General features: G+C 35.6%; 1 long non-coding RNA gene, 1 other non-coding gene and 1 pseudogene across 2 annotated transcripts; 2 read left to right on the top strand and 1 right to left on the bottom strand.

The window, feature by feature from the left end:
* Positions 1-6,834: 6,834 nt before the first annotated feature.
* Positions 6,835-10,512, bottom strand: LOC107524594 (uncharacterized). Its single transcript, XR_001601988.2, has 3 exons — positions 10,424-10,512; positions 10,159-10,237; positions 6,835-6,874 (listed from the first exon to the last, which is right to left on the bottom strand). It is a non-coding gene; the product is annotated as an uncharacterized LOC107524594 (long non-coding RNA).
* Positions 10,513-20,245: 9,733 nt separating this feature from the next.
* LOC148092628 (U6 spliceosomal RNA) lies at positions 20,246-20,352 on the top strand. Its single transcript, XR_015714954.1, has one exon. It is a non-coding gene; the product is annotated as a U6 spliceosomal RNA (small nuclear RNA).
* A 10,616-nt stretch (positions 20,353-30,968) lies between these two features.
* Positions 30,969-112,207, top strand: LOC107524586 (Golgi-associated plant pathogenesis-related protein 1-like; annotated as a pseudogene).
* The last annotated feature ends 31,972 nt before the right edge of the window (positions 112,208-144,179 follow it).

Raw genomic sequence — 144,179 nt, forward strand, 5'->3', positions numbered from 1 at the left:
ATAAGCAGTGCATCAGCTCTTTCAATTCGCAGAAGTATGTTCTATTATATATAATTTTTCTTCATCTGCATCGAGTTGAAAAAGAAATAACTTAAAAAATTGAAGATGAGTTACATTTAGGGAGATTTAGCCAAAATGTACTGAGCATAAAGCAGGGTTCTCGACCCCAGTCGCACTGGTCTTTTCTGTGCTGGATCAGGCTTTGCGTGAGGACTGTGCCGGGTGCTGTAGCCTGTTTAGCAGCATCTGTGGCCTCTACCCACCAGGAGCCGGTATCCGATTCCCAGAGTTGTGATCAGCAAATTTGTCTCCTGCTTGAGAACCACTATAAAGGAATGAATTCTTCTTGATTATACACATATTCTTTTAACCAATTACATTATATTGCTTGTCGTGGTCACTATCAGATTTTTATTAGTTTCCAGGCACAAGTTGTTCGTTTTTTCTCATAGTCTACTTAGTTTATGTTTGTTCATTTGTATGTTCAACTTTGCAGTCATGGCTACAGGATCTAAGCATTTTTGCATCTGCATTATTATTTCACACACTTTATATTGACAGTGAGAAAATTAAATGGGAAATACTAAGAGTCAAATAATTCAAGGGGACATCTTTAAGAGAAAGGTCTCAAGTGTGTATTATGAAGGGTAATAATCGGTTCTTACAGCTTCCGATTGGGCCACAGGCTCCTGGAGGCCTGCAGCATTGGCTAATTTCTCCGCAGTATTAAGAAAAATATCTAGGCCGAGGAATATCTCATGATAAAAGCTGCTCCCTCCTACAATGAGCAGGATTCTTAGTTACTCTTCCCACCCCCTACACTTTCAAAATAAAGAGGCTGCTTCCAAGAAATCAGGTATTTGGAAAGAAGGAAGGGACAAGATTACTCACCACATCATTGATTATAAACATGACTTGAATTATAATAAAAACAGAAAAGAAGTCAGAATACTTGTTTCTGCATCATTGTGAATGTCCACAAGTGGGTCTAATTATCATGCTAGGACTGTTAATTCTGTCATTAGATGTAGTGAGGGAGTCATTGTTTTAGTTAATCAAAAATTCTGCTTTGCAGAGAGTGACCCTATAAACATGAATTCTCAATTTTCAGATTACTAGGATATAATAAAAATCTACTGATTACCATATTTTTTCTCATGTTATTTTTTTCTTTGATAATTTAAAAAGGATTTGGAATATTTTGTTTGTATTAGGGTTATCACTCTAAAGCTAAGATATCATTATTCTGTAGCTATGAAAAAGTGCCTTCTGATAAGGATTTCTGGTTGATATAATGCCAGGAAAAGTTTTTATCACTCGGTATTGGCATTGAAATATTGATGAGCACTAAAGGAAAACAATGACAAAAATAATAATCTGTATTATACATATACATAGCATTGTATTCTGTATAAAGCACAGAACCTAATGTTATGAACATTCAATAAATAAATAAAAATTCAACTTTCATTCATCTGTAAGCTCCCAATAAGTGACTACTATATTGTTTGCTAAATATTATATAGTATATAGTAAATAGAGAAAATGAATGTGACTATTTATATTTCAGAAAAAATATGTTTAACATTGTAATTATGATTTTAATGTTATTACTTTTCAGCATAGATGCAATTTTTCCTTAAACAAAATTATTTAATGGACCAAATACTCTGTCATTTTGTAGTTCTCAAGATTTCAGTAATCCAAAATAATCTGACCTTCTTATTTAGAATTATCAAGTCTTCTCTAAAACCATAAGTATAAAAAATACAAGTCAAAGCCTTGGTAGGTTAGGAAAGAAAATAAAATCTGTTTGGGGGAATAAGCACCTTAACTCCCTAAACAAACATATATTCTAAAAAGATAAAAATACTGCATGGGCTTGGTCAGTTTCTAAATTTACTTTACTTTTTAATGCTTTTTATCTTTTTAGTTCTCAAAAGCACCTCTTATGCATGGAAAAAAAAAAAAAAAAATCATCCTGCCGTTAATTTTTATAATTTCATCAGCTAGTAGCACAGGACCAGTTGCTTAGTGGATCAAGTGCATGCTTTATATTCTAAAGGACAACTTCAAATCCTGTTAAGGTTATATTTTTATTAAAGTTTCCATTAATTTTTCCATCAATGTGATTATAGATTAATATTAATTAATTCTTACCATTTTTTGAAGAAATAAATGGATTCATATCTGATTCAAAGTTAAACAAGACACTATTCAGGCTTTCTCGGTAACCCTTTCCTAGGTTTAGAATTGGTTGGGGAGAAAGGGAATAGATATTTTTAAGGGCATTTTATTGAACTTAGCAATTTAAATGGCTTTCCCTGATTTCTTAAGATAGCAAATTACCATACGGACGAGTTCTTCCTCATCAAATCTGGCTCTTATTGTTTACCAAGAAAATGACAAAGGTAATTTTTAATGCTTTAAAGTATACATATAGTACTTATGTGTATGTGCTGTTGATATTAATGAGAGTTCTGGGATGAGGTCTCTCTGTGCTAAAAATTACTACATCAACAAATAAATTAATATTATCAAAATTGACAACAGAAACCACTGGCATTGCTTCTCTGGAGTATTAATTTATTATTGAGAGCAAATGAAAAACATATCCTAGGAAGAACAAAATCTTTATGCTCCTTGGGGAATTCCGGGATATGAAGGTGGGCCACCAAGCATCCTATTTGCATTAAGACATCAAAAACTCCTGAGAGAAATGGAAAAGAGGACTTCGATATTGATGGATACAGCCCTGGGTTGTTGGGAATAATCTTTTCCAGACAGATGTGTGACAAAGGATTATTACAAGCTTTGGGGAGGGAATGCTAGCCAGAGTGAAATGCAAAGTTACCCTAACACTCTAACTTTTAATGATTAATTTGAACATCCCATTCTCTCAAGCATTGCAGGAGCTAATAAAGTTCATGCTCACCTCATCTTGATCATTTAGCAGTAATAGAAAGTTTGCAGTATTACAGGATTTAGAAGGGAATACAGGGCTTAAGTTTTGGAGCTTAGCACTGTGATATTAAAATTAAGAGAAGTCTAGGGACCAATATTTCTCTATGTCTTGCTTGCCAGGCTTTTGTTACCTGTAACATAAAAAGAGATTTTTAATCTTTTTAGAAAAGAAGGATGCTGTAGAAATATTTCAAAATGTAATCCTGAATATGACAGATCAAAGAGAAAAGAGGCCCCCAAACACCGAAACTCATGTGTTAAATATTTGTTATATATTGAGATGCTTTTATAGTGAGAAAGCTTTAGACTATTATTTTTACCAATAGTATTAAGTTCCAACATTTATTGGACATTTTCTTTGTGCCAGGCACTGCCAAGAACTTTTATTTCCATGAAACCCTCATAGCAAGCATATCAGGAAGGCATTATCATTTTTGTCATTATAAAGATAAGTAAATTGAGATTTAGGGAGGAAAATTAGCAAAGACTGTTTAGCAAACAACTGAACCAGACAATGACAATCTCAAATTCCTTTTAAGGAAAAATCCTTAAAAGTAACAATTTTGTTGGAAAGGGCATTGAAAGTGTTCTTTTCAGAGAGGAACACAAAATTAAGACTATATTAATTGTCCATGTCATGAGTTGGGAGACGAGGTGCAGAGTTGTTTCTTGAAGTTGTCTGCAGCCAGGATTATTACATTAAGAATAAAATGTTCTAGCCACCCATAGATTGACATACCCATGGCAAAAGTGGAAAAAAAGATCATCATGCCCAAATCTCCTCAAAAAACACATGCATTCCATATGGGGCTGGGTGATCCAGAGAGGGGTTCAGCACTTTTTCTTTAAGATTGGGTTTCATTCTGCTAACAGCTTATTGGCTGAGTGCCCACTAGCAAGCAATTAAGACTTTGTGCTTGCCTGCATTTTAGTAGCTCTCGTCATGAAACATGCGGCCACATGGGAGCAGAAGCTTTGCCAGCATGGTCACGGTCTGGGAGCAGCATCAGGAGAGCTTCTATACTCTGAGGATTCATAGTCTTCTGGGAAGTGGAGGAGAAGATGGATAATTGATTGGCTGTGCCTGTGAAAGAAGGGAATCATTAAGAAATGGGAACTATGGGGAGAGATCAAAAGCGGAGTTAAGAGAACAAAGCAAAATGCTACCAAGGAATCCAAAGAAAAAGCAGATTATGTTAACGTCTTAAAATTAAGAAGTAATTGGGTTAAGTAAAAAGGAGACAAAAACTGGACCGCTGATAAGAGTTCTTACCATTGAACTGGGGTGATGCCCTGGTTAATTGTATTTTATAAGCAACACACAGGTACTGAGCACCTAAAATGCGTCAGGTACAGGGCTGGGGATGCAAAGATGAGTAGACGAGAAGCAGAGCCACCACGCGCGTGAGAATCAGCCACTGACTCACCATTCACACGGACTCTGAGGGCAGGGCGGCCGTGCAGCCCCGCTGCCTTCCTCGTCCCGGCCTCACTTCATTTTGTTCTTGGACAGCATCGGGATTCGAGTGGCTAAAGGTGTGCTCATAGTAACTGGAAAACTTTATACAAAGGTGAAATAGCCTTCCAGGGAGGGGGCAAACTTTTCACATCTGAAAATGAAATAGGCCAAATCAGTGGTTTCAAATGTGGTTGTTCATTCAAAACCTTCTGGGCATGATTTTCCGGTATGAAGGTCTGCTCCCCACTCCTGGAAGTTTACTTTAATAGATCTAACCATATATGTGCTCACGTTGTAACCATTGCCCTGAACAATTCTAAAAGGAACTGAAATCACAAAAATAATAATTGTCTCTTCACAGTAGATTACGTTAGGTTAAAATTAAATAAAAAACTACTATCCTGCTGGCTACACCTGTATATAAACTAAAAATATTTAAATTTAAGCATAGAAAACTTTCCTTCAGATTATGAATGACTCCTTAAGCAAGTACTGGTGTATATGAAGGACATTTATATGTATGTTATCAGGGATAGCTCTATTGCATATATATATATAGTAATCTATACTTTCATACTACTTGGAAATTTGAGCATAAACTAGGTTTGTGCAGAGCACTAATCTTCTCACTGACTAGGTTTTTTGATTCTATGGGCATTTAGATGACATGCAAAAATTACAACTTTATGAAAGTCATGATATTGATCAAAAGTATTCTAAAATATTTTTAACATATTCCAAGACCTTGGTCATAAAATTTCTTGGGTTTAAAACATTATTTTTTGGTAATATAATCTTTCGTTAAACAAAATTCCATGAAGGTACATAATAAATAAAAAAAGATAAGACTGCAACAGTTTAGGGCAGAGCAAGTGCAAGGGTCCAGAGTCACCTTTTTCATCACCATGTTATCTAGAGTAGGAGATTCTACGCCCTCTTCAGAACCCTGGAATTCCACAGATGGGAAACAAAGATTTCCCCATTTAAAATTTTATGTCCATGTAAATCCCCACAAAGTGAGCATAATAATGTATTCCAATAATTATGTGAGGTTAATCCCTGTTTATCACTTGACTTAAATCTTCCCAGTGGCTTAAGGCAGGTAAGGCACTGTGCGCATGTGGTTGATTCTCTGGGTCACTGCACTAAAGCACCCCAGACGATGTAAAGAACACACCCTTCTTGTCAAACCCACCTAGGTTTGGATCTCTAATCTCTATTCACCAGCAACGACCTTGGGCGAGTTAGTGAAAGGTTCAGAGTCTTCTTCTCTTTTGCCTGTAAAGTGGGGATAATTTCTTCCTTTCACACTAGTGCAGATTGATCTTTAGCAACGAGACTGGCACATGGTGTTTCTTTTCTTGCTTTCCTGTCAACAGGTCAGGCTGAGAATTAGGGAAATTGCTCTAACTCCTTCAGGCCTATTCAGAACTTGTTCTTTTCATTTCTCTACACTAAATGAACTCCTTGTGGCACAAAAGAATTGATAATGGCCTTTCATGTGGAAGAAATAGCTACTACTTTTGCAGTGGAACTGAGAAGAGATCTTATTAAATGCCTCTCAAATACACTGGTCACACCTGAGTGTATAATAATTATTGACCATGGTCTTCAAATATATTTATCTAATAATAATCACATTAGGTAGATTTGATTACAAATTAATGCATAAACCTCCAGATAGATAAATCTGAAGAGTGGCACAGAGAGAGTAAAACACTCTAGGTATAGGGCATTGTGTCTCGGAGTGTGCTGGTGTTTGTGGTGGCATGTGGGCCCGAGCCTGCGGGTGCGGGCGCGCGTGAACACTCATGCACATATCCCCTGGGGACTGCAGGGAAAACAACAACAATGATAACAGAAATAACAACTGTGAATGCCCCAGGGGTGGGAATACCATCTCATTTCTGAGATTTATTTTTAAACTGATACAGGAAAAAAGAAAGGATTGCTTAGCTTGCACAGCTTACTTCATGTTATTTCCAAAGGAGGTAATGTAATGGCACATGGTACACATATGACTAGATTTTTCTGACGTGTAAGTGCGATATAAGTATAAAATGATGCAATTGAAATAATTATTCATATTTCTTGCAGATAAGATACCTTCACCCTTTTAACCAAATATTTCATTACTGAGAGGAAAACTCCCCTGAAATTGTGCCCTATGAATGCACTTTGCAAGGATTTTTGCAAGCACCCGGTGCAGAGAACCCAAACATTTTATTTTGACAAGGGAAGCTTTATAGAAATATTTGCAATATTTTGTACTAAATCTTCCACAAGTCACTTTGCTGTGGCAAATATTTGTTCTAGCAGACATTACTACAGTTACAGAGTACATCAGTCTGTTGTTTTAACCTTCTGAAAATAACCCTTGTGTCTTCTTGAAGGAAATAAAGAGTCCTTGATGAAACCTTTTAAGTTTTCAACTTCTTTGCAAAAAGGTGCCTGGAAAAGAAAACAGCACTTTACCTCAAGGGAATGGATTAAAGGGAATTGAGTGCATCTCTGCTTACTTTCCTGGCTCATCACTTTATGGATATGAAGGCCTAAATGTAAATGGTGGTCAAAAAGAACAAACACATTTATTAGAGCAGTTAGAAGAGGCTGTTTTGATATTTGCCAAATTTCTTCTCAGTAACATGTTTGGCAGCTACCAAATGACATGGCCTGCCCAGAGTTGATTTTGACGAAGCCTCTGGGATGTGTTAAAAAGTAAACCAGAGCAAATCACGTACTGGAAAGCATAACTCAATCAAGGAAAAATGTATGATTAAGGGTGACATGGGCAAGAAAAGATTTGCCAGAGCTCAGAGTAAATATTTGTATCAGTGTGAAGACAAAGTTTCGTGACGCTGATGTCAACCAGCTGGAATTTTCATTGTTTATAAACTTTTGTTGTTAGAGCTGAATTCTGGCAGAAAAGGTACCAAAGAAAGAGCAGTTTCCCAGCATGAAGTTTGAATTGTGATAAGCCAGCTTGACCAGATATGAATGCACTAATGCAAAGGTTTAGCCACCTTTCCCTTCCAGAGTACTCTTGCCAAGACACAACCTTCTGTCTTAATCTCACTTTGACAAAGCTAATCAGAATTACCAAAATGACAAAATTTGGGGTTTTTTTGTTCTGTGTTATAAAGATGTATGGCTTCTTCCGTAGTGGATGACCAGAAAACAAGAATCTAAATAATTTTTTTTCTACAGAAGAACATTGCCATATGAATCAGATATTTTAATGACTGAAAATAAGTGGCTTGATTGAGACCAATTTTTTTGAATAGAGTCCATTAACTTCATGATGCTAAGATATTTATTTTTTGCCTCATTGTAAGGTCAGTTCATATTTTTAAACTGAACAGTTGAACAAGTGAAAGGATTTAGGTACTTTATTTATCTCAACAAGTAGTTCAATTAAATGAAATCTGAATTTTCTCACTAAACAATGTTTTGTTGTACTTTTTGGAACATTGAAGGTAGCCAAAAGCTATAAATCACATAAAATGACAAGGACATGGGTTTGTATAAAAATTTACAGTAGTTCAGGATAAATAACTTTCAGGCAGAGAAAGGGAGAGCGGTCAAAACCAACTCCTAACAATTAGCCCTTCCTCTCTAAAAAATAAGCACATAGATGGCGCTCATAATGGCAAAGAGGACACACTGAGATTTCCCATTTTCAGAAATGGACTTCTGAAAGAAAACTTCTCTTTGGTATGGATATTATGACAAGTGCCTATTGTTTCTCCCTCAGGATAGCCGAGAAGCTTCAATTCAAATCACTTTTAATGAGGAGTGTATAGTGAGATTCACTGAACAGGAAATAAAGAGATTTCCAAATTCCCATCCAGTTATCCCTTCTTTTAATAATTGCATGTTTTAAGTATAGTTCAGTCTAAGATATAAAACAATAAAATACTTACATCCATTCAGGAAGAAGAGGAAATTTGAGAGACCCCCCACTTCCCTCCTCTATCCCACAATGAATCGAAGGCTGGCCCTGCCAATGCAGAAACAGGACACACCAGGAACATAACCACATTACCCAGCTGCACTAAGGCTAGAAACCAAGCCCCTGCTGGTGCAATTAAGAAATCTTCTCTTCCAGTCCCTGGGCTTTAGAGACCTGGATCACTAAATTCCAATTTAGAATGCTTTTTTGATAAGTGTCTTTGTAAAGAAGGAAGTGAGCTGAACGAGGAAACTTTTTATTATAAGTGTCTGAGCTAACATCTTCATCTTGTGAAGTAGAGTCTCTGGGGTACACTGGTCTAGAAATCAGCCCTCAGAGGGTGGGTCTGTCTGGGGCATTGTGGTGTTGGTATCTTTTCAGGAGCCCAAGCAGTGCCAATGACTTCCCCCTGGGTTTGCTCACTTCTGTTCCATTGCAGTGCACTCACAACCCATGGAACTCAAGAAACATACTAAGAAAACAAAAACCAAGCACCATAAATAAATCTAGAAATCTTACCATGTAGGAGCCTTGGGCTTGGACACACTTAGGGTTTAGTTAAGACATGCACAGATATAAAGTAACCAACCTGTCTCTGAGCTATTCTTTCTTACCCCCTTCCTACCTCTCAATGACAGGACATTCTCTAGGTCATTCTGCATTGTGGATTGGGACCTTCTGGCATTATATTTTAATTAAATGGTCAGATTATTAATGCATGGAAATCAGTCACTGCAAATGTTGAGCTAACCGTTTTTCATACATAATGTGTCCATATCAACATTATAACAGCCATATACTAAAGATTGACATGGTCACTTTTAAAGAAGATGTCCTGATAAATATTTGAGTTAAATATTCTTGCGATCATATGCGATCATATTAAGAGACTAAGAGGTCAGGTCTTGTTGCTGATTCCCCCCCCCCCCCCCCCACGCCGGTATGTAATAATAGAAAGCCATTCAGCTCCTCTTTTGTGGGTCCATTCTAGAGGTTCAACGGAGGAAATAATTGGTCATATATTTATGGTACACTAACATTCATTCAACATTTTGTTCATAAAGAAGAGGATTCAGAATAATTTAAAAAAACAACAACAACACTAATCCTATAGTCAAATGCCAATTATTTTGCTAGCCTGCTACCTCTCCTTAATGGAATCCTGCCCTCTTATATTTGGGGAATTCTCCTTCCCCTCACTGTGGAAACATCGATATGATGTTTGCCTGTTGCCTAGGACACATTTGATTGGTACAAGTTAAGGAAATCAGAGTCTTTCCTAGGAATTTGAGATAAGAATGAGAAATCCCAGCTCAGTTTAAATGCTCCCTTACAACGGGAAATGCAAACATCAATGGCCTGTTGATGATCTTGTGCTTCACTATAGGCATAAGAATGGAAAAAGCCAGGCTGCAGCCAGAGGGAAGAATGGCATAAGGAGTTGAAATCAGTAAAGGACAGAGAAGTAGTTTTTGAGTCCCTGCCACCAACTTATCAGGCTTAGCTATGCCCTTCTCCAAGCAATACTCCAGTGCTGTTACAAATACAAAAAGACCCTATTGCTTAAGTTAGTTAAGTTAGGTTTCTATTAGTTTCAGCAAGAGTTAGAACTTAACTTCTATACCCTTTATCCTCAAAAAATGATAGTTATTTACTGAATACCTAGTGTGTACTAAGATATTTATTCATTATCTAATGTAATGTCTGTAGCAATCCTAGAACTTTAAATAGCCTTATTTCTATTTTACAGATGAAGAAACAGAAGATCAGAGAGGTTAACTACCTTATTCATGGTCACACAGTCACATCAGAGTGAGTTCAAACCGTATCCTCTTGCATAGATTGCAAATGTCCTCAGAAATCTAGTTAAAAAGAAAAAAACTACTGTAATTCAATAAATAGAGAACATGATAAATTTCAGAATATCATAAGTGATGTACAAATGCAGATTAAGGAATATCAGTGTAGGAAAGAGGGCAAGGAAAAAATATTTCAAGATAGAACTATCTCAATTACAAATGAAAGAATATACACCCAAATTCACTTACTGATTCAGGAGCTCAAAAGTCCAAGGGCCAGTCTTGCTTCACATACAACTGGGTCTAGGATTCAAAACAGCTCATCAGAACTCTGCTTTTCTCTTTGTTGGTTTTACTCTCAGGAACACTTTCCACAAGTGGTGTCCCTAGATGTGTTCCAGACATTTGCAGGGTCTTCAAAATCGAGTTGCAGCACCTGACAAATAAGGCCTCCGTCCTGAACTCCTTTCCCCATTCCCCGAAGAGCATGGTATAGAAAGGCAAGATGTGGGCCTTAGGAGGGCACATCTCCTTGGCTTCTTAGGGAAAGGCACAACAGGAGAGCAGGAGTAGCCTCTAGGTGGGATTCCCAGTGGCCCAAATCTATGAACGATAACCTCCTGGTGGCACCCAGCAACCTCAGACTTAGAACTGCTTAATATAAAGTCCAGGGGAAAGGTAAAGAAAACTAACAAAAGTTTTAAAAGCCCCAGAATTAAATCCTATTGGCCAGATTTAGGCTTCATGCTTATCTTTGGATCAATTATTGTTGCCAGAGCATGGAACTCTGCCTATTAGCCAGTCCTGGTTCTGAGTAAACATCTGCAGTTGGGCGCTGTGCGCACCACCACAGGACCCTACAGATCGAGAGTGAATGAGCGGTGATGGTGCTAGCCAAAGCCAAGGGATGAGTGTCGAGCAGAAAAAAGAACGGAGCCTGACTTTATAAGGTATCATAGAAGAATTATAACTTGCTGTGATAATAATTACTATTATAATTCTGAGAAGTAATAAAAATAATAGTTGATGCTTATTGAGCACCTAGTATGTGGCAAACATTTTGCTAAGGGACCTATAATATATCATTTTATTTACTTAACAACCCTGATGTATAGGATCTGACATTATGCTATTTGGTAAATGAAGAAACTGAGGCATAAAAAAGTTAAACAACTTGTTTTGTAAGTGACAAAGCAGGAGTAGAACTCAGGACTGTGTAACACCAGTGTCTTATTATTGGCCACCACAACATATGTGAAAAGTTTTATTTGTCACACACTTAGCCTTAAGTGTCTGACATTATGAAAAAAAAAATCTGAAAAAGGCATACAGAATTCTAATTCCACTTCTCGAATCCCCTGCCAAGTTATAGGAAAAGCAAAGAGGGAAGATGGGTAAAAGGACCTTTTCTTCTCGAACCTGTTCCTCCCAAAACCTACATCCTTAGTACAGTGAAGCAGGTATGAGAATCCAGAAGTTTCTCACCTTGCAGAATCATAGGTTGCTTTTTGTTTTTTTAAAAAAACATTTTTGCTTCTTTCCTTCACGGTTTTGACTACAGACTGTATAATTAATTTTGCTTGCCCAGGGAGCTGTTTGGGTTGAATATAATAAGCAACGCTTAAAAGTTCTGCAATCTCTTTGGAGGATATTGTTATACCTTTTCCAAATTCAAGGCTGAGAAAAAAAATTTTTTTCTTTTATTTTTTTGTTTTGTTTTAGTTCTTATCATTATTAGAGCAGTGGTAACAATCTTAACATTGTTTAAAAATGTTAAGCCATTTGTGAATAGTTAATACCTTCAGTGATTCAAAAATCAATAAAAAATTTACACATTGATAAGTTCTTTTTAATACTGTTTCCTATAGGTCATCACTTAATCACTTTTGTGAGTTTTTGGTACATTTCCAGTGCTACAAATTCTTATGTTTTATGCTAAATTTTTTTTTATAAGAAAATCTTGCAAAATCAGAGATTTCACAGCAATTTAAAGATGTAGAGCGGAAAAAGATACCAAACAAACAAAACAAAAACGTGGGTGGAGGAAACTTGAGCCATAGCATTTCTTATCTCATTTGAAATCTTGCAAAGTTGATCTCATTTATTCTTCAAAATCTGGAAGTGAGAGTTTGGGGTGCCAACAGTCCCTGCAACTTCCTCTGCACAATTTCTTCCTCTAGGTCTAAATTGCCACCACCTTGACCGAAGCTGACATCCCTGATAGATCTAGGCATCTGTGGAGTAGCCAACTCCTGTCAATGTCTCAGGGCTGTGGGAGTTAAAGAAATAGGATCTCTGGAGTGTGCAGTAAATCATTTACTGTCCCTAAGAGCCATGGTGTAAAAAAAAAAAAAAAATTCCTTGTAAACTTTCAGCAGGCAGGTGAGGACATGAGTAAATGTTAATGGCATGTGAGTTTTGTTTCAGCCTTGGAAAGATGGTAACAGACGAAGTTGATCAACATTTAATACTTTTGCAATTATTTGTTGATTCTTCTATCATTGTGTTGAAGAGAAACAAAAATTTTTCCTCTAAACTTCTGAGTTCTTGGCTGAGACCCCTGTAATAAAAGACAAACAGACAAGAGAAAAACACACAAGTATATTAACATGTATATGTCATGTACACATGAGAGATACACAGGGGGAAAAAGTAAGCTCTGAGATGACAGGTGGCTTAGAATTCAGGCTTACATACCACCTTCATTTGGAAGAGGGAGGAGGGATGTAGGCTTCTGAGGTGACAGTAAATGATTTTTAGGAAGAATGAATGGGCCTTTAGAAGAATAGATGGGAGGTATGATAGTTTGTGATAAAGTTTGTCTGGGTGTGGTACTGAGTTCGAGTCTCCTTCCTGTGACAAGAGTCAATCTTTCCTGGTTGACTAAACTCTTGAGGAGGGGATTTATGAGAACCGAGGTCCTTTAGGAAGATGTATCTTTAGACATGTAAGGGAAGTTCAGAGGAAGCCCCTGTCTGCATTTGCTGTTTTTTAAGTGCCTAGAGCTCAAGATAATCAGTATACAAAAGTGCCATATTTTGGGGTGCTACACCTCGCTTGATTCCAAACTCCATAAGGCAATTTTGTTTACTACTATGGACACATTTCCTGACTTGTGTGAGATGTTAAACAAATATGGAATAGGGTGCCTGCAACAGGAGAAAACTCCTCTTCAAAATGTAACTACCCAATAAATCCAGTTTTTTCAAAAAGGGGGTGTTCAAGCAGAACTCAAGTCTCTATCTTGAAAGAAATTGGTGAAGCTGGCATTTAGGTTTCCATTTAAACTCTACAATTCTATGATTCTCAGAATGACAAAATCAGTTACTGGTTGGATTCTTTTTTAAAAAAGAGGCAGAAAATGGATAGCATACAAAGAACCACAAGCTGAGGCCCTGCAGGTGGTGTGGGAAGTGGGGACTGTGCCTGCTGAGTGCTGGGACCTTCTGGGAAACCACCTTTACTGTCTTACTGCTCTCAAAGACCGGAATAGAGCTTGGAGGCCTGAAGGATCAGAGTGGTGAAATAAATAAAATAAATAAAATTTCTTTCATCGGCCACAGTGCTTTTTCACATTTTCCCAGGGGGGAAAAATGTAGAAGACAATTTTTCCTAAAGAAAATAAGAAAATGAAAGAATAAAAGCAGGCAAAAGTCCGGGGGGCAAAATAAAAAATAAAACCAAAAAAATCCCCAGAAAACAAGCAAACAGGGGCTGTCCAGGAGGAATGAAAGTTGAGACGGAAGTACTAAATCAGAAACAAATGGGAACAGCATGCTGTGTTTTCCGTTGCCCTTGTTAAGGGAACTCTCAACTTAAAACTTCTCACCCAGTACCTTAGCAATGTGGTCAGCCCCTGTAATTTGTCTATTACTAAAAATCAATGCTATTAAAAACCCACATTTCTGAAAAGGAACTCTAAATAGGTCTGATATAAATGGTTCTTTATGTGATTGGAATATGTGATTCTTTCTCAGGAGTGGGCTTCACCTCCACCCAGGAAAAGGGAGCTGTACCCCTGGAGAGGCTGACAGCCAGGCAGGTGTGGATGGCAGCCCTGCGCTCAGGAACTGATGGGCAGCTCTGTAAAGGCTTCGGCCCCTTTCCAGCAGCCTCCTGCCCACCAAGAAGCTGGCTCCTCCCTTCCCTAAATCAGAGAGCTTCACAGCAAGTCCGCCCTGAGAGCAGAGACAGGGGCTGTGGCTGAAGGGCGCCACAGAGACGACAAATGTATCACCCTTGAATTTCTCCAGTCTCCGCTCCTCTCTCCACTCTCCTGCAGCAAGCATTTCTCTTCATATAGAGCAAAAAGGAGGAATAAAGCAGTAATTTCTTTTCCACACCCTCTGCTAGTGTAAGCCCAGGAAATAGCTCCTTTCCCCCCAGACTTCAGCAAGCACAAATTTGGGACCCAAAAATGTATTATTTGCAAAGGGCCATGATTATCTTGCATTAGAAATGGAAAAACAAAAACAAAACACAGCTCCCCATTCAGATCTTTTAAACCTGCCTTCAGAACACACACATGGGAAGTATCTAAAAAGTTGGTCCTCTCTGCCTGTCAATCCCCCTGGCTCACCTTTCGAGTGGCTGAAGACACGATGCCCACTGTCACAGGGACAGATGAATCAGGGCCCAGACCCCCTGAAAGGCAAACGAGCTTTATCGCTCTCTCTTCCTGGCATCACCCCCTGAAGAGGCAGCCCAGGCAGAGCCGTGGACAGTTTCTGCACACGGCAGAGGTGGCCCCCGTCACATGTAGGCCTAAGTCCTAACAGCCGACTTGTCAATGAGTGCCATTAGGGCAGATGGGCCCTGGGCACTGGGGGACAGAGCGGCGGGCCACCTCAGATCAGTGCGGGCAGAGCCGACATCGGGTGGTAACAACTTTCAGGCATTACTGACTGGGCTCTGTTCAAACCAGTGACCTAGAAATGAAGGGCTCCAAATCCCATTACTAAATCCCCGAGCCATCAAGTCCCCCCTATGTCCTGGATCTTGCCCTGAAATCCAGGCCTCCTGTTGAAACAGCAGCAGACAGCAGCCACTGCGTCGGCGAGCGAGGTTTTTCAGCTGGGGGGGGGGGGGGGGAGGAAAGTGCGCACAGACAAAGTTGGCTTCAATTATTACTTTAAAGTTTTTCAGCCCCTTTAAGCCTAAAAACCTGACCCTTCCTTCCAGTCCAAAGCTTGCCAGGAAGTACAAGAATGGTGTTCAAACAAACACAGCCTTTTAGTTTGTTTGAATGGGGAAAATACACATGCCCCCCTCGCAATCCGAGGAATAATGAGAGGAAACCAAATGAGAGGAAGTTGTTGAAAAGGAAAGAAAGAGATTAAATGAGTATTGCAAGGATGAGAAGAATATTTACTGCCAAAGTAAGAAAAAGGAGCTAAATGAAAGCACCCTTGAACAGCTAGCCCCTCTCACTTATCTCTGTGTTGCTCTCTCAATTCCTCTCATCAAAGAGGGACAATTATTTTTCAGTAAAAAGTCGGATTTTTATGAGTTGGGCGAAGCCTGTGCAAAGCGAGCTGGATAAAAATGCATGTAAATTTCTGTCCTCCCTTTGAAGCAAAAAGCTCCAGCTTTACGAACAGTCCTGTAGATGGAGCTGCACTCTGCGATTCTAAGAGCAGGGCTTCAACAATGAAGCAATTGTTTCCTGTCTCCACTTAGCAATTCCTCCCTCTCTTTCGGGTCTTTCTGGTTGCATGTTCTATTTATTTTAATGTATACCTTTGTGTAAAGCCTGTCTCTGAGTGGTTAGATACCCCGTTGATATGTGGCCTTCAAGGGGGAAAAGGGAGTGCAGCCTATTCCCATGACATCCTAGGGCTTTGTAGAGCCAAAAAAACCTTCTCAGGAACACCTAATCCTTGGGCTCCGGCCAAGTACCACAATCCTTCTGTACAACTGACATAGGCCACTTGGGACACTTGAGAGCTTTAGGTGTGTCTCTCTGAAGTCAGCCTCGGCCAAGCATGAGGCAAATGTGCCCGACCAAAGAAAATAAATTATGTGGACTCCAATTTTCAGCAGTTATGAAGTATTAAATTACACATGAGAAGAATTCACTTTGGATTAACCCTTTGGAACCGAAACACAATCTTGTCACAAGGCTCGTAAAAGGAGCATGCTCTGGGTAAGTAAGGCCAGCCTTTCCAAGGATACAGAGGTGACTGACCAGAAGGCAGAGATGCTCAATGAAATAAACTGTAATTTAACACAAACAGGTTAAAGGGCTACCTGGGCACAGGAGAGGGTGTGTGTTGAGGGCTTCGGTCCTGTTTGAGGACCTGCTTCCTGTACACTGTTAGTTTCAAGGACACTGAAGTTTAAGAATTTGCTGCAAATGCTACTTTCAGCAGTTAATCAAAATGCATTTTAGCATAATTCACACAGCCCTCGAGCTGCTTCTTCATTCAGATTTAGAGAAGTGGTTGCGAGCCACTGGATCTTGACTGAAATCACAACTACAGAACCCCTGAAAAGGCATCCGTCCTCTGTGACTCAGTGAGCGCGAGAAAGGGACATCCTGTCCTGCCCCTTTCAGGAATTCCTGGTTCCCCATAACCATCTGAAGCACTAAGCTGCCAGTATATTAGGTGGCTGAAATGTCACATATCAACCCCCCGACAGAAAAACAAAACGCTGCTGTTTGTTTTCCCTTTAAAGCTATTTACTTACCAAATGACCATAGAAAACAAATCTTCAACAATAACAGGAAGAATTGAATCTTGAAGAACTTTAAAAGAAGTTGTGTGTTGTTATTTTTAACAAAGTGAAACTTTTCAGTAATGCGTGTGTCTTAAGTATGCAGAGGATTTGGGGGAAACTTGCAACCTTGCCCCCCTTCTCAGCAGGTTCATTGTCAGAGACTGTGTGATATAAGGAGGAACACTCTGTTTGGGGCTGGAAAAGTCAGCCCCCAAACTTGTCCCTGTGCCCCTGGAAAAACTGTGCAATGATATGCCTGAGAGACACTGTGGAACTCATCTACTTGCCTCATTTTAACCAAAGAGACTACTGAGGCTGGCAGAGAATCCATGAGGTGCTCAGAGCCACACAGTTAGGACATGAAGCCTCCTGACTTACGGTGTAACTTGTTTCTAAAACAACCGATCTCTAATTCAAGAAATAGCTCTATTTCTCCAAGCCTCAGCTGCCCCCGTCCACACAGAAGAATAACTATCTTTTCAAATACTTGCTATTTTGAGTTATATTGAAGATTTTGGGACACATGTAAAGATTTGCTAAAATAATTCAAGTGATAATAAGTGAGGACATGTATGTTTGTATGGAGAGAGAGGGAGGGAGGGAGGGAATGAGAGGGAGCCATCAAGACAGAGGAAGAGATGAAGTTGCTGACATCATATGGTTGTTGGGTGGAGTGACTAATAAAAGTTATTGCTAAGCACTGTGAAATTAGACTGCTGTGCAAAGCTAAACCGGGATAGACCAAAATTTGCAAATAAAAGTCATGAGATTTTTATTTTCAACAGGTGGCATTTAAGAATGCAAACTATTAGCACCCAAGTGAGAGCTCAGTGTAAAGGGGAAGAAATATGGGGATTTACACACTTGTGAAATCAGGGGTACTGAAAAACATTGCTTCATGTTTGCAGTCTTCTGGAATGGCTGATTGGAGATATGTTCAGAAAATGCTTATTTTATTTCCACCGGTCAATGGTTAATCTAAAAGAAAGAGGGAAAAAGGGTAAGAAAATCTACTACAAAAGGGAAAATCCAACTTACACTGCTTGTGGACAAATGAGTGTGAGCCAAAACCCCAAATGAGGAAGGCAATAAAACAATACAAAAGCCCACCCACTGCACCCATCATGATATTCTAACCAAATTGCTTTGCCTGTAGCAGATCCACGCTCATATATTTACTCAGATAAGAAAGAACTTTTTGTTGGCAAGCACCCCAACTTTGATTTATCACTCACAATATGAAAAGGCTGCCAAGCAAGCCTTTATAATTTCCAGTTCTTAAAATTATCATCATCATCAGGCGTGGAACTAAGGCTCAAGGTGGTAGGTGTGTGCGCAGTACTCCTGGCGGGAAGTTGGTTTGCTGAGGCTGGTACTCTCTGCCAGAAACGCATCATAAAAGGGCTGGCTAGGCCATGTCAGATCTAAGGAAATAATTTCCCCAAGTTGCTTGCAGATAGCGAGGATCTTTGCAGTGGTGCAAGATACCTTAAAGATAAACTATTTCTGCTTCATTAGATTTGTAAAGTATCCTAATGGTTATAATGGTGATCTGCATTACCTTGTCAAGAAATAAAAATTCTTACTTTTAAAGTTTTTCTAAAAAGATGACTCTAAATTTATGATAGTCCCCAAGTGTTAGATAACGGATTTGATCAATGGATGCCTTTGACTATTTTCGGGGTAAGAGGCATGCAGGAATTTGCCCAAGGTGAGGAGTTAGATATGATCCTTACCTTCTCCCCCAGTTGTAACTTTTGCATAAAATGTATACCTCATAACCTGGGAGGGTTAAAGAATGCAAGACTGAGGCAAGACTTAAATGGGAGATGCAAGAAACAGTGGAAATCAAAGATAGGGTTGTAAAAACCCTAACTCCCCAGCCCTAATTCAATGCATTATGAAAGGGACCAGATATATGATTCTCCGAACTTAAGTCTCTTCATGGCATTGGTTTGAAAAATAATTTGATTTCCAGTGGCACAGAGCCTCGCTGTAACATGTGCACCATCCATTGTGCATGTGTATGTAGTTCTGAGGTGAGGTTTTGGCCTGTTATCATTAAAAACAATCTTTAGTTTCTTTTTTTGTCTCCTTTGTTTGTTTGAACATACAGTGAAATATAGCTGTTAAAACTTTTTGGTAGACTGCATGAATGATTTTTTTTTTGAAACAAAGGCATTTTCACCAATGTGTATTATGAGAGTAGATTTTATATAAATAAATGTATATAAAATAAGCTCATTTGCACATGGCTCAGAGGAAACTAAACTCACTATAGAAACTTCTCTAATGTTTATTTCGGCCTAGTTTTCAAATTTCAGTATGTGTAGAGAAAATAAAGACAAGTAGATAATTGTATAGAAAAGAGAGCTATGGTCTGTAACTTGTATTTGTCTTGCTAAAGAAGAGACTGGCCTGAGGGGAGTTTCTTCACCAGTCAGGCATCCAGACCTGAGGGCATTATGTTGCAAGGCATAGCATATAGCACAGTTCATGCAAAATGCCACTAAAACTGGAATATGTGACTCTTAATGTGTTTAAATCTATCAATCTATCTATGTATCTATCATCTATATATCATCATCTATCTATCATCTATCATCTATCTATCATCTATCATCTATCATCTATCTATCATCTATCATCTATCATCTATCTATCATCTATCATCTATATATCTATTCTCTCCTATCCATTGTTTTTATTCATTGCAGTTAGGAAGTATTGTAATGTAATGAAGTACTATTAAAGATTACAAGGTTTAGGGAATTGAACAAAGGTAAAATAAAAAATAAGTAGGAAAGATAAGATGAAGGCAGATACGAGGTTGGTACAGAAAATGTGTTCCGTAAGGTACTTTACATTTACTGAGGGTGTCTAGTAAATTAGACTGTTTCCAAAAGCAAGTGTAAAAGGGGAGTTCCAAACTATATTTTTATTCACAGTGTCCAAAATATAAAAGGATAGTTCTCAGGAGTAACACAGCTATGCATGGTTCTTGGGCCAGAAAGAACTTTCATGTAGCCTCAAAAAAAAAAAAAAAAATAGTACAGGGAATTCAACCAGTCCCCACCAATAGCATAATACTACTACAGCTCAGAGTCACTGAGAGTAACTGCATAACACGAGTGTGTTCTGATAAAGCCACTCTTTCTCTGACTGCTTTTCTGGATCTTCATCAAAGAACTTGGCCAATGAAACTCCCTTTCTCTGTCACTCCTAGTGATCTCATCCAGCGTGGTGACTTTAAATATCATTTTTATGTGAATGACCTTAAAATGTATTTAACACAGGCTTCTCTTTAGCTTCAGACTCAACGTTTCCACTGATATTCTCAATAAGTATCTCATGCTTGCTTCGGCATCACATATACTAAAATTGGAACTATACAGAGAAGATTAGCATGGCCCCTGCGCAAGGATGACATGCAAATTTGTGAAGCGATCCATATTTTTACAAATGTCAGAGAGATGGAAGGGGGCGGGTGGGTGGAAGGGGAGAGATTAACCAAAGAATTTATATGCATATATGTGCAGCTCAAGGACACAGACAATGGTGTGGAGAGGGACTGGGGGGGGGGGGGAACTGGGTGGAATGGGTTATTGGGGAGAAAAAAGAACATCTGTAATATTTTAAACAAAAATAAACAAACAAAAAGTATCTCAAATTTAACATGCCAAAAAGAAAAATTTGATTTTACCCCCAATATCTGCTCCCTTCTCTAGTTTATCTACTCAGAAAAATGGAAGTCCATTATTTCATTTGTTAAGGCCATGGCCTTAGAGTAATCCTTAATTCCTCTCTTTCTTTCATATTGCACACCAATAATTTCTGTTATACCTTCCTTCAAGATGTCTTGAATTGGATCACTTCTTACTACCTTTATTGCCACAACTTTAGACTAAGCTGCCGTTGCCCCTCTTCCAGAACACTTCCACATTTTTATCATTATATTTGTTCTCTACTTAATAATCAAAGTGATTCATGTGATAAATAACTCAGATCCTTGCTTAAAACCTTCCATTGGTTCCCATCAATTTTAAATAGAATGCGGATTTCTTCAAATGGCCTAAATAGCCATATGTGGAATAGCTTCTGTTATCCTCCTCAACTCCATTCCCAAATTCATTTCATTTTAGCTATGCTGACCACCTTGTTGTTTCTTTTTTTGAAGATTTTTAAAAAATGGATTTTAAGAGAGAGAGGAAGGGAGAGGTAGAGAGAGAGAAACATCAGTGTGAGAACAAAGCATGGATTGGCTGCCCCCTGCACATGGCCCCTAGCAGGATCCTGCCCCTCAACCAGGAATTGACCGGCAACCTTCAGGTGTGTTGGAAAACTCCCAACCAACTGAGCTGCACCAACCAGAGCTTCCTTACTGTTTCTTGAACATGCCAAACATGGTCTTACCTCAGGGCCTTTGCACTAACTGTTCACTCTACATGGTGTGTTCTTCTGCTGTATGACCTCCGTTCAGGTCTCTGATCAAAAGACACATTTTCAGAAAGACTTTGCTTGAGTACTTACCTCTCCTGCCACCAGCACTGTCCTCTCTTACTCCATTTAATTGGTTTTCAGAATACTTAACATTCATTAACCGATACTGTTTTTTAGCATGTTTATTTTCTAGATTGCTTCATGAGGACAGGGAGTTTGTGTGTCTTGTTCATTGACAGATATAAAGGGCCTAAATAGTGTTTGACTTCTTTGTAAATGCTGAATAGAAAACAAATTTGAATTCATTAATGAATAAATCAGGAAAATATTTTTAGGTTGTCTAGAATAATGGATACTTTGTGTATCCTTCACCTAATTGTTGACAAATGATGTTTCCTTCACTTTACATTTTATAAGTATTGGTCATCAAACAGTTTGAGGTTATTCTCCCTCACACACTATTTGGAGTGTAGCTTTTATTTTTATTTTTATTTTTTTTAAATATATCTTTATTGATTTCAGGGAGAGGAAAGAAGAGGGAGAGAGAGAGATAGAAAAATCAATGATGAGAGAGTCATTGATCGAGCCCGCGACCCGGGCATGTGACCTGACCTGGAATCGAACCCTGATCGCCTGGATCCTAGGTCGACACTCAACCGCTGAGCCACACCCGGCCGGGCTGGAGTGTAGCTTTTAAATTAAATGGCACGCCAAAGACACATCCATATGCTTTATCAATCATCCATATGCCTGAATGGAAGGTCAAGTGACCTTCCCTTGGAGGGGTGCCAAGGAAGTTTTTGTACAGAGGTAGGATTCTCCTTCAAAGAATGAACATTTATATTACCAAATTTCAAGTCACAGAATATGGTCATGGCTATATTGACTTGGAAAATTTTCAAACACATGTAAACAAATGCCTGCTTAGACATTTAAAAACATCACACAATAATTACAAAATTTGTTAAGTAAAACTTCTGTAATCTCCAAGTTAAAGTGACTGCAAAAGATTGACCAGTCATTTGAAAGGGTTAACTTGTGATAAAGGATCATTGACTATAACTCACCAAAACATGTATGGTCATGTATGCATTTTCTATTGACGTCATGTTAAATTACTACAAATTTAGCCCCTTAAGCAACACTTATTTGTTGTCCAGTGTGCTACCGGTTTCACAAAGCCAAAATTAAGGTATCAACAATACCTCATTCCTTTCTGAGGCTACAGGGGAGAATCCATTTCCAGGCCCATTCAGGTTATTGGCAGAATTTGGTCCCATGATAGTAAGACCAAGGTCCCTATTTCCTTGCTGAATATCCAGGATTCCCTCTCAGAGTTTAGATCTTACCCATCTTTCTTGGCCTGTGTTTCCCAATAATTTTAAAGTCAGCAGTGATAGGTTGAGTCTTTTTTATGTTTTGTATCTCTCCTGCCTCTTCTCCAGCCACATCTCTTTTGTCTCCTTTTATTTCAGCAGGAGAAATTTTTCTGCTTTCATAGGTTCATGGAATTCTCATCCAGATTATACAGGGTCATTTTTCTACCTTAATTTCTATACATTTAATTCCATCTGCAAAGCCCATTTTGCTGTATAATGTAGCATATTTGCAGATGAAACATCAGGGGGCGCTGATCATTTGGGCTAAAATCATCTTGCCTATCACTGGCCATTTCACAAATATAATTTTAATTTTAGAACAGTTGATCAGTAGCTCTTGTCTTGAAGACAATTTGCAATCAATGTTCTAATTTGACCAGAACACTTCCAGTTTATGGGAAAACTATAGCACCACCGTGTTCTTTGCACATGACCAAATGTCTATTTCTATATTCTCAGCACTTACACTGGAGTCTCCATGACTTTCATTGTGACCTTTAGTAAAATTAAAAAGGTGAAGATAATCACATTTATATCTTAAGTCATTTCAGGGCAAGAACTGTGGCTTTTTTGTACATAATACAATGCACAAATCACACACAATTTCTAGGATTCCAGGAAGGAAACACGACCAGATAATCTTGGAAACATGCATCAGTCCAGTTGGCAAAGGCCGAAAATCAGCAAGATGATTTCTTCAGGGAAAAATACTACTAAATTTGCCTATGTGAGCCTTGTCTCATAAAGTAGGTCCGTTTGAGTAAGAAAACATCTTTACTGTTTGTCTGTATTCTTTGACCTAAGAAAAATGTAAGGGGATACTTCTCTGAAACTTTGGTTAGGAGCCCAGAGATTAAACTTAAATCACTGGAATCAGTGAGACTCGGAACACAAATAACATGCACCTGACTTCTAATTCTATCAGTTTCTCTTTTCTTTGAAAGTTTACTTGGCTTTTATGACACACTCCAATTACTTTCATACAGTCGAGCATGTTTAGGGCTCTACTTTATCCACTTCAGTTTCATAAAAAAGTAGAGGAAAACCAAGATTCGGGCATATGTATTATCAATAATATTAAATCAACTGTGTAGCATTTCCTAATTTCCTTCCTTCCTTTCTTCCTACTTTCTTGTTTGCCTGTCCACCTGCCTTCTTTCCTTCTCTTTTTCCTTCCTTCATCAAATATTGGTTAAGCACTTACTATATAAGAATTGTCCTGATTTCTAATATATATATATATGAAAAAGACATACTCCTTTTCTTCAAAGTGTTTATAATCTAGAGGCAATATCAGGTGTATCTCTAGATGACAACAAGACACTGGAGTGTATGCGAGGATAAGAAGAGGAGGAAGAAAAGTTTAAAGAGTATTTCCAAGCTCAATGGAGGCAGTGGAATGAGCAGTTTAATATCACGAGAGAGCAGAGTATGTTCAGAAAAATCCCCAAAGTATGCATGGACCATTGGCAACTGAAAAGTGTAGCAGTGGTTGAGTCTGAACAGGTAGGCATGCATCCAGTTATTAAGAATAAGTGAGACTATCTAAGAAAAAATATTAAGCAAGTGCAATTTATAGTAAGAATACATTAAGGATTAAAAAACAAATACAAAGAGAAGTCAGAGAGTACCGAAAACTATCTCAACCAGATGAATATCAGGAATCACAAAAAGTTGAACAACACTGAAGATATGAGAGCTGACTTTATAGCCCTCTACTTTCTTAGAGTTCAGTTTGTCTTTGCCTTCAAAATTTGTCACCTAGATAGCAACTGCTGACTGAATTCTCTCTCCTGCTCATAGTGTCCCTTTACTTATGATATGCTCCCTTATATTTGATGGCTTCTACTAAATGCCTTCTACATAGATATTTGGATTTCAATGCCACTCATTTCTTTGCATCTCTCCCTGTGTCCCACATGTTAAAACACATCAGGAAAAAGAATGTACCTGGATTGGTTAGGGGTCAATCTGCAACATTAAGTGCTCCTAGAGAGCAGAGATCTCAGGCCATCTGCTGCTGAAGTAATGTGCCTGTCAGTAGACAACTGTGTTCATCAGATACCCATACCATAAATACAAGAGACTGCAGTTCAGGGACCACTTGCTGCAACATTTCTTAGATATGCTGGCCATTGAAAGATTCAGAGCATCACTAAATAAATAGGATGCTAAAAATTTGACATTTATTCTGTGGGTGATAGAGGCTCATAAAGGGATTATAAGAAGGAGAATGAATCAATCATGATTGAATTTTAGAAATATCATACAGGAGGGAGGATGGCTTGGGTCTCTAAACAAGTAGAGGCAGTGATAGAAGAGGAACAAGTTGGGAGGCTATTGCAATAATTAAGGAAAAATAAAGTGCAGGAGCATGACTGAAATGGCAGCACTGTGAGGTGGAGCAGGAGAGGGAAGACAGTAGGTGCAGTATTTAGAAGAGTTTGTGCTCTGGTAAATCACAAAGGCCTCTGTTTAGAAACTAGTTCTGACACTTATTAACCCTGTGACCACAAACAATAACTTATCCTTTCTCAGCCTCAGTGTCTTCATGAATAAACTGGGATAACACCAATGTACACTTGTGAGATTGTAGTAAGACTTCCCTGTGGTTATATAAGAACATTCATGTAACATATTTAGCAAAGTACCTGGTATACAGTAAGCATTCCATAATGTCAACTCATAGTTTAAAACATTTTCTCCAGACTTCTGGCTTGCATGACTAGCTGGGTAAGGAGAGCAGTTATCAGGGGAAGAAGGCATTCCTTCCTAAAATCTTGAATTGCTGTCTGGGAAGTCAGAATCAGATCATGTCATGATATCATAATTTCTTCAAATCCCTGGGGGAGATACTAAATCTATAGCAAAGTAAATGTAATGTAAACATGTAATGCTTTGGAATTTCATAAGATTCTCTTTTTGGAAGAAGGCACTAGTTAAAGACATGGATTAGTCTCCAAAAATTATATTTGGAATGGCCATATAAATTAAAGGGTCAGCTGTAGCCCATACTGTAAAGCACATTCGAGAGCACTTCACCATAACTGCAGCAACATCTTAGAAGAAAAAGCAAATATTGACTAACTCAGCAATGAAGAGACATCCACAGAACCTACACAAAGAGGTAGGTTCTTAGGAACCTTCATCATTATCTTGTACATACCTTGGCTGTCCTCACTTTACATTCTGTTGTTAATGGTTCTGAACAGGTTACTAAAGCAGAAATCTTGGGATAACAGAGGAGAAAGCCGTGAAAAACAGAAGCTTTACACTGATTACTCTTGGTTGACACATTTTCTTTTCTTTCATGTACTAGAATCACAGAAATTCTTGCTTCTCTTTTCCTTCTATGATCTTCTTTAAAGCTAAATATATGTCTTTTAATTCAGTAACAATGTATGCACAAGTCTATGTTTCTAGCACTGGGAGAGGCACAGCAGTGTCTATATCTAATACCTATCAAGAAATCATCTGTCCTCTCTATAAGGTAAGGAGGTCCAATGACAACTGGTTTTAGAGTGGGAATAAGATTAATGATGAAACATTAAACACCAAGTGACATAATTTTGAAGTGTCCTGTGTCTTCGATGACAGTAGAAGCATTCCGTTTGAAGTTGTCAGTGATGCTCTTCCATGGGGTTGAGTTCTTCTGAAAAAAGAAAACTGATAGTTTTCAACTTTGTGGCTCTTCAGGACTTAGGATTTTTATTTCTCTTACTTTCTCAAAGTGTTCATTGCCAAGTGAAACTGTTGTAGATTTCTTTCTTTGGAGACTTTTCCTTGGTGCTGCTTGAGAAGACAAGAGGGTTGCAGTAAACAATATTTTGGTGGAACAGTTTGAGTTTGTTATATACATAAAGAGTTTTCTCTAAGGAAGTACAGAGGCAGGAGTGAGGAAGGAAACAAAGGGGAACTGAAAGAAAGTGTTCTCTCATGGGGATAACTTCTCCATTCTGGATTCTTGGTGGCCTGGTTGTCATCCTCATATTTATGTTGAAGTTGTGCTACATTACAAATGAATCACAATGGGTTAAAACGGTAAGAGCAGCAACCCTCCAGCTGAGTTCAAACTGGACTATAAAAAATAACTAGACATTACAATGTAAGAAAAAAATTACATTTGAAGGGACTTTGCACACACACACACATATATACACACATATATATTTATAGATGCTTTTGTAAGTCTAATTACTGCTTTTGGATTTACTCTAAATTCAAAATATCACTACTTTTTACGGTCGAAAATATCACCATTGTTACACATTTACTTGACAATAATTTATGTAGCATCTTCTAATTGTCCCAGGGACCATAGATACTGAAAATGCAGAAGTAAAAAATGGATAGTCCTTGCCCTCAAGGATCTCACACTCTGATCATGATCAATAAAATCTTATCTTTTACACATATTTATTTTGTGCTTTGAATCTAAATAATAATATGAAATTATCTTGTGATCAAATAATTAAAAGCCAGACGTCATTGTTGTGATGAATTAATAAATTGGAAACCTATAGAGTTGTCTTCAACAACTTCTATTTCTGAAAGACACACACTACTTTTCCAACTGTGGGACTATTCCTCATGTTACTGTAATTTGGAACAGATTTTTTTGTAGTGCATCATATTGTATTGATTTGTTCAATGAAGGTACAGAATATAATTGTGAAGGAAAATAACATGGACAAAATGAAGTAATGAAATTGTCTCTGTATAATTAAAATTAACAACTTATGGTTAAAACCAAGTCTGGGCTGACGTTTGACTTGGCTCATACTGTTTTCTTTCCTTTCTGTGCCAGCCCAGGATTTTGTAAGTTAAAAGATTCTTAGATGGTTGAAGTATTTTTATTTTCCTTACTATGGCATCCTGGAGTCTTCAATGATTTAAATATTAATATTTAGACTTTCATGGATGTATTAACCCTTTTGACACTGAATCTCATTTTAAGCTGTGCCTTCCAATTAAAGTGAAATAGAATTTTAAGCCAGATGTTGGTATTAAACCTCTGTCACAATTATCTATATGTTTCAGACATTGCATTGTTTTGTTAACAGACTCATTTCTCCTAGCCCAACCTTTGTCTGTGTTTCAGCACCACCATGAGCCAGAATGCGTAGCCATTCGGAATATTTTTCTCTATACTGTGAATAGCTCTTCTTCAGTTGCATCTATCTAATAACTGTTTATAAATTAGTCAGTTCTCATCTCTCCTCATAGTCGTAGGTCTCTATAAGAGCTATTAAATTCAAGTTTTCTTACAGAGAGTGAAGGGAATTCAGGGCATATATTCATAAGCCATGCATTTCAGTCAGCTTGGCACACATTTAACCAAACTACTGCAAATGTAGTTTTTTCTATGATTACTCTTTTCCTTTTTTCTTTTTAGCTAAAAGTTGATTTTGATCCTATAAGATTATTTTAAATAGTAATGTAGTTCCTCTGAGACAAAGCAAGGGGGACGTGAACATTTTAGCGGATATTCAAACAGGAACATAACTTGTAAAAACTAGAGATAAATAAAGTTCAGGATATGTAAAACATTAGCTGGGACTGATTTACAGGATTAAAATTGTCAGAATTGCACAAATCCAGAACAATAGGATGCTTCAACAATCAATACGAGGGCTCCAGCGGTGGAAAAAATGAACATGAAAAAAGTATTGGAAAAATTGGGACCATGAAGAAAGAAACTGATGTTGCTTAATCTAGAGAAGAAGTGGTTAGAGGGAAACAATAGAAATTTCATCATATAAAGAGTTATTTTATAGATGATGGGGTCCAGATGTTTCCCTGTCCCTTTAGTTAATATAGAATTATGTGACAACAAAATTTTTAAGTTAATTATTGTGACTGTAGAGGCTGAGAAACCCTGAAATTGTTTCTCGAGACTTGTGCACAGGGAGGTTTACTCAGCCATGCAGATTGATATGGGGCCAGTACCCACAGGGCCTTGTTGAAATTAACCTTTAAACAGAAGCTGAGGTTTTGAATATCCAAGCATCACAAGTATGTGCATATATGTGACATCGACAATTTTTAAAAATAAATAATTTTAATATTTGTCTATTTGAGATTATTCAAATCGTTACTCTACTTATCTGTATCTTAAAATGGCTATTTTCCTCATATATTTTTTCTATGTTTTGCAGTGGTTTCAATTGAATGTTTCCATAAACCTAGGTGTCTAAGAATGGATTCTTATTTAGTATATCTAGGTAGAACCCCTTTCTAAGTAGAAGTAAGAAATAAAATCACACTTAGAGTAGTAAGGCCTTCTCATGAAAGCGCAGTCACTGAAATGTGTAAGAAAAACTCATTTCTAAATTAACAATGAGAGCTAGAGAGTTTGAGGCACTCATCATTTTCATTTGCAGGAAAGGTTCTTTTGATATTAAAAGAGAAAACTAAAATGAAATGAGATAAACATTTAGAAGAAACAATTTGGATAAAGAAGATGTTTCAAAATTTGTTTGTTTCACCTGAATAAGACGATGGATAGTATTTTTTTTTGTTGTTCTTTAATATTTATAGAGAAATATAACATTTAAAATAACACTTATAATCAGAAGCAAATGTTATATGTACTAATTATTATCTATATCATAAGTAACCCTGACGAGATCCAGAAACTTCTTCAACCTGAAGGGAAATGATACTAGAGGAAAACTTGAATCTATAGGAATGAAAAAGAACAACAAAAATGGTAAGGAGTCTGGTAAATATAAAATACTAATTTTCAACCTCAGTGTTTTCAAGATATTCATGACAATTTAAAGTAAAAATTATAACATTTCCTTGTGAGGTTTTTGGTTTATATAAATGTTGCATATTTGCCAACAAGGTCAAAGGAAAGGGAGGCAGAGTTTACTATATAGCTTCTGGGTTTCTACAATTTATGTGTGTTTGTACAATATTTGCTCTGCAAGATTATTAAAGGTGTTATGCATGCATATTTTACTTCTTAAAGCAATCTCTCTCTCACTCTCTCTCATACACACACACACACACACAAAAGCAAGATACAGCTAAAAAGCCAATATTTAAACTAAGCTGAAATATTAAAATTAACCAAATAATCCAAAATAAAGAAAGAAGATGAAAAAAGAGGTTAAAAAAACAGATGGGGAAAAAAGCATAAAACAAATAAAATAGTAAACATATTTTAAACATTTTATTAATTACATTAAATATAAAATATTATGGGCTAAATACTCCAATTATAAAGCAAGGGTGAACAAGTTATAAGAAAGAAGCAGGACTCTACGCTGTCAATTAGGGACTTATTTTAAATATAAAGCCAATGATAGGTTGAAATTAAATGGAGAGAAAAAAGTATATCATGTAGACCAACTATTAGCATAAGAAAACTCAGTGTTTTAATATTAAATAAAATAGAGTTCAGACAAATAGTACTAAGAGAAATAAACAGGACATTTCATAACCAAGAAGACATAAAAATTATCAGTAATTATGTACCTAAAAATAGGGCCTCAAAATAAAGCAAACAAAAATTGAGAGAACTAAATCTAGAAATAGTAAATGGCACAGTCATGGACATGAATCTTAGCACCCATGTAATAAGAAATCTGACACCATTTTTTGTTTGTTTGTTTGCTAACAGCTTCTAAGTCTTACCCTATGTGCCCCACATTTTAGCAAGCTGATAAAAAAGATTAGATGCTCTCTCCTTTGGTATCAGCAATATACTCAGATTGCACAAGCTGCTCACCTTGGTCTCAGCCCCTAACCAAAATAAAAACCCAGACCACTCTCCTTTCCTTGCTCTCAAACTTTTTAAATGTGCTTGAGGAAAAAACATAGTATGTATAAAGTTTGGTACTATCCGTGGTTTTAGACATCACTGGGGTCTTTGAGCGTATCCCCTGTGGATAAGGGGGAACTACTATAGAGAATTTTTTATATCAAAGTCTACAATTAAGGCAGCTTTCAAATGAAACAGAACAAATAGGCCTAAACTATGTGTGATTGCTACCTTCTGATCCAGCCTGTGCGGTCTGCACCGGAGCTACTTGGTTCCTGCTGTGCCACCCACTCTACATACCAAGTGGCATACATGGAGATAGCTGGCCACTGTTCTCTTTCCAACACCATCAAAGGATAGCAACTCTGTAATGAATACTTAAATAATGCAGTGCCTACAACCCCTGTGGCAATGGCAGATCTAGCAAAAAGCAGGAATAGAGCCTGAGATGACATTGAGAGTCTGACAACTGACATTTACAACAATGCTAATGATTCACAGTTTTCAGATCTACACCATCATGAGAGCCTCCAGTGATGCTGCCACCTGCATGATTCATATGCTCTCTTCCCTAGCACTACATGGGTAAGTGGAGCTTCATATTGCTGGAGATTAGGGGCCATTTAACAGTGCCAATATTTAGGGCTGGCAATTTTTGATAAGAAATTGAGTAGTGATAAGTCATTTGCAAGTTTTTCCACTTTGTATTTCAAATTAGAATGCAATAGAAGGCACATTTTTATTTTGTTTGTTTTAATAAATAGGGCACAGAAATAGTAGAAATCAACATGATCAGATCTATGAGGTCTGACATTTCAATAATATACTTGTAAGCAACTATTGCTTAGTGTTCACAACAATTCTTGGGTTTTGCTCAACTCCCAGTTCTTATTGGTAGCTAGAGATAACCTGGTGTATTTTTAGGACTTAAACTCGTAGTTTGGGAAGGCAAAGTGCAGTAATCTCAACAGGCCTAGTTTTATAATCATGTTAAAAATTATTAGATTTTGTACATGTACATATATTCCATTTATAAAATTAAGATTCCTGAGTGATAATTTTACTAAATATATTATTTGTGTGCTTTATGTTTATTTCAGCCTAACATGAATATTTAAAAAAATAAAGTAAAACCATTAACAACATAAACTTCACTGTATTTTCATGATGCCAATAGACTAGGTAAATATGCTTGTTAATAGTAAAAGTACCAATAGACACCATTTAGAGAATAACTATTATATGTCAGGCATTTTCTCAAATTCATACAATAGCCTTTCAAAACAGGTGCTAATTTACCCTTATTTTACATTGGAGGAAATTAAAGCTGAAAAAAATTATATAAATTACTTATGTCCATATAGCTAGATAGCAGTGTAGTTGGGATTCATACTTAGTTTTGTCTCATTCCAAATTCTGTGTAAATTGTTAAATCCTGTGCTTTCCTCTGTAACATATACTGTATGGGTGTCACATTACATATGTATCTATTAAAACCCATTTGTTCTCACATGTAAAATCTGTTCTATCCCAGCATATGACAGAGTTTTCTTTAATATTTTTATTTTTTCTAGTGGGATGACAATAATAACTTTTATTGTAACTTTTACTTTGTGAATTTTCCAGTCCCTCAACTATTCTGTTTTACACACTCTCTAGTAATTTGTAATATTTTCTCACTAACTTTTTTGTCTTCTTGTTTCAGTTTGTACTATTTTTCTCTAGGCTTGCTAAACATTTGGCATGATGGGAATCCTCTGCTTGCAAGATCACTTATCTTCTTAGGTCTGGATATTTTCCTTTTTTATTTTATTATTTGAATTTTTTCCCCCAGTTACAGTTTGCATTTAACATTATTTTTTATTAGTTTCAGGTGTTCAACACTGTGGTTAGACAACCATATACTTTATTTTACAAAGTGTTCCTTTGATATTTCACGTACCCACCTGGCACCATACATAATTAATACAATATTGTTGAGTATTGATGAAGTATCACTTCAATGAACTTTTAAAGTTACATGAAAGAAAAGTCTTTACATCTTTCAAAATGTCCTTATTATCTTACAAAATGTGATAGTTTTGCTGGGTATCAAATACTATGCTCAAATTCATTTTTCATTAAAATTGTATGGACTTTGCTTCACAAGCTCTTAGAATCCAAAACTGTGATTGAGAAATTGGTACTGTTTGTGATTTTTTTCCTTAAACTTTCCTCTCTTCAATAGAGGTTATGTTTAACTGTAGATCTTTTCTTTTATATTTTGGTGGGCATGTATTGAACCTCTCTAAACTGGAGACATGCCCTTTAGCTCTTGAAAAGAGCTCCTTTTGTTCAATGATTATTTCTTTATCATACTCTTTTGTGCATTAATATGATACCTTCTTAAACTCTCTTAACAGAGTCATAAAAGTTATTTTTTAAGATATTTTTCATTTCCAGAGTTGGCTTTTATTTTCCAGTTAAGTTTTCTGTTTGTTTTTGTGCTCTCCTCCATTTTGCTGAGTTTTTCTATATATACATATATAGGAATTCTTGGCAATGCATTTGTATTTAATATTTAAGAATTGGTAATTCTTCCTGGCCAGATGTTGCTTAGCCGTTGAGCATCAACCTAGGATCCAGGAGATCAAGGTTCTATTCCCAGTTTGGGCACATGCCCAGGTTGCGGAATCCATCTCCAATTGGAGGTGCGCAGGAGGCAGTCAATCAATGATGACTCTCTCATTATTGATGTTTCTATCTCTCTCTCTCCCTCTCCCTCCCTCTCTCTGAAGTCAACAAAGATCTATTACAAAAATAAATAAATAAATAAATAAATAAATAAATAAATAAAAAATAGAATTGGTAACTCATGTGAGTTTCCTCTGCTATTTTGTAAGTAGAAAAATCCTACAATCATCATCTCCCATGAGTAGAAAGCGTGCCTTGAAAGGAGTATCAAATTCAGCCTTTACTTGGAACTGAGTGAGCAAGGGAGATGCCTTTCAGACTGGAATCCCTCTACTACAATTTGAAGAAGACTTGGCACTGAGAGAAACAGCACCTATGTTAAAAGTTATGAAACTATCTAAATGATAAATTCATTTACATATTTACTCATTTATAATTTACCTGCAGAATGACACCAAGCTGTTTCCATCTGTGCATAGAGACAGGAGGGTAGGAAGATACTAATTTTTCCATGTGTAGATCTTAATGAATATGCCTCTTTTCAGCCCCACTTTTAACTCCTGTTCCTCATCATATTTACAGACTCTGTGCTTAAAGCTACTCTGAGGTTCTGACAAAAATGTAAACTTGTCAGAGTATATTCTGGGTTATGGCTACACATTTTAACTGGTCTAAGAATAAACTGAGAATCCCATCTGCTTTTGAATACCTCTTACCAGTTATTTTTACAATTATGGGGTTATCCCATTTTTGCACTTAGTTCCTATATTACATTGGGGGTGATTTAAACAATAAGAAGCAAACATATTGATTCACTCACCTTGAATTGGAAGGTGTCCCTTTGTAATGCCAAGGGACACATTTAAACAATTGTAAAATTGTGGTTGTTATCTCCTGAATTACCTATTATATAAAATGAGGAAATTAATATCCCTCTTTTGTCTCAACTTCTCTCAGTTGTTTCATAATGTTTAAATCACAAAGTTGATTTCATGTATATTCTTACACTTTTTACATTTTAAGGCTTGGTGTATATAATGGTTCTGAAAACTGAAAACCAGAAAGCAGTGTTTATAAATTGTATAATGCAGAACTTAATAGGGGATTTTTAAAAACAAAAACAAAGATTCTAACTTTAAAATATGACAGTGAGACTAATAAATTATTTCTTAATTTTTCACTCATGTAGTTTTCATTATTTTAATTACAGTGGAAAGTTGATATTGTATGAAGAAGTTATTCAATAGTATAAATTCTGCGTTGTTATTGGTGAAGTAGCATTGCTAATATCCAAAAATAATGACTTCTTTTCTGGCACCTTTCTCATTATTATTATTATTATAGGACATTTCTAATTGCTATCTTTCAGCCTTATTTTTCCTCAACACTCACTTTCTATGTACTAATACCTCAAATTTTATATTCAAAACACTTGTGTGTATTTCTTTACCCCGGTTCAGCTTCTAAGAGTCAAATGTGTATTTTGAAACTTGAAGGCTGTCATCTCTTGAGCTTCTGATTTGCACATCCTATTGACTTGAATATTTTCACAAAGATGTGCTATGAACAATAGAACAGAATTAATTGTCTTTTCCATTCCTATGTCTACACTGACAACACTTCTTCATTAGGTGTCTCTTGTTTCATTTATTACAACACCTTTTATCAAGACTTCCAGACCAGAAACTTATTTCTCCTACTCAGCTCTCATTAGAATTGCCTAGTTTGCATAGTGTTTCTTTGACCCATCCCCTTTTGTCCACTTCCTTTATAAATATCCATAGAGGGGTTTTTTTTGAGGGGGAGAGGATTTGCTTCTGCCACTATCCCTCCCAATGCATTCTTCATACTATCATCAGTTATCTTTCTAATAACAGAGCATATTACTTTTTGCTCCAAAACATTCAAGTGTTCTTCATGTCCTCAGAATTCCCATGATCTTACATCTGCATTTCTCTCATGCAGCCAATTCTCTAGTCATTGCCTTTTTTTCTTAAAATAAGTTCTTTCACACTGCCTTTTCAAAGGCCCAACTCAACTTCTTTCCATTCCATAAAGTCTTCCCTGATAAACTTTGATTGAAATTTATCTCTTTCTTTCCAATTTTGTGTTTAACTTTGTAACTCTAATGCACTAATTCTCAACTAGGGGTGATTTTGCTTCCTGTGGGATACTTGTTCATGTTTGGAAATATCATTGATTGTCAAGATTTAGGGGAAGGGCTAGTGAAGACAGGAAGCCTACTGCCAACTAATTGGTAGAGGTCAGAGACACTTCTAAACATCCTATCGAGCATGGGTCAGCTCCCAGCAATAAAACGTTAATAGTACTGAGGTTAAGAAACATTTCTTTACTGTAAACTTGTTATATTCTTCTTCAACAATGATTATTTGTGACATACTTAAAATTTTCAGTAAAATATAAGCACATTTATAACAAGAACTGAGTCATGCTTTCTTCAATTTATACCTTTTCCTAACACAATGATTTGGGGGGGAAAATTGAAACTTATCAAAACTTGTTGAATTGAAATGTGAGCCTCTACAAACTGCTTGACATACTCCCAATAATGTTTCTGGTCTCAACTTTCTCCTCTTAGGTGTGTCTCTATTTGTTTTCACATGATCCTTTGCTCACAAGTCTATAATCCTTATAATACTATATTTAAATTTTTTTACTTACTCATTTTTTTCACCATCCTGTAAGCTCCTTATGAACAGGGACAATATGCCTTCATTAGGATAACTACAGACCATGGGACAGTGCCTGGAAAAGATGCTTGATAAATGATGAAAAATAACTGAATAATACCATTATAGAAAATTATTTAAGAAAAGATATGAAACTATTTCTGTTGTACAAAGATTTTTCTCTGAAGAAAATTAGGATGCTACACATCGACTTAAGCTGCTACATATATTTAATAACATCAGAGAATGTGTACAAGCCATTAGATAGAAACAGGTATTCCCAAAGTAAGAATTAGCGATTATAGTTAGTAAGCTTGTTAGCAACCTAACAAGAAATGTCTTACTTCAATGTTTCTCAAACTATACTTGGTGGATAACCTGTATCAGAATCACCAGAGGATGTTATGTGAAAAATAAATAAAGTCTCTGGAGTTGAGGGCAAGAAATCAGTATTCTTTTTTTTTTTTTTTTAACATATCTTTATTGATTTCAGGGAGAGGAAAGGAGAGGGAGAGAGAGAGATAGAAACATCAATGATGAGAGAGCCATTGATCGAGTCCGCAACCCGGGCATGTGCCCTGACCGGGAATTGAACCCTGATCGCCTGGATCCCAGGTTGACGCTCAACCGCTGAGCCACTCCCGGCCGGGCGAAATCAGTATTCTTAATAATCTCCTTGGGTGATTCTTATGCATACTAACACTTTAGAACCACTTACTTTCTTGTGTTTTTCTACTTGACATAAACAAGAATCTCCTTTTGCTTCTCACTTGTTATTTTCATAATAATGTGAATAATAACTATATTTAGTGAACATTTCCTGTATAACAAATATTGCATTAGGCACATTATGAGTTTTATATCATTTGATCCTCACAACCAACCTATGAGGTAGATTCAATTATTATATCTATTTTGAAGATGTAGGGATCCAGGTAAAGAGAAGTTATCTGCTAGTGTCTCATGTAAAGTTCCACATTTGTTCAAAACTCCTTCTCTTAAACAGGATACTTCCTGCCAGAGCATCTTCTGAAGATCATTTTATTTCTTAGTTGATTATGAAATGTTCCCCAGTCTGAGATTCCATTTAGCTTCAGACAGCTTGAGTATATTCAGAGTGGTTTCATTATTTGTGAATAAAAAGATTAGTGAATTTTCCAAAAGACACATTCCATCTAGAGGGCTGGGTTAAGCTCTTATATTTCAATATCCTTAATTGATGAAGATTTCAAGGTGTATTTCCTTTCAACACATGATGGGATCATTAGTAAATATAGATTTAAAACTGCTGTGAAAAGTTAGGCTAAATAGCCTATCACAGTTTGCAGTTTGAAGAAAATCTTAAAAATGAAAACATTTTAGACCTTACTGCTGAGGCGACAGGAACTGTCAAGGCTGTTATCACCTGATAATGCATTTCTAGGTAAGCTAAGTTTTCCAAAGGCCATTATATCCTGTGGTGATGATGACTCATAGTGCACAGTCCACTGGGCATCCTTGAGAAAAATCGTCCTAGATCATACATAGAGCAACACAATTCATGTGCTCGTCCCTGGAAAAGCAGAGGGAATACAATCTTTTGTGGTCTCATTTCAGAAATATTTTCCCTTTGGCCAAACTCTGCCCAAAAATCTCTTTTGCTATGTACAAAATCCAAGAGCTACTTCTCTGACAATTACCTGGCCCTGCAGTAAACCAGGAGGCTCTTGGTCTGGGGAAGGGAAAGAGAACAGACACAGATGACGTCACCCTGTGTTCCGAGCACCTGTTTATTGACTTGGAAGCACAAGCTTGTTTGTCTTTATCGCTGCCCAAACTGTTCTTCATCTAGTATTTTTCTTGGCTGCCTCGTTCTACTATCTCCTTGCTGTGCAGTGTATGATTGTAACTGGAATTCCGATGGCTCTCATTTTATGTCCAAACAGTTCTAGTTTCCCCTTACCATATGGTCATCCTGATGTTACCATTTGCCTCAATCATCCTTTTTGTAGCTGCTTGAACATCTTAATTGATCTCATGAGCTATGTTAGCGATTTATAACAGACATCAGTATAATTCATCTCACACACACGTGGATGGAGTCTTTCTTCTGACTGGGTGTGTTACATATACATAGATACTTACAATGCTCTAAAATCTCGCTCTCACCTTAGTGGTAACATAAATGAGCACTCAAGGGCTGCAGCTTACCAGAAGAAACAATTACCTGTGTGCCCTTGTCGGACAAGGTATTTTCCATTTCCCTGAAGGGTTTGGTGTACTATAACATACTTAAGCCTTTTTCTCCTGTTTAAACAAAGCAATAACTATACTCAGTTTTAAAAGTTTTCTGGAGTAAACTGTGAATTCTTATGTTACTAGACACCCACATTGCTTTTCTTTCTCCTTCACTCATTTTTATTATCAGTAGGACACTCAGGATTATTAAACAGTATGTGCTCACAAGTTTTTTAAATCCTCTGGACACAAATTTTGCATTGGATCTCTCATATATGCCTACGATTTCATGTTTCTTTTAAAGTCTGCCCTTCATTCAATTATCCCTCTATTTTCAAAGTAAATTCTTGAAAGCAGATTCCTATAGTTATGTAAACTCACCTACCACATCCCCTATAAAAATGGTAGCGCATAAGCTAGTATTATAGATTTAAAAAATAATTTTCAAAAATGTTCTGTCTAGTGTTTTTTAGGCCCTGACAAGTGGATGTCAATCAAAGTCACTTTTTTAGGGGAAAGGTTTTTGACAAAGGTTATTTTCTTTATCTGGAAATCTTTCCTATTTTCAAAAAAAAATGTCAAGTGAGCCAATTTAATTTTTGGTACCATTAGCTCTTCTTCTGTGCCTCTTAATTCTCTATCCTACTTTATCACAGGAATTACCTCTGTGTGCTTTCAACTTTCTTAAGTTGTACATCACAGATATAGTCAAGATCTTGTACCTTATCCAGGTCCATTTACTTTTGAAAATTGACTTATAATTGTGAAGCTAGAGTATTGATCCTGAGGCAGAATTTTAAGGAAATTCTGTTGATGATGACATTTTCTTTTGGTAGCCCCATTGACTGATGATACGGTCACTTAAAATCATATGCCTGAAGCTATATCTCTTATATATAATGCTTTACGGAGTATCAGACAGATCTCCCTACTTTGCCTGGGGATAGGGCTTCTGGGTCTTTTACAATCAGAAGCAGATCTCTTTGGAAGGAGAAAAGAGAGCATTGAAAGTCCTGAATAAATAATATCAAAATGAATCAGAGGCAGCAGGAAGCTCAGAGTTTTTGCTCACACAGTGTTAGCTCATTGGGGAATTTCAGTGAAAAAAATCATTCTCAGTAGGAAATAGTCCAGAGAAACCTATTTGGTATACCTGTGAGATTTTACTCAGAAAATCCAGAGAACCAAAATGTACACCTTTTGCATACCACATTTTACTTATGTGATTTAACATATTTTATTTATATGACTTAACATGAATAAATAAATAACACACTGAAGCACATACTTGAGTGCATGGCATTATCAGGTTACTTAACCTCTCTGTGCCTCAGTTTCCTAAGATATGAAATAGGAATATAGTTACACTTCCTTTTAAATGGTGTTCTAAGTGGATGGAAGACGCCCATTATAACTAGGCTGACATCCAGGCTGTGGTTTCCACAGAGGGGCAGCAGATTAATTATTTTACATTTGGGGACAGACTTGTTTATCTCAAACTTTAATTCTATCAGTTACCAATTCTGGATTTAAGGGAAGCACACTTAACTTCTCCATTTCCACTTCTTTAAAATGGGGATAATTATATCAATCTGGGAAGGGTTTCATGAGCACTAAATGGCATGATAAATGTGCACAATACAGTGATGGGCAGAGCAGGCTTTACCAGGCCTCACTTTCTTTTCTGACATCGATGGTATAGCAAGGGTGAATCTTCCTCCAAATGAATATTAGCAGAGAGTTAATATTGAAAATGAAAATCATAATGAAAATAAACAGTTATAGAATGTCCAAGGATAATGCTGTTGCTGTGAGCACAATTCTTATAAAACAGAAACAACTGAACTGAAGGAGACAGAACTGAATAGGTGCCAAGAATTAGAACTTTCTTAGAAGCAGAGGCTTGAATGATAAACTTACAGCAGAACATTTGAGGAATCAGTTTGAAAGATGCCAAGAGCAAGGGAAAGAAAAAGGGTAAAATATGCATAAAAAGGTAAAAATAAAGAAAAGATATGTACTGTTTGCAGGGTAGGAGAAATGTTTTATTCTAAAGTTAAGTCCTGTAAAATGTCTTTTGGAAACTACACAGAAAGTTTAGACATTGATATTTCTTTCAATAATCTCAAAGGACATAGTTGGAGAGTTGGATTTGAAATTATTCCAAGTGGTGGGTTTGTTTTAAATATTGGGTTAACTAAGAGGTGAATGTTATTAAAAGGTTTGACACTGGGCAATAAAGACTCATAGATGATCATATGAGTCAGGATAGAGAGAAAATCTGTGACCTAATAATGTCCTCAAGGAAACTCAGAGGCCTATAGATGACAAGGCCAAAAAAGATGGAACTGTGGCACGACTGGAGGGCGTGATCTTCAAAGGAACTCAAGATTTTAAATAAATATTAAGGAACAATGACTGGGTAGCAGCAGGAGCCATTCCCACAGAGGTGATAATTGAAGCTGAGACTAGATGAGATTGCCAAGGGCTAGAATAGAGAGGAGGGCTTCAAGGATAAAATCCTTCTGTGGAGGCCAGTGCAGATTATAGAAATAGAGCGATTTTTGTTCAGTGAAGTGGATGGTGATGGGCACTGGGCTTGGAGTTTACTTGTGGCTGGGGCTCTGGCACAGGGATTTGTTGATGGTCAGTTAGGTAACTATTTGTCTAATAGCCCTACAATATCCTGCTTTATCAGAAGAGGAAACCTACAATTGTATTCTAAGATGATACAGGCTATCATTCAATTAGTATTATTTCCTTTTATAGCTTCTTGACCCGTGAGAGCTTATCTTTCATTGAAAGAGCTGTTGACTTGGACCCATGGTCATTCATCAGTAAAGACAGTGTCAGTTGGTGCTATCCATGCCCAGGTCCCCCGGGTCCTCAGTGACTGCACCAGGGCGACTGCTCAGGAGCTCGGCCCCGCTTTGGGTATCCTGACTCTAGGGACTCAGAGACTGTGCCTTCATCCCACCGCATTGCAGGATGTGGAATCCTAGGCTGCGCTCACCTTCTCAGGCTCAGAGCTCTCCCCCTTCTTTGCCCCTCCACGTGGCATGGAGTTTCCTAGGATTTACCCTGGAAGCCAGTCTTTACTCCTGTCCCTCTGGGACCCTCCAAACCACCGGAGTTCCTGGCACGCATCTCTGGAACCTGGCCAAGAAGGAGAGGGCCAGAAACTCAGAAACTCAGCCGCCTTTTATTCCAACGCGTACCCTTTCCACTTTTTCCTTCCCTACCATGGGGTCAAGTTTTTGTCTCCATCTAGTCTTTGGGAATATTCTCTTATATCTTTAGTTATTCTCCTATTTCCTGTATGTTTTTTAGTTGAAATTATATTTCCAAATTTCTAATGTAAAACTTAAATTTTATAATTCTAAAGTAAGCCCCCCCCCCATCTTTAGTCTAGCTCTTACACGCCAAAAGTGATTTTACATTGGTCCTATTCCCTGTGTTATAAAATTAACTTCTGTCTGCAAAGGAACTTAAAGTAAAAATCTGACAGATTTTCCATATTCTGCGTCTTCCCATCTATGAGGTAAAAAGACCAAGTTGTGTGGTGAGATTTGGTGGTGGAAGAACTGCAATTAAAAAGACATCAGGAGTTTTTCAGTGCTAGTCCTGTGCTCCACTCAATGGCAGACTTAGGTTTAGAAGCCAACAGTTTTACTCCTGACCATTATATGATACTGTATTATTAAACTATGTCAGAGTATTTTAACTTAGCTAATAGCTAAGAAATGCATCTTCTTGTCTCTAAACTGGTGAGTTTTTTGTTCAACTTGTTCAACAAATATATGTTATAGTAACTATATGATAGCTAGAGTGCTGGGCCATGTAGTACAGAAATTTTAAAATATATAATCTCTGTCCTCAACAATGACAAAAATAGATTTAAAAATGAACAATTATAATATTCTAGGAAGTATAATTCTACTAAGATGACTGCTGTCTTCCAGTTATAAGGTTAGCTTACGAGAGACCCCCTGACTTGAATTTATTCGAGAGTTTCAAGTGAACTAAACACTTTATGAACGCTTTAAAACTTGTGTTGATCACTTAGAAGTATGTTTCATTTTGTACCAAACTGTAAAAATCGGACAATTAGAATCTTAGTTTTAAGAAAGATGTCCACAAAATATATACCAATATCAATATCAAAGTGAAGATGAGGGAATTGCCACAGGAAGAATTTTGTAAAACAAAAAACAAACAAACAGGACTTGATTCCACAATTAGATTCTCTATTGGAAAAGAACACTAAAAAATATATGAATAAGAAGAGATTTCTCCAGACAGCTTTTGCCATTCTGTGAGTTTCTATACTCCTTCCCAAAGGGAAAGTTGAATCTTTCCCTATCATAAGCCAAGAGACAGAGTTTTGTGGGACCCTCAGAAACAACAGAATGTTTCCCCTGTTCGTGGGTTATACTTAAAAGAGCAAAAGCAACCTTTGGCAACAGGAGAGAAATAACTACTTTGGAATTTGCTTGGATCCCAGAGTTTATTGGGGCAAGAGATGTATTTATATTTGGTGAATTAAATGTGTGCCATAGAGAGAAAGTGCAGCACTGGAGTCATTTTAAGTTCTGCCAAAGAATTTCATGGGAGTCCAAGAGCAAGAGTCTGTGTGAAGTGAAGGTGAAGAGCATCATATATAGAGATGACCCAGGGGAAGCAGGGGAATCTGAAGAATCTATGAATATGCCCTTTAGAGAAAAGGGTTCACTCTCAGATCCTCCAGGCTCTGAGATCTTAAAGCCAGCCTACAGCAGTACCCATCATTAGCCAAATAAGAATCTCTCCTAGTTTATCCCTTTATCTCTGCTCCTTGTACCTGCTTAGACCCAGGTGTCTAAAATACTAGCTAGACCTCAGAAAATAAGTAAACAGGAAAGGAGAGAAAAAGCCCATCACCCCCACCCCCACCCCTCACTCATTCCTCACTAGATCAAGTTTAAGGATAGTTTTATTTCAAGGGAATGTAAGAATGGTTTTAGATAACAGTCTTGTAAACAACACATAGAAAATAAAACAAGAAAATAGACCCATTTTAGTTTTCAATGAGAGGAAAAAGGACAAGATGGTCAAAGTGTACCTTTAAAAGAATAATGGAAGGTCAAGATAAACAAGCAAAAGTTGTGGTTTCATTGCATCAGAAATAATGCTTTTTATACTTCTAGTTACATTTGGAGATGGTGCTGGCGATTGGTATTAAGGAAGCTTTAAGAATTGATATACAGCCGGGCCAGCAAGGCTCAGCGGTTGAGCATCGACCTAGGATCCAGGAGATCGCGGTTCGATTCCCGGTCAGGGCACATGCCCAGGTTGCAGGTTCGATCAATGACACTCTCATCATTGATGTTTCTATCTCTCTCTCTCCCTCTCCTTTCCTCTCTCTGAAATCAATAAAGATATTAAAAAAACGCCACACAACTGATAAAACACCACACCCTTTTAGCATTATATGACAATTATTTTCAGAAATTTGTCATCTCACGAAGTTTCTTTTGACCAAAGATCAGATATCTCTCTGTAAATAGGATTGTAATACAAATTTGATCCTTTGAGTTATTTTATTGATATGCATCTTCAAATTGTAGGAAACTATATTAAGTATAAGCAATTAGTAGAGAGCTTACTGTTCTCATTCAGGGCCCATTTTCATATCCACAAAGGCCTCCAAACGCTTATCTGTGAAGTGGAGCACATACTTCCCCAATTATGTGAAACTATGATGCCATGGATGAAAAGCACAGGATACTACTGTCCCTTAATATATACAAAAATAATAGGAAATACACACATACAACACACATTTCCTATTAGCATGTATATACGTAGCTAGAGCATTCTAAGAGCAGTTGCTAAATTAATTTACAATGTCTGAATCTCTTTTGAAATGTTTAGTAGAAAAATCAATGCCAGATGAAATGTGAAGTCCAGAATTAATATTATTTGTGTGACCTCAGTAAGATTCCTTAACTTTTCTGAACTTTAAACTTTCTTCAGTGAAATTGGCACAATGAAGTAATAATGCCCTCTCCACAGTGTTCCTTGGAATAGAGCAGGCTTTGCATGGATAGTAGTATTATTGATCCTTTGAATAATATTGGAAGGTGTTACATTGGGATTACTTGGGCATCAACCCAGCCATGAAAACTGAGCTCAACAAAGACAAGTTTTTTGTTTTTTTTCTCTTTTGTACTTTTCTCAATTTTTTTTCCTTTGGAAAACATCTTTTCCATTTGACTCACCTTTTAGCTAAACTTTGCTTTCCAAAACATAAGTGCAAATGAATTAATCAATATTCTTTCAGTTCATTTGATTGATATTTTGTGTAAGGTGTATTGTTCTGGCAAACCATACCAAAAGAGCAATGTGCATAAGGAAAAGTGAAGTTTTAGGAACGCCAATAAAATGGAAAATCATAAATACTGCAGCATAAAATTTACTACCTCATTCATTTTATTAAGGGGTCCCTTTGCTCCAAGTACAATAGTAGGAGACAAAATAGAAGTTTTCAAATATTAATCATTAGACAAAATGAGTACTAGCATTAAGTCATTAAGTTTAGGTGAGGAAATTTGAAACAGTTGTTTTGAATGGGTTGTACTCTTTTTAACTCTCTTGATTTTATTGGGTCATTATTGATTGACAGCCCCTGATAGGCATGTTGCAAATTGCTAAAAGGGCACTAAGTAATGTTTAGCCTTCTAAGGTTTTATACTCACAATATTTGCTCAATCAATGTTTTTGTCTTTTAGCTCAGTGTACTTAAAAAAAAAAATTACCTTTAATTTTGATAACTTACTTTGAAATATTTCTCAAATGTTGTGTAGAAAATAGAAGGTAATATATCTTAAAATCAAGAATTTGGGATTGAAAAATAAACAGACCTAAATTTCATCTTTACCACCCCGTTAGGCAATTTTTAAATTAATCTGAGTGTTAGTCTCTTCATGTGTAAACGGGAATAAAGTACTATCTTCAGGGCTGAATTGTTGGGTGAAATATATGTAATAGTGTTTGCTCTGTCCAACATGGAGCCTGACAAATACTTCTGTTCAATTAAAAGAATGCTTTTCTTAATAAAGTCATATCATCTAATAGACATAGCTACCACTGTTGCGTAAGGATACTTTTTAGGCCTATAACACTATATCTCCAAGAACTTCTTTAAATCAAGGGCAAAATCTTATCTCCATGATGCCTAAGGCACTATGTATTATGATGGAAAGAGAATGGGCACAGCATTTCCTCCTAACTTAAATGTGTGATCTTGAGAAACAACTTTCTAACTCTGATCTCAGTCTCCTCATCTGTAAAATGAGAATAATATCCCTCTAGTACAGTGATTTTCAACCTTTTTCATCCCATGGCACACATAAACTAATTACTAAAATTCTGCTGCACACCAAGAAATATGTTATATTTTGCCAATCTCACACACACACACAAAAGGTATAATTTTGATTCGTTTACACCAAACGGCTATTGTGTTGGCTGTTGGCGTTTTCTTTCATTCGACAATCTAAGAGAAACTATGTTAGTGCCCCTGACTAAGTAGTCAGGTATTACATGTTTTAAAAATTCTTGCAGCATAAAGATTGAAAATCGCTGCTCTAACGGAGTTGCTGTTCAAACAAAGTAACTGAGTGTTTAGCATAAGGTGGGGCAATGAGAAAGTACTCCATAACTGGTCATTGCGAACAGAAAGGAGGCTAAGCTTTCTTAATACAAATTCCTTACCATGGCATTAACATAAAATCACAACTGATTTTCCTTTTTTCTCCACATATACTATCTCATTTTGTCCGTGCAGCGACTTCAAGTGTTGACATAAAAAGACTCCCATTATTTTATACATAAGGAATATAAGATTCTGAGATATTTGTTTCCTCATATCACACAGCATAGTGGCTGCAAATCTAGACCCTAAATCAGCGAACTCTCCACTCTTCGACACTTTTTAGGACATTGCATCTCATTTTGATTACAGAACTGCTAACTTGCAGGTTTGGGTTTATTAAAGAACTTTAATGATGCAACACCCCTGCAAGAAAGAGAAAGAAAAAAGAAAGAAAAGAAAGAGAAAGAAAGAAAGAAAGAAAGAAAGAAAGAAAGAAAGAAAGAAAGAAAGAAAGAAAGAAAGAAAGAAAGAAAGAAAGAAAGAAGAAAGAAAGAAAGACCACAGGAGTCTGTTACTTTACTTCAAATCTTAGTACCATATTGTGGTTAAAAATATTCTTAAATTTTATTAACTAATTTCAAAAACTATGTCTAGAGAATTATTAAACCCAACTTGAATAAAATGACTTTCAAGATAGTTATAGTATATTTTTCAAACTGTATTTTGCATTTTTGCATTAGAAACTTGAATGCTCCTGTATTTTTCCACTGCAGGTGAATTTGATATTCAAAAGAAGGAGAAGACTAATGTTTCTGATCAGAGTGAAGCAGAAAGTGAGGAGGACGTGTGAACTTCCCCACACAGACATTTAGCCAGATAATTTCAGCTTGGGTGTCTGTTACTTTATTTTATTTAAAACAGAATTGACTCATTTCTGGAAATTCATGACTTAACTATGTACTTCAATCTTTACCTGAACCAATGCAATTTCCCTATACCTAAGATCAAATTAGTAAGCAAGAATACATGCAAAGCCTGCATTTTCAGCTACACTGTGCTCTTTAATCTCTAATATTTTCTGATCCTCAGAGGTGTCTCCATATTAATGTCTTTGTATCTACACAAATAGACATTTTTATGGCTTTGTTTGCATGTATTTAACTCATCATTTTTCAAATGTGATTCATTTAACAAGTTTTATGTGAAAAAGAACTATTTGGCAATCAAAAATATTTGTGTGCTGCTGGGATAAATTATCTAAGTCTCTAAGCAAGAGACAGTGTTATTAAAGACTGTCAATTTTATTTGACTAAGAATCACTCTTTCAAGAAAGTGTTTATTCTTTGTAGTTTTTCATGAGACATGATTTGGTAGTTCTTGAGTGAATTGCCATAGTGAGTATTTTATTTAAGAGTTCTCTACCTCACTTTCAATTTTCTTTATTGTAAATAATTGCAGGCAATCAGCTCTTCTGAGTTCATCCAAAACTTTCCCAGTTTTATCATTGAAAGTCCTGCATCCAGGACACCTATAAGCTCCAGCACACCGCGCTGGTTGGTCACCCTCTTCTCCAGGTTGATTTCTATTATATAATTTGATACTGAAAATGTGATTAACATGTCTATACTTTCTTTGATACATTTTCAATCAAGAGGCAGCATATAAGCCCCTCTTCTTGAAAAAGAGGGGACCATAGAACTGTTCACCATGGCTTCTGAGGTTAGGAAACAGATAATACAGCTCCTGTCTACCTGCCTTACTGTCTTGAGATACATGCCTCTGGAGTCCCAAGGCACCATGTAAGAAGTCTGGCTCCCCTGAAGCTTCCATGTTGGAGAAGCCACGTAGAGGTGTCTTTAAAGCCACATCTACTCCATCCCCAAATCCTTGCATTCCAGACAAGTCAGTATATAAACCTCTAAGGTGACTTCAGCCCCAGCCACCACTGATCACAAAACTCTCAGCGAGAACTGCCTCACTGAGCAGTCAACTCCAGTACAGTGAGAAATATGACTTAATTGTTCTTTTAGATGCCTAAGTTTATTACACAGCATAGATAACTTGAACAATACCAGAAATACTATCCATTCTGTCACAATAAGAAGATATTTTCCAGGTTAAACAGTGTTCATTAAGATCACTAAACAAATAGTTAACAAATATTTGTTGAAGGAATATTACCTTATAAACTACAAAGTTCAAACTCACCCCCCAAAAACTAAATAGCACAATTATAATCAATCAGTATTTATTTAGAGCCTATTATGTTTATTTATTTTTTTTTCATTTATGTGTTTTATATATATATTCATGTGTATATTCTAAATATATTACCCTAAATGTAAATGTTTGTTTTAGGTTATTTTGTTTTCATTACTAAAGAGTAAAAAAAGAGGTTATTTTAAATAGTTATTTAAGAAATAAAGAGGTGAATAAAGGAGAAAAAGGAATGGAAGGAAGGAAGGAAGGAAGGAAGGAAGGAAGGAAGGAAGGAAGGAAGGAAGGAAGGAAGGAAGGAAGGAAGGAAGGAAGGAAGGAAGGAAAGGAAGGAGGGAGGGAGGGAGGGAGGGAAAGACACAGGGATCTCATTTACATAACCAGTTCTCAAGAGACTGGAAAAATATGCAGAAGAGGCCTCATGAGAGGAATAGAAATTGCAGACCAGTTATTACAGTTTCTAGAAGTTGGTTTGGATATCAATTAGGTTAGCCCGTTTCCCTTGAGAATTTGACTTCTCCAACATTAATTTAAATATCAATGTGTTTCTACTTCTCCTGCCACCACCATTTGTTATATATATTTTTATTACACATTATGTCTATCTACTCATTGCTTTGGCTTACTAAAGGTTCAGGATCTTTTATGGTATCTGAGTATATCTTTTCAGGTTCTCTCCATACGTGACTTGGGTTCAAATTGCCCTGAGAGGAAATCTGACTAGTTCAATTAAATACCATTACCCATATTTGTATAAATTATTCATTTTAAGGCATCTCACACCTCACACACAATCCCTGCCACACCCAGGGAGAGTCAGGTGCCTATTTGGTCCAATCAGCACTAATCAGGGAGAGCAGTCACCCCCGCATCACCTGGCTTCAATAGGGCTGCTCCTTCAACAGTGAGCTGCTTGCATGTTTTCGCAGAAAAGGCTATAGAAATGACACTGTTCAGAAACAGTACTCTCAGAACACATGAAACATAATCATCACATCTCTATCTTACATGTCTTCCCTCCTATCACCACTTGGGTAATCATTACACTGTACTGCATTTAAAAATGATCTAAAAGTCTCCCTGATTCTCGCCTCATCTATTTCTAATCTATTTTGCATAGTACTCTAAGGATTAAAAATCCACTGTACTGTGTTGGTATTGTCCTTCTGCTTCAGTTTTTCATCATGGAAGAATCCAGGTTCCTTACCACATTTTAAAGCATCTTTCAAAATACAACTCTTAACTATCTTTCAAGCTTTATCTCCATAATTCCTTTTTATGAATCCTTGCCCCATCCATACCAAAGTGCTTAACACTCACTAATAATATCTTGAGCCTAGATGCCTTTGCTCACAGTGTTTCCTTTTGAAATACTCTATTCCACTGTCCCCTCACCCTGAGCCAGAGAATTTCCCAAGGCCTATATCAAATGCTACCTCCTGTATGAATGGTGATAGGATTATCACATTTGGAAATTATCTTCAATTCTTTAATATCACATACTTGCTTAAGAAGTGCCTGTAATTTCATGATTACATAATATATCATTCTACTAGATTATATGCTTCTTAAGGACAATAGATTTTTTAAATCACATCATTTGTTCCCCCCCTCCACCCCTTTTCTTGTCTTAACATAACAGTCACAACAGTGCCATGAACTTAATAAATGCAATTTTCTAAATAAGTATATAACTCAGCGAGCTCAAGAGAAAAAGCCAGTTCTAGAAAACAAAATTTGGGAGTCATAAACACAAATTATTCAAACATTAAAAAAATGAGAAGACAAAATGATAGATGAAAGTAGTTTAAGTTAACATATTGAAGATTTGTGTTTGAAGAAATGAACTTCAATAATTTCAAGCAATATCTGGAATTCATTTATTTAGTCATTGTTCATTTGTTCCATGAGTATTTATCATATAACTAATTATCTTGCAGCAGGCACAGTTAGAAATGTGGGAATACAGTAATAAACAAGACAGCTTGCCCGGCCGGGCATGGCTCAGTGGTTAAAGCGTCGACCTAGGAAACAGGCGATCAGGATTCGATTCCCGGTCAGGGCACATGCCCGGGTTGTGGGCTGCAGCCGATCAATGACTCTCTCATCATTGATGTTTCTATCTCTCTCTCTCCCTCTCCCTTCCTCTCTCTGAAATCAATAAAGATATATTTAAAAAAACAAAAAAAACAAGACAGCTAATGTCCCTGGGTTTAGGAATTTACGTTCTAGAAAAGGAAACTAAAATTAAACCAGAAAAATAAATATATAATATAGTTTCCAGTATTGATAAATGTTATGAAGGAAGTTAATGGGAAAAGAAGTGGCTTATTTTTGACAAGCAAAAAAAGTCTATTAAGGAGATGGACATCTGAGCAGGGTCTGATAAAAGTGACACAGCTGGCTCTGCAAAAAGGTCTCAGAGAAGAGATTACTAAGGAGAAGAAACAAGAAAAGCAAAGGTCTTGAGATAGGAAAGGCAAAAAGGCCAGTGTGGTTAAAGTGCAGAAGCAGGAGCAGTAGGAAAGAGTCTGGGGAGGTGGGCAGGGAGCAGGGCCTGTAGACCTCATAGGCCATAGAAAGGCTTTGGGTTTTCTTCAAAGTTTGGTGTTTGGTGGGAAGTCTTTGGAGAGTTATGATCAGTGGAGAGCCATATATTAATTTATAGTTTTAGAAGACAACTCTGACATCTTTATAAAGAACAATTTTTGAGGAATACGAGAGGAAGCAGGGAAGACCAGTTAAGAGGGGAAATCATTTCAGTAGGTCGGAGTAGTTGATGGGGACTTGGGTGATATTGGCAATGGTAAGAAATGGTCAGAGTCGTTTAATCTTCACTTGAGAATATTTTTATTGAATTTTTTTAAGAGAGAGAGGAAGAGAGAGAGAAGCATTGATGTGCAAGAGAAACATCTATCAGTTGCTTCCCTTACATGCTCCAACCAAGGATAGGACCGGCAACCTGGGTATGTGCCCTGACTTTTGCTACTATACAGGATGTCTCAACCAAGTGAGTGACCCAGCCAGGCAAGGATTCATTTTTAAGGACATTACATGACATGATAGTAAATTGTTTATAGAGTGTGAAATTATAGCCATCAATTCTTTTTATCAGTGTACTACTCCAAGTGTAGTAAAATCCAACACAGTCAAAATTCTAGTATATTCTAACTAATTTTTTAGTAACATTAGGTGAATAAAAAGTGATCAAACAAATCACTTAAGAAAACATCTTTAAAAAGGTGCAATTCTATGGTTTTAATTGATTTTTCATAATAAAATTCTGTTTATACATTGAGACAAGGTGTGATAAGACAATAGAAATAAATACATTATGTTATTTGGAAGATACAGTGTGAAAAATTATCTACACTTGTCTACCTTTGACAACTCTTTAATAGATCACCTGAGTATTAATCATCACATACAAGAAAAAAAAAACAAGAAAAAAACCTACTTTTTTTCTAGTTGTTTCATACTCTTTGTTTGAATTTAAGAACATACATTCCTTCAGACAAAATGGGTGGCAATTTTTTTTTTACCCAAAAATAGTGTTACCATAACCTGCTAAATTTTGCCTTTTCATGGTACCTGAAAGAATTTTCCTAAAGCTTGTCCATTTTCCCATATCCACCTGGATTATTCTTTTATTTCAAACATGCTCAAAACAAAAGGAATTGATAGAAATTTATTTTTGTTACTTATCTTTTTACAAATAATAATCCTACTCTATAGAGAATATTTAAAGATGAGAGATAACAATATTTGTCATAAAAACATGATTTTCTGTCATACATAGAATTTTTCTCAGTATTCTTTTTTTCAGACACAGTTTTCACTCTTTATTTTCTTCTTGCTATCTGATCACTTCCCAACTTTGTTTTATGATTTATTTTTATACTGATTAGCTGATATTTTTATTTTTTAATATTTTTCCACACTGTTCTTGTGCATAGCTTTATTTCACTCTTCAGTGCTCTGACTGTACATTTCCCCTTGCCAGTTTTAATGGTCCATAATTTCCAATGGAAAGTCTGCTGCCAGAGCCTTCCGTCCTCTAGTGTTAATGGCTGCTCTCAAGAACCTGCCCTGCCCTCCATCATCTAATTTGAGTCAATGAGGGGGCAGACAAAACAGATGGTTGGCACAGGATGGGATGATTCACTGTTTGAAATCATGGTGAAACATTTTTGAAATTGGTGAGGGAGAGAGAAGCCTGACATTTGACAGAGCCATGTAAATCCAGACAAAGTTCAGTTTAAATTTGACTGTTATTTTCCAGATGTAGTGATCATATGATTACAATTTTAAGATTATATCAAGAATATACCTTTTCCGGAATGCATGGTAATCATTTTAACAAAATGTTATCAAGTACCCACGTTAGAACTATTTTTGAAGTTACCTTGTTGCCCTAACATTTCTTGTGCTTTCCATGACTTACTGAATACCTCCTCTAGTCACTCATGTGAAGCTTACCTTTTTTGCATAATCTGTCTCCACGTCATGTAGCTAATTTCTTCACAAATTATGGCTTCAATGAACCTCAAACTACTTCATAAGGGAGTAAGCAAAATATGCATATTCCATTTGTATTCCACTAATATTCTATTGCCAAAATTTATGGCATGAGATTATCTAACTAAAAAGTACTTATCATGGAACTAAATCGTTGTGAAAATATAAAGACAATGATAAAACAAAAAAAGTTATAATACAGATATTTAGAATTTAAAATATCCTTATAATATGTATACAAGCTTCTTAATTGCTATAAAATAGAATAAAAGAAATAGTATAGTCACCACGATGAGTTGATATCATAAACCATGCATTCTAGACAGGGGCAATATCACACCCAAGAGGGCAAAAAATGGATCGTGGGGTATAAAAGGCTTCAGATATTACAATGCATTGTAGCCCTCCAAAGGACCACATTACATAAACAGATATACAGAATTTTGTGACATTAAAACTTTATGGGATGAGGGATTAGAAAACAAAATATTTTGAAAGGTTCCTTAGTGGAATAAAGTATTTTTTTAAAAGTTTGAGAAACATTGTTATAGACAAGTTATGTCTTTCTTTGTCCAATGTAATGACAAATGTTGACTTTATGATCAACCTTTCAAGTCATTTCTGTGTATCTACAGGTATAAATGCATATCATATATTTTGTCAGCATGACACATTGAACATCAAATAATATTGACCAAATCTATGAACCTACTTGCACAATTTTCTTTGCAAAAACAAAATTTTAAAGTTAAATTACAGTAAAATGCCATCAGTGAAATGATGCAATAGTCATAAGAAAGCAGCTAACTGGCAGTGTTTAAACCTATACAGTGTTTCACATATAGGAAGGTTTCTAAAAGCCATTCCACGCGATATTTTCCTAAAGGCATTTCTAAGCAGTGAAAGCAGTTGTGAGAGTTATGCTTTCTATACTTCCTTCACCACCAATATTAGTGTGATAGCAATATTAATTAATGTAATAGCAAAAATAAACAAAATGAGGAAAAATAACAATAGAAATAGACTGGATCAGTTCTACAATTGTATAAATAAAAAGCATATGTGTGTGCGCAACATTGCAAATAAATACCTAACCATATTATTTGACTGCTTTTTATTGTATGCACTACAGGTATTTTAATCATAAACCAATACAATTTGGACACTATAGAAGCAGTTCAAATATAAGCAGTTAAAATTTATTTTAATCATAAACCAATACAATTTGGAGACTATAGAAACAGTTCAAACCAATATAATTTGGAGACTATAGAAGCAGTTAAAAAAAAAAGATGGTGAAAATTGTTGGTTATTTTGAGGACTATAGTGAAGTCAGGGTTTAAAAAAACTAAAAACATTGAGTTTGTAGAGAGAGATCATTGGTAACCTACTAAAAAAACAGTTTTACGAGAATAGTTGGGCCAAAGCAAGATTATAAGGCCCTTGTCCGTAGTATCTCAAATTGTGTTAATTTGTCCTAGTACATTTATAGAACATAGAAAAACATGATGCATAACTTAATTTTGTTTTGTTATCAATAGAGTGCTACAATCATGTGTAGGAAATATGTGTGTGCATTGTATATGCTAAGCAGATATTTTTAAAATTTAAAGAAATGTCATAGGAATGAAGGTCTAAATGTAGCTTACTCTTTCAATACATTAGTGTTATTCAGAAAAACGGAAGGATATTTGAGCAAATAGTAGGTGGCAAGAAAATTTAATTTTAGAATTGCCAATGCCTGGAACATGTCCACAAAGTAGAAGATAGGTTGAATATAAACTATGCTTTGTCCAATTTGCCTTACATAGGTTTGGAATTTATTGTGTATTTCAAAGTAATAGAGAACTTTAGGGAATTAGTGACATAGTCAGGGTTAAAACTCTAATTAAATTTACTGCTCAGCCAGCTAAATTAGAATTCAAGTAAATATACATATTTTTTAAAGCACCATTTTTATTATATAACATTATATTCTTTGCATTTTTTATTTCTTTTCCCTAACTGTGCTATTTAGGGAACATTAACTAGTTCTTAAATTTGGTAAAAAACCAATGGACACTACTCTGCTTAGACAGCTTTATAAATTTAATTTTTAAAATTTGCATACTTTGTTTGTGAATGGCTATCCAGTTGTCTTCCCAAACTACATTAGTCATAAGTTATCACCAAATTAATTTAAAATAACTGATTAATAGTTAAAGAATATTGAAGAAAGTTGTACAAATGTAAAATTAGATGGAAATTCTGTAAATGGAAACCTCAGCAATAGAGACGTAGAACATCTTCAATGATATAATAAATAGAATGAAAACAACCCAAAACAGCCAATGGAAGAATCAGTGAACTTGAAGATAAGTCAATAGAAATTATTCAAAATGAAAAACAAGAAGGAAAATTATTTTAAAAGATGAAGAGAGAAAAGGAAGGGATAAAAGAACGTCAGAGTAGACTAGTCAAGCTCTCAGAGACAATGCCAGGCATCCGCACATGCGTGCCATTAACCCCAGGAGGAAGAAGGGACAAAGGCTAAGAACTACATGAAGAATTCATGGCGCAGAAATTTACAAATGTAATGACAGACACAAAACCACACATCAAAGATGCCCAGAGAATACCTACCTAGGTAAAATCCAAAACATAACCATACTTCAACATTGCATATTTAAATTGCTGAACACAAAAGACAGAAAATATTGAAGGCAGCAGGTGGAGATGGAGAGAAAAGGCATTACATTCAGAGGAAAAAAGAAAACAATTACATAGGCCTTCCCTTTAGAATCCGTGGAAACCAGGAGACAACAGATTGACAAATTTAAAGTACTCAAGAGCCTTGATCGGTGTGGTTCAGTTGGTTGGGCTTCATTCCTTGCATAGAAAGGTTGCTGGCTCAGTTTCGGGTCAGGGCACTGGCCTGGTTTGTGGGTTCGATCCCCAGTAGGAGGCGTGCAGAAGGCAGCTGGTCAGTGTTCCACTCTCACTTTGATGTTCTTTTCTTCCTCCCTCTCACTTCCTCTTTCTCTAAAAATCAATAAAAAATCTTTAAAATAAAATAAAGTGCTAAAGAAATTAACTGTCAACTCTGAACTCTATATTCAGAAAAATTATCATTCAAAAATGAAAGAAATAATAAAAGTTGTTCACAAACAAACAAAACTAAAGGAGTTTATTGCCAGCAAAATTAATCTATAAGAACTTTTATGAAAAACTGTAAGAAAAAAATATTATGAGGCTGAAAACAGAAAATGAAAAGCACTGAAAATAGAATGAATAAAGATAAAATTAAATTCACTTTTTAACATTTTAGTAGCTCTAAAGTATATCTTACTTTGTAAAAGAAAAATAGTAGCAATTCATTGGTGTTTAAAGTATAATTAAAATAGAATATATAACAAAAATAGCACAAATGATGGGTGAGGGAGCAGAAATATATGATTGTGAAAACTTTACATTACATAAAGTTGCATACTATTAAGTGAAGATAAACTTTGCTTAATTAAAATATATATTATCTATTTTTTAGGAAAACCACTAGATAAATGAAAAAGTGATAAATAATAAGTAAGAGATAAAATAAAATCACTAAAAATATTAAATTAGTACAGAAAAAGGTAGAAAAGGAGGTAAACACAGAAAAAAAAAAGGGATAAATTTACAACAGTTAAAAAGCTGATATCTTTCAATTTAACCATATAAATAATCTTATTAAATATGAATAATTTATACTAGGGGTGGGAAACCTTTTTTTTGCCAATAGCCATTGGATATTCATAACATCGTTTGCAGGCTATACAAAATTATCAACTTAAAAATCAGCTATGAAAAAAGCTCCTAAAGTTATTGAATTTCGAGTCCCGCCTGTGATTGCCTTGGCAGGGCCAGACTAAAGGATTCTCTGGGCCGTATATGGCCCACGGGTTGGACATTCCCCACCTCTGATTTTAACACACAAGTTAATGAAAGGAGATTGTTAGTTTTGAAGAAAAAGCAAACCAACTTTAAGCAGAAAGACAGTATCAAGTTAAATATAAAAGGATATAAACAGATATACGATGCAAGCATTAAACAAAAGACAGCTTGGATAACTATACTAATTTCAGACAAATACAACTTCAGAGCAAGGAAGATTATCAGGTATGGAGAGAGATAGTATGTAATGAAATCCTCCGGGACCTGCCATTCTAAATATTAAGGCCCCTAATAACAGGTTCAAAATATATAAAGCAAAAACTAATGAAACTAAAGAGAGAAATAAAGAAATTCACAATTGTAGCTGAAAACATAAACACGCCTTATAAAACACTGATATAATAAGTAGTAAATGATGGCACAAAAAATCAGTAAAGTTATAGTGGAGCTCAACAATGTCATCAAACAATTAATCTAAAATAAAATTTATTAAAGCTTCATCCTATAACAGGAAAATATACATTATTTTCAAATGCAGAAGAAACATTTCCCAAGGTAGACCATATTCTGGGTGATAAAATGAACCTTAACACACTTTAAAAGAGTAGAAATTAACTCAGAATTCAATAACAGGAATGCATCTTGAAAATATCTAAAATTTAGAAATTAAACAACATATCACTAAATAACTCAATAAATTTAAACACTGTTCATTGAAAAGATCAATAAGCTTAATTAATATCTGAAAATGTTGATCAACAAATAGGGATAATACAAGTTATCAGTATTGGTAATAAAAGAGTAGGCATCAAAGTCCAACCAAAATATTGAAAGAGCAATAAGGAAATACTATAAAGTACTTCATGCCCATAAATTATTTGATAACTTAGGTTAAATAGACCAGTTCCTGAAAGGTACAAACTACTGACACTTACTCAGGATGCAAATAACATGAATAGCCTTATATTTATTTTAAAAATTGAATTAGAGTTAAAAACCTTCCCAAAAAATAAAGCTCCATACCCAAATGATTTTCTTGGTGAATTCTACCATTTAAAGATTAATAGCAATTTTACACACCTCATGAAGAAACTAAAGAATGTTACCCTTCCCAGCTTATTTTATGAGTCTTCATTACCCTGATATAAAACCCATTAGATTGTGACAATGAAAAATATTAATTGTACAACAGAGAGGCCTGACACACATCACCTTAACAAAATGATCAAGTATAATGTCACTATTAATAAACAATGTTGATATTATGTACCACCTGATATAATGCAATACTTTCTCAATAAACGTAACTTCCATCTGATCATGATAAAGCATCAGACACACCCAAGTTAAGGGACATTCTACAAATACCAAACTACTACTTTTTTAAAATGACCAGGTTACCTGGCCGGGCGTGGCTCAGCGGTTGCACATCGACCTGGGATCCGGGCAATCGGGGTTCGATTCCCTGTCAGGGCACATGCCAGGGTTGCGGGCTCGATCAATGACTCTCTCATCATTGATGTTTCTATCTCTCTCTCTTTCTCTGAAATCAATAAAAATAAATAAATAAATAAATAAGTAAATAAATAATAAAATAAAATGACCAGGTTGTTTTGGGCCTCACATTTACATCTCTAATGCATTTTGAATTTATTATTGTGTATGGTATAAGAAAGTGATCTAGTTTCATTCTTTTTCATGTGTCTGTCCAGTTTTCCCAACACCCTTTTTCAAATAGACTGTCATTGTATATTCTTGCCCCTTTATCATAGATTAATTCACCCTGTAACTATGGGTTTATTTCCAGGTTCTCTATTCTGTTCCATTGACATATATGCCTGTTTTCATGCCAGTACCAGGCTGTCTTGATTACTACGGCCTTGCAGTGTATTTTGATACCTCAGGTAGTGTGATACCTCAACTTTGTTCTTTTTTCTCAAAATTGCTTTGGCTATTCAAGGTTTTTTGTAGTTCCATACAAATTTTAGAATTATTTATTCTAGTTCTGTGAAAAATACCGATGGTATTATCACATGCTTTCATTTATATGTAGAACCTAAAAATCAAAATATACAAACAAAAATTTCGTAGATACAGAAAACAAATTGATGGTTGCCAGATGGGAGGGGGTTGGGAGATGAGTGAAAAGAGGAAGAGATTAAGAGGTGAAAATTGCCAGTTATAAAAACAGCTATGGAGATGTATAGTACAGCGTAGAGAATATAGTCAATAATATTATAATAACTAAAAATAGAAAATTAAAAAAATGACAAGGTTGTAAAAGAGAAAATCCAACAAATTTTCACATATTGGAGAAGACTAAGTGGACACAACAACTAAATGCAATGTAGTGTTTTGCTACTAAAGTAGTAACTATGGTTTATTTGGTTTAATAACAAATTAGTTTCATAAAATAATAAGATTGAATTTTAAAGAGCAAATTTTACCAAAGGACATTTCATCATTTAAGTATTTTAAAATATGTAATGTTACTTATTTAGAAGTTTTAGTATATAAAGTGTCAGTGTCCTTATTTAGAATGTATTCTGAATTGACACTGATCAAAGACTCTTGCTGATTGGCTAGCTTACTTCTTGATTTTTAAGTATTTTTGAAATTAATTAAAGGTATATTTAAATAAATAAATAAGACAAATTCATGTAAAATATGTTATCAAAAGGAATTCAGTGGAAATAATTGTAATCATTACCATAAAGTTTTAACTGATTAATTCAATCACAGTAAACAATACTCATTCTTATTATGTCCAAATGTCAGTTGAATTTAATAGTCCTGGATAAAAATATTTCTCTTGAATAAGTAACTCTAAAACTGATTATAATATATGTACATATTGGGTTACTTCTCTATAATAATGAAATTTTAAAGTCAGAAAAATTGGAAATAACCGTCTAATTCAATAATATATTTTTTAAAACAGGTGAAAAGATTGAGATGTTGAGAGGTTAAGTGACTGTATAAATGTTATATTAGCATCAAAAAAGTGAGAAGAGAAAGCTATTTTTCCTGACCAAAACAAATTTTGTTTATACCACATCATGAAATGTTAAAGAATAATGAATCAAAGCAAAACAAAAAAGCAGACAAATCTATAAGATAGAATAAAGTGTGGGAAAGCTGGTCTAGTTTCTTCATGAAAAGGGGGGTTTATTAGATGACATGCTATTTAAGTGAATGACAATCAGAGGCAGAGATTGGTCTGGCATTATATACAGATATCAGGAAATGTTAAAATAGTCTATATAGTAGATGAGAAGATAACTTACTGAAATGAAAAGATGGAGATCAATGACTGAAAAATCAAGATACAGTAAATGTATTTCTCCCCAGCTCCCTTTCCCACTTTCCCACATTTAATAGAATTTATTTTTAAGTCGATGAGAATGGAAAGGAAAAAGAAAACTGCTAGCTACCCTAGAAACCAAAGAAGAGGACTCCAAATACAATTGCATTTAACAATGCTCAATTTCAAAGTTGTAAAATATTCTGCTGTTTGTAAATCTGATACATATTTGTCTACCTATACATAGGTTCCAACAATTCACCAAAGAACAGAGAATACTAGCCACAAGAAAAAAAGATCAACTAATGTATTGAATTAGTCAGAGACATTTCAAAAAAATAAAACAAAAATAATTATACTTACATCAGATCTTAAGTAAGATACAAAAGTTATTATTTTATGTTTGGCTTGAATAAATATTTCAACAGTAGTCTACTTCCTGATTTTTTTAGTTTTGCCATGTGAAGATTTCTTATATCGAAGTTCTTTCCTTTCAACAGGAAAAATAGGTCTAGTTCATTCTCTTCAATTGTATTATATGTACCACATTTAAGATCATGTTGAAAAATAATTTATATTTTGTCATCATATAAATTACAGATGTCTCCTAACTATGTTGGAGTAAAACATAGATTATTTTATATTAAACTGACCTTAATATTAAACATATGGTGTTGAGTTGTGAACTTATATATCTACAATATAGTACACAAGATGTCTATAGAAACCCCTTTTATACAGCCCTACTGAAAACAGACAGGAAAAAAACACACAAAAAAAAACTGTGTACAGATATATATAAAAATTTATATATTTATGAAAATTGTGAATATATATATATATATAATTCAGGGTATTTGTTAAAGGCCAAAAATGATTTAAAAAGTGGGTATTTTTAGCAAAGGTAAATATTGATGACACAATTTGGTGTGGGAAAACATGACAATCCCTGGTGACTTGGGGCAAGAGGATACTGTATCTCGAGCTTAAATAATAATGGAAAGGAGACAGAGAAGATTTAAATCTCATCTAACCACAGTTTCAGAGGAATTCCAAAAACTGGAAAGAGCCCTACCCAGTTTGTCTCACTGGTTAGAGAATCAGACCACTGACTGAAGGGTTCCTGGGTTCGCTTCTGGCCAAGGGTACCTACCTCGGTTGCAGGCTTGATCCCCTGGCCAGGTCAGAGCGAGTGTGGGAGGCAACCAATCAATGTGTCTCTCTCACATCGACGTTTCTCTCTCTCTCTCCCTTCTACTCTCTCTGAAATGCAATGGAAAAAAATAACCTTGGGTGGGGATTAAAGAAAAAAAAGAAAGAAAACTGGAGAGAGGCATTTTATAAGACAGTATCTGGCCCAGCCGGGCGTGGCTCAGCAGTTGAGCGTCGACCTAGGATCCAGGAGATCGGGGTTCGATTCCCGGTCAGGACACATGCCCGGGTTGCGGGCTCGATCAATGACTCTCTTATCATTGATGTTTCTATCTCTCTCTCTCCCTCTCCTTTCCTCTCTCTGAAATCAATAAAGATATATTTTTTTAAAAAAGAAAAAAACTATTCTTCATTATTTAAAAAAAAAGAAGAGAAAAAAAGACAATATCTGGTGAGAAATTTTCTGACTTAATTTAATCATTCTTGGGCTCAGGAAGCCAATACAATCCTGTGTTGAAAAACATGAAGACATATATATCAGTACAAATGATTTGTGAAACTGCAGAATTGCAATAGAGGAGAAAAACATCTTCAGAGCAGCCAGAAGAGCAATGCAGATAAATTAGAAATAAATGACAAGAATTGACTTTTATAAACAGTAACAATGAAAGCAAGAAAGCAATTGACTATGTCTTCAAAATTGCTAGTTTCAAAAAAATTAAATTGATGAAAAAACAGAATTCCATACTCAGAGTGATGGTTTGAATTGTGTCCCCTATAAAGATATGTTGAAGTCCTAACACCAAATACCTCAGAATAGGACCTGATTTGAAAAATAGGGTAGTTGTAGATGTAATTATTTAAATTAAGACAAAGTAATCCTGGAATATGATGTGTGTCCATACAAAAGGGAAGAGACAAAGGCATACAAGAGTGAATGTCATATAACTATGGAGCTAGAAATTGAAGTCTTGTAGCTGGAAGCAAGGAATGCCAAGAATTGCAGGTAAGCCAACAGAAGCTAGGAGGAAGCAAGGGCAGGTTCTTTACAGGTTTCAGAGGGAGCATGACCTTGCTGATACCTTGAGCTAAGACTTTTAGACACCAAAGCTGTGAAACAATACATTTCTTTTGTTTTAAGCCACCATGTTCATGTGTTTGCAGTACTTTATTAAAGTAGGCCTGGGGAACTTATATACCTAGATAATTTACATTTCAGGAATTTGTGGACAAACTGAAACAGATCTTTTATGATAAAAGGCACCTAAAATAATAAGAAATAAAATTATTTCTGAAAGAATGTTAGAGATGCAGCAAAGCAAGAGCCAAAAATATGTAAATTTTAGGTCTCTAAGCAATCATTGATTGTATAAAACAACATCAGTGTTGTCTACTTTCTACAGATAAAAAATGGTTAAAATTAAAATATTGGATCACAATAATAGAAAGCTACTAGGGGTCTGTTTGAATTAAAGAATAATTCTTATAAATTAATAAAAAATCAGCAAAAATAAAGAAAATGGCTAATATTAAAAAACCACTTGGCTTAACATTTTTAGAACACCACCAGTTCCACCATCAAAAACCAGAATGCATATTTTTTCAACTGCACATAAAACATTCACCAATATAGTCTATAGAATAGGCCATGAAACAAGTTTAATAGGACTTGTGTTATACAGAATGAGTATAGAGACTACATACTTTCCTCTAAGACTGCAACAAGGCAAGGATGCCTCCTTCAACTATTCGTTTGGACTACTGTACCCATAGCCTTAGCTGTGCATTAGCACAAGACAAAGAAATAAAAGACTTATGGACTGGAACAGAAGAAATAATACTGCATTCACTTAGAGAAGCATAGTCTTATATATACAAAACCTGAGGGATTTATAAGAACACCACTAGAACTAACAAAGCTGGTTCTAAAAGCAAAGAATATAGGGTAGGCAAACAATTTTGAAAAGAACAAATTTGGAAGGTAGATACAGCCTGCTTTAACAAGTTTCTAAAAATCTAAGATAATAAAGATAGTGAAGTATTGGTAATGAACAGTCTTTAAAACAATATCTGTAGGTTCAATTGATTTGTGACAATAGTCCCAAAATAACTCAATGGAGAAAACATAGCTTTTTTCAAAAAATGGTCTGGATAACCTGGATATCTAAGCGGAAAAGTATTTATCAACTTTTCTCCTCATGCATTCACAAAAATGAGAGAAAAAAATGCTTCATAACCATTGGGTAATCAAATATTTATTTGATAGAAAAAGCTTATTAATCATTAGAGAAAAAGCAGTAAAATGGATTTAGCAAAATTAAAATATTCTGCTCTTAAAAAATATAGTTAAGAAAATGTAAAGTAGAGCCACTGCCTGGGAAACAATATTCACAGTGCCTATAACTGACAAAATTTTGTATTCAGAATATAAAAAAAACCTAAAAAACAAAGAGCCACATTAGAAGGGCAAAATATGGAAAATAACACTTCAAAAAAAGAAATACAGCAGGGCCAGGTGTGGCTCAGTGGTTGAGCATCTACCTAGGATCCAGGTGATCGGGGTTTGATTCCCCGTCAGGGCACATGCCCGGGTTGCGGGCTCGATCAATGACTCATCATTGATGTTTCTATCTCTCTCTCCCTCTCCTTTCCTCTCTCTGAAATCAATAAAGATATATTTTTAAAAAAAAATTCTAAAAAAAAAGAAATACAAATGGACAACAAGCACGTGGAAATACGCTCAACATCATTAGTCACCAAGGAATTGCAAGTTAAAACCAAATGAGAAACTACAACATGCCTAAAAGAATGCCAAAGACAAATAACCAAATAAAACAAAACAAAAAATAAAATTCTGAGAACCAAGTAATGGTGAAGGAAGGGGAGCACCTGGAAGCCTCATATAATTCTGATGGAAGCAAAGATGTACCAAAAGTTCACACATTTTGGAGAGCTGCTGGCCAGTTTCTTATAAAATTAAACCTATCCTCCTCGTGTAGCCTAACAATTGCAATTCTGGGTAGAAGTGGGATAAAACCTTGTAAATGAAATGAAAACTTGTAAATGAATATGCAAAAGAGCTTTATTCATAACAGTCAAACACTGTGTAAACAAATTTCTGTCAACAGATGAATGATAAAAGTCATGGTAAACTCATACAATGGAATACAATGGAATTCATGGCAACGCGGGGAAAGGAAAGAGGGAAGAACTGGTGTAAAACACACGCGTGAATCTCAGATCCACTCTGCCGACCAGTTAGCCGGACACTAAGGAGTACACACTGCATGAAACCACTGATGCGAAATTCTGCACGAAGCACAGCAACGTGTAGAAAGCAGCTCAGTGCTTCACTAGATTAGATTGGGAGGGGGCAGTTCACTACTTTGGGAAGCACAGGAGCTTCATGAGTTGATAAAATGATCAATTGTTGTGGTAGTTACACATTCATGCACATCTTTTCAACATGCTTAAAATGGGTGCCCTTTGGGATGTATATTATATCTCAATATCACTGATTTTAAAAATGAAACAAACATACTGAAGTGAAGAAAAGCTTTACAAATTGGTAAGACTTAGTATTGTTTTGTCTCTCCTGAACAATTTAACAACTTAACGAGAACTTAGTTTTCTAAGTTCTTACCAATTTCATTAAGGTGAAATGAAATGATGTACAGCACATGTAAGAGTGGGCACAATAAATGTTGATTCACTGTTTTCATCACTCTCCCACTGACTTATAGAAATGTTCTAATCACAGAAGTTCTGGCTTCTGTAGTTTTGCTTTGATTTTCTAATATATTGTACAAGTCATTTATGACAACTCTGCCCCTAGGCCATTAGACCAAAGTCTGTTCTCATCATTAAAAATAGAGGGGTTTGTTGTTGTGGTTTTTAATTCAGTTTTTAATTCAGGGGGCATAGATGTAATCCGTAGATTCTATAAGCTAAACAATATTTTATAGATTTAGCAAGTATTTGTTGAATTGATTTAAATTTTCATAGTCTTATTCTAAGAAGTCTGAATCTAGTCATTTACTGATTTTAAAAATTTTCATTAAATGAAACCCTGGCCGGAATGACTCAGTTGAGCATCGTCTCATACACCAAAGGTCACCAGTTTGATTCCTGGATTCCTGGTCAGGGCATGTGCCCAGGTTGAGGGCTCGATTCCCCCATAGGGGGGCATAAAGGAGGCAGCCAATCCATGTTTTTCTCTCACATTAATATTCCTCTCTCTCTCTTCTCTCTCTCACGTCTCTCTCTCCCTTTTTCTTCCTCTCTCTCTAAAGACATATTTAAAAAAAAAAAATTCCTCTTAAATTTTTTTTTATTAAATGTGCTGTATACACTGTGTTAAGTTTCCCATAGTGAAATAAAAATAAAAAAGACATAATTACACTCTTATAAAACTAACATTTCCAAAAAACTACTGTAGATATGATTAGGGAATTTAACAGGAGAATATTCATAATAGGATAATTATTTAACTGGGTGGCAGTTAATTTATCATCCAGTTACTTCTAACTTTACTATGCTTTTGACTTAGCAAAAAATCATCTATTTACTGGAGGAAAAAATCAGGTTAATTTTTTTTGTTATTTATTTCATGAAGGAAAAAAACATACAAGAGTGTGGTTTGGGCCTACTATAAGTTTAGTATTTATATATATATAGTTATAACTAATATATATATATATTAGTTATAACTATTTTCTCAAACATACATATAAAACAGGAAAAATAAAATCTTGTAAATCATTGCACATGTTACCAATTTCCTAATTTCTTACAGATCCAAGTAAGTCTTGCTTGGTTCTACTCAGATCAGACACTATTTCTAAAAGTAAAAATGTCAGAACTAGTGGCCTCAGCATGAAATCTCTTTTTCTAAACCCATTCATTGTAGTCAAGCATAACCTTCCCAAATTACCTGGAGCAAACCTCTACACAAAAAAATCAGACTTCTGTTAATACCAGGTGCTAATAATCCCAACTAGTTTTCAGTAAGAAATCCATAAAACACAACAATAAAAGGATCCAATATTGTGAAGGACATTTCTTTTACAAATATTTAGATTTCTAGTTTTAATCTTTATACATTTTAGCATTTAAAAAATTGGTTTGATTTAGCACATTTTAGAAAAAATCAAAGTTTCAGTATGTGAATGTTAAAACCTGTGATTGCTCAGATGAGTCCAAGTTTACCAGAAAGACTCACCCAGGAAGGCCAGCTGAACATCTAGTGTACTTTCCCTCACTGTGGTCAGTGAATCAGCAAGTGTTACAGGAGTTCAGGGTGAAATGCCAGGTGCTATTTCAACAATCCTTCTTTCACAACATCGAGGGTGGGGTCATTCAGTTAGGCTCTGATAAGGTTACTGGAACTTAGTTCCTAGGGTGGTCAAGTTAACATCCTCTATGCTCATGCTCTCTGAATGTAGAAGGTAGTCACAGAGACTTAGTTCCCTTTTTTGGGCAAAAGGCTATTCAACCGCAAGCTGCTTATTAAACTCTGTCTGGAAAATATTATTCACTGAAATTATGTCTCAATAGCATAAAGTTTAATTTTGTAATTAACTAAACCATCTGTCATTGCAAGCCTCTCTTAAGGCCATGCAAATAGAACTTCTACTTGTAGAACCTTGCTCAGAGAGTGGTGTTTTTTTGTTAATGAGTGACAGTGAGAAGGAAATGGTATGCATTTTAAATTATGGCTACAAATAGATTGTCAACTTTCTTCTGCCTTTGATAACTTACCCAACTCAAAACAAACTAATTTCCCAAAGAAAAATCCCCTACATCTTTCTGTAAACAGATTATTGCCCTTTCCATAAAATGTTTAGCTCTCTGTTTTATAAAATAAAGTTAATCTGAACATGAATGTTGCAGCAAAGAATTATTTACCTGTGTTTCTGCTGTGTGAACAATAGAAACATTTCCTTGAAAATGTAGGGATAATTACTGAAGAAACAACAATTATTAGTTATGTAATTTTTTCTCCTTTTTAGATTTCAAGATTTTCTTAATTGATGCATTGACCATCCATAGGTATTTAGAACACATGCAAATGCAGGGATATCAAGGAACCAGATACTTAGAAGGGATAAAACTATCAGCTGGGCATGCTTTGAATCAGTTTTGCATTAGGTTTGGATTTTTGATGACTATTATGTCAAATATTTGGGTCTGGTATCATCAAAACTGCTTTGAACTAAAAGACCAGGCTAGACATTAAAGACAATTTTCAAATTTGGTGGCTTTATTTTTGGATGTACATGAAAAAGTATCAGGAAAAAATTAGAATTTAAAAATTAAATTATACAGTTATATCTTTATAATTCTAATACTAGGATTATATATAGTCAAATTGATGAAGTCACATAATGGAAAATTATTCTAACTCAACTCATACAACTCTTTCTACACTTTATGAGTTTATATCATTAAATGTTGATAAGTAGTCATAGGAAGGAAGGAAAGCAAAGGGGGGGGAGGAAGGAAAGAAGGAAGGAAGGAAGGAAGGAAGGAAGGAAGGAAGGAAGGAAGGAAGGAAGGAAGGAAGGAAGGAAGGGAGGGAGGGAGGGAGGGAGGGAGGGAGGGAGGGAGGGAGGGAGGGAGGGAGGGAGGGAGGGAGGAAAAAAAAACATTGTTCTATTGAATAGATGCCAGAAAATAAATGATAATCTACATATATTGGCTATTAAGCTTTTTCAACAAGAACTTGGTCCAACTGATATTAATATTTTAATTAATATCTAAATAGATGCTTTCATTGTTAAGCAGGAGGATTTGTCCTAGATTACCCATAACATCTTCAACTTAATACTGTAATACCACCTGTATAGATCTTTTACTCCAGTGATACAAATGGACAGAAAATGCAGTTTTAAGCCCTGAAAAAGTTGGTTCGTCTGGGTTAGCTATTTTCCGATGAGATCAGTCGAGCTCTGCCACCTGCCTTCCAAATGATTGGTCCCAAGAGGGTGGCGATGTCACTATGCCATCACCATCACATCTCCGTGTTGCTATGTTGAGTCAGCCAAATGTGGCCCTACACTGGTCTGGTTTCCATTCTTCTGGCTTAAATCCACCATCTGGAAACGGTGTTCTTTTTGAAATGATAAATTCCTTTAGCTATAATTTTCTTAATTATTGGTTACTTTCTGGGAATGCTACCTGGATATTGATGAAAAATTATGTAATTTGATCTCAAATAGAACATTTTAAGTTTTACCATTTTAAGTTTTACCATTTTAAAGTAATTGTCATAGCTAATATTCTACTTATAACTTCAGTATGCAACTTATATATGAACTTTATTTGTATAGTCAGTGTGTTGCCAGGAAATAATTGCCAATAAAGGCACAGGGAGAAAAGACACTAATTATTTCTAAATTTCAAAATTTTAACCAATAAAAGAAAAACAATTTTTAGTTCTAGACTCTGGGGATATGTGTAATGAGTAGTCCACAAACCTCACTAAAAACAACTAGAGGAAAGATACTACCAAGATTAATACAATTATTGAATATGTTATAATTTTTAATTATATAACCATATTTATCTTTATTAGAACATAGCTGTTGAAGAAAATACTAAATGCATTTTAATGCCATGTTTTTATGTTTTTATTTTTTGGTGAAAATATATTTGCCTTTTTGAAGTACATCTATAATGGTACATCTTATGTTTGCAACTTAGCAAATAAAGATCTCATGAACATGAGCTAGGCTTCCAAACTCTTTACCTTTGAAGATTATTAGAGGATTTTATCAAAAAATAAATGACAAAACAACAGAAAATAACCTCACACAGTACTAGAATTAAAACACATAGCATACATCAAAATTTTAAAAATTAAAAAGTATTTTAAAAGTACGTATTTAAAACTTCCATAACAAATAATTAAAATTAAAGTAGCAATCTAATACTGATGAAGAAATATCTTTCTATCATTGGTTATCTGAGTAGGCTATTTTGAAAAGAGAAAATCTTCTCCAAATCCCTTGCTCTTACCAGAGCTAATCCTTAGTAAAAAAAATAAAATGAACAAGGTAGTAATCCATTATGACTTTAAGTCATTATCCTTATGTAGAGGGTCATCTTAAAAGGAAGAAAAAAAGATATTTCCCACAAATGATTCTTATTTTGTTACTATATAGCATTGCTAAATTATCCAGATTAAACAAAGTTTCCTTCACCTTTTTAGCTATATTTTAAAATCTTATAAAGTCACAAGTATGAGAAAGAATAAACAAGCTTTATTCATTTGCACTGGAGTTAATAAAACATTGAAAGAAAGCAAAGATAAAGAATTACACAGTGAAAATTAAATTACTATTTTAAAATATTTATTTTGATTATTGAGCTATAAATGCCATAATTAGCAGCAGCCCTTATGTTTGTAAAATTGGTACAGATTGGGCTAGTTTCATGCTATTGAGTCATCCAGTTTGGAAATTTACTGGTAACAAGTCACTACAGTTTAACTCCCTTGCTCTATCTCCACATATATTTTCAAGTAGTTACAATCAGGACAAAAATAAATATTATAGAGTTTTGGGTACATTCAAGATTTAAATATCACTAGTAACCCATGTCCAAAATAGCATATAATTTTCCTCAATGCTTTTCAGTTACTCTGATTTCTAGAACTACTATATTCTGTCAAAAATAAATAAAATATACCTCAAATTATGCTTACCAAAGACAGCATTTTCAGATTATTCAAAGCAATTATGAGTGATTCCCTTCAGAAATTTTATCAATGGTTTTATTATTGAAAACACCTGAGAAGAAGAGTTATTTTCATATTGAGCTTCTATGACATTGGCTTTGGTACAAGTTATCAGCCTGCAAAAGTGATTGTTTGTCATAAAATTTTAACATCCTATTTTTACCATTAGTTAATTCTAGAAGCAACCCTTAAGAAATTTTATAATGCTCAATCATTATTGCTTAAATTTCTAAAAATTTATATTTAGTCAAATATAAAATATGTTTTGTACTTAGTTGCAGAAAATAAAGCACAATGGAAATCAACTTAATAATTTAATATTTATTCAGAGAGAAATAAATATATAAATATTCCATATTCAGGGGTAATAAACACCTTTTTTAGAATTAAGAAAATTTGTCATAATTAAAATAATTGTGAGAATTAATATGGTTAATTTCTCTCTTTTTTGTAGATAATTCCTTGACAATCACATTCAACTGCTTTACTTTTATTTTTATTTTTACATATCTTTATTGATTTCAGAGAGAGGAAAGGAGGGGTAGAGAGAGAAATAGAAGCATCAATGATGAGAGAGTCATTGATCGGCTGCCTCCTGCACGCCCCCGACTGGGGATTGAGCCCGCAACCCGGGCATATGCCCTGACCTGGAATTGAACCCCGATCTCCTGGATTTTAGGTCGATGCTCAACTGCTGAGCCTCTCCCAGCTGAGCACATTCAACTGCTTTAAACATGTTTTGAAAAATATGTTTTCAGAGCTTTTAAAAGGTATCCTTTTTGTTCTAAATAATTTTTGTTTCTGAAGTCTTCCTTCCTGGAAAAGAGTCTAAATGAAAATTAAAGGGAGAAACAGGTTATTTTATACAGACTAATTGTGAGAGTCTCTTCACAAAAAGTTCATTCTTATGATTTTAAACAACCTATTTATATAAGGTATGTTATTAAATACGTCTAAATTTGCTCTTTTCTTCCAATGTTGTGGTTGTCACAAGCGACCAAACCATGAAAGTTTACATATTAGTAAGCAAAGTCAATGTAGTATCAAAAATACATGGAGTGAACCTCATTTTCTCTAGTTAATAGATTTTGGTTTTGTTTTTTGATATCCTGAAGCATAACTGTAAAATTTCAAACTGTTTATCTATATTATGAACCTGGGTCAATTTGCATTGGTGATGTTTCATAATAAACTCTATCTTAAAACAGTGCTGTATATTTCCCCCAGAGAGATTACTACATTGATGCATTTTGTATCAGACATTGACTTTATGTACCACCGTCTGTCAATATGAGAAGCCGTGTGTGTTACTGTGGTCACACATATTGTACACATACTAAAATCAGTCTCAGTTTTCTCATCAATAGAATGGAGGATGCTTAATTCCACTGGGACTTGATAGTAGGAAAAGAAATTATTAACATGGTTTTATGTAGTGTTCCCATATAATAGGCAGAAACAGATACAAAACAAGCAAATATATATGTTAATTATATTATTTATCTCATTTCTCTTATACCAGTGACTCATAAGCAAAGTAGTTGAGACTAGAGCTCTAATTTGGCTGCATAAATCAAGGTGGGCTTGCACTCAGGCGGTAAATTCTGATTCTAACAACTCCACTGGGTTTGCAAATATGGCTAGGAAACTTACTTATTTTCTCTTACTAGTTCTGTTTTGCTCTCTCCATCGCCCCCCATACAACCTTTTCCAAATTAACACCTCCTACTCCAACCCTAAACATTCTGTCTCCTCTTGATAGCTTATAAACCCTGTATCAAACACCTGTGTGTGCAATTTATTCCAACAGAAAACACAATTTCCCTTCAGAAGCAAATAAAGCATATGGCAATTGATTCTCTAAGCACACTTTCAAATATTTTAAGCAACTTCTTGATTTTCATAATTCCGGCTTCCGAAGTGCTTCCTTTTTTTACCTCAATTTCAAAATTACTAGGTATCATATGATTATTGTAAAGCTGTGCGTTTTGCAAATCAACCTCAATTATTATTAGCCTTTGCTTTTTCAGCAGGAGAAATAAATTCCCCACAGTGGCCATTCATTTGCCTCTCAGCATGAGCATGTCCCTAAAGAAACTTGAGTCTAAATCTACTTCCTCTTTTCTGGTTGGAAAACAAATGTTTGATTTGGGGCAAGCATGTACATGAGCTTTATGCACACATATAGGTAATAGCATGTTCCCAGCACCATGTTATCCATTAAAGCAATTTTAAATTCCCAGAAATGGAACTTGTTTCACAGGAAAGCAAAGCGCTAGAGATTAGTAGGTAAGCAATTTGGATGATTTAGGAAATGCAAGTACTCCCAGTAACTTACTGCACTCTGCCCTCATTCCTTCCCTCAAGCTAGAAAGACTTGGGGGAATGTTGCCAACGCATTAGCATTTCCAGAACTGAACATACTTTCTTGGAAATAGTCTCTTCCCAAGATAGTACTGTTGGAATGCTAACAAAAAATATTGAGCCCAACTTGACTGCCTCTCTCCAGGGTCGTGGGGAATAGGGTAGTTTCACGGATCTGCTTCGGAGTCACCTATGACAAAAATCTGAAAGGTTAAACATCTGTAGTTTATGATTTTGTTTCCCTCTCCTAGACTTTCTCCTGCCAAGGAATCTTTGTGCAAGGACTGGTGAAAACATGTTGACAGCTCTTGCACCTTTCATGCCACAGTATTCTTAAGTTCTCTGTTTTAGCGTATTTCAGCAGTGATAGTCTCATCCTAAGACTAAGCTAGCCATGCCTATTAAGAATAAAGAAGGAAAGAAAAAACAAAGAGAAGAATATAGGAACATTGTGTTTAATTGAAAGTGTAGTGGCCAGTTAAGTAAGCAATACAGCAACAACAACAAAAAGAAAACACTTTCTTACCCCATACAAGCTAATACTAAATCTCAAATCTTTAAATGAGATAGGTCATGAGATAGCTTATAAAGATCTCTTGTTTTTCTTTCCATCAACTTCCATTCACTCTACTCCCCCATAAAGTCATTATGACTTTTAGTTAGACCAGCATTAAATAAGCCATTCTATAGACATGATCAATCTATGATTAAAAGTCTCCAGAGGCCCTGGCCAGTGTGGCTCAGTTGGTTGGAGAGTCATCCAGTGCACGAAAAGTGCAGGGCTTGATTCCCTGTCAGGGCACGTACCGAGACTGAGGGTTCCATCCCTGGTCTGGGCATGTACAGGAGGCAACCGATCAACCCCTCTCTTTATCTCTCTCTCTCCCTCTCCCTTCCCTCTCTTTCTCTAAAAAAAAAAAGTCTCCAGAGAGGAGTGTGATTGCACAGTGTACACAGCATACTGCATGTCTTGCAACAGTTTTTGTCAGTAAGTTTTTACTTTTATTTTTAGATAAAATATGGTGTAAGTGTATTTCATATTTAAAATAAGGAACACAATGTAAATAGTGTCCTCTGGAGTTGTGTAGTATGGTGACACAAAAATTTTCATTTATCATTTGGAATTTGTCATCTTTACTAATCACTTCTGAAATCACTATTTCAACTATATAATTACCCAGGCATAATTTTGGGTGATGAATATATTCTATTTCAAAACTTCCCTCAATATGTTCTGGCCAGTGTGGCTCGGTTAGTTAGGTGTCACCCTGTGTACTGAAAGGTTTCTAGTTTGATTCTTGGTGAGGACATATGCCTGGGTTGTGTGCTCGATCCCCCCCACCCAGTAGAGGGGTGCAGGAGGCAGCCAATGGATGTTCTGCTCTCACATTGATGTTTCTCTCTCTCTCTCTCTCCTTTCCACTGTCTCTAAAAATCAATAAAAAATTATTTTAAAAGAAACCTTTTTTCAACAAGAGAAAATTAAAGGACCTCAAACAAATGAGTAATATCAAGATTCTAATACACTTGTAAATAATGTTATTTCCATGCTGCTGAGGCTTAGAATGATCACTTTATCTCTTCATGTGTATTTTGTGATCTTTTAGAATCATTCAATATGAATTTGTTCAACAAGACCATTGATACCATCTAATCTATTTGAATCTCATCTAAATCAAGTGCAATATAGACCCCTGCTTGCCAATGCTTAACCCAGAATTTTCTGTCACATTGAATCTTGATTCCGTCTTCCTGTCCTGCTGCCTTTATAACTATATGCCCCATTGGATATACTATTGCTCCTATTTTGTTTATTTATTTATTTTTTATTTATTTATTTTTAAAAAATATATCTTTATTGATTTCAGAGAGAGGAAAGGAGAGGGAGAGAGAGATAGAAACATGAATGATGAGAGAGTCGTTGATCGGCTGTCTGGGCATGTGCCCTGACCGGGAATCGAACCCCTATCGCCTGAATCCTAGGTCGACGCTCAACCGCTGAGCCACGCCCGGCCGGGCTATTGCTCCTATTTTAAACTGTCTAGGCAGCAGTTACACTAATTTAACCTGATCAGCAGTTATTTACATCCTTTGTGAACCTATGGTATAAGATGATGTAGCAGATCATTTGAAGAGCTTTCCTTGTTTTGCGATATCATTATGACATGATGTAAAACAAAATGGGACAAGTTGTATTGACTAGGTGACACTATACTTTGGGTCAAAAACCTGAAAACTCTTTTGTCATTTGGTTAATTATCTTATAACTCTAGAGGCTCTCAACTACAGGATGGTGGAATTCACAATTCAGATGAGAGTTGACACACATTTCTCTGCTTAGACACATCCCCACACTCAAGTCAGGCATCCTCCTGATCACCAGTTTCCTGAGAGTCTATGGCTTTGCTTTACTGAAGAACCTAATATGTTAAGGCAGTAGAAAAGTACAGTGAACACGAAGCAAAGAAACAAAAGACAGAAATGAATACTTTTCAGTGGTCTCTGAAAGGTCATTAAAGTTGAAGACATTCACTATTTCTTAACTTGTATGTTAGTAAGTTCATAGATGCAACTAAAATGACTCAAGTTTCAACCAAAAATAGTTTTATAGCCTACCTTTCTTCTAAGTGGTACTGATTTCCAAAATCTTATCTTGGTTGCCCTATTCAGTGGAGTAACTGGAAATGACTCATTAAAAGCCACTCAGGCAGTTTTCTTCTGGGAATTATCTATAAGGCAAGAGATAAACATGGCAAAATACTTTATGAGCTAAAGCTATTATTTTTATACATGAACATGTAGATTCATGTCTGCTCACATTATGGGTTTACTGAAATTGAGAACATATTCAGTATCCCAGTATTTTGAATATATTTGTCTAATTCTCCCTCTGAATATTAAAGAAAATTTACAACCACACGAATTAATACATACCAAGAATTTGACTCAGGATGGTTAAAAATTTTAAATGAACAAAGACAACAAAACAAAAATATTAGAAATCTCAAGAAAAATGGTTTCCCATAGAAGATCATCCTATAATCCTACAGGTCATACTTATAGACGATTTTCTTAGGAAAAGTTTCTTCTTACTGGTTGTAAAACTACTGACCTAACTTAATATGTCATTTACATACATGATAATACCTTTAAATAATTTTTTTTCTGTTCTAAGATTTTAGTGAAAATTAATGTTATAATCTTAGAATTCAATGGAATAATGAGATGTTCAAAAGATAGAATATGTCCTTCCTTGCATATTGACTGTAGTGACTGTGCATGGGGTAGGAAGAATTAACATCATTAAAATACTACCCAAAGCAATTTATAGATTCAAAGCAATTCCTATCAAGATACCAATGGCATATTTCACAGAACTAGAACAAATGTTCCAAAAATTTTTATGGAACTACAAAAGACTTAGAATGGCCACAGAAATCTTGACAGAGAGTAACAAAGCTGGAAGAATCTCGCTACCTGATATCACACTACACTACAAGGCTATAATAACCAAAACAGCATGATACTGGCATAAAAATAGACATATTGATGAATAGAAAAGAATAGAGAGCCCAGGAATAAACCCACACCTTTATGGTCAATAAATATTTGACAAAAGACACAAAAATATGCAGTAGAATGAAGATAATCTATTCAATAATTGGTGTTGGGAAAATTGGACAGATATATGCCAAAAAAATAAAAATAAAGCCAGACCACCTTCTTACACCATACACAAGAGTAAACTCAGTATGGAATAAAAAGCTAAATCTAAGACTTGAAACCATAAAAATCCTTGAATAAAACATAAACAGAAAGATCTCAGACATTTCTCACAGCAGTATTTTTTCTAATGTCTCCTTGGGCAAGGAAAACAAAAGAAAAAAATAAACAAATGGGACTACATCAAACTAAAATTTTTTTGCACAGAAAAGGAAACTAACAACAAAATGAAAAGTCAAACCACTGAATGGGAGAACATATTCATCAATGATACATCTGTTAAGAGCTTAATATTCAAAATTTATAAAGAACTTGTAAAATTCAACACCAAAAACAAAGAAAAACAAACCCACAAACAATTCAATTAAAATTTGGGCGAAGGACATCAATAGACACTTCTCCAAAGAAGACATGCAGATGGCTGGTCAATAGACATATGAAAAGATGCTCAACACCACTAATTATCAAAGAAATGCAAATTAAAACCACACTGAGATATCACCTCACACCTATCAGATTTGCTATCATAAATAAATCAACAAACAAGTGTTGATGTGATGTGGAGAAAAAGGAACCCTAATGACCTGTTGGTGGGAATAAAGATTGGTGTAGCCACTATGGAAAACAGTGTGGAGTTTCTCAAAAAATTAAAAATGGAGCTGCCCTATGACCCAGCAATTCTACTTCTGGTTATACATCCAAGGTAACCCAAAACACTAAGGTATATGCACCCCTGTGTTCCTTGGGTTACTTATAACAGCCAAGATATGAAAACAACCCAAGTGCCCATCAATAGACTAGGAGATTAAAATGTGGTGGTACAGCCCTAGATGGTTTTGCTCAATGGTTAGAGCATGGACTTGAAGGCTCTTTGTTCAGTTCCAGTCAAGGGCAGTTACCTGGTTGCAGGTTTGATCCTGGCCCCAAGGCATGTGTGGAAGCCAACCAATCAGTGTGACTCTCTCACATCAATGTTTCTCTCTCTCTCTCTCTCCCCCCCTTCCACTCTCTCTGAAAAGCAATGGAAAAAATATCCTCAGGTGAGGATTAAAAAAAAGTGGTGGTACATAGATGCAATAGAATATTACTCAGCCTTAAAAAAAAAAAAAGAGAGAGAGAGAGAAATCTTACCATTTGCAATGGCATGGATGCTAAGTAAGTGAAATAAGCCAGACAGGGAAAGACAAATACCATATGATTTTACTTATATGTGGAATCTAATGAACAAAATAAACTAAAACAAAATAGAAACAGACTTATAGAAACAGAGAACAGACTGACAGCATTCAGAGGGGAGGGTGGTAGTGGGGCTGGGTGAAATAAGGGAATGGATTTACCAACAAATAAATCTTAGACACAGACAACAAACAGTACAGTGATTACTAGAGAAGAAAGGATGTGTGGGAGGTAGAAGAGGGTATGAGGGGACATAAATAGAGACAGAAGGAGACTTAACTTTGGGTTGTAAACACACAATACAATGTACAGATGTTGTATTATAGAATTGTACACCTGAAATCTATACAATTTTATTAACCAATGTTACCTCAATAAATTCAATAATTTTTAAAAAGAAAATTATTTTAGAAATATTTTACTATATTCTAAGCATATTTATGCACATTGCTTCTATTGCCCTTCATAACACAACAAAGAGGTCAAAATAATTGCCCATGAATGTTTAGCCTTAGAGAGACTAAGCATGCAAAGTCACACATAGTTATAAAACTTCACAACTTGTCTCACCGGCGTGGCTCAGTTGGTTGGAGTGTCACCCGCTTACTCTAAAAGTTTGCAGGTCCAGTTCCCAGTCAGGGTGTATACGGGGTGTAACCGATAGATGTTTCTCTCACGTTGATGTTTCTTCTTTCTCTCTCTCTCTCTCCCTTCCTCTCTCTAAGTTTAATGAAAATATCCTCGGATAAGGATTAAAAAAATAAAATAAAATAAAATAAAATTACACAAACAGAATTTAAACTGAATTGGCTCAGATGGTCAGGCCAGCATTCTCATTACTTTAAAACAAACATACAAATATACAAACAATAAAATTCACAAGCATTATCTTAGGACACAGCCCTCCATGGCTCCTATAAAGTTTACGGCTTAAAAATTATTATTTTTTGAAAATGTTATCTCACCATCTGCTATGGACTGAATGCATATTGCTCCCACCCCCAATGCATGTGTTGAAGTTCTAACCAGCAATGTGATGGCATTTGGAGGTAAGGTCTTTAGAGAGGTAATTAGGGTTAGATGAGGTCTTCATAGTGGGACATTCATAGCGGGATAAGTGCCTTTATAGAAAGAGATGCCAGAGAAGTTGCTGCCTGCTCCTGTGTGGCCACAAGAAGTCATGTGAACAGAGAGATGGTAGCTAACTAAATTCCATAAGAGGAGGCCTCAGAATGAAACATACCTTGCCAACACCTTGATCTTGGATGTCCCAACTTCCAATAAGTTTCTGTTGTTTAAGCCACCCAGTTTATGGTATTTTATTATCACAGTCCCAAGCTGACTAATATACCATCTTATCTGAACCAAACTGATTACAATTTCATTTTAAGAATTAACATGAAGAAAAGGAGACTGGTGGAGAGAAAAGTCCATTTCCTTCTGCCTCGAGAGAGATTTGTTCTTCAGTGAATTTAGAGGCACTACTTGCTCTGTTTACCAATTACCCTGATTTACCAGTTACTCTTCTCCTAAACACTATCTTAAGTGTATTTTCATGTGCAAACCAATAGTCAGCCAATGACATTCTTATACTTTGCCTTATTCTAGATCTGTAACCTAATATCAAACTCATGTCAAAATAATTCCTGAGATTTTTGTTTCAGTATCATCTCTTCTCAGATTTTCTCTCTATAGATTATTAATTTGAGAAAAGAATAACCCATTAACAAATGACATTAATGAAAAATTTAGCAAAAGCCTGAGCTCTCTTCAGATTATGAGAGATAATTTTTATATAAAAATTTTTGTCCCATAATTTTAACTTTCAAAATAAAAATAGACTTTAGGATTTAGAACAGTTTATGGTTTTAACTGGCAATCATTCATTGTTTAAGGTAGACTCAGCTCTTCATGGTCAAAGAAGTTGAAATAAATAATAAGTATTTGAAATGGAACAAATAGAGTAAAAAATTAACACATATTGGCCTTAAAATTGTTATTTACATATGCAACCTCATAATATAATTATCTCAAGGCAACCTATCATAAAATCAATAAAGTCAATATATATTTTTAGAAACAAATTTTAAAACATTAAAAGAAAAACAGAAATGAACTGGAAAGTAAATTCTCAAACAATAGCATGTTAAGTGAAGGAGGGTGGGCACACTTTGATAACAGTGCTGTTCTCATCAGAGCAAACATCAAGCATGTGAGAAGATATGTTATGGAAAGGACAGGGAAACTTTGCTGAGACAGGAGGTAAAACTCACGACTATGATATTGCTCAACTGTTTCTCAAGTCCTACTTCCACTTCTCCTTCTCCAAGTTATTTAAAGGTTTCAAAGTCAAGGACAGACAATCCACTGCTATTTTCCAATTTAGCTAACAGCTCATTAGAATAGACACCTGGTAGCACTTTCAATGGAGTGTGTTTAGCTCCTAAATGCACATTGGATTTATATTGAAAGGACCTGTTACTGCATGGTAATTACATGGAGCAGTGAGATGGCACATTCTAGGTTCCCTGAACACAACTGTACACTGTAGGGGGAACTGGAACAGCACGACTAAGTTCCTCCCAGTGACACATTCTGCACTCATCTTCTAATCAAAATAATCTTCTCTAATAATAGAAGTCATTGCTCTCATTGTAGCTAATATGGAAAGTAAAAAAAAATTAAAAAGAGAGTTATATATATTTTTACATGTTAATATTTGTTAATTTTGAATCCTATATCATTAAAACTACTGTCCTAAAATTACATGATTTTTACACCTAAAAGCCTTCAACTTCTAATGATCAACATTTTTTTCTTCCAAATAACTATTTCTAGAATAAAAAATAGCACTTACTTCTCTAAGTGTACCTATTTTCCCTTTCTTATTTTATACTACTGTGAATTGATGTCTTAAATATATATCTATACATACATATACATACATATATACATATATATACACTAGTAATCAGTGTTCTAAAAATATAATACATAGATGATTGTGTTCTTTTTTCACAAATTCAGGGAAAGGTGTTTGTTTCTTATAAACATTCTTAAAAGTATTAATTTGGATATTCTGTTGCCTGGAATGTAGAGCAAAACAAAAATTAAATAAATAAATTTCCTATTTTAAAATTATTTCAAAATAAGTATTCAAAGATTCTGGAAGAGGCAAGGTCTTTATTTATCATAGTAGAGATAACTGCTGAACTGATTTCACAAGCTGTATTTTTTGTCACTATAAAAATTTTTTTAATCAGAAATGTAAGTAATTGTAGATAATCTTACTGGAATAATATTGAGTTACTCTAGAAGGACTGTTCCAACTTCTATTGGGAGCTTCTTAATATATGTACCCCAAGATACTCAAATGCCACAAATGGGAAGCAGGTATATGAAAACCTGCCCACCCCATACCTTAGAAGAGCTGTGCAGAACGTTGGTCTGTGGGAGTCCCTGGGACCAGATACCTTGGGCTACAGGCAGCCTGCCTCTTTACCTTAATCTTTCATACAGATATTTTCTTTATTTTTTTTTGTAAAAGAAAATGTGCTTTTTATTTTAAAAAAAAATTATTTAGCCTATTTGCTTGTCTACATAAATCATATGGTCAAAAATGTATCCTAAACAGATTTATCTTAGTAAAAGAAAAATATTAAATCATAACTGTTTTGATATAGGCATTATCCTGGGTTAGCTATAGTATAAAATGCAACTTGAAACGTGTCTTTAAAAGTTCTGAGCTTACTTTTTTATTTACCTAACTTCTTTGACAAACCCCACAGGATCTATCAGATGACCTTCTAAAAATCTAGGCATCACCCCATGTGCAGACATCTTGACCCCTAGTACTTCTCAGACACACTTACCTATATCAACTTCCATCCATCAGGTAAGTGTCCGGCTTCGTAACTGACTAATAATTTGACAAACCATTCATTGTTAAGTGGTTTGTTCTGTTAGCTTATTTAGATGATATTTGCACTTTAACAGGGACAATCAATTTTCCTAGACAATAAGGAGTTCACCTTGTTCATGTGCTTCTCTATTGGACAACATACCCGGCTTACAGCTGCTGCAGTAACAAAAATTTTGTTCGTTTCTTTGTTTTTAAATGAATTGATGGGGTTCTCTAGCAGAAAAGGTAATTGCAACTGAAATTGTAAGTTCCTGAGATTCATAACAGCTAGTTGTGTATCTGTCCCTTCTAAAGAATTGTCAGTGATGGTTTAGAAAAGAATATTTTCATGGCAGAAGAAAGATTCTAGACATGTTTGAGAGGTAAAGATGAATAGTTCTTAAATTATCCTGTCTAGACTGGACAGTGTGAGGAAAATCATTCTCTGACATTTCTTCTTAAATGATTCAGATTCACAAGAATAAAAAATGTGTTAATCTTTTTAATAAGAGTATTTTAAAACGATTTGTACTACGTATGTAACCAGTAAAAGTAAGACATGTAGACTGATAATGATGTAAGGAATCTTTATATTTTTGTTTCTTTGCTATTGTGACATTTCATTTTGAAATTAAACTCCTCACATTTGGATGGGAACAGAGGATGTTCTTTAAATCCCGGTAAGGAAAACATGCAGAATGGCTTTGGATTTGAGGACATAAGGTATTTTTCTCAGTAGCAAGCCAGTTTTCACGAGGGGGCGGTGTGCTCCCAGCACCCATCTGCATGCCTGTGAACAGACCTTCCACCAGGTGTCCGCCCCAAGCACACACAGATGTAGAACAAGTAGGTGTCCCCAGTGGAGAAGAGGAATGGCCCTATGATAAATTATACAGACATGATGTTCTAGCTGGAAATTTCACCAAATTAATTGGAGAGGGAAAATAAATAACAAAATGATTCATTATACACAAAGTATCTCCCAACTATAGGTAGTCTTTTATATAAAAACGGATTTATTAAGATTGTAACTATTAAATGCCACAGTGATGGTATTTCGCAATAAGGGGAAGATCACAAAGTATAAGGCAAGATTTCTGCCTTCATGGAGTGTAAAATCTAGTTAGGAATAAATATGCCTAACGTGAAAAGAGAAGGAATGATTCACTTTACTCAGCAATTAAGATTCAAAAATCGGTGTAATATAATTGTATGTAAACATTTCCCCTTAGTTGGTATGAATCATTAAATACCCTTGTGAATAAAAGTGAAGCAATAGAAACTTAATAGCAGAATGGGCAATTGGGTGATGGGAGACAGTCAAATACAGTGGTTAAGAAAACAGGTCCTGATTTTAGATATTATGTACAAGTCCTGATTCTACCACTTAAAAGAGCAGGGAACATTATGAAAAGGGGAAAGCAAGCAAGGGGAACCAATGCAGGGTCTGGGAGTGGTGAGAAAGGAACCTAGAGAAGTAGGCAGTGTGGATCACGGCCTTAGGTCTGAAGTCTTCTAAAAACTTTCTTCGGGTAGACAGTGGGGAGCCACTAAGGGAGAAGTAATGTGGAGAATGGGGTACATCAAGACAAGAGCAGGTGATATCCTTAGACTTGGACAGGAGGAGCTCCACACTTTAGATGACCTCACATATCAGAAACACAAAAAGAAAAAGTTTATTAAATTACAGATGAGTGTCTCTGGCACTCAGCAGTTAAGACCTATAACCCCGAAGGAACACTTTGTGACTCAGACAGATCTGTCTTCAGGGAATGCTCTTCCACATCTCCTGCCTGATGTCCTTGAACTGAAAGACGGTTGAACCAGAATGCCATGAAGACGTGAAGGGCTTGCTCCTGAAGGCACCAGAGAGGGACAGTGCCTTAGAGAGTAGAGAGCAGGAGCAGTGGGAACACTTGGTAAACTGAAAGACAAATTAATTAACTTGTCTAATTCTTCCTCCCAGAGACCATGCATGCAACAATTTTTTGCACTAAGTATCATTTCCCAGGAATGTTAAGTGTCCATTTTCATGCTTTTTTCATGTTCTAATTTGAAGTTCTGGAGATATTCATGACTAACACAGTATTTGTAAAAGTTGCTCTTGATGACTATTTTTCAGTGTTAAACAGTTCATGGTTAACTTTTTTTCTATGTAGCTTCAGAGATAACATTGTGATGCGTGGCACCACTTCCTTACATCTGAGTTAGGAAAGCACAGAACACAAGAACTGTGATAGTTTTATTCTTATAGAGGTGTTTAATAAGATTTAATGTAACTTTCAAAATTTAAATTAAAATTTTTCATTTATTTGAATAAATTAACTTGTATTTAGTAATTAGCATTTATATTTGACTAATTTTAATAGATAATTTTGATTATTTAAAAGTAAAAAATATTTTCCATTTATTTATTTTATAAAATTACATACAAATTTAGTATAAAATGAGTGTGGTGCATTTTATTTTTTATTCTTTACATCATCATTGACATTAGAATTAAAATTACATACAAAACACGATTATAATAACAGCAATTTTGCTAACATGAAAAAAAATTATATTGAATAAATAATTTATTTTATTAATTCATATGTCTTTGTTTTTTAACCTTGCAAACTTTATCAGTCCATTGCACAACAGGCAAAAAATTTTTAAAAAGTTAAATTATATTTTTGATATTTTACGTCTTTTCTCATTTAAAAAAATCAACTTTATAAAACATAGTAGGATAGAGAGATCAATATTTTATATATATGAAAAACAGTGAGTTTTTATTCTAAACATATTGGTTATTCAGGTAATTTAGGATAAGTGGATTATTATCCTGGAAATATTCATTTTTTAGAAAACCATAGGGCCAATTTTCACTTTGGTTGTATAAAAGCAGTTCTGTTAGCAGTTCTTAGCCTTTTGAGAATAAAATTCAGTCATGTCTATATATTAAAGCACAGAAAGTAAAGGGGAAACAATATCAGAAATAAACTGAATTACATCAGAACTTAAAAAGCAAGTTTCCAAATGGTTAAAGTAACTGAACCTTAAATTGGAGAAAAATAAAAATTTGGAGTAGAAGCAGTGGTTCAACATGAATCACAAAATTTGTAATCCAAAATGTACTCAAAATTGCTAACAAATAAATTATAAATGAATGAGTCAACAAAATGTAAACAAAGAAAGCGTCACCCCTCTGTAATGTTGTTTAGTAAAAATAGATACCAATCAAGTCCAAGATGATATTAACCAAAACCTAGCTGAATGTCAGACACACAAAGTGAAAGTGAGAATAGAATCAACTGTCTAAATACTTCCACTTCCCTAAATACCACTGTCTAAAAAGCAAGAAAGCTGAAGTTAGATTGTTCTAGCTTGAACCCTAAATAACTGCTATAATCTCCACGTTATGCTCTAAATCTACATTGCAATGAGTTACAATGTCTTAAATCTGCTTTGATAATCTTAAAACAAGAATAATAGCAGCAGCATTCATTGTACTTTCCTTATATGCATAACACTGTGCTACGCGTCACAGACGTGCCATAGATTTTAGGGCCACAGTTAGAGAAACAGGCTGAACGTGGATAAGTGTTTTTTCACCAGCTAGAGAAGGTAGTTAGTGGTGAAGCTGCATCTGCAGCCCTGTCTGGCTGACTCAGGAACAGCGCCACACTTCACTACCCTCGGCACATGCGAAGGGAAGCAGGCTGTCATCTGCCCATCAGCGACACTTAGAACTTCCACTGAAAGTCAGAAATTGAGTTGAGTAGGACTAAAATGAATATGGAAAATATTAGAGCCTAGCATAAGACATTAAGATAGTTCAGTAATATTTCATGGTTAGCTCAGTTAAAGACAGCTGAGATATCTAATAAGAGGAGTACAGCCAAAGACCCTATTTCAGAGTTAATGGGCAGATCATTACAATCTTTGACCAAAGCAGTCCCCACACTGACCTAATCAAAATCCAGAATGAAAATTATCATAAAGTACATGATGAACCAATTAGCCTGGAGCTGGGTTGCTTCTCTCTGCTCAAGTATCTCAGTGGAGAATGGTAAATTAAGAACTAAAAGGAAATGGGGAGGAAAAAGCACTAGAAGGCAGGAGCATTAGCTTAAATTCTGGGGCCCTACACAGAAGATTCAGAAAAAGCCGCCTTTTGCTTTGTTTGCAGCAATACAAACACACGCATAGATCCCTGGCAAAGAGTGCGTAACCCTGTGTGGGCCTCCACCAACCTCAGGGGAGCACAGGTGGCGCTTGTATCCCACGAACACAGGTAATAAAGAGGGACCTTTCCTTCACTGTCTGAATGTTCAATGCTGCTCAAGGAAATCATTTGGAAACAGTTTAGAGGTGGAGCTTCAGAGCTTCGTGTAGATGGGGCTTGTGACTAGGAGCAAGTAGCTCATTTGAACCAAAGAGAACAGAAATTTAACCGGAATCCTATGCAGAAATGACAGCTCTACTACTTCCTGATTTTCCTGAGCATTTATTACCTTGTGCGTTTTTCTATTTTAAATTGGGAAGAAAAAAATTAAAAGTTGATTTGGGATGAAAACAAAAGAATACAACAAGTTTCATGAGGTTGACCTGGCACTTTCTCTGAAGGCCTTAGTTTTGAAGACATCAGATGTAAGACCTACTTCTGGGTGAGACTATGTCATGCAGCAGAAAGAAAACAAGAAGCTGTAGGTTGGGGAACTATTTATAACACTTTTTGTTCATTTGTTTATTTTGCCTTTTTTGATTGAATGAGAAAGTTAGACACACTATTCTAAAAATTTTCTGATATCAAAAATGTCCTCACTTTAAAGTTTTATTTGGACATTTGTAGGAAAATAATAATAAAAAAGAGAAATTGTCCCAAACATGTTTTGACCTCCACTCGGATACAATCAAAGAATGTTCATTCATGCATTTTCTAGTCATCTGGTAAACCCTTCTTGAATTTCCTTCCTTTCCTTTCATTTCCCATTATATCCCTCAAAATAGTCACATAAGAAAACTATGTATTGACTCTAAACATGTTTTTCCATTGCTCTAAACTTTTTGGAGTTGCCTTCATGTAAATTTAGACAGCAGAGAAACATTACCATTTAGATTAATACAAGTCATGTTCAAAATATAACTCGATTTAATCACCAGATTTAATAGCAAATTACAGCAAGCTCTCTTGGAAAAATGAAAAAAAAATAAGTTTTAATGTTGAAAATGTGCAATCTAAAAATATTAACAGAAAGTGCCACCAGCTCAAAGAAAACTTGAAAAGGAAGAGAGAAAGAGAGAGAGAGAGATTCTAAGTGATAGACAGCAATTTGACCTCCCCAAACACTGCTGGCTGGGACAGCGTTGTTCTGCTACATGAATAGTTTAACTTGTTGAGGACATACTTCTCTGTGTCTCTGAATCTGGGACTGGTAATCAGTATTGCCAGTCATGCCTCATAGCTGGGTCCTTTCATTTACCTCCAGATGGTAAATTCGAGTCAAAGTTAGCGTAAAAAAATGGCCTGGGCATTAGAGTCAGACACACTTAAGCTGAAAACAAGGCTTCCCCATTTGCTAATTATGTGATTTCAGACCAGTTACTGAGCCTCGGTTCGTCGACTTATAATTATGGGAATATTATCTAATTATGAAGCTATTTTAAGAATTAAAAAAATGAAAATTCTTAGCACAATGCCTGGATCAGAGTAGCTGCTTGAGAGTGGCAGGGAGCTGAATACCATTTCCCTACCTGCTTACGTCAGAGAACTGGCCCTTATGCTCCTCAATGAGAAGACTCTACACTGGATCTATCATGGCAATTTTCAGCAAAGAGATGGAATTAAAACTTTTCTGCAGTAAAGTAGAAGGACTGATCAGGAAAAAGTTGGATTAAAAAATGGACATTTTTGTAGCTGAGAAGATGGGAACATGGTGACTAGAAAGAGGCTGGAGTTCCTCCAAATTGGCAGGTGGCTTCAAACCCTGACTCCTACAAGAAAAATGTGAAAGGTTTTAGTATAATATTTGATTTAAAAGAGAGACCCTTTTTCATCAGAATGGCAGCTCATTTGGGAACCATTGGTAGGAATTGGTACATCAGATAACTCTAAACCTCATTAGGGAGTGGTGAGCAAAGGCATTTGGGTGCTTAAACTTCTCCCAAAACCCAGAGAGCATCACCTTTGCAGAGGTCACACCAAAATTAAAGCCAGGGAGGAGTTTCAAGACATACAATAATACAGCTTCCTTTTGGACATCCCTGTGGATTTGGTTACTCTCAAACAGTTCATGTGCCCACACACACAGACTCAAAGATGAAGCCATCCTGGGAGCAATGCAATTGGCAGATAAATATTATTGATTGTATTTAACGAAACACATTGAGAACATCAAGAATGCTGGTTGGATTGAGAGCACTGACTATATGTAAGGCTCTATAACTGACATGCAGCTGTCCCTTCTCTTGCAGAGCTTTGCATAAAGTTTTTCTTTCTTTCTTTTATTTTTTGTCAGAAAAAAAATTATGAAAGTGTCACTTTCCCTTTGCAGTTAATTCAGGAGAGATCCTCTGTTCGAGCAGGGCACATTTTCATGCAAATACAGCAGCACAGTTTCCAGCCCCCTAATAGCTTCTTACAAATGATGTGCCATTACAACGAGGTTTATTTAAACAAATTTAATACATCTTTAATCAAGCTGGAGAGCATTTTCAAAGGTCACGCTCCAAATCAGGATCACTGTACTGAGCTTATCAAAGTATTAGCTTAAGGGGGAGGGAGAATTATTTCTTGGACAAGTAATTTTAGGCAAATCTTTATTTACATTTTTATTCAGTTATTAAATTTTATTCCTTTCCCTCCTCCTTCCAGCCTCCATTTATGAACCTATAAGAAAGTCTGCAAATGGAGCTATAAGCATATCACTGCAGTCAGTCCTTCTAGGGGCAAAGCTTTGAAGGAAGAGGGAGTAAAAGGCAAGGACAAGAGACCAGGCATTTTCAATGTCAGAGATAATCTTTTAGTGCCTCTAAAGCATCCATCCCAAAGGTCTCACATTAGGCTCTGTATATATTGCTGAAATTCTAATGCACTGTTTCCTTAGTGGATAAATGAAATAGACTTTGTGAGTTGCCCTAAACTAGACCCTCATTCTTTCTGCCTCTGTCTATCTCTCTCTGGCCCTGGCTCTCTCTTTCTTTCTCCTAATATTTGTATAGCACATATGCAAACAAATATTTATTGTTTTCGTTTAATTTTTCTCACAAGCACTAATATGATTATCCATGGCTCTCCCTTTTGACTCCTCTTGAAATCTTTTACATGAATATTTATGGAACAGAAAAGATCAGCTTGATGCACCTAAGAAAAATAACTTTATCTTTTATACTAAATTTTTGGACAAATGTCAGTAACAGCAATTGCCATATGCAGTCATGCCGACAGAGGAAATGTCAGTGTTTTCAGAGTGTGAGCTTCCATTCCGTAAAATTCAACCCTTTATCCCAGAGTAAAAGTGACTAATGAGGCCCCAAGATTAAAGGGGAAGTGAACTCTGCAAGAACACAGAAATAGCTGATGGGAAGAGAAGAGCTACTCCTGAGGATTTTAATGCTCATTAGAATTAGGAGCTTTCAAACTTCTCGACAACATAGAAATGAAACAGAGCATCTGAAAAGACAACCCTGAAATAATGAAAAGATCATGCTGCAAAGCAATTGAATCAATTTTGGGGTCTTATCTCACTACAAGCAATTGGCTTTAGGGTGAAGAAAACTGGGGGACCAGTACAAACAAAAGAATCGCAGAGGTGATGGTTTTAGCAGGCCAGTAAGAAACAAAGCACCACCCCTCCAAATAAATGACTTGCCTGTAGCACTCACACAGAATGTGGCACCTAGTAGGTCAGGGCAAAGGGAACAATAGGTGGGAAGAAAATAAGAGAAATGAAATTATTTATGGCTTGGGATACTAGGGAATTCATATGTAATCAATAACAGCAGAACAAGGCTCAGTAAACAGTGACTTGGGATTTGGGTTGGTTCACAAAGAATTATTGAATGTCTTATTATTAAAGTCTTTGGTGGCAAAACATACAAACAAACAAAAAATACGCTATTGCACACAGTGAAAAGCCAAGTATACATGTGGAGATATAATCTCTAACCAACCAGTCGATTTCCCCCCGTCTTTCTCAATATGATCCTCCCACTATTCTGAAGGCACAGAACGTCACTTTTAAGGGCTGTGTGGTAAAAGTTAAAAAAATAAAGATGAGTTTTGAATTGCCCCTGCATTAAAAGTATGTGCCCTTTCAAAAAGGTGATGGATTGTGGGAGTATCAAAAGTTATCTGAGGCTAAATAAATGGCAGCCATTCTTTTCTGCAATTTGTGGGCAAAGTCGTATCTGTCTTCATGTGTCCGTATCTTCTACCAGCAACTCTGTCTCACAGTAGCCCTGACTCTCCTGCGAAGGGTGAATGGCCAGGTCCTGCTTCCCGCTGGCAAGCGTGGTCTGAGTCCCCCTTTTCTTCCACAACACTTGTTGTCACTCTAGTCCCACTCCCCCAACACCCCCCTTCCTGAACATAAGTCTAGAATTCCAGGAATACGGGCAGAAGGCTTTCAGTGTCTTGTGGTGGCAGCAATTGTGTTTCTGCACCTGGGATATGATGGCATGCTGGGGTGATGTGGCACATTTAAGGGTGATTCTCACCCCTCACTTCCCACACTGTCTGTCTGTGCAGCCTTAGAAACATGTGCATCCTGGCTCAGAGATTCTGATGCATTGTGTCTGGCCTGAGATTTGGCATTTATATTTTGAAAATGTCTCCCAGGTGATTTCTGTAGAAAGAATACTGGAATCCTGAAATATCCTTGTCATCTTCCTGATTAATTCATTTTCAAGCTATGTTATCCAGTCACTTATCCTCTCTAAGCCTCAGTTTGAAAGATGGAGATCCACTCATTTATCCCTTCATTCTTCAGAAAGTATTTATCATGTGTCCACTATGTGCTTTGCATAAATGAATAATTCCTCCAGGAAATTTTAGTCTAGTGGCGTAGACTGATTTAAATTCAATAGGTATGTATAAAGACCTGGAGAGCCGGAGCTACCATTTCTCTTTAGGGATGGCAGGGTTGGTAAGACTTCACAGATCAGAGGATATCAGCTGGGTTTAAGATGATGAATACGCTTTACCAGGAAGGGGGGGAAGAATGCTCTAATACAAAGGGGGTGTATATTTAAGACATGGAAACATGAGACTTATGGTGTCTTACGGCTGATAAATTCTGTGGTCTTGAAAATAAAGTTTATAGGTTAAGGAATGGGTTAGCTGTAGGAAGGGTAACTAGAAATGTAGGTTAAGGCTAAATTTTGAAAGTTTTAGAGAAACAGGCTGTGGAATTTGGATTTTTTCTTGTGGAAAATGGGTTACGGGTTTTTTCTTTGTTTTTAAATGGGAATGGTATACACACACACACACACACACAAAGACACTACACAGATTTATAATTCCAAAAGGAAATTTAGTATCAGGGTGGAGGAAGTGATTATGACAAGATAGCTGGTTAAGAAAGGGAAACAAAAAAGGAAAGTTTTGAGATTCATTTCTCAGGTACCATCAACAGGTGATTAAGTCCAGGTAATTAGAAAATATCAATGGTCATTTCTATTTAACTGGGTTGAAGATAAGATGAAGTTCCATACATAAAAAAGTTTTGTAAATCCTAAACAAACAAACAAAAATTATAGTGAGGAAAGTCATAGTAGAAATCTCTAAAGAAACAGACATTGATCCAATGATTAACTTCATGTTAACAGCCTGAGAGATTATATCACTGCAATGTAGACAGCCTCTGTATATTATTTCATAAAATTAAAAGAATGGCTTGGTCCTGTGAAATAGTATTTTCCCCTACATATTTTGAAAAATCTGGAATTCTAAGGACCTAAGCTTTCTCTAGCTCTCATTTTCCATGTAAGTCTACACAGGCTTAAAGAAAATTGTTGCCGTAACAAATCCACAATGTTCAACTCTTGAGTTAGAGAGTGATGTGGTGTGAAACAGAAGGTAACTTCCCTATAGTTACAGATTTATTTTCTTCTTGTTGTTTACACAGATTATTGTTTAGAATGGTTTTAAATTCACAGAACAATGGAGCAGAAGGTACAGAGATTTCTCGTACACCACCTGCCCCACAAATGCACAGCCCTGCTAATATCAACATCCTGTACCAGAGTAGTGCGTTTCTTACAATCGAGGACCCTGCATTGACACATTAGTACCCATGTTCATCCTTTATACTAGGGTTCACTCTCAGTGTTGTGCATTCTATTGGTTTTAACAAATGTATAATGATCTGTATCCAACATTATAGTATCATAAAACTAGTTTTATTGCCTTAAACATTCTCTGTGCTTCACCTGTTCATTCCTTCCCACTCCCAATCCCTGACAACCACCAATCTTTTCACTGTCTCCATGGTTTAGCCTTTTCAAGTATGTCATATAGATGGAATCATACGGTGCACAGCCTTGTCGGGTTGACCTCTTTCATTTAAGTATGCTTTTAAGTTTCTTCCTTGTCTTTCATGGATAAATAGCTCATTTGTTTTTAGTGTTGAATAATATTTCTTTGTCTGAAGTACCGTAGTTTATTTTTTGCACTTACCTACTGACGAATAGATGTTATGTTTGCTTCCAAGTTTTTGCAATTATAAATAAAGCTGCTGTAATCACCCATGTGGAGGTTTCTGTCTGGTCACACATTTTCACCTCATTTCAGTAAATACGAAGGATCGCGATCTCTGGATCATATGGTAAGAGTATGTTGTTTTGTAAAATAACTAATAAATTGCCTTCTAAAGTGGCTGTATCATTGTGGGTTCCCACCACCAATAGATGTGATTTCCACATCCTTGTCAGCATTTGGTGTTATCAGTGTTTTTTTCTTTTGGCCAGTCTAATGGGAGGGTAGTGATAGTTCATTGTTGTTTCATTTTGCTATCCCTTAATGACACATGATACAGGGCATCTTTTCATGTGTTTATTTGCCATCTGTTTATCTTCTTTGGTGAGGTGTCTGTCCAGGTCTTTTGCCCATTTTAAAACAAGTTGTTTGCTTTTTTATTGTTGAGTTTTAAGTTTTTCATGTATTTTAGATAACAGTCCTTTATCAGATATGTCTTTTGCAAATATTTTCTCCTATTGTGTGTATGGCTTATTTTATCATTCCTTTGTCAGTGTCTTTTGAAGAGCAGAAGTTCTTTTTTTGGCTGGGGGAGGGAGCGTGACTTTTTTAATAAAGTCCAGCTTATCAATTATTTATTTCATGAGTAGTGCTTTTGGTGTTGTATCTAAAAGGTCATTGCCATACCCAGGATCATCTAGACTTTCTCCTCTGTTATCTTTGAGGGGTTTTGCTGTTTTATGTCATATTTAGGTCTATAATCTATTCTGAGTTAATTTTTGTGAAGAGTGTAAGATGTGTGTCTAGATTCATTTTTTTAAATACATGAATGTATAGGTGTTGAATTCACTTATGCTCAAAAAAAAATTAATCAGGTGTGAGTATTATGTTGTTTATAAAAGCATTGTAATGAGCCACATTTCTTATGTACGGAACGCTGTTGGGCACAGCCTGGAAACTGAAAGATGAGAAAAGAAGTAACAACATTCTGGAAAACTGTATATAGAGCCGTATCTATGAAAGACAGGTAGACTAGACTGTACCCAGCCTTCAGGAAATTGTTGATTTGATATCGAGGTTTTGATTTAAATACCTAGGAGAATCATGGTTTGCCCTTGGGAGATGTGCATGTTCTAGTAAAAATATAAAAACAAAAACAAAAGCAAAACTACCCATGAGAGTCTAGAAGTTAGCAAATACAAAAAGGTCCATAATCTGGACTAAATAAACCAGCCGTTCGGTAGTATGGTGCGGAGATTACTTTGTACTACATATCACCCTTTAACAAGAAGGGGCAAGGTTCTTTGGTACACCATCCTTGAGAGTAGTAGGTTTTATTTACTTAAAGAAAATTGAAAAGGCACTTCCTGGGAGAGATTGAAAGAAAGTAAGGACTCGGGAAGGAACATGTGGTCAGACACAGGGTTCTGCTGAGGACTACTCACTCAGGTTTCTGGCTTGTAATTGAAGAAAAAAAACCTTTTTTTATTCTCACCCAAGCATATTTTTTCCATAACTTTTTAGAGTGGAAGGGAGAGAAAGAGAGAGACACAGAGAGAGAGAGGGGGAGAGAGTAACATCAATGTGAGAGATACACCTCCATCGGTTGCCTTCTGCAAGCGCCCCTACTGGGGCCAGTGATGGAGCCTGCCACTGAGGTATGTGTCCTTGACAGGAATTGAACCTGAGACCCTTCAGTCCACAGGGCGACGCTCTAACCACTGAGCCAAATGGCCTAGGGCTGAAGTAGATTTAATAAAATAATTACCTTTAAAGTAGCCAATAGCCAAAAATCAAATGATACATTTACCCAAGACCAGCAAGAACAAGGAAGCATTACCACCTGTAGTCTGAAGGGGAAAGTGGGGGAGGTAATTAGGGTTCCCTGAGAGTGTCCTTCAGTGGAGCAGGCCACTTTACATCTGTGTGCTTTGGGAGAGTGGTGACCTGCACTGGGAGCTGGTGAAATATATATTCTCACCTCATTCTTCTTCCACTTTCCAACATATCCCATTATCTCCCATTGGCTAAAACTAAATCCGAAGGCAAGCAGATAAGGATCTTGTGGAGTCAGTCCCTACAACCCAGCTTCCCAGAGCACAAAGCAGAACAGGATAGATGGAAAATAGACCTGGAGGAGCAAAAAAATATGCAGCACAGTGACCACCTGAGTCTGAGTGTGTGTGTGCATGCGAGAGAAAGGCAGAGAGAAGAGAGAGAAAGAGACTAAAGTATTTTCTTTAGTCTTTGAGTCCTTAACAGGACATTTTCAACATTGTAAATTTATATAATTGTCTAACCACTATGCTGTACACCTGAAATTAATATAATATCAAATGTCAACTGTAATTTAAGATAAAAGAAAATATGGGTCCTTGAAGGAAGAGTTCCCAAATTTATTGTGAACTTTTGATTGTTTAGCGCCATCCACCAAGAACATTTTGCAGCTTTCAACCTTTGCACAGAAACACTCACTTGAATGAGAGGGAATATTCTGCAAATTGGCTCCCAGGCTGATTTCCCACTATCTTTCAGAGTGGATTTGTGCCAGCTCCTCCAGTCATTAGCTATGTGATACAAATTGATTTTAATAATGCATTCTAAATACAAATAGAAATGCCTATTGTGTGGGTATATGTTTTGAACTATCTGTTTCATTGTTAAGCCAGATAAGTGAAAATTTATCCCATTTCTAATTTCTGTTATTTAGTAATTAGATCCCTTTGACATTTTGGTTCCAGTTAGATAGTAATTAATAAAAAGTCTAGCACTTTTTCTTGTAAGAAAAGTATAGTGAATACCTCTTGAAAAAAATATGTCATGTGCAGAAAGTCATGAGTTTGTCAGGAAGAGATAATTCATTTCATATATAATGAAAAATAATATAAAAATAAGTAGGAACATCTTTTAGAAAAATCATTTCACTTCCTGTGAATATTTAATGGATACACATTTCTTTCTAAGAGCTTTGTTTTCACCTTTTTGTGTGCTGGCTCTAAATCTGTTGTAGTCCCAGGAATCTGAATAATTGCATTCAATTTCAAATTTTTCACTAATAATGGTCAATATCATATATGCACATAGCATAATTTCTAGTTCTTATGCTATAATCATAGCTCTGTATATATTAGGGATTTGAGTAGAAACTCTAAGAAAACATCTCATGCAAACACACACACAATTAATACTTATAGTTTCAAGCCCATTGTATTGGTAATTAGATATCCCAGATTCGTATTCTAGGCCTTTTAAACTATAAAATTTTGTCTCAGATTTGATGACATCTAAACAACACAGTATCTGGATGCTTATTAATGTAATTTCACTAAGCTTTTAAGAATAAACATTACACTTTAATATAATCATTAGTATAATCCAAACAAAAAATTGCTGAGTATTCTTAAATTGTGCTTTTGATAGTTCACCATATACCATCAAAAATCAAAATTTTATTTGAATTCATTTCTACTAAGAATATAAAGGAATCTGTATATACTAGTCATTTCTGTTTTTGTTTTACAATAAAAATATTTTCAATTAGCCAACTATAATGTTTTATGATTACAAGCTATGGCACTTGATATTCATATGCAAAATGTAATCCAAACTTTACTGGGAGAATTCTAAGAGGATAAAACACTTTAATGTGGAATATTTAAATAAACAACATTTGCTATTCAATATTTTTTATGCTTTATGCAGAACTCTACATTTTTTCTACTTTTTGGTTTGGAATATATAATACATTGTACACACACATGCATATGCACACATGTAACAAAGTGATAATTCTTGATTTTAGCCATTAGTTATAGTCAATTTTTATTTTATTAAAATATTCCACTTTCCATATTAAAGTATTCTCTATTAAATGGATACTAAAAAATGTTTGTGCCCTGGCCGGTGTGGTTCAGTTGTTTGGAGCATCGTCCCATACACCAAAATGTTGCGTGTTCAGTTCCCAGTCAGGGCGTATACCTTAGGTTGTGGGTTCAATCCCTGTGGGGGTACACACCGGAGGCAACCCATCAATGTTTCTCTCTCACATGGATGTTTCTCTCTTTCTCTCTCCCTTCCTCTCTCTTAAAAAAACTATTTGTCATCATTTTTTACGCAGAGATATAAAAAAATAAAATCATAATTCAGTGAGAACACTTCCACAACCCAATTTGAAATTGTCAAGACCAATCCAAGATCTTAAAGTAAGTCGATTTGCTTAGTTCAAATCATTTTCACCAGAGCTCAACAACAGTGTGTGTAAAGGAACACTACTGCCGTGAACTGGAGCATCGTGGAGGCTGTGCCAGTCTATGGCTCAGGGCCCCTGAACAAAATGGTTCACTTTCCAAAACCTAAGAGAAACGGGTCCTTTGACCCACTTCTCCCTTGAAGTGAGTATTTCATTCCCCTGCTAAAAGACCCTCTGTAAAGAAATATCACCATTTCCTTCAACGTTCTTTTGTTCTTTTTTTTTCTTTTTTGCTTAAAATGTCTCTAAATCAAAAAGTAGAAAGTTAGTGTTGCTTTTTTTATTATTATTTTACAGCATATCAATTTAAAACATTTTGGAACAGGCCCCATCATGGAAAATGTTCAAACTTTATCGTCTTGATAGATGCTAGATAGAAACTTCAGAATGAGATCAATATGTCCTCACATTTAAATAGAGCATCCCATTCAATAGAGCCAGGCTGTCAAGATTGGATTGAATACATAATCTTCTTGAAAAGAATTAATGCTTCCAAATGAATACGATGGGATAGAGCAGAAAATACTATTCTCATTGCCAATCTATCATTTTAAAGTAATACCTAGGCAGTCCATCAGCATCAAGAAGATAGAGACATCTGCTACACTTTTCTGAGACAGCCTAATTTACATATTTGTAAATATTAAATATAAATTTAGAAATCGATATTTCCTTTTTCTCATAAATGGTCATAAATCATTGATGGAGTTTGAATATGCTTGAGATGAATTAATTCCTCCTCTTGTTCTCTTAGAAACACAGCTACTTCTGTCCATGTTTGTCACATTCAACACTATGACAGGGTATTCAGGAAAAATCAGAATACAAATATTTGCCTCTTATTTTGCCCCTTCTCTCCAGTTACTAAATATGCTGACTAAAGTGTCTTGTCCAGTTTTTAATATGCGTGCATCAGCAAGGCACTGATTCATTTTCAGGTATCTAGCAGATGGCTATTTGTTATGAAACTTAACTTATTTTCTCAATTTCAAGTGTATATGAGATGTGCATGATGTGATAGAATATATTCATAAACTTAGTCAGTTTTCTAAATTCTAAGCTAGGTCTGACAGAAGCAAACAATAAAAATAAATATCACCTGGATTTTGCTCATTAAGAACACTTGTTAGCCAGCCGATATCTAAGCTGAGAAATTCTTCTTACAGTATACCCTCGGATTCTTGTTTTCTCATTCCTTATTGAGTCTCTAGCTTACAATTGAATATATATTAATGCCATTTTGAAATGCATTTGTTAAGTAAATGGCAAATAAGATATAATAAAATATGAAGGTCAATTTGTGAAAGAGTGTATTCCAAATGTTCATTTGTAGATCGGCCGTTTGTCACTAGGGACATGTTTTACTGTAAAATACAGTTGTTAGGTTCCCAGGCTAGCTCACAGATAAATCACCCTATTTAGTCAATGCTAATCATGCTAGCTGAGGCTCTTGACAGCAGGGCCCCTGCTGCGTCAGGGAACAGGGGACTGAGGACGATAATGAAGAGAATTACTCCCCCATTTCCCCTTCTTTCTTGAGTTCAAAACTGTTTCAATACCTTTTTAGAATATTTAATTTAAAAAATTACACCTTTATACTCCCCATTCTGCATGTATCTCCAATTAAAAATAATCCTCCCTACTGATTCCTAAACATTTAGATTTACTTTCCATAGCTAACAATTTTAAGGACTTACTATGAGTAAAGAATAATTTTAAATGCTTTAAAGGTATTCTTTTATTGTAACCACAACTCTGTGGTGTGGATAGTAAAATTAACACTATTTACAGATGAGGAAATAGAAGAGTGGAATTCAGTAATTTTTTTTTTATACGTAATAAAAAAATGACAGTGTCCGGTTCCAGCACATTCATTCCATCCCAAATCTCATCCCAGCGTGTCCCGGCCTGAGGCCTGCTCTCCATGGTGCTCGCTTCCTGCTCATGTGCTTACACCAAACTCCCCATTTGTTCCCGCCGCTGATCTAAGTTAGGTCTTCGGAAGGAAGCAATAATTTTTATCTAATTATTACTTTCTCTTCTAAATCTCCTCAGAGAAATTTAAAAAGGTAATGTTTCCGAATTAGATAAATATCTTATGGGGATAAATTCCATTGAAAAGACAAGTGAAGGAAAAATAACACCCTGTTTGGGTGGGAGAGGTGCTATTGGTTCTGAGCCCCCTTTGGGTGCCTTGCTCCTTCTCACAGAGGTTTCCCTTCCTAGCCTCATTTCTGTTAAAAAATATTCCTCCTATTAAAAAAATTCCATCTAGTCTCTATTCATTCTATGAAATTTAGATTATAAAAGTATGCAAAAATTTAAAAAATAAGTAATCTCAAATCCCATCCAACAGAGAAGTCAGATGTTAAAATTTCTGTATAACTTCTTTCCAACACCTCATCTCCTGTATTTTGTAAATAAGTATACAGCTAAGAGACTAATAGCAGATTTCTCTCTTTTTTAAACAATATGTAACATGTACACTTTTGTAAGTTTTCACCAAAATTTTGTAGATGTCATGTAAAATAAATGAGCCATATCTCATCGTATGGATAAGCATGGAAAACTGGTCTTAAATCTTTATTGGTCGTTTGTAAATAGGAGATTGTGATTCAGGAACTGGCTGGCAAATATAATCTTTACCTCTTTGTCCTTCCTATCAATATTGGATTTGTATCACAATCATATGTATTAAAAACTAGGTACTCGAAAAAGTTTATGTGGATTATTGGAATAAATGAAACCCAAATGGACTGCTTTCAAACTTTAGAAGTAAAGCCGTGTGCTTTTCCCCACCCTTAAGTATTCTGAGGAATTAAAAGCAGTTTTTAAAAGCACACTGCCTTTATATTTTCTATTTATATGTCGGATAGGAAAACTTTTAGTTATTGGCACCTTTTATAAATGCCAGTATGTGAAGACAAGCCAATGGCGGGCTGATTCTATAACAAAATATATAAAAAATAGCAACTTATTTACTATCACTCATTAACCAGTCAATTCATTTTCATTTTTATTAGACTTGTGCTAACAACATTCATTCAACAATGAAAGGTTTTAATGATCAGTCTTCTAGAATAATTCAGACTCTGGTAATTCAGATAAATGTGCTCTTCCTATTCTTTAAAATATCAACATATAGAGCTTTAATACTGGAATAAAAACTTCTATGTGGCCCTGGCCAGTGTGGCTCAGTTGATTGAGTGTCCTTCAATGCACTGAAAAGTTGCTGGTTCGATTCCTGGTCAAGGCATATTCCTGGGTTGCTGGCTGGATCCCCGCTACAGGGTATGTAGAAGGCAGCCAACTGATGTTTTGCTCTCACATTGATGTTTCTCTCTCTCCTTCTCCCTTCTTCTCCTTCTAAAAATCAATAAAAAATTATTTATATTAAAAACAAACAAACAAAACTTCTCTGTGTGCACACTACACTGTAATAGATAACAGCACCTGAGGAGGTCTGTACAACTTTGGTGACTAGGGTTGACTAGATGTCTTGGTTTCATGTTTCACTGGTTTACAGTGACTTGTTCCATTACCGGTCTCTGCCTTGATCTACAAAAGCACTGGCAGCATGGAATTCACTGTTTCAGAAGCAGCTTCAGAATAATAATACAGAAATTATCTGATTTGGCTCAATAGAAAATTACTCTCAGTTTTAAAAAATATAATTATTACTGTCAAGTCAGTGAGTTTTCAGATATGTACATTATATTAGTATTAGAAATTCTATCACCAAAAAAAAAAAAGAAAAAGAAATTCAATCACCAAACATAGAAAACAGATTTTTAAAAACTAAATGTAACAGGAAAAAAAAAATTTACAAATAGAAAAATCCAGATTGTGAACTTTAAAATGTGTTTCCAAGAGAGTCCATAGCAAAGATCAAGAAGACTCCAAATGCTTTCCGTCTCTATTCATTTCTTTTGTGATATTAAAAAGTGGACAGTCACTTTTACAAGATCTTAGCCATAATTTGAACTGACATCTTATAGCCAAGTGCATTAAAATTTAGAAGAAATTCCCAAGAGGAATACTCACAAGGGATAATATATATGTATATTTCTGTGTATACATCTCTGTATAAAGAAAAGTGGGTAGGTCAGCAAATGTAGGGAAATATATTCATAATAATTAAATGCTTTCTTCTCTCACTAAGCCCTTTTCATTTATAGCCAAAGTATTTGCTTAAGAAAGCTGATTCAGAAAGGGGTAAATGAACCTTGTTCCTTTGGTAGCTGGACTAGTTTAGCTTCTCTAGGTTATTACTAGCAAATAATTCTCCTCAGCAGTAGCAAGAAAATCCAGCCCAGTTTTCTGCATTCTCAATCAATCTCAGGTTTAAGAGAAGGTGCAGGCTTAAAAGTTATTACAACTCCACTGTTTTCCCTGATAAATTACATGAATAACATTTGAGACAATGCATTGTTAAATATTTATGTCTACTACTATGGAACCAAGGAAAGCACAAGAACCCCTAGAAGAATAAATATATTTACCTAAATAAATTACTAAGACAAATATACTCCTATGTGCTCTGTACCAATAAACAGTAGGTATTCACTAAATTGTAGAATATAAATGGTTCATTTCCTCTAAATGTACACTGAAAGATCTATAACATGTTACACATTTCCTGTGCTTTGCATATATATTTCAATATTCATCATGAAAAGCCTTGCTTATGTGTCAATATACATTACTTTGCATATATTAAGAAGGGCTTTTTTTTTTTTAAATTTAACATTACGGATGCTTTTTATATGGGAGAAAGCTTAGGTCTTATTTCATGATTAACCCTTTCACGGCTCGTCCTTTTTTCTCTACATGACATTTGCACAAAATGAATTGCTTGCTTAGACACAGCTAACTAAATAAAAGCAGGCCAGAGCTGATAGTATGAAAAATGGATTTTCATTACTGTTTCATTGATTCTTGTAAATAAGGGCCTGAGGCCTGCTCTGAAAAGGCTGCAAACAGTAATAATTTAATCTGAGGTGACATAGACCAAAATGTATGTGGACAAAAATCATCCTTGAATATTAAACAACAGCCTCAAGACAGAGAAAAGTGTTGCAGGCGAATTTAAATGTATGCAGATCGGTGGGTAACATATTTAAAAACAGAAATTAAAGATTCCTGTCATAAATCACATTTGCTGCCATGGATATGCCTTGTTATGCTGGCGTTTAAGAAAACCTGAAAGGTTAAGGCAGTTGGTGCATTAAATCGTACAAGGATAATTAATACTTTTCTTGTGGCTATTTATAAGAAATGGAAAATATAGTCAGATCAGCTGTGGCACTGTAGTAATTTGAGGGGGGAGAGAAGAAAGCATGAGTCAATAGTTTTAACTGGACAAATGTCAAATGCTTAATGATGCAGTATCCCAATTTGGAAGCTGTTTGAAAGTTGTATTTTTTTAAATGAGATTAAAAATAGTTCATTCTCATACCACAGATATCATTTGTTTGCCTCTCCTACTCTTCATATTTTCCAAGGGGAAACAAACTAAAGGAACATCCGCAGGGAATGTGTTGCTCTATCTCAGTCACCTATTCTGCAGATACTATATGAAAACAAATACCTTTTCTGCCACCAAGATTTTCACCATGTCTCAGGAAACAGTGATGACACACATTTTTTGAAGGACTAATTTATACTTGTCTGATCAGGAATTGGATTAGTGACATCATAGAACCTCCCACCTCTCTCTCAGGAAAAAGACCTACCTTTGTCACTCAGTGAATTTAGGCTTATGATCATTCCATTACTTAAAATTCCCCCTACCATAGCTTGTAGGTTTGTAGATGCTGAACTAAAATCAGTGCTTTTTATTAGCATCATGCATTATGAAAGGGCCCCTCACAAGACAGAAGGCGTATAGCACCCAGTCCTCAGGATGCCAGAGGCGGCTTATTTTTCAGGGCGCTGCTACCTGTATAGTATTCCTTTGAGCTGAGAGAAAGGAATGGCTGGCCTTTAAAAAGGAAACTATTCTTGTTAAGGATAAATAGTCTTGCAATTATCGGTGTGTTATTTGTGCAAAGTATAATCTAGTTTAAGGGTGTTTTGTTTTTCAAAGTTGGTTTTAAAAATAACAGTGGGGGTTGAACATATCAAAGTACAGCCCTATCATCTTTCAGCATGAAATTTGTATGAGATAAATGAGGACATTTAAAATATATATTGATATAGATTATATGGAGATATTATTCTGGCTACAAAATCCATTAATATTTTTATGATTGATTCCAGTCTAGGTACTTTTAACTGAAAGAGAACAAATGAACATTTAACACAATGGGCTTTAAAATATCTATCATATAAACAAGTAACATAAAGTTAGTTCTGGAAGGCTGTGCCATCCCTAAGTGTTCCGTTTGCATGAGGAACCAAACAATCCACTGGGACTCTCATGTTTTTTTTAAATAGGGTGAGTTAGGAAACCTTGTTTGCCATCATTGATAGCTAACACTGAAGCGAGGTGAGAAAACCATTTTCACATTAACACTCCTGCTCAGTATCGAGGTCACTGGGTAAAGCAATAGTTACGTGCATCATCTTTCAATACAATTATACAACTGAGGACTCACCTATACCTTTATTCTTATTGGAATTAAGCCTAGTAAGAAAATGCCCTATGATTATTCTGAGTGAATGAGACCTCCCTTGCTAACATCTGTAGGTTTGTAATTGCTTAAGTGTTTACCCCTCCCCTGTGACTCAGTATCCAGAGACATTGCCTCATAGGTAGCGGGTGAACATCAATACAGCTGGCCTGACAAACAGTCAGTGAGTAATGCCCCCATTGGCCAACAGTCCTTTTGATTTGAGCAGAAATGGTGTGGCTTTCTGAGGAATGAGACTGGTTTAATATCACAACAATCTTCCTGACTAAGCATGTGACTTCAGAGGATGTGATGTGGCAAGGTTGAAAACCCTCCCACAGAGGGAAACTGATAAGGTCACAGAAAGAAAGGGACTCCTGTCTTCACACACTGGCCTCAGAAACCATGGATAAAATACAATCTCTACTTAAAGCAAATGTCCTGGACAAAGAAAGTAATGCTAGGGATAAAGTTATGACTTAAACAAGAAAATGATTATCTTTGATTATATTTCCTATATTCCTGTAGACTGAACTTTAACTCATTATAATCTTTGTTAATTATTAATGTTGTGATTGCCAATTGGTGCTCAATTTAAAAATTATTTAGTAACAAACAAAAAAAGAGAAAGAACTCATGGACACTGACAACAGTGTGGTGAGGTGGTGAGTGGAAGTGGGTATGGGGGGATAAATAGTGATGGAAAAATTAAATTAAATTAAATTTTAAAATTATTTGGCAGATTGCTTTAAACTTACATGTAAGACTATTTTCAGTTTTCAAAGTTCTTTTTTGCTATTGGTATTAAACATACATAACACATTTCCCTGGAAGCAGATATAACCCAGCTGTTAAAGATAAGATGGGAGAAACAGACTAAACATGAATTGCAAGTGAGAATTTTTCTTGAAGAGAAAGCCTCTCTGTAAATTATGTTGCAAGGTGTTGATCTGGGGAATAACATTGTATGCTTTGCTATCACTTACTATTGCACAATAGCTAAAACATTTGCAAGATGTGAAATATTTCCTATGTAATAGTAGATTATTGTCTAGACTACTATTAAAGGTGGATTCGCAAGAACAGGGACACAGCTTCAAAGTCAAGGAGCAAGTACTAGAGAAATTGATTTGATTTACAGGCAAACAATATTTTCTAAAATATACAACCTATAGGTATAAGAATAATTTTACCATTAGAATGTATTAAATAGTTTCAATATGAGCAAAGAATTTTCAAAAAGGGGCTCACCAGCTAAACAGCATAAGAAAGAGATGGAATAAAATGGGAGTAATCACAGGCACTAATCTCTTAAAAGCTATAATGTCTCCTGTGGGTCTGTTATAGCCTTCATAATAAATATATCTACTGTGTATGAGCATTAACCTCTGCAAAAATATCATGAGGATATGTAGCACATGGACATGTAAACATTAGTGGCAGCTGCACTGATATATAAGTGTACAATGAGATGACTCCAAAGTAGCTATAATGTCCTATCATGGCAGGCTTGGTGAATGGCGATACATTTACATGATCAAAGAGACAAATGAATTGGCTTTAAATGTATCATTAGTTGTGAGCTTCATGATTCATCATAATTGACACTGCTTTTCAATGTCATGTAGAATAAAGTACATTAAAACTATGGAGAGAGCTATGCTTCAAGGTTTCCACATAGATCTGAGGATTGGGTGGGAATAAATAGTGCCGTTTAGAGAACTGCAAGCATTATTTTTTAGGTCTTCACTCAAAGCAAACTTTAGGGGGAAATGTGGCATTTTACCAGCAAGAAAACCTCCATGGTATATATTGTAAACAATCATTGGTTATGACTCACTTAATAAACAGAAAACAACACCACAGGTAAAACAGGTAATTGAAATGTTCCATTTAGCTTAGGTTCTGGGATGCAATTTCCCTGCAGTAACACTAATAAATAACCAAGTGATCTTGAACATCACCTAGCATACTTTCAACCAAATAATTTCACTTCTAATAAAACATGATTCTTATACCATGTATAAAGACCATCTGAGGTAATAAAGAATAATTAGGACCTTTTTATATAACAGACAGGGGACACACTCCACATTTAAAGTATTATCAGCACCAATATCTTGAATTTTCAAAGAATGTTTAATGACTTGAAGATATACTTTAAAACGGAAAATGAGTAAGAACAATATATAAAATTATTGATAATTTTATAGAGAAATTTGTATCCATATTAAAAACATTGGAAAGAAATACACAAAAATATGGGCAATTGTCTTAATTTAAATTTTTGGATTTTTTTTCTATTAACTTTTCAACATTTTCCAAATTTTTAATAAGTATTACTTGTATAATAAGAAAAAATTAATTTATCATAAATATTTTCTAAATAATAAGAAAATTGAGGAACTCATCCCATAAAGTAGTGATAAAAAGCCCTTTCAAGGTGACTAGGATCTATTTTCTATCAATCTTCAGATCAATCACATTGATTTTCTCTCTTTTAAAGCAGGGTTTTATTAAGTAGTTCTCTTAGAGCATCCAATCTCTATGTAGTGATGATGAGAGCTAAGGAGAGATTTTCCAATATGGGATTATCACTAAAATACCTTTTAGAATGCAGGAATCTTCTCCTTTATTAAATCATCCTAATAAATATTCATTCAAATTCCCATTAGTCCAAGTGGCTCCGTCAGCTAAATAAACATATAAACATTACATGAGTCACATTTTCTTGAACTTAAATTTGCCTCAGGTCAACTAAAACCAAGAACAGGCTCTCTTTTTGTCTTTTACACCATTCATTTGGGCAAGTAGATAGACCACACGTGCAGATTTGCCTTCTGAACGTTAGGACACAGGGTTTATTTGTTATCTCCATTTTGAAATGCACTATGTGCTGCAAACTTAAAAGCAGCAAAACTCTCTTGGGGAGTCCCCTCAAATGCTGCCAGCCACTAAGTAGCTTAATTATAAACCTGGATACTATTTGTGACTTCTCTCACCTACCCTCACACTCACAATCTCCCAGACCAGCAGAGCACCCACACACGTCTTTATTCCAATCACTGCTCTTAATCGTTTCTACCGTTGTCTTACTCCAAGCTCCCCTCGCCTGCCACCTGGCCTCCTGAGAGTTTTGCCAATACCCAGGGGGAGCACACTTGCTTTTGCCAGTCTATTCTCACACTGCAGGCAGAGTTGCATTTCTAGAACCCCAATCTTGTCATGTCAGTCCTCTCATTTTAACCCAAAGGCTTCGGCACAGCGCTGAAGCCCCTTCATGATCTTTCCCCTGCTCCCCTCTTGGGTCTCACCTTTCTCCACCCCCTCTATCCTTCACATGCTCACGTTGCTTCAGCAACTGTTCAGGTTCTACCGTGCTTTCTCTTACCTCTTGGTTTTGGCACATGCTTTTCCTTCTGCATATTTTCTCTTCTCTTCCCTGTCCAGCTCCCAAGTGCACTTCTTCAACTGGGTAACCCTGGGTAACTCCCACCTAGCACTAGGGTCCTGTCCTCTGGATTTCCTTAGGTGCCCTATTTTCTTGCTTTCTTGTCATCATTCCCGATGTTGAATATGAGACTTGTTCTCACAATTAGGCATTCTACATATTGCATCCTCATGATGATGATGATGATGGCTAAAATTTCATGATTTTTACAGTGAATTTTGTTTTGTTCTAAATAATCAACATTTGTTACTTCATTTAATCCTTTTAACAACCCCATAAGGAGGTGTTATTATGGTTATTTTATACATGAGGCTATTGAAGCACTGAAATTTTAATTTTTCTTAAGGTCACACTGCAAGTAAGGGTTTCTATTAGGGTTTTTTTAAAAACAATGTTTCTTGTCCAACCATAAACCATTGTATTGTTCTTTTTAAAAATATATATATATATATATTTATTGAGTTCAGGGAGAGGAAGAGAGAGGGAGGAGAGAGATAGAAACATCAATGATGAGAGAGTCCTTGATCATCCGGGGATCAAGCCCGCAACATGGGCATGTGCCCCAACTGGGAATCGAACAGCAATCTCCTGGATCCTATGTTGATGCTCAACCACTGAGCCACGCCTGGCCGGGCTATAAACCTAACATTTTGAAAGAATGTCTGTAGATATATATCTACAGTAATACCCCATTACAGTCTCAGGGCAGTGGTGGGTTGGGGGAGGGGCACCAGGAACTCTTGCACGCAGCATTCATGAATCCAGGCTGATAAAAGTTATGCCAAAATTAAACATATGTTTTCCAAGATCATCTTAAAAGATGACATACAGATAATGCAAGGAGAAGGCTGTATGAGACTGACCAAGATGTTGCATATCATTTCTACTAACATTTTATTGTCAAGAATTCAGATATATAGTAATTTTAACAGCAAATAATGCTGAGAAATAAACAGAGGGGGGGGGGAAACAGATATTTTTGGTGAATGGTTTGCAGTTTCTACCATAGGGGTTGAGGCTGGATTTGAACCCAGACAGTATGACACCAGAGAGAGCTCAATTCTTTTTTTTTTTTTTTTAAATATATCTTTATTGATTTCAGAGAGAGGAAAGAAGAGGGAGAGAGAGAGATAGAAACAGCAATGATGAGAAAGTCACTGATCGAGCCCGCAACCCGGGTATGTGCCCTAACGGGGAATTGAACCCTGATCGCCTGGATCCTAGGTTGATGCTCAACCTCTGACCCATGCCCGGCCAGGCAAGAGCCCAATTCTTAAGACTATTAAACCTTTTCTAACAGGAATGTGCCATGCCTATTTAATTCATATCCTAATTAGATGTGTTCAGTATGTCTTAAGTAATGCTACATGTTTTCTGCTAAAAACATAAAGATTTTATGTATATTTTAGTGTTTGAAATCAATTTGGTAGACTTTTGTTCTTTATGTTTACATAGCCAGCTCATGTCATACTCTGTGCTGAACATTTATCTGATGGAAAGGATTGGTAATGTCATTGCCAAACTTTATCTTCACCCTGGGTAACTATATGTTTGTGACTATATAAATCATTATATATTTAACTATAGACAAGGAATTTTCTACACCTTTAAGTACATTTGTCTAAATCCAAGAAAAAAAATAAGTTGGTCAAGTTTAATAACATATTTATTTAACCCCTACAAATGATGGTTTAAGGGCCAAATTCATGGGAAAACTTTATTAGTTACATAAAGTTAACCAATACTAGTTGAATTAAATCTGAGGGATGTTTTTCTTGGGGTACCACAAATGCCAAAGATTGTCAGAAACAAAGGGAGGGAGGAGCACAAGGGTCAGATGCCCAGCATATAAAGTGGGATACCAAAGGGATTATATGAAAATGTGAATTCATTTTGGCTACAAGCCACTGAAAACTTGAAAAAAAATGTCCATCTGAAATATTTATCTGAGTAGTTTGCTGTTTGGGATAAGCAGATGATTTAAGAAATTAATTTTTCATGGCATATTTTTTAAATCAGAAAGGTTGTAGAAGTATGGCTTTCTAATCTGCACTAGCTAATATAGTAGTGAAATAAATGACTCCAAAACATTGCTTAAAACAACAATTTTTATTTTAGTCATAATTTTGTAGATAAGGGTCAGGAATTTGGGAGGTACTCACTGAGCTCTTCTTGCTTGGGTCACTCATGTAATTGTAGTCAGATTTCTGATTGAGAGTTCAGTCATTGGAAGGCTCCACTGGGCTGGCTCACTCACGTGGTTTGGCCCTGTACCTGGAATGCCCAGAGGGAATCCTTTTAAAACAACTGCCTTTCTTTGCACAAAAAAGCTTCTTTTAGGGAAACTATTTTGTAAAATATTTTAATTTTTTAGGCAATTATCTTTCCTTGGCAGATGGTACCCCCAATAGCAAATAAATGTTTTTTGCTACTGTAATCCAACTTCTCCCTACTATATGTTTTACATGGATGTTCTTTCTTGGTGTCCAATAATTATTTCCCTGGTTCTCTACCAGATTGCTTTTAAAATCCTGCATGACAGACCTTACCCCAGGTCATTTGGATTAAAATCTGGGGATAATAAAGAGGCATCAGTATTATAAAAAACAAAGCAGCCCGACTGGGAGTGGCCCAGGGGTTGAGCATCCACCTAGGATCCAGGAGATAGCAGTTCGATTCCCGGTCAGGGCACATGCCCAGGTTTCCGGCTCCATCCCCAGTAGGGGGCCTGCAGGAGGCAGACGATCAGTGACTCTCATTACTGATGTTTCTCTCTCTCTCCCTTTCTCTCTCTGAAATCAATAAAGATATATTCAAAAACAAAAACTCCCCACAGTGTTCCAACATTGGAAGTCACTGCCATAATCCTTAAAGTATATGCAAATTAGAAACAAAGAATAGTTACACACCTTGACCAATTCCATCTATTTCTCAGGGGGAAAACGTGAAAGCCCACAGAAGGGAAATAGCTTGCCCAAGAATACAGTCAACAACTACCACAACCTAATCTGAGAAGAAATAGGACAGGAGAGTATCTGTCCTATTCAGAGTGGTGATGGTGTGAAAAATGGCATAGAGAGAGGAGAGAATATGGGAGGATGTTTCCAAGGTTGGCATCATTGTGAGGCCTCACCCTTGGCTTTGGACCCCATACCCTTGGGAGATTTCTGCATGAAAACGAGAAAGTGTTGCCTTTGGAAATCACTGTGATGCAGCCCCATGAAAAGAGGAGCTGCCCTTTCTTCTGAGTGGGAATATTGGTGAAATTCTCTGGCCTCTCTTATCTCTCTTTCTCTCCCTTTACTTACGAATTTCCGTTTTGCTTTTATTTTCTTCTTATAACATTTTTATTATGAAGGTTTGGGAAACATTGTAAAATTTGAAAGCAGCAAATTATCAGTAAATCAGTTTCACTACATGATACCTGCACTTCTATTCAACATTTAACATAATAATTGCTGGATGAAAGAATATTGAAATCATCTTCAGTAACAAGAGACATTCACTATAATTTTCTCCCCTCACTCTTGGCTCAAATAATTCCAATATTTGATGATAAAATCTGTTTTAGATTCATGATAATTGTTAAATAATTATTCACAATATTTAATTCATTTGTTATAATTTAATCATTGGCTTTTGGTTACTTATTTTCCTGGCTGTTAGTATAATTTTTTTTAAATCATTAAGTTTAAACATTTTTCTTCAAATATATTTAGCTAATGTCTTCTTTGGTTTTCTTGTTCTTGATACTTGTTGAGATGTATTAATCTGTAGCTCTGGGTTTTTTTCCCATCCCAATAATGTTTTTCTTGAAAAAAATCATTTTTTTAAAAAAAAAGAAAAAATAATTTATTGGATTTTTTTCACAATTTTTGTTCCTGTTTGGGCTTTTGTCTTATATTTCCTCTGTATATCTATATATAATCTTTCTCATTTTTCTTTTTCTTTTTTAGTTTTCATCTGAGTCTTGGTTGAAATCCTTAGATCTGACATCTATAAATCAGTTTTCCAATGCATCTTATTTGTTGTTTTTGAAACTCATCTAGTTTCAATTAAGCAATCATATTTTTCTTTCTCATGCAGTGTTTTCTGATTTTAGATTGTTCCTGTTTCACATTTCCTTCCTCCACATAAATAGATAACATATTCTATCAAATCTTAATGAGATCATAAATCAGAAAGTTTCTAATATGGTGGTGGTGGTGTTTTATTCTGTGGTGTGGTTTTTATATAGTTTTGTTTTGTTTTTACAGTATATCTACTTTGTTGAATCAATTCCTCTAAGTATGCAAGAACGTCTCCCTGTTTTGACATAATGCATCTTTTTATAGAACTGATAGTATTTTTTTCTCCTGTACTCCGTTAGAAACTTTCTGTTTGTTCTGGCTGCTAGAGAAGGAAGAAACCCTGCCATATTGGGTTTCTAAAATGTTCATTGAGACCACATCCTGTTTCTTTCCCTCACACAGACTGTGGAAGAATTTCTCTCAGCATTTTCTCCACTCAGATCCTGGCCGAATTGCTCCTTCGGGGAAACTTTGGCGGTGGGATAGGGTCAGAAACCTGACCCCAATTCCCTCTTGTGTAACGATGGTGAGGAAGATGAGTGTTGCTAAATAACATTTGTTGAGGGCTTACCATGGACTAGGCATTAGGCTGAGCCCTTGCCCCGTTGCTTAAATCCCAACCCCTTCCCGTTTTGCATATGAGAAAATCAAGATACGGGGGGTTTTAATACTTTCTCCTAAGACCACACAACTATTGAATCAAGAGTCTGGACTGAACCAAGTTTCTCACTCAGTTCACCATTTCCCCCCATTTATTATTTAATTAGAATCTTTTGAGCACATGAGGCGATCATCCTTCCTCTTTCTGTCACCAATAAAATACTCCCTCAGTTTTATATTCTGCTAGGCATTTCCATGGATCCCTCAGAAGAGTAGAGGCAAAGGGCCAAGTGCACAAAAACCAACTTTCCCAGAATGTACAAAAGAATGGTCAATTACCAGCTTATCTGACTTCTCAGTCAGAGATCTTTGCCCTTTCAAACAATGTAGGAAACTCGAATTCCAGACATGCTAAAAGGCATGGCTTCGAAATTGTTTGATATACAGTTCCCTTCAAAAATCTTGATGAGAAAATATTTAAGGGATACGACTTAAAGACTGACCATGTAAAATCTTTGTATCACTGGCTTCAAAAACTTAGCTATGAAGCATTATTCCGCAGGATTAGCTGTCATTAGGTGACACAAGTACCATTTTCAAAGGATTTTGAGTACGTTCCTCATGCTGCTCATGTAATTAATGTGGCCTCAATCCATCTTTGGATAATTGGATTATTGTAAAATTTACAAAGCTGTCAATCATAAAATCATTTATTACTCAGTACACTAATATATAGTGGCTTTATCAAGGTTTCTGAAATAATTAATAAAAACAGTTAGCAAAGTGGGACATAACACAAAATAGATAAGAAGCTGGAAACTGCAATAATATGGAAGGTATCAGGCAAGTTGAAAGGGGCTTATTTGAGAAAATATTTGAGTCAAAATACTTGTTTTATATGACCATCAACACCTACCTGAGTGCTTTGCCCATAGGAAATGCTCAGTAAACACTTCTCCATGAGGTGACGAAGTAGTACTCTAATCAGTGTCCAGAGAAAGATAATTAAAACAGAATGTTGCATTGATTTTTCAATTACCATCTGGGAAGATGCAAGTAGAATGTCACCAAAATTGTATGCTGGCATTTAAACTCCCCATGACACATAGGGGGTTTTTGCTCAAGTAAAACTTAAGCACCTTTTCCACATATATTAAAACCATGCCCTACAAAAAATTAGACTTGAGGGAGTGCGGAGTGGCAAGTCAGCTTCCAAATAGTTTAATAATGAGGTCCTGGCGGCTCACTAGCCCACCGGCAGCAGCATGGCGTGCTCCCAAAGAAGCTCTGCAAGAAGCTCACCAGGAGGCTCAGCAGTATTCAGAAGCCCTGGCTATCTCGAGTATCCTCAAGCACAGTCAGGAGCCTCACAGCCAGTGTGGAGAGAACCTGGCCTGGGCATCCTATGATCACGCAGGAAAGGAGGTGGCTGATAGATGCTACAGTGGAATCAAGAACTACAACTTGGGGAGAGTTTAATCAAAGAACTTCTACGGGTATATGAATAACCCACAGACAGAGACGACAGTGTGGAGAAGGTCTGGGGTGAGGTGGGGTGGAGGGAATCAATGGAGGAAAAGGGAGACATGGTAATACTTTCTACAATAAAGATTAAAAAAATAAAAATAAAAGAACTACAACTTCCAGGAGCCTGGCTTCAACTCAGACTGGACACTTCACTGCCATGATATGGAAGAACACAAAGAAAATGGGAGTGGGGAAAGCATCTGCAAGTGATGGGTCCTCCTTCATGGGGGCCAGAGACTTCCCAGCAGGGAATGTCCTCAACCCTCAACCAGGGCTTCTTTGAAGAAAATGTCCCGCCTCCAAAGAAGTAACTTGCCAAATGTAATGGGGGGGTGGGAGACTTAGAACGTGGATATGAAGTGCCTAGAACAACAAAAACTCAGATGTGTGTCTCTTTTTGTGGGTGTATATGCTTGTGTGTGTGATGCGTGTGCGTGTCTCTTACACACACACTTGATATACTGTTTGACATGAATTCATTCTTATCAAAGGAATGAGCCAATGAAGCCTTTACTCTAATGGTTAGACAGTTATTTGGACTTTGGGGGAAAATCAATTTTTAAACTTTTTTTGTTATTTTTTTAAGCAAACTTCTTTTGTATTTTTCTTATTTGTAATTGTCCCTGGACTTCTTGTATTCCAAATGTTTGTGATGCTGAGAAGTGAAGTTTATTTCCTGTGATCTTCTTGCATCATACCCTGGTAGATATTTAAGAATATTAAACCCTCATTTAAATGTGACAAAAAATTACATATGAAAGTGTTTTGGAAATAGTGGTAAACAAGTATAATGGATTATTATTCATAGCTCTATCCAAATGTGAGTATTTGAGTGTGAATATTTTTAGGTGTTATTTTAAACCCCGAATTAAATTTCTTTCAATTTAACATTGTAATTACAACATTTACTAATACAAAGTGTTTCCACCTTTTTTGCCCTACAAAAATGTGCATGTCCCATGCAAGTCACATGTTTTCAACAGTCCATATATTAGAAACATTAATAATGGAACACCAATCAGGGCTTTTTGATACCAGTCTAGTGGGGTTATTTCTCATGAAATAAGAAGTATGCATTATAAGAACATATTAGTTCTTGGGCAGGGGAGGGGAATTTGCCCTTGTGGGTGTTTGGCCACAGGTATGTGTGTATTGATAAGATGACATATTTTCTGTTGACTACTTTCAAATATTCCTATTGAGCCATAAATGCCTTTAAATTCTTGTGCGAAACTCAATAATAACCTCTTAAAAACTATAATTTTGGCTTTTCTCTAAGACTTTGGTGTTATAATCTCTTTACTCAGTAAACTTTAAACCTCTGCTTCATCTTTACCTCCTGGTTTACCCTCATCACATCCGTCCAGCAGATACCATGCTGTCTCAGTTTCATTGTGGCATATCTCTGTCATCGGTAATTTCTTTTCAGTTTCCATTGATGGTCTTGGAAGGGTTTTCCTTCCTTTGTGCATATATTTATATATTTACTTAATGATAACCTTTCAGGGGATTTTATACCATTAAACTTTCTCCAGCTTATACTAATATCAAAGATATTTTGATAACAGAGAAGTAAGATTCTCAGCTTCCTGCTTTATTCTAACAGATAATTTCTGAATTTATTTTCTAAAATTTACAGTCTCTACAAATATGACCTCCAGCATATTCGATTGCAGAATCATCAGAATGAAAATATAAAGAAGTATGCCTTCTCCATTTTTGTTACCCCACCATATCATAGAGTACAGTTCTTGGCCTATGCTAGGTCCAACATGAGAAACCCTCAAAAAGTGTTTGTGGGAATGAGCTAGGACTTTTTTAGAAAACAAGTTAATATCTTTATTATATTATAGTTTATAGGTACTATAGTTGAAAGCCTACTTTATACAAAGATATAAGGAGAGCATACAAAAAGAAAAATACTATTTATTTCTGAGCTTTAAATGATGTATTTTTACTAGAAAACATAACCCCTGAAAGTATACAGAAGAGTAGATTTGATAATTATATTGAAGATGTCCATGAAATATTCCATATTCTATACCTATATGTGCTCCATAGATTAAATGATGAAAAAAATTAGTGAATAATTATTAATTGTCTTTTATTAAACATGTATTTCTTGTTACAAAATAATTTCATAGATATATTAATTCAAAAATTAAGATGTTCCTCTATCACACAGGGAACAAACACATATTGTAGCTGCCCCGTCCCCACCAAGTGCCATTTACCAGTGGAGTGTATGATGCTTTAGGAGGGTTTAATAAGTGCATGTTTTGCTTTTTTAAAATTTTGCTATTTTTAATAGCCTTAATGTTTAGTTTGAGAGAAAGGGTTTTAGAGTGTGATGCATGGTTTCAGTTCTCTGGCTCCCATCTAGCAGTGTGATCTTAGGGAAGTCATTCAAGTTCTCTAAATCTGAATTTCCTCTTCTCTGGCCTAAGGGTAATAAGAATGCCTACCTCACACTTTCATTGTGAAGATCAAATTAAATCATGAATAGAGGAAGAAAACCAGAGTCACCTAAGTGTTGATAAAAGTGTAGTCTTAGGATTTACTTTCAGAATTGTTAGTATTTTAACAAGGTCTCATCTTAATTTGATATAACAAAGCACATGAGTAAAACTGAATGACCCTGTGGGCTGGATGGCCTCCTGTCCATCTCTGCCTCCTCCTATAAACAAAAGTTCATCTCAGTTTGGCAATATTCAGTTATTGCATGCATTTTATATGCCAAGCAAAACAGAGATGGAAATAAGCAGTGTTTTCCTCTTAGAACATGTAGTCTAGTAAAAGAGGGACATGTAAAAAGTTAGTGTAAATAAATGTTAAAATATTTTTATGCACAATGTGTTAGCTATATCAGGTGTGGTAGGATAGCATTTCACTTATCTTATAATTAGAGGAGTTCTCTAAAAATGACAGCTGGATCACTAATAATTAGAGTTATAGTAAAGATTGTTAGGAAGGGTTTTCTGGGAAACAGGTATAGTAAGAACACATACACAGAAGTTCAGCCAAGTATACAGTGGAAATGAAGCTACAAACAGTTCTTTATTATGTGAAAACAGAGGAGAAACAGAAACTAGCCAAAAATAAGCCTGGAAAGCAAGAGGGGCACTAAGTCATGAGGGCCCTTTTGAGCTTACATTGTGTCCTGTGCAAGTGAAAACGTAATCTACTGGGATTAGAATGTTGGCTAGATCCCCAACTTAACTGCTGTGAAATACATAAAAATCGACAGAGCTTGGCCAGAGCAAATAAAAGATGGTACTATCAAGACTAAAAGTGGGGTCCTTGTGTTGATCACGTGGGGTTCAAATCCTAACTCAGACACATTCTGGTTAGTAAATTTGGAGGCAATTTAACCCCTGGGACTATTAGTTTCATTATTTGAAAACTACATATAATAATTAATATTATCTATCTCATTGAATTCCATGAAGAGTAAATAAGCTAATATATTAAAGCATTCCATAATAACACTCAGTACATGCTATTATTATTGATATTGTCTTTAAGTCAGAAGAGAGGGAGTTCGCTCAGTTAGGAGATGATCACAGCAGTTGTTAAGAGATAAAGGCCTAAATTAGTGAAAAAATGGAAGGAAATGTCTGGTACTAGGTGTCTGGCAAATAGTAGGAATTCAGCATACTATGTTGAATAATATGTAATAGATATATTAGGTATGAGGTGATCATATAACATAGTTATAAACATATAATTATAGTGTTTATTTTTAATTAAAACATAGCTACACAATTGTCCCATAACTAAGTGAAGCGAAAACTAATGATCAGCTTTAATTCTTGTTTACTCCAATGAACTGATTGGTTGTGTTGGCATTTGAAAGCCTTGGCTCCACTGTGTTTATTGCAATTAGCCTAAGATTTAAAAGGTGCAGAAGAGAGAGGTTAAAAGAATATTTTAAATTTCTATGGTACATTTATGATATGCACTGAATTAATAGTATTAGAGAAAATCTTATGATTTTTTTGGTCAAATCTTTCCTTAGTTCTGAATGACAGCTCACAATAGGAAGCTGCCTTAGGAGCCGTTGGCAGCACTGCTGATGTAAGGGAGAAGTTCCCCAAACACACCAGCAGGGTATTTCCCTGAGTAAATTTACTGTATTTTCAGTGGTGGGGCAGATTATGCACTTTTTAAACTGCATTTATATAAATAATTCCCATAGTCTGGGTTCTTTTTGCTCTCCCTTTTTCCATAAATCAAATTTTGAACAAATTAGTTATGTGTATTCCTCATATAGTGAAGTACTGTAATTTATTCTTGAAAAAATATAAGGATTTGCTATATTTAAGCACTAGTGACAGAGATAGTCTGTCCTTTGAGTTGCCTGTATAATTAGATTGAGACAATGTCCCTCACAGTAAACTCTTAAAAGACAAAATCTATGTTTAATAATCTTTGTATTTGTCGCTATCAGATATTAATATTAGGTTCTCAGTCAAGATTTGACAAATGAATGATTATGAATTAATGGGCAGAGTGATATCATAGAGGTAAAGGTACAGAAGATAAGAAAGAGTTCCGAGGAGAGAGACTGTAAAAGTTTTACTAAAGAAATGGCATATTAGCTGAGCCTAGGTTGAAGGGGAATTCAGCAGGGGAACTGTATGGAGAGAGAACATGCCACGCTAGCACAAGCAAACACATCCAAGCAGTGGGTTTAAACATGTCATAATGTTCAGGTATTGGTAGCACAAAAGAGAGGTGGAAGAAAGATATGGAAGAGAAACAGATCTCTGTAAACAGAGATCAAGTTGTGCTTGGTCTCTTAAAAAAAAAAGGCTAAAGGGACTGGACATTTTTCTGTTGTCAAAGAAAAGCCATGTTTGGGAGAGGAGCAGGGCCTCATCTCATTTAAGATGATGTCCCTCGGAATAATTTACTGATTCTGTGTAGAAACCAGGAACAAAGTATAGTTTTGGTATGGAAAGTTCTCTATTATACAATATACAAACACATACAAATACACACACTCACATACATGCTAACACACACCTTACATTACTAAAGTGGTTCCAAAGTAAACCAACGGAATAGCAGAGAATAAAATTTATAAATTTGAAAACCTAAACCAACATTCTTTAGATGACATATTTTCACTCTGTAACATAAAGTCAATGCTCAACCTTTTAACTTTTTGTTTCTCCTTTTACCCCAGCACAAAGGTTATGGGTCATATTGTTCCAGGAAAGATTCTCCTATGGGTGAGTTATGCACAATCTTCAATGACTTTTTATAATGATATCATCATTTTCATTCCCAGTCCATAAAACATATTAGAAGGCAAGTAAATTAGAGGATATTAGTATAGAGATAACCTTGAATTGTCTCTAGATTTTTGTTTTTGATATAAACAAATGGTTGTATAAATATTAGTGGGGAGGGGGGGGAACTCTGCACTTCATAGATGATTGGGAAGCATCATTCATTGACCCTTGACTGCGAACCAGTTCCTTACAGTACTAAAATGAAAAAGAAAAAAAAAAAAATTCCTTTAGGGGAAACCCAACTTCTCTTTTTATTTGATTACTGGAAGACATTCTTTGTCCTGAAAGCATTACATTTTAAGAGCAATCCCTCTGATCAGAATGGAACTGGGTATCCCAGGTCACAGTCACAGTTAAGTTTCATTTTCAGGGTCCCTGTATAAACTCATGGATTCTTCAGTCAAGTACAGTCATGTTGAGCTAATATTCTTTGGTTAACTTGGTAGATATCAAAATTAAAATATCTATAATAAGCATAATATTATCAGTAATTTTGCCTCATGTGTTTTTCTGGCTTCCTGAAAATAAAGAGAGTGATTTTTTTCCAAAGGAGGAGAAGACAGAAAAAAAAAACGTGTATTGGAGCCAAAAGCCTTATTTGCTGTGAAAATTGCAAATGTTTGCCTGGAGCAAATATGTGAAAATTTGCAATTTGTTGTAGGTGTGGAATTTTGCTATTTTTCACAGAGAAAGCACAGTTCTGTGTAGTTTGCTTTTTCCCCCTAGATGTGTGATTCTTGGAGAAATTCTGAGATCAATGCATTTTGATGCCAAAGATGGCAAGGTGAACAATTACTCTCAACAGTAACTCAAAATTCTGCTATGTAACTCAACAAAGTGCTTTTTGTTTTCTCAAAGTTGAACAGTAGCACTTGTTAGGAGAAAGAACAGTCCTAATTGTTTATTGAACTTTTATCTAGGACTATAATACTTTTATGCAGGGGTATATTGATATCTAAAATTAAAGATAGGAAGAGCAGGTAGATTAAAAAAATCATTCAAATTTTGATGATTTATAGATAAAGAACCTAAAATTCTGACGTCAGTCTTACATGTACAAAATTAGTTTCATATATTGTGTCAAAATAAATTAATTTACTAAACACAAATATTTAACAATTCCAAAATTATGTAAAAAGTTATAGTTATGTATATGTAACATACATATCACTTAAAATTGAAGGTATATATATTCTTGGGAAAAGAAAATAAAGGAAGTCTATATTTCCTTCTATGCACTGTGATACTATGACTTCCAAGTTCCTTCTGATTCTTCCTAAGAAAAATTGTGAAATACTGCATTTGGATTGTCTCTTGCAGCCACTCCCTAGGTGACACCTGCCCACATTAGCCACTGAGAAGGGATGCTGACAGCTCCATACTTCTCTTCTTTCACACATTAAATTCCCTATCCCATTTCTTATGCCATCAGGGATGCCTTTCTTTTAAATTCTAAAAGTATAATTTGCATCTTTCATTAAGTAACCTGTTTTAACAGATTTCCCAGGGTTGTTCTTTTCTTCCTCAGTAATGTGTGCCTTGTAGAGTTCTTCAAAAAGAATGTAGTGCATTATATTTCTCTGGGTTAATGGAATTCTCTAATAGGCAGAAAGCAAGACTAAATGGTTTGTTTTACAGTTACCTGATTAATCTAGTCAATCAAATTATGTTTTAATTAATAATATAGTATGTATATAAGATTCTAAAAGGCCAGGTTACCATTTGAATTAATGCGCAGGTTGCCTTTCATTTTTCAAGTGTCAAAATCACTAAAAACTGAAAAACTTTGCAGACTATTTCTGCATCCCCCCATTGTTTCTTGGACTGTTACATAAAGTTATTTTTGGTTTGCTTAGGTGTTAGTAAGATTCAGTAGCTTCAAAGCTTTTGTTACTATCATATGACTAACACAGGTAGTGTTGTTTTAGGAATTTCTAAAACCTGGGATATGTATTTACTTTTCCTTGGAACTAAAAAGAAAACCCATCATAAAATGATTCTCAGCATATGTGCAGGGGGAAAAAATGCTGGAGATTTAGACAAGGGGAATCATCTATTTAGAGCTGTTACAGTTTCCATCCCTTTAAAATAGTAGCCTAATTGAACATAAAACAGTAAGTGAAAACAACTTTAGTCAAAATGACCTTAAGAGATTATCTATAAAATTAAATATCAATAATAATGTAAGTTAATGTTAATAAAAACGATTTAAAATCAGCATATACCAAAAAATAGTCTTCCCCTTAAAAAGAAACAGAATCAAAACTGAAAGGCTTATTGTTATATTTTTCACTGTGGAGAATGCTTTTGGAACTTTAATTCTTTAGTGAATTCATTTATAGATCACTCTTCCAATGAAGCTTCTACTTGACAATAAGCACCGACTCCTTTCTCTGTCCAGACCATGTTCTTCTACCCCTTTTTCTTATCTGCCCAATTAGCTTTACAGGCCTTGGCTATCACCAGCCTAACTACCTTGGAGCCCCTAGATGAAAGTTCCTTATCCTAGGCTGTCCTATTCATCAGGAATCTAGCAAAGCTTAGGTTTGAATAGTTTCCTACGAAACACCTCCCGCTCAACTGATTTGTGGTCCCTAATGAACCATAAGCTGACGGACAATTATTCGTTTGGCTGAGGCTCATGGAACATTGAAAGGGTACTCGGGGATCTCACAAGGCTGCTTATGTGACTCCCATTTAAGTTTAGATACAAGATTTTTGACACGAACAAGAAATATAACAAGACTTTAACTGAAATAACCATGAAAGAGCAACTTTGACTTGGAATCGTAAGTTCCCTGTGATTGGTGTGCAGATAAACCAAAAAATAATAAGGGTAACAATTCCCTGCATTTAGAAAAGCAGCACTGAGCTACATTAAATAGAAACTTTGCAGTTTTATAACATCACCATGGTATATTTTATAACTAGGAAGGGACTGAATATTTCAAGGCTGCAATCAACATGATTTTTTTTTTTTTTTTGCAATGGACTCATATATTTTTTTAAAATCCAAATATGCAGAAATAAAAGGTGACAGTGGACATTTTCTTCCTTAAAACAGAGCAAGAACATAACTTGCTAAATTCCGTGAATTAAAAAATGCCACTTACCCTTAATAAGAACATTGAGGCACACTTTCTGTTAAGCAATTCTTAAGTAACTCTGCACAAGTCATCATCAGGTAACTAGATAATCAGAAATCTTCCTAAGACAGGAGGATGTATGTTCGGTAATTGAAGGCATCACTTGAAAAATGTATTGCCTGGGGTTACTTTTAGTATTATCTGACTCAGCATCCCTGTTAGAGTGTGGGGCACCAAGATGAACATAAAGCAAAATACGAGGCAGCATCTCTTAAATATTTAGTGGACTCCCTCCACAGCATCCCCGCTATCCCAGGCAGGCACGGACATGGTTTCTGGGCGCAGCCACAGACTAACGCCTCACACAGGTGCTCGGCCTCATCAGCTGAGAACAATGTTTTGTCATTGTCCTTGGCTCCTTTTCTGCAGTTTGGGGGATGAGGATATGACTAGTTTTTAAGGCTATGTGACCAGGTCACTATTGTCACTGTAGACTCACTGCCAGTGAATTTACTTACTACAATAATGCTTCTTTTTGATAGATAAATTGAAAAATATGCAGCTTATTTCGCTGAGCTATCCACACACAGAGCCCACCACCATCTAATGCCAAGAGTAAGTGACAGTGTGTGGCACAGTGAGCAACGCTGTTATAAAGGGGGAAGCAGAACCAAGGAAGAGAAAGTGAGGCAGTAAAAAGGGCCTATACGTTTTCTAACTCTTATTCGGATATTTGTTATGTATCATTTATACTGCAGAGTTTAATTTGTGGAATAAAATCTACCTTCGTGCAGAAGTATTGTATGATATGGATATTGCGCTTTAGGATGATTCACATAGTGAAGGAGTTTGAGTCCTTAGGGGAAGCTTTCAAGGGAGTTGTGAAGAGATCTAGGCTTTCTCTAAAATCTCAATGACCACCCCTTTCCCTCACCCCAATTTTGAATTACTAACAGATAGAATGGGCTGCCTCAGGAAACAATTATAACAAACATAATTGTAATACATACTACCAACAGACTGAACTTACCGGCGTTGCTGTTTTGTTTGCTTTTAACACTGTAATTCACTTCCACTAGGAGACTATGCTAGTTTTCTCAAATGCTAAATATGAGTTTTAGTTTTGGAATTTCAAGATTTAGAAATATTCTCCTGGAATTTTCTCAAAAATCTCATATCTCAAAACTTTTCGACAACAATCGATATGATCAAAGGATCATACTGATTTTAACGATCATTGAAATACAATGGTCCCTCGGTTTTCAAATATGATCCGTTCTGGAAGCCCGTTCGAGTTCTGAAATGTTCAAAAACCGAGGGATCCACAGCCGACAGCTGGGCCTCAAGACCTTGCCCTCAGTTGAAGCCGTGTGGCGTGTTCGACTTCCGAGGCGTGTTTGAAAACTGAAGCACTTACTTCTGGGTTGATGGCGTTCGTAAACCAAAATGTTCCTCAAAGGAGACGTTCGAAAACTGAGGTACCACTGCATGTTTATTTTTGTAGCAACTTGTGTGAGATTTAGACAAGTCTTTTTTTGTGTGTCTTCTTTTTCATAACTATTTTTTAGCGAATAGAAAAACTTGAGGTCCTATAAGAGCTGTATTGTTTGTAAGTATCAGCACTATGCACAGTGATCAGTCTTCAGAGGACCCCGTATCTTCAAACATGGCACCCACACTATTTAATGGGACAACTGAGAGAAGCTATTGTGTAGTAAATTGGAAATTGGAGCAAATCATTCGAGGAAAGCTCAATTCTCATTAATATCCTATAAAACAAAAGATGGTCTATAGTTTTTATTGAAAGGGGAAAACTATTTGGATTACATAATTTACTTATATATTTGAATTTACCTATGTCTTGGGGGATTTTTTTCTTTTCTTTTTTTTTTGTTTTGTTTTTAGAGAGTGCTTTTTTCTAGGCTTGGTAATATTAGCTTGATTATCTGCTGTTATACAGTTGACAGTATTTAATGGAACCATTGGAAATTGCCTATTTTGCTGATAAAAAAAATAGTTGAATATTGGCAATTTCATATAGAGCAACTTACTTCTGGATAGTGTGTTTTCTTTTAAGAGGGAACTACTTGATAGCGACAAAATGGAATCTGGCTGATAATTTTCTTTATAAGTTGGTATAGTACCTTCTTATATTATGGTTGCCCAGGTTTTTTCAGTTTGGTTAAAGGTGATTCTTTTATTATCATTTAAATCATATTATAAAACTTATAGAAACCCTTAACAAGTGAAACAAAAAAACTTATGAAAATTTTTATATTTGGTTCTTCTTATAATGACACAGTTGTGATATCAATGTCTGTCTGGGTATAATTTTAAAATGTTCCTGCCATTAAAAAAGCATAAAGAAATTAACTTTGGTTTTAAAATAGTACAGTGATTTTATTTTTTATTTTTTAAAAAATATATGTTTATTGATTTCAGACAGAGGAAAGGAGAGAGGGAGAGAGAGGCAGAAACATCAATGATGAGAGAGTCATTGATCGAGCCCGCAACCCGGGCATGTGCCCTGACCAGGAATCGAACCCCTATCGCCTGGATCCCAGGTCGACGCTCAACCGCTGAGCCACGCCGGGCCGGGCAGTACAGTTATTTTAATCCTTTCATTTTTTGTGAAAGCACATTTGTTCTCCTTAATAGCGCTTTGGTGCTTTCTTACACTCTCATATGAGGGATTTTGCACTTGTACATTGAAAAATGTTTAATATGCAAGTAGAAAAATACCTTTAAAAATAGACCAATGAATGTGAATCTTCATAAGCAGGCAACTTCATGTACTTAACGTAATGTAAATTATTTAGGGTTTCTAGGTCGATTCAAGTCAACATGCCCAGAAAATCAACCAATCAAAACAAAGACAAGTTCTTATATTACCTTATATCGACTCTACAAATAAATTGGCCACTCAATTAAAAATACAAAACCTCTGTATTCTCAGATATCCTCTCAAACTGTTAACTTTTGAGCTATGTTTAGTGTTAAAACTAATCGGCATTAAGACATTCACTTTTATGACCACTCCCCAAACTCTTTTTTTTAACTCATTATTTTCTTATTGTTGAAAGCATTATTACCCATGTTCCCCTTTTTCCCCCACTTACCCCCTCCACCCCTCCCACCCCCCCACCCCCAAACTCTTGATATAGTACATAGGGATCCCTTTCTTTATCAAACTCATGTCCTGAAGGTAGTATCCCTAACTATTAAGTATAATCAAGAATGTGGATGCACCTCTGGGCATGGTCTGGTCTGCTGTCTCCACCTTATTTTAAAGTAGCACGGACTGCCAGTAGGAAATGCTCAAACAAGCTGAACTGGATCCAGGATCTGTCCTGAAGAGGTAGAAAACCCCTGGAGCTAAAGTGTTCCTCTGCTCCTGTTCTGATGAAGAGCCATCAGAATTATAAATATGGAAAGGGCAAAGGGCAAATTCCAGGAGGCTCCTATTCTTAGCTTTGCCCCTTTCCCCTTTATATCAGCCTTCTACCCACAATGGAAACAACTGGCATCTTAACACTGTGTCACTAAGAATGAAGTTGTCGTCTCAAGAAAGAAGATGAAATGACAAGTAGATAGCATGCAAGTCGCTCTTTGCATCCATTGTATCTTTTAATAACAACAGAAACAACATTTTGAGGAATGTTAGTATCTCCAGCATCAAAGGAGGAGGTTGAAGCCCATGGAGGTGATTTATGTCATCCAAGGTCTCACAGGGATATTGTGGGGAGGCTGGGATTTCAGCTCAAATCTTGTGATTCCAAATTTACTGTTTTCCCCCCTGTGCTGTGATAATGTATCTCTAATGAATTCATTTACACTGAGAAATAAAAAGATAGGTAAAGATTTCAGTAGTGATTACAAAATTAACTGGGGAACTTTACAAAAATAATAAAAATTCTTCAACTCCAGCTTTAGATGTTTAAGAAAGTCTAGGGCTTTGTGAGGTGTCTGGGTCGGTTTATTTCAATTGTTATTTTAAGTTTTTTCTAAGTAATGCTGTAATTCAGCTGCACTTGAAAACATCTTTAAAGTATTGAGATACTTTGAAAGTATATGCAAGAATATTTATATTTTTCAAAGATGAAAAGAATTTTTTTAATATGTTTTGATTTCAGAGAGAGGAAGGGAGAGGGAGAGAGGGATAGAAACATCAATGATGAAGGTCATTGATCGGCTGCCTTCTGCATGCCCCCTACTGGGGATCTCCCCAAAACCTGGGATGTGACCTGACCGGGAATCCAACAGTGATCTCCAGGCCATGAGTCAAAGCTCAACCATTGAGCCACGGTGGCAGAGCAAAAGAAATTTTTAAGCAAAGCACTTCTTTTCAGAATTTTCACAATATGCAGATATCGTGAGGAGGTATTTTGAGGAGGGGGAACTTCCTGGCACTTCTGAAATTATAAAGGGAGGTACTTACCCTGCTTCCTAAATAATGCATTTTTGTTTCATTGCATGCCCAGACCCTGATTAAATCTTAAATTTGAAAAAAAAAAGTCAGTAGGCTGCTTATCATTCCTGGGAGAACACAGCTTACAAGAGAAACAAAGCTGTTTCAAATGTTAGCTCCATCTCCTCTGTTAGCTGCATGAACTTGGGGAGATATTTAGCCTCTCTGGGTCTTAGTTTTAGCTCCTAACTGCAGATATGCACATGTATCTCATAAAGTTGTCCCTAGAATAAAGCAAGCTGTTGCGCAGTGCTTGGCGTAGTAGGTGGACACAAAATGTAACTAGCATTCATTTTAAAGGTTGTCCTATTTGAGCAGCAACCTTTCAAACCAAAGCGCCTTCCCTTTGTCAGTGTTTCCCATCTTGGGTTATAGCATTCTTCAAAGATGCAGTGAAAAGAAGGCTCTTTGAACATGTTTGGCAAATACAGAAGAACTCTTTGTCATTTATAGATTAATAATAAACATTAAAAAAAAAACCTGGATAAGTTTTTCATGAAAAACAGGACTAATTTTATTTAACCCATAATTTCTGTAAACATGTATCTATGGAGCCCTTATCCTCTAAGGGCACCTATTAATATTCTAGTAATAATATCCCTTTGAGAAGAGATACTCTTTTGATTACTAATGTCCTAACAACACATACAATTTTGCTTTTAGGCAAATTGAGACAGGGTAAAATGAACTTCAGGGTGTGGAATTTAATTACCTGTAGGTAGTATTTATACCCACATTGTGCTGGAGTGGAAGAATCAGCTCTTTATATAATACAGATCACATGTACAACTAAGATACAGACACCTCTTTCCTGAGGGCATGTCGGTTGAATGTGTATGTGTGTGTGTGTGTGTGTGTGTCTTTGTGTAAGTATGTGTTTATATGTGTGTGTGAGCTTGTGTGTGTGTATATGTGTAATAGGAATGTCTTTACGTGACTACTATATTAAGCTGTGAATGATACATGAAATGTAATTTCCTGTTCAACATAAAAGGTATTATAATCACTGCTATGCTGTTTTAATGCTTATCACACACGACAAATGTAGATTTACTAAGTCTTAGAAAGCCTACTAATTTAAACATCAGATCTGAGTGCAAATTTAAAATGACAGATGGTTACTCTACATAATGCGGTCATCACTTCATTAATTATTGTTGAATAACTATATTGTACTCCTAATACTAATGTAATCATATACATTAATGATATTTTAATAAAAAATAAAAAAAATAAAGTCTTTTTAATTTTACTTTCCCACATTCTCTTGCTCCTCAGAGTTTACCTCCACCAACTGGCATTTTTTCAGCTAAAACCGAAGAACTAAAAATTATGTTGCGCACAAAGCAATATTTAGGTTCTTTCAACATTTGAGGCAAAACAACAAGAGGCTTGATTTCCTCCAAGACCAACTTAGGGTCACTGCTTGTTTATTTTTCTTTACATGGGCACTCCAGCCTTCCTTAACATCCAATTTGCTTTCAATCAGTAGGTATTTAAACTACAGGAGGAGTCTGGCCAAAATAAGCCATCCTTCTGCCAGGTCCAAAGTCTCCTTTTCTCCTATTCTCTCCGGGTTTCCTCTTATAACTTTACCCTTCACTTAGTTCCATGGAACTTGCCTGGGCCCTCTGAGGGACATTTAACTTTTGGGAGCTATAACTCTTTCTGAACCAAGTGGCAGAATCACTGTTCTTAAAGAAGGCGATTGTTGGCAGGAAAGCAAAAAAAAAAAAATGAACAGAAGAAGAACAAGTCTTTTTTTACTTGTCCTTGTTTGTAATGGCTTTTACTGATTCGGAAAACCTGAGTTATTAGGAAAGGGACAGTCTCTTGCTCATTTCCATTTCTAGAAAAATTAATTAATTAATTAATTAATTAATAATAAATAAGTGTGTGTGTGTGTGTGTGTGTGTCCTTTTGTTTTTCAATCCTCACCCAAGGATATTTTATCCATTGCTTTTCAGAGAGAGTGGAAGGGAGAGAGAGAGAAACTCCAATGTGAGAGAGACACATTGATTGGTTGCCTCCTGCACAAGCCCCGACCCAGCCTGGGGATCAAAGCTGCAACCCAGGTACCTGCCCTTGGTCGGAATCAAACCCGAGACCCTTCAGTCCGAGAGCTGATGCTCTAACCACTGCGCGACCTGCGAGGGCTGTGTGCACTTTTTAAAGTATGAATGCATATAATAGAGAGAAGGTCAAGTTCAGTGGGGACTTGGCAGTCACCGTCTCCAGCTGTGGAAAGTGCACCCACCATCAGGAGGCACTGTTCTCTGCTCTCGCCTTTCATTCTGCTCCCTGAGCAACATGCCCAGATTTACCCACACTCCAATTCATCTCCAAAACTCAAGTCTATTTGCTGAACACAAACTTTAATAAAAAGTGCTGGTACACATGCAGTCTATTAAATAGCACTGAAGACACTTTAACTCACTTGCTTTTACACAAGTAACTGAAGATATCTGGGTTTTCCTTACTAGTGTCTCCGCTCTAACATCCCTTTTTTTCACAGGAAACCCAGCTCACCCATGGCAATCATGAACTAGAGCATCTAGGAGTGAGAAACCTTCCCTAAAGACACATCCAAAAATGATTTTTTCTCATATCAAGAGCCCTTTAAAATTCTTTTTTTAAAATAACACTTTGAAAAAAATAACATCTGTTTAAATCCTTTTATCTTGATTTAAACACATTTTCAGTTATCACATTTTTTTTAATTTTTTTCCCTTTTCTCAAAAATTTCTTTTTATACCTGTTACCATGGACACAATGTTGTTTGCCTCTGAGTCTGATTAAAATGGTTACTCGCTCAGCCAGGGAATGAGAGAGTAACCACGTGTTTGGGGGAGTGGTTTCACAACCTGAGGAAAGTGCTGTCTAGACCCTCTTCATAGAAATTCTCTACTATCTAAGTCATTTTTTCATGTCACAAAAAGTTTGTTGACCAGTAAATCTCTAAAGAGACCCAACTTATACTGTTTAAAAGCTATAGATCAAATTTTAATCTTAGACACCTCTGCACCTCTGGTCTTTTGGTAGGTTTCCATGGGTTATAAAGCAAGGATCTGGTATCTGCACATATGAGTGTGTGCCAGAGAAGATAAAACCTCTTCTTGCCAACTTATTGAATATGTAACATTTGGTTGAAAGTAGAATTAAATATATATATATATATATGTATATATGAAAAAATATCCTAACTTTCAATCCATCTTCCAATAAAACCACTCTCCATCTGTTTTTAAATAGTTGATTCTTTCATTTTGAACCATATGTCTTTGTTGTTGTTGTTTTAAAGAGAAAAATTAAATACTTCTAAACGGTCGAAACCTTTGTTTAAATTTGACTGCAATGATGGGTTTGTTTAACACATCATCCAGTAAGCATTTTAAAACTAAATAAGTCAGAAAAAATTTATTTTTCTACTTCCATAACAGTGCTTCTAAGAGTACATCACTGACAATATTGACTACAGGCATACTTAAAATAGCTGGTAATAATGCAGAAAATCGCCATGGCTTTCCAGCAAGGATATAAATTTAGCATTTAAAATGCTCAGGGTTGGTTAGAGTGTCATCCCAATATGCCAAGGTTGTGGGTTCAATCAGGGCACATACAAGAATCAACCAACAAATGCATAAATAAGTGCAACAACAAAAGTTAATGTCTCTTTCTAAAGTCAGCCAATAAATAAAAATTTTTAAAAATAAAATGTTCAGAGCTGGAGAGATTTTACTATTTTTATTTATTTTCCACAGCCCACTCGTTTTGTAACTCCTATAACATACCATCTTAGTGTAGTTCAAACATATTATAGAAAGTGGAAAAGAAAATTATATAATATGAGCTCCTGTTTTTGAAATCTATCATGATAAGATGCTTTGATTATTCTATATTGTTTGGTTATTAAATATAGTGCACAGAAATATGAGATTCTATTCAACAGCTATGCAGTAACAAGTAGTGGCAAATCAGTGTAGGGCTAGTGAGAAGTTGTTCAGATGGTCTGACAAAAAGTCAGAATTCAAGAGTAATCTCTGGTGCTAATAAACTCTAAGGCACTTTGCTGAGCTATTAGATACCCTCTCTAAAACAAAAAAGTGGGTCCATATTCGCTAAGTTTTCTTTCATCTCCAACATTTTGTGATAGTTTGATTTTCCACCAACATCTAAACCCTATCTCTCAAATTGCTTATGACTTAGACTGGAAATTAAGGATCACATTTCACCTGAACCATAATCTTACTCATAGTTTTGGGGAATTAGATATTGAGAATCCAGAAGGGAGTTTTCTGGTTGACAAAGCAGAATCTTCATGAATTTTAAGAACTATAAGATTTCACAAAACTTGTTTGATTGTGGTAGGTGGTTTGTGGTTTTAACCCCAAATCTCTGAATGTCCAGTTCCTTTGTCACTAATGTAACTTAGACAGCAAATGTTAAAATTTTTTGGAACAGGGACATGACCTTGAAAAATACACACACAAATAAATACTTAAAAAGCACTTGATAGTCTATGATTGTCAGATATGTTCTATAAAATCTTAGTTGGTAAATAATTTGGTTAACTTTATTCAAAAGAACTCACTCATATTTTCCACCAAAACTAATGGTTTTTCATTAAAACAGAGTACCTAGTTTTCTTTATTTCTTTTTTCTTAGTTTTCAATTACATTTTTTTACATTCAATATAATTTTGTATTAGTTTCAGGCGTATAGCACAGTGGTTAGACAATCATGTACTTTACAAAGTGTGACCCTCAATATTTCCAGTATCCACCTGGCACCATATATCATTACAATAATATTATTGACTATATTCCCTATGCTATACTTTACATCCTGTGACTATTTTGTAACTACTCATCTGTATATCTCAATCCTTCACTTTTTTCACCCATTCTCCCGACACACCTCTCTTCTGGAAACCATCAGTCTAAAATAGAGTGCTTATGCTTTAGACAGATTTTAATGCTGCTGAAAACAAACAAAAAACTTACTAATTTATTATGTTTTCCTAAAGAACTCAAAACCATAGTTTTTACATTGAACCTATGGGAAAAAAAGAGAGACCCCCCCCCAAAAAAAAAGGAAGGAAGAAGTAATCCTTAGGTGGTTTCTCCTCTGACCATTCTGTGAACAATTTCATCAAACAATATACCAATGCCTGAATGAATAATTCCTGGTCTCTCCCACCACATAGTTTGAAACCCACAGAGGCAGGAAAGGTTTTTGTAAGGATGCCAAATGATGCTGGTTTGCTTGATCAAGAAACCTAAAAAGGCAACTATTTCCAGAAAATCAAGTTTGACCTTAATTCTAGCACTGTGAGAATCAATTTTAAAATATGAGCAAAAATTCAATTCACTTTTATCTGAATCTTTCATGGTTGAGAAGGACATGAGAATAAAGAACAGTAACACTTGGCCTATATTGCCTTGCTTGCATTAAATATATACAACATTCTTATTTAATTGTTTGGAATGTTAAAATTGAGATAAATTCAAATTTTTGAAAATTAAAATAATTCTAGCAAAGGACCACACCAAATCTAAAAGGTGTTAAAATTCACATATGGATACTCTCAGTCTAAATAGTATTCATTCATTAAAGAAATATTTGGTAAGCTCTCTCTGTGCGCTGGGCACTCTTCTTGGTTGTTTGGACACAGTGAGGAACAAAATCAATGAGGATTATTCACTTTTCGAGTCTGTATTCTTCTGAGAGACTCAGATGATAAATAAGTAATTGCAAAAATGATAATATTTGTAAAAAAAACAAAACAAAAGAACAACGACTTAAAAATAAGTTGGGCAAAGGTCTATTTCTTTAGATTAGCATTTTGAGGGGATGGTATTTAAGCAGATAATGGAATGTCAACGGGAAACAAAGCAAGTAAAAATGTAAGTGGGGGAAATCCCAGAAAAGGACCTTAGAGGTCATGGTCAAACATTTGGATTTCTCTAGGTAAGGTGGCAATCTGCTGGGGGTTTTGGGCAGAGGAGTGACATACCTGATCAGAGTGACACACATGATCAGGAATAATTTCTGTTCCTCACTCAGATCTCAGGCCCAAATGTCACTTTCTTTAGGTAGCCTTCCTTAGTCAACTAGGATGCTCTGTTAGATTTTTAAATTAGAAACTACCTGCTCTTGCTCATCTTGTATCTCCCTAATCCTAGCACAACTCTCCCAAAAAGAATCTGAGTGTATGCATGAATACATGAGCTACAAATTAATAAATGAATGAAAGTTTAAATAAAACAAGTGGAGATTTTAGAATTCTAGAAATTAAATATATTGAACACTTCATAGACATTTAACAAGACAAAGGAATGTAGGTAAATCAATCCCTTTTCCCTAATCCACCTTAGTTGTCAGGAGGAAAGATAATCTCAGAGTGAAAACCAAATCAGCCCTCATCTGGAACCAAGGATACAAATATAGATGGCATTGATATTCTGATGTTTTAGTTTTCATTCTTTGTTTGATGACCAGCTCTATCAGGCAGCTGTTTTCATAAAATGTACATTTAACTACAAACTCAGTGTGTCTATATTTGCCTGTAGTAGTTCTACTCTTTGCTTCCATTATAGATCTTCTGATATTTGGTGATAGTAAATCTAGGGAAAATGAAACAACATATTACACTTGCCTTTCTTTTTTCTTCTTCATAATTTCATAAAAATTGGTGAGTCTGGGAGCAGGTCTACTTATTTAGTGGATAAATAATTTGTTATCAGTTCCTCTCTTATAAGTAAAAGAAAAAAATAAAAGACTTTAGTCAGACTAAGATACTGAAGCAAATGGCCCTAGAGCAATAGAAAATATTGTAAGAAGCAGAATGAAAGACTGAAACATAAAAGGGAAAATAGAGAATGGCTTGAGACGAGACAGATATTAGAGCAGGCAAAGTATTACAGATAACTTAAAAGATTTGATATGTATTCTAGGAACAATGGAATACTGCAAAGGAAGGAAATGAGAGAGGTAATGACATTGTCAAGTTTTATTTTGAAAATGAAACTGTATTCCATATGAGAATGGTGCAGGTACAACAGTAAGTGGTCATCCAGTGGCCTAGGTAAGAGATGGTGGTAACTTGGGCTATAGAAGAGGCAGTGATGAAATATTTAGGAGCTAAAAATTATTGACCTTAGTAATACATTGGGTAGAAATAAAGGTAGTGATAAGAATGACTGCTAGATTTCTTCTGAATCAAATTGGATGGTGATGCCACTCACTATTATAAGGACACTGGGAGAAAAGCAAGTTTGTTGAGGAGGGTTATGATTTGGTGTTTGACATGATAAAATTGAGTTTCTTCTGGAACTCAATTGGGAAATTCAAATAGACAATTAAATATAAGTGTCTAGAATTAAGAAGAAAGTTCCAGAAATACACATTTGAAAGATATTAGCTTACGGATAATAGTTGAAATATGTTGTACGAAATGTATTGTCCAGAAAGGAAGAATATAGTGAGAAGAGGGTCCAATACTGAGCCTTGAGAAACCCCAGAAAGAATGAGATAAGCCTATAAAAGAAACCAAGGAAAGCATGGTATCATAAACTTAAGGGGAATGATCCAGTTATAGTATAGTTTGTAAATTTTAATCATTTATTCAATAAATATAATATGATATTAGTATAGGTGCTGGAAATTCAAAGAAAAGTGAAATACAATCTGTGACTACACTGCTTTATTAAAAATATAAGCAGTTCTCTTAAGAGAATCTAGTTTGAAAACAAAAAAGTTGACATCAACTTAATCAAATCCAAATACTCATTACATGTACTGTTCTCAGATATGCTTTATTTCACAAGATTTCTCTATTTGTATGAGAATACATTATTTTATCAGTAAAAGAAGACTTACATAGATTAAGAAAACATTATATTACTTTGACCTTTTTGATATTCTATATTTTGATTGGCTGGATTGGAATATCTCATCACGTCTGTCCAAGTAAGGGCAAGACTGTAAACACTATGAACTTGACTAGTCAGCCAATCAAATTATAAAGTGTTGTAAAGGTCAAAGCAATACAATATGCTACTATAATTTACATAACATGTGCAGAATTACAAGTCTAGTATATTTCATCCTTCAGACAAGGATTGAACAAGAGCACACAAAGGCATGACATGAATGCATTCTCCTGACAGCAGAACCAGAAAAACTTTCTTGAGATTTCCAAGATCACTACTGAAGTTTAAAAATAAAAAAAAGATATTCAATAATTGAAGTGAGTTCAAGGCAAAAGATAGCTAATAGGAAGTTCATAGAGAAGTTCCAAGTAAGTGGTAGAGAAGTAAGAGATAAATGGTCTGAAAGCCAAGAGACATAGATTCTATGTTCTGTTCTGCTACTAACTAGCTACAAGTTTTTGAAAAGTTATTGAATTCCTTGGCACTTATTTTTTTATCCTTTTAGGAAAGAGATATATTTATAATTATAATTTCAATAACATTAAGTGACAGGATTTTTTTAAGTATACAGCAGTGAATAAATATAAAGGTATCCCTACCTTCAAAATACATGCAATCTTGTGGAACATAAGACAAGCAATTACTTAGGTTATTTTAGGTAGGGATATAAGGAGTATCTCAGCATAGACCTACCCACAGCTTGTCATTGTTCTTTTTTGCCTCTACCCTTGTGGAAAGATCTACATTTATATTTAAGATATAGAGTATTGATACAATTCCAATAAATCTTATGGTTGTGGGCTCTTAAACTCTTAGTTAGAAAATTGTTTAAGATTCAACAGGAAGGTTCTACATATTGATGTTACCAATGAGATGATTCACATGAAGAGCCTCTAAAATCAGCCCATAAAACCTGCTTAACATTATAGAAAACATATAGCTGCTACTATTCCATTCCTTTTTCATTAAGATTTCCTATGCAGAATGTGATCTGTTGTGATGTTCTCCCCCGTTTCCCCCCCAAAATATTACAGATGTTCCTTTTTCTCCCCAATGACCCATTCCACCCCATCCCACCCCCCTCCCCAGCCCCTCTCCATGTCCTTGGGTTGTGCATATATGCATATAAGTTCTTTGGTTAATCTCTCTCCTTCCACCCACCTGCCCTCTTCCATCCCTCTGAGATTCGTCAGTCTGATCCATACTTCTATGTCATTGAATCATTTTTGTTCATCAGTTTATTAAATTCTTTAGAGTCCACATATAAGTGAGATCATGTGATGTGTATCTTTCTCTGCCTGGATTATTTTGCTTAACATAATATTCTCCAGGTCCTTCCATACTGTCCCAAATGGTACAAGATCCTTCTTCTTTACAGCTGCATAGACTGGTGCAGCCACTAGGGAAAACAGTATAGAGGTTCCCCCCAAAATTAAAAATGGAGCTTCCCTTTGACCCAGTGATCCCACTTCTAGGAATATATATTAAGAATCCAGAAACACTAATCAGAAAGAATATATGCACCCCTATGTTCATAGATGTTTCCCTTTTTAAATACTACTATTGATGTTGAAATAAATATTCATTAAAATGTTGAGATGGTCGGGAATAACAGTGGCCCCAATTTGATTTTTTAAAACTTTCACTTTCTAAGTAAATCATAAAAATGTTATAAGGACTAAAAACAAAAATAATTTGTAGCATAGTAAGTTATGGGAATGTTAAGTGAATGTTCAGAGGAATAACACATTTTATTTGACAAGTAACTTTGTGAACTCATAATTACACAAGCCAAATCAAGAGCAAAAGTAGTGAGCAATAAATGAGGGAATCTAATTAGCTATTTTTAATCACTCAAAATTATTTTTAAAAAAACCTTTAAAATTAAACATTAGATGTTTAGCAAAAAAATTAAATTAAATTAAACAACTATTTTCAGTTGCTGAAAATGACTATGTGGTAGATAATAAATGCTTTCCACATGTGTGATACATGGAAGGGTTTGCAAGGGTATATTAAGAGTCTATTTTGGTTTTTTTATCATGTATTAATTACCTTAAATATGCATGAAAGTGAATAAGTAAATATGATCCTTTTGAAGTTTGTGGTGGTTATTTAGTGCTCATCCTATATCAAATCTCCATTTATGGAATATTCCTGGTATCTTTATCTTCACAACTTCAGCAATTTCTTTCAAAAATTATTGCAATATCCAAAATTTCTAAAATATAAGCATTAAAACAAAGTTTACCTAACGTAAAACATATATGTATATACAAAAGTGCATTTTAAAAGGAGATAGAAAATAATCTCCAGGGAATAAAGTTTTAAGTATTGCACTGGATGAAGGATTTTTTTGTGATTTTTAGGAAAGTTTTTAGGAAAGGCAACCCCCCTGGACCCACATTCTTAACTCATCCAGTTAATAAAGAATCAGAGTAACCAATGTAAAGTTGACTAATACATTAAATACTTTTCAAGACATAAAGGGCCTTTGATATAATTCAATAGAGCAATTATCTTATTTTACAGATGAATACAATAAAATGGGGAGAGGCTAATTTTATTAGTTGCAAAGCTCAAAATGTTCCCAAAACTTCCCATCTCACTCATGGTAAAACCAAGGCCCTAACAGTGGCCTCCACTGTCCAGGTCAAGGTCCAGGTAGAAATTGATGGTGCACACCATCAATGCTGGTCAAGGTCCAGGTAGAAATTGATGGTGCACACCATCCTTACCGGAAGAAATCATAATAATGGGGCAATTTGTAGAGGTGTGAGTAGAGTTAAGGAATCCAAAGATGGAAGTAAAGCAACCAGGGAATAGCAATAAGAAGCCATTGTCACTTCTAGACTTGAAGGGGAACTAGGAATGAAACATCTTCCAGCTTCTAGAGGTAATGTACTCCTTGGCTTGTGGCCCCCTTTCTGCATCTTCAAGCAAGAAACTGTACTTCTGTGACCCTTCTCTCACTGACCACAGCCAGTAAAGTTTGTCTGCTTTTAAGGATTCAGGTAATTTGATTGGGCCCATTGGGAAAATCCAAGATTATTTTAATTTCAAGATTTATAAACCTTAATCATGTCTGCTATATTGCTTTTGTCATGTAAAGCAACCTATTGAGAGTTTCTGGGGATTAGGTCTTGAACCTCTTTGCAGGGCCACGGTGATGCCTACCATAAATTTAGAGAACGTATTTCATTGCATTTGTCACAATTTGCTTTAAAATTCTCTCCAAACATTTCTGATCTTTTTCACTTCCTTTATAGTCATACTTCTGAATTTTTTTTTATACTTGCCATCTTCAATTCGTACTCTCCTATTTACTTCTAAAACCCAAACAATTCAGACTGTCACCTCCACACTCCCCTGCAATAGCTTCTTTCAATGTTACCAAGATCTTGTTGATGAAAGGGATATCTTTTAGTTCTTATACAATAGCATTGGATATTATTAATCTGCCCTGCTTATAATGCCCTCCTCTCTTGACTTATATTTCTATTACCTTTCAACTTCATCTCCACCTCTATTAAGGATGTTGCTTCTTCTACCTGTCCTTTAAATATTTTCACTTTCCTGATTCTCTCTTAGGCTACTATATGTGATATGACATATTTCCCAAGTTTGGTGCACAAAAAATACACATTTTAATTTTCTGCTTGAGACTCTCCTATCCAACTCAGCTGACTGTTTAATTTCATACTAGTGAGGTCTTCCTACACTTCCATTGCATACCTGAACCAGAACTACCCTGGGAATAATATCTATTGAATACTTTTGTGGTATAAATATTTTATACAAATAATCTCATGGAATATGTTTAGCAGCTTATGAGGCAGGTACCTTTAGCATTCTCATTTTACAGCAGAAGAAACTGAGATCCAGCAGGATTAACTAATTTACTTAAGATGAAATAGTTAAGGAATGATTATGTAAAGGGGAAACAAATAATGTTCCCAAAGAGAGAAGAGATAATTTGTTGTTTGTCAAACTATATTATAAAGCAGGGATTATTTTTGTGTGTGTTTGTTTGAAGGCGAAGAGAAGAGGAGTCGAAAGGAGATTTTAGGTAAAATCTTAACCATTCCTACCTTTGTCCTTTAACTGACGTTCTGTATCTAGGAATGGGGTAGACGGAGAGTTGAACAGAGTTGCTAATTATGGCCCCTGTCTTTTTCTTTAGTTGGTAACTCAAAAACGTGGATTGGACACACATTCTGTGAAGAACACTGTGACTTTAACCTGCCTTCAAGTATGGCTTTGTTAGTAAAAGTCCCCAGCCTGAGCTCTAAATAAACATAAAATCATTTGTTTCTACTTTCCATGGAGTATGAAGGCTGAAGTTGAGAGAATACAGCCCTGAAACCTTTGGGTGACCATGTGAAGAGGAAGCACCTGCCCGCCCACCCTGGGCATTAGGCTGGCACAGCAGGTGTCTGCCTACCTTCTGGGCTCCTCAGGCCCTGCTCTCTCTTATTTGCTCTCTCTCTCTCCTCTATTTTGTTCTCATTTATCTTTCCACATTTCCACTCTCTTCTCATTCCGCTCTTTTCCCTGCCTCTGCTTGCCTCTTTCTCCCCTCCTCTCTGAGAAGGGTTTCAGTTGCTATTAGCATTCAGAATGCATCTTATTTGCTCGGATTTGGTCAGTCCATCCGGACTGTGAAGTGCCTACAGTAGTGGTCTAACTCCCTAGAAAGACTGCAGAATCATGAAAGAACCAAGAGACCCTGAAAGCTGCACTGTCAGGAATTGATGAGCCAATTTGATAACCTCACTTAAATGTAACATTTTAAAAATATGTGCTCTTCATCTGGAAAACATATCAAATTTCTACAGGGGAAATTTAATATTTTTGGTTATATTTTAGAGGATTAAACACTTCTTACATATTGTGCCTAGATAGCATGAAAACCCAAAGCAAATAAAAAGAATTAAGTACCTACATTTATTGTTAAAATGCATGTCTGTGGCTCTGCTCTTTCAAAAGAGGCATATGAAGAAATTTCCCAACTGCCCTTGTTATTTGACCCTGACAATTATAATTAAGGAAGCCATTTCCCAAAGTAGAAATCCCCCATTTTTATCATATTTTTAATCTTTCTTAGCATCTTTCTGTCAGAAAGCATCTTCTTTGTTACCTCCTTGTTTAATATCTGTCTTGTCCATCTTTAAAGGAAGCTCCATGAAAGCACAGAAATTGTCATAATTTTTCTTATATCCTTGGAATGTGGCACAGGACCTAGCCTATGGTAGAGACAAGCAGGCTAAAGTGACCCTTCAATATTCAATCTGAAAGCTTCGGTCAGGAAACTGAATTGATGGATATTTGTTTTCACCTTATTGAGGTCTCCATGAGTGAATTACGTGAATGGGAATGTGTGAATGTGAACAACTTATTGAGGATTTTGAGGGTTGGTCAGGAACACATTATCCATTCAATCAAAGTCAAAAGCAAAAGTACTGATTATATATTTCCTAATATACAACATTTTAAGATTTAAGAAACTTTACAAATGGCAGATGTTTCTTTCATACTACTGAAAAGCACTGGGCTTGCCATAGGAAAGAAAAGTTACTCATTTGTATATTTTCAGCAACAAAATTCATAATTTTCTTTCTTCATTCTTATATATGCAAAAATAGTTCCTATTATGTGTAAGCTTCAATATTAGACTGGAAATGACACATACCTTCACCCTGCAGAGGCTGTGATACTTTGTAAACCCTACTCCAGGTATGAACGGTTTCCTCTGCTTCTAGAGGCCCAAAGAATTAATACGGCTCTGAAGACCTTGCTTAGCCCCCATCCACTTCTTTCCCCTCATTTCACTTTTCTCAGTATCTTAAACTGTAATTTTTCCCAATCATCATAGAACACATGCTGGTACCCTAGTCAGAATACTTTTTCTTCTAATCTCTGCTAATTAATTTTTGCTATTTCATTCATTCATTCATTCATTCATTCATTCATTCATTTATTCATTCATCAACTCACTAACACATTCAAAAATCAAATACTTAGCACCTAGAATACAAGATACCATGTGGATAACAGGAATGTCTTAATAAACCAATGCATAAAAAGTTCCCATTCTCCAATAGCCCTTGATTTACTTTAGAACTTAAAATAATTCCATAAATAGCTGCAACAAAAACCAATGTGGTAGGTATCATGCTTTTTTGCTTAAACTAAGCATGAGATTAAGTTCAGAAGAAGGGATCATTTTGCTCACAAATGGGTCCCTGCTGGGAACATAAATTGACTTTAGTAGCAAAGGTGTTTCTATAGTTGTTTATTAGATTTGAGACAATAAGAAAATAACCTTTCTAAGCCCCAATTTCCTCATAGGGTAATATCCTAACCTATAGCTTAGAAATTAAATTAAAAAAGTAGATTTAATAAATGAATTCAGCAAGATAGCAGGATATAAAATTAATACACAGGAATCAGTCTCATTTTTATACACCAATAATGAACTCTCAGAAAGAGAAACTAAAAAAAAAAAAAAAAAAAAAATCCCATTTACCATTGCAACTAAAAAAATAAGATACCTAGGAATAAGCTTAACCAAAGATGTGAAAGACCTTCACTCAGAAAACTATAGGACACTGAAAAAAGAAATAGAGGAAGATAAAAACAAATGAAAAAATATACCATGTTCATGGACTGGAAGAATTAACATCATTAAAATGTCCATACTACCCAAAGCAATAAATTCAATGCAATCCCATTAAAATACCAACAGCATATTTCACAAATCTAGAACAAACACTTCGAAATTTATGTGGAACCAAAAACATCCAGAATAGCCATGGTAATCTTGAGAAAGAAGAACAAAGTTGGAGGGATCACAATACCAAATATCAAGTTATACTACAAAACCACTGTAATCAAAACAGCCTGGTACTGGCACAAGAACAGACATATAGATCAGTGGAACAGAACAGAGAACCCAGAAATTGACCCATGCCATTATGCTCAATTAATATTTAACAAAGGAGGCAAGAACATACAATGGAGTAAAGGCCGTCTCTTCAATAAATGGTGTTGGGAAAATTGGACAGGTACATGCCAAAAAAATGAAACTAGACCACCAACTTACACCATACACAAAAGTAAATTCAAAATGGATAAAAGACTTAAATGTAAGACATGAAACCATAAAAATCCTAAAGAAAAACACAGGCAGCAAAATTTCATATATCTTTCGTAGCAATATGTTTGCTGATACATCTCCTAGGGCAAGAGAAACTAAGGAGAAAATAAACAAATGGGACTACATCAAAATAAAAAGCTTCTACACAGAAAAGGAAACCATCAACAAAATGAAAAGGAGCCTACTGTATGGCAGAACATATTTGCCAAAGACTCATTGGATAAAGGGTTAATATCCAAAATATATAAGGAACTCATACAACTTAACAAAAGGAAGACAATCCAATTAAAAAATGGGCAAAGGACCTAAATAGACACTTCTCCAAAGAGGACATATAGATGGCTAAGAGACATATGAAAAAATGCTCAGTCACTAATTATCAGAGAGATGCAAATTAAAACCACAATGAAGTATCACTTCACACCTGTCAGAATGGCTACTATCAACAAATCAATGAACTACAAGTGCTGGCGAGGGTGTGGAGAAAGGGGACCCTAGTACACTGCTGGTGGGAATGCAGACTGGGGCAGCTACTATGGAAAGCAGTACGGAGTTTCCTCAAAAGATTAATAATTGACCTGCCATTTGACTCAGTGATCCCACCTCTAGGAATATATCCTAAGGAACCTGAAACACCAGTCATATAGAACTTATGCACCCCTATGTGTGTAGCAACACAATTTACAATGGCTAAGATCTGGAAACAGCCCAAGTGCCCATCAGTAGATGAGTGGATAAAAAAGCTGTGACACATTTACACCATGGAATATGATGCAGCTGTAAAAAATAAGGATCTTTTATCCTTTGGCACAGCATGAAGGAAACTAGAAAGAATTATGCTAAGTGAAATAAACTAGTCAGAGAAAGGCAAATAGCACATGACCTCACTTATATGTGGAATATAATAAACAAAATAAACTGGTGAACAAAATGGATCTAGAGACAAAGAAGCATGGAACAGACTGAGGGATCTCAGAGGGAAGGTGGGGCATGGGGAGTGGATGGGGAGAGATTAATCAAAGAACTTAATATGTTTATAAGCATAAACCATGGACACAAACATTGGTATGGGGAAAGGCTGGGCGTGGGAGGGATGTGGGGTGGAGGGGATCAATAGGGATAAAAAGGGGACATCTGTAATATTTTCAACAATAAAGATAAGGAAACTTTAAAAAGTAAAAAAAATAAAATAAAATAAAATAATAAAACAACAATAAAAATAAATAAATAAAAATAAATTAAAAAAGTATGAAACATAGTTGTACCCAACATAGGTTATATTTCTGTCTTCTTTTCATTATTGAAGAAACCTAGATTCCTATTATTAAGTATTTTTTCAAATTCAAAAATAAAATCACATAATATGTAGTGTAGTTTTCTTTTTTTGTTTTAAATATATCTTTACTGATTTCAGAGAGAGGAAGGGAGAAGGAGAGAGAGAGATAGAAACGTCAATGATGAGAAAGTCATTGATCAGCTGCTTCCTGCCTACTGGGGATGGAGCCTGCAAGCTGGGCATGTTCCCTGACTGTGAACAGAACCATAATCTCCTGGATCCTAGGTCGATGCTCAACTGCTGAGCCATGCCAGCTGTGCTATAGTATAGTTTTTTCTAAGTAACTTGTTGCTGTATTTATAAAAATAAAACTCCATGGTCAAATAAATTTGTTTAAAAATATATTTTATCATCCTTTTTGTTATGGGCTCAATGTTTATATTTTCATCCCTGATTCATATGTTGAAGCCCTAACTCCCCAATGTGATGGTTTTGGAGGTTAGGCCCTTGGGAGATAATTAGGTGTAGATTATATCATGAGGGTGGGATTGTCCTATGGAATTAGTGCTCTTATAAGCAAGGAAAGAGAGGGACCTCTTTCTCTATGCTTGTGCACTGAGAAAAGTCCATGTAAGCAGACAGTGAGAAGACAGCTGTCTATAAGCCAGATCTTGGACTTCCAAGCATCCTGAGCTGGCAAAAATAAATGTCTGTTATTTAATCCATCCAGGGCAGTCTAGGTATTTCATCACAGCAGCCAGAGCTGACAAAGATACTCTTGGATAAAATCTTGTTTAAACTTATCAGAGGTTCATAATGAATAGTACCCTATTAAAGGCTTTGAGGTATTTTGAAATAAATTTATTTAAATTTTTGTAACCCCATTTACTAAATTTATAACAGCATGAGACTCTTTTATTAAGTAAATTGGAAATATATCATATAGAAAAAATGTACCCCAAATTAGTGTGGGAACTATTGTGTGACTTATTCCAATGTTGATTTTTATTCATATAAATAACCACTTAATTAAAGTATCAGTAAGTAATCATGAATGCAAATACTTGTCTATATTCTAAGAAGTTGAGTGTTTTGGGGGTGTGGTAGATGGGCTAATTCACCTCTAGACTTTAAGGTCATAACACAACGAAGCTGAAGTGCCTTCAAAGTATAGTCTATCGTATCTCTTGTTGTCAGAAAAGGGAATATCTAAAAGTCCTTGAAAACTGATAGCTGTTCTCATTTCTCCCAGCTATTTAAAGAAAAAAAATTCCAGTTGCCCATTTGAGCCTATTATGGCAGTATCCCTTTCCGGGGCAGCCCCCGGTTGAGATGATTTTGCTAACGGTCCAACTCAACCCCACTGCTTTTTTCTAGTGTATTCCTTCGTGTTTGGGCTGTCACAGGCACCATAACAACTGCTGAGCATCCTTCTCATAAATGTTTCATATACTCGACGACAGTATTTATCCTTTAGTTTCCTCATGTTTGGATTTTATTCAATATTTTTTTGGTTGATGTGGAGGAAAGGGAGATGGCACTTATGTTTCATACTCCGCATTTCTGCCAGCTCCATCTAAAACACAAATTGATAATGTCAGCCCCTGCTTAAAATCATCTAGTGATTTTCCACTCCCTTTAAAATTAAACTGAATCTCCACAACATAGTCCGAAAGACCCCTCATCTTCCACTTCTGCCTGACATCCTGACTGATTTTTTTTTCATGAATTGAAATGTTGCTTTCAATTTTAAGTGATATTATTAGATTCATACAAAGTGCCCCTCTGTATTGCTAACGATACATTTTACCCTAAAATCTATATTGCCTGTTATTCATATAGATACACCATGTTTCTTTTGGTTGGTTTTTGCATGGTATCTAACTATTTCGTGTTTTAACTGTTTTTAATTCAGTTATATTGGTTAATAGCATTATACAAATTTCAGGTGTACGATATCACAATAATATCTGTATACACTATAGAGTGCTCATAACCAAAAGTCTAGCTTCCATCTGTCACCATACATTTGAGCCCCTTTGCGCACTTTGCCCCCCTCGCCCCCTTGCCCTCTGGTAACACCCATCTGTTGTCTGTATCTATTCCTTGGTTTTTCTCAATATAACCTACTTTCGCTCCAATCCCGGCCATACCATAATAATTTGTGTACTATGTCACGTTGTTTACAACTCCATCTTTTTGTGTTATATTGTTTCCCTGCCTACAATGCCCTTTTCTGCCTTCCTCAGGTAACGACTGCTCATGCTATAAAAGACTTGACTTTATTACAGTTAAATTAAACGTTCTGCGTGCTTCACCAGACAGCCGTTCACACCTTCTGTGCTACCCGTGTTTGCGCTTATTTCTTTGGTTGATCTTATAACCTTGAAGCACACTCATGTACAGTAGTCCCGTCTGATCCTAAGATTTGCTTTCCACAGCTTCAGTTACCTGAGGTCAACTGAGATCTGAAAATATTAAAGGGAAGATTCCAGAAATAAACAACTCATAAGTTTTCAATTACATGTCACTCCGTATGGTGAAACCTCGTATCGTCCTGCCCCATGCCATCTGGGATGTGAATCATCCCTTTGTCCAGTGTAACCACACTGTATAGGCTTCCAACCTATTAGTCACTTAGTAGTCTTCTCAGTTATCAAATCAGCCTCTGAGGTATGGCAGTGCTCGTGTTCAAGTAACTCTTATTTTACTTAGCAGTGGCCCCAAATCCATTTACGTAACTTTTATTACAGTACAGGCACACCCCAAAGATATTGCAGGTTCAGTTCCAGACCACTGCAATAAAATGAAGGGTGCAATAAAGCAAGTCACACAAATGTTTTGGTTTCCCAGTGCATATAAAACTTACGTTTACTTTATACTGCAGTGTATTAATTAAGTGTGTCTATAAAGCATTATGTCTATAAAGCGATCTACATAACTTAATTTAAAAATACTTTATTGCTAAAAAATGCTAACCATCGTCTGAGCCCATGTAAAAAGAGGTACCTGCTGCACGAGAGCAACTGTGAGGCTTCTGCGTGGGAGCAACTGACTCTG

This window comes from Miniopterus natalensis, chromosome 8 (assembly GCF_054644295.1).
Source record: "Miniopterus natalensis isolate mMinNat1 chromosome 8, mMinNat1.hap1, whole genome shotgun sequence".
NCBI lineage: Eukaryota > Metazoa > Chordata > Mammalia > Chiroptera > Miniopteridae > Miniopterus > Miniopterus natalensis.